General features: G+C 38.4%; 6 protein-coding genes and 1 long non-coding RNA gene across 11 annotated transcripts; 3 read left to right on the top strand and 4 right to left on the bottom strand.

The window, feature by feature from the left end:
- Positions 1–36,405: 36,405 nt before the first annotated feature.
- LOC145797498 (uncharacterized) lies at positions 36,406–38,676 on the top strand. Its single transcript, XR_014339039.1, has 3 exons — positions 36,406–38,052; positions 38,132–38,356; positions 38,524–38,676. It is a non-coding gene; the product is annotated as an uncharacterized LOC145797498 (long non-coding RNA).
- A 6,216-nt stretch (positions 38,677–44,892) lies between these two features.
- Positions 44,893–50,696, bottom strand: LOC114279818 (14-3-3-like protein B). 2 transcript variants are annotated; one of them, XM_028222101.2, is made up of 7 exons: positions 50,473–50,696; positions 49,982–50,288; positions 49,796–49,883; positions 47,310–47,419; positions 47,081–47,229; positions 45,318–45,373; positions 44,893–45,155 (listed from the first exon to the last, which is right to left on the bottom strand). In XM_028222101.2, exons 1-7 carry the CDS (start codon positions 50,543–50,545, stop codon positions 45,153–45,155), a joined length of 786 nt encoding a protein of 261 aa, XP_028077902.2. In that variant the 5' UTR covers positions 50,546–50,696; the 3' UTR covers positions 44,893–45,152. The 2 variants fall into 2 exon arrangements, with proteins under 2 accessions (XP_028077902.2, XP_028077904.2); XM_028222103.2 differs by having other exon boundaries at positions 45,318–45,370; positions 50,473–50,694.
- A 9,001-nt stretch (positions 50,697–59,697) lies between these two features.
- LOC114279815 (heavy metal-associated isoprenylated plant protein 28) lies at positions 59,698–62,250 on the bottom strand. The gene is made up of 3 exons (XM_028222097.2): positions 62,086–62,250; positions 60,396–60,471; positions 59,698–60,213 (listed from the first exon to the last, which is right to left on the bottom strand). The coding sequence occupies exons 1-3, from the start codon at positions 62,089–62,091 to the stop codon at positions 59,843–59,845; spliced, it is 453 nt and encodes a 150-aa protein (XP_028077898.1). The 5' UTR covers positions 62,092–62,250; the 3' UTR covers positions 59,698–59,842.
- Positions 62,251–64,933: 2,683 nt separating this feature from the next.
- Positions 64,934–65,410, bottom strand: LOC145798141 (uncharacterized). The gene has a single exon (XM_082885624.1). It carries the CDS (start codon positions 65,408–65,410, stop codon positions 64,934–64,936), a length of 477 nt encoding a protein of 158 aa, XP_082741750.1.
- A 24,717-nt stretch (positions 65,411–90,127) lies between these two features.
- Positions 90,128–90,520, top strand: LOC114279824 (protein AGENET DOMAIN (AGD)-CONTAINING P1). Its single transcript, XM_082885622.1, has one exon. The coding sequence runs from the start codon at positions 90,128–90,130 to the stop codon at positions 90,518–90,520; it is 393 nt and encodes a 130-aa protein (XP_082741748.1).
- Positions 90,521–99,623: 9,103 nt separating this feature from the next.
- On the top strand, positions 99,624–105,956 carry LOC114268509 (ATP synthase protein I-like protein). Of its 4 annotated transcripts, none has more exons than XR_003631284.2 (10): positions 99,624–100,168; positions 100,981–101,030; positions 101,123–101,198; positions 101,494–101,589; positions 101,777–101,857; positions 101,960–102,051; positions 103,289–103,381; positions 104,508–104,576; positions 105,028–105,228; positions 105,623–105,956. XR_003631284.2 is itself a non-coding variant. In XM_028209688.2 (9 exons), exons 1-9 carry the CDS (start codon positions 99,842–99,844, stop codon positions 105,164–105,166), a joined length of 1,023 nt encoding a protein of 340 aa, XP_028065489.2. In that variant the 5' UTR covers positions 99,624–99,841; the 3' UTR covers positions 105,167–105,567. The 4 variants fall into 4 exon arrangements, 2 of the variants coding, with proteins under 2 accessions (XP_028065489.2, XP_028065490.2); XR_014339038.1 differs by having other exon boundaries at positions 99,636–100,168; positions 104,483–104,576; positions 105,623–105,796; XM_028209688.2 differs by lacking the exon at positions 105,623–105,956 and having other exon boundaries at positions 105,028–105,567.
- A 1,109-nt stretch (positions 105,957–107,065) lies between these two features.
- Positions 107,066–116,420, bottom strand: LOC114268510 (phosphoenolpyruvate carboxylase 2-like). The gene is made up of 10 exons (XM_028209690.2): positions 115,881–116,420; positions 114,634–115,025; positions 114,364–114,448; positions 112,638–112,860; positions 111,776–111,879; positions 111,556–111,643; positions 111,172–111,326; positions 109,337–110,335; positions 108,294–108,680; positions 107,066–107,602 (listed from the first exon to the last, which is right to left on the bottom strand). Exons 1-10 carry the CDS (start codon positions 116,046–116,048, stop codon positions 107,300–107,302), a joined length of 2,904 nt encoding a protein of 967 aa, XP_028065491.2. The 5' UTR covers positions 116,049–116,420; the 3' UTR covers positions 107,066–107,299.
- Between the last annotated feature and the right edge of the window lie 19,362 nt (positions 116,421–135,782).

Genomic DNA, 135,782 nt, shown 5'->3' with positions numbered 1-135,782 from the left:
AGCAGAAGTTGAGCTTGTTTCTGCTCAGCTAGAGGGAAGGTGGAGGCTTGTGAGGTGGAAAAATCTTATCTACAGAGAGAGCAAGCCTCAATCTCTCTGTCCAACAAGGATTTGGCAGGGGAGAAGGTGTGGATGCTTCTATTTTAGGAAGTGGAACAAGGGCAGAAGGAACAAGGGCATTAATATAATCAAGCCTGTCAGAAGAACAAATCTTCACCTTCTGGGCTAAGAATGATGGATTGTACCCTTATGCCTCTTCTAGGCGTCGGGCGGTGTGCACTATCTTTGTAGGCATGGAGGATGTATACCATGCCACAAGCAGATTCTCCTCCAAACTGCGTCGATGGTCAATGGGCACGCAGGGATAGACCACCGAGCTTTGAGCAAAAGAAGGGAACTCTAAAGGGTCAGTAAATTCGACAAAGTGATGGTTGATTCGTTTCCTCAAATCACAAGCCTCAGGTTTTGACCACCTTGTCCAATCGGAAGAAGTCGCAGCCTTATCCCATGCAGAGGATTATGATGAAGAATTTTCCATGTCCATATTTGCAACTTTCTGAATTAAAGGATTTAGAGCAGTTTGTTCGTAGTCTAAGGGTGAGTCAGAAGAAGAACTTCCCATGTCCATATTTGTGAGTTTCTGAATCGAAGGATTAAAGGCAATATGTTCGAAGTCCAAGGGTTGATAATTTGCAAAGGCATCCATGACCTGAATATAGAAAGGTGGGTAAAGGTGGCTAATTAATGCATGGACGTTCTTTCGAGGAGGAACAACATCATCATATGACTCTTCGTGTGCTCGATCATTGGAGGAAAAAATTAATTCGGCCATGAAATGTATCGGTCTGTTCGAATGCTAAGGTAGTGGAAGTGTTCAAAGGATTAAACGAGAGTTTAATACAGGTAGTGAATGACAGTTGCATTTCTGGGAAAATGCAAAACCCATGCACGTTCTAAAGACGTGGATAAAAGACCTTGATCCACTAATATCACCAAGTATTGGGTATATTAGTGCGGGGGGTAATGTTGGCTACATATTTTGTACAAGCCAGTTACAATTCGACGCGTGGCAAAGTAAGGGTAGTACGGGGAGACCATTCAAATCTTCGATCCTGATCATACACGTGGCAGTTAGTATTGGTTGTTATGAGATCTGAGTAGCAGTGGATCAACAAAGAGGTACAAGGTGATGTGGCATCAACGGTTACTCACATTTAAATTCAAATTTATGAGGGAAGCCTAACTGCAAATGATGACGTAGTGGAGCTAATCTTGAGGCTACATGATCAGCGATCATAGGGGAGCAGTTCGACGGTTGGAAATACAGTTCGATGGTCATCCTTAAGCAGCATAAATAGCAGAGAAGGCCCTAGAAAAAACCCCCGGACTCAGATCCAAAAAACCAGTCTTATTCTACTTTACTTAGTTTTACATAGCATGTTCTTTACATTACAGTACTTTAAATCCTGCACTACACTTGTAGACGCGTCCCGCGAGGGCCTCATGCTACGGTTCGGACTCGATTTGTGTCGTGGTTCTTAATCTGAACCAAAGAGTCCAAATCTGGCAAATCGTTTTGAGAAACAGATTTTTGAAAAAGTAGTGCCAAACATGGACAGCTTTGCCAGATACAGAGTCGCCACCTAAATATTTTTTAAAATGGGGAAATTTAGGAAACCCTGACTCGGTGCCGAAGGCCACATGTCCGTCATCACCGGAGTTGTCTCGGCTCGGGAGCTTGGGTACGATCGGGGAAGGTCAGCTATGAGCACCCCCTTTCGCCCGGTCCGAAGACCGGCCTCTACTAACCATGATATCCGATTTTGAAAACGTTATGTGTTCTTATTCCAATTATTAGCCTAGAATTACTATGTTATGCGCGCAGCAAACAAGTATAGACTAGATTGCCTAATTTGGAAAGAAACATTGCATATCCGTTCGTTTTGAAAATGCTTTAAATTTTGCTACTCGCAAGTAGGCTAAAACACGGATTTTAATGAGTTTTTCCAACTCAAACAATCCAACCTTCACCCACAGGCATTCAAACAATTTAAACTCACATAAGCATTTAGCCGCATGGCAATCATACTGTCATGTTAACATTCACACACATGCGAGATGCTAAAGCATAAATACTTACATCGTACTCCGTGCCAAAACGGTAAACTAGTTAGCAAACATGCGTGTCCTAGTTCATGTTAAATTGCCTAATGCAACACATACAGGATGCAATTAGATAGGCTCGGCTAACCTAAGCATGGCATATGAAATGCGATCAACTATCACATATTCAATTTTTGAATTGAAGTACAAATGCAGTTAGCGTGATGTACCGAGCCTAATGCATGCAATACAAATGCATGGATGCACACATGCATAGCATAAGGTATGCTAAATTAAACGTGCCCTAATCTACCATCGTAAGTAGGTAAATAAAAGGGAAGAAAGACGTGAGGTTGGAAGACATACACACACTCACGCACACTTATTACAGATTTGCCCTCACTCGGAGGGACCAAATAAATATTACAAATTAATTAACTACGCAAGCTAATTAATAATTACAAATTAATTAATTTAATTAACAAATTAAATTAAGCTAAGAAAATAGATAAACCGCCTCGGGAAATGCGCCGCCATGCATAGGCTGCCTCTGTTTTCCTTCCTTCACTCCTCTGGAGGCTGTCAAAACCTCAGGACTGCATCCCTGGACACTGGGGAGTGCCATCGGCTGAGTGGAATTACCACCGGCAGTGGTGTGTGGCCATCGGCACAAAATGAAGCTGTCGGCAGAGGAATTGTTGCCGGTCGGCACTTTACACTGCCGGTCGGCAGAGTGTTCCTGCAGAATCTGCAAATGACAGCAACAGAGGGCAAGGCAAAGCATGGCAGCACAATTCAAGGCATATATGCACCAACCATGTCCCTTATCATGATAATGACTCAAAGGGGCATGTGCCTCGATTCTCGGACCACCAATCACGCATTTCCATGCATGATGGCCCAAAGAACCAAGTATGCAACTTTGATTTCAAATGCAATGCAAACCAATCAAACCAAACAAGACCCAATTCCTATCATCAAGTCAAGGAACAAGGCATGCATGCAAGATGCAATGCAACCTAAGCGTAGAAGCTAAGGATGCAACATGGCATGGCGACTAACTTATGCAAGCATACAAGCAAACATAGGGGGATGCAAATGGATGCGAAGATGGACTTATGCATAAATTAGGCAGCTCTAAATAGGCCTAAAACAGTAGCCAAAATGCTATAATGAAGGACCAAATATACATGCACACATGCACCTAATTGAAGGCCAACACTTAAGCACAATTTGTACAACCCTCAAACACATTTGAAAGGGGGAATCATGGACTAATTAGCATGCAACATAAGCATTGAAATCATGCTAAAACATGCTGCCAAACCAAGCAATAAATCAAGCCAAGCATGCAACAAATGGCCCAAATGCTCAAAGCAAATCAATGGAGCATTGAACTACACTTAGCAAGACCAAACATGGCATGCATTAAGTAGCTAAAAACAGGTTTGTAGCATGTTAAAACAAGGCTAAAGGACTACTTAGATGGCATCTAAGTGACTCAAAAAACAAAGGCATGCATAATGGTCAAAACATGGAGCATTGCTACACAAGCTTCCAAAGCATTAAAGAGGCATGCAAGACAATCAAACAAGCATGGAAATGGGACTGAAACAACATGTGGGGGGACCCCAAATCACCAAATCGATGCAAAGATGTCATGCTACACATGCACATAATCAAGGCCAACAAGCCCAAATACAAAGGAGCTATATCAAGCATGCCAAAATCAACCCAAACAACCTAGGACAGACCTAGAACAGGGCAAAACATGCACAAAATCTTCACAAGACTAAGCCTAAAACATGTTCCAACAAAGGCTAACAACCTAAGACATGTTAAGGCATAACAAGGCATTACAAGGCAACTATGCTAAGCATGCATGGAGTACCAAAGACAACTTAAAATCATGTTATATTATGGATATATAAGCATGAAAAACAGCCTAAACATGCTCAACACACACTCAAGCATAATGCTCTCTCAAGAGGCCAAAACATGCCCTTTTCAAGGACAACGAGGAGAGGGGGTGGCCCTCTCCTTCTTGGGACTTCAAGGAATCATCTTCACCACTGAAATCCCTCAAGATTTCAGTGGTGAAGAGACCCCAACACCAAAATCCCGGAGCTAGCACAAAAGGGCACAAAATGAGGCCTTTCAAGGCCTAAGAGGGGCCAACCACCCTCAAACAACAAAACACTCTTAATAAACAATCAAGAGGACTAAAAAATAGAACTTTTTTATGTTATACAATAAGCACAAAAACAGCTCTAAGATAGGTAGAAAATCAATGCAAAAATGGGGAATAAAGGTGTAAGTTTCTTACCCTTGATGATCCCTTCACAAATGGTGCTCCAATGGCCTTCCTTAGCTTGAATCCAACACCAAAACTTCAAAACCAGTCCCTTAGAACCTCAAGAGCCAAAGGAAGGTGAAACACTATGTGTTTGTGTGCAATAGTATGGACTAAACACACTAAAACACACACAAGAGGGAAAAAGAGAGAGATAAGGTGTAACAAACCCTAACCCTAGATCTCAAACCCTAACAATGGCTGTCTAAGCTCTCAAAATGTCTCACCTCTTAAGCCAAGAGCTCTCTCTCTCTCTCTCTATATGGCACTCCTTGTCTTGTAAAGCTTACAAGACAAGCTTCATAAGAGGGAGATCCCTCCATACACGTGTATGGAGGGGAGCAAAAGCAAGACAGCTATCTTAAAATATCTGCTAAAGCAGATGCACAGTAATCGGCCGGCCAAAAATGCCACCTTGGCCAAAAAGAGTGCCGGCCGGCACTAAAAAGTGCTGACCGGCAACAAATAGTGCTGGCCGGCAATATAAATTGCCGGTGGCAGCAAAAACCAGCCGGTGGCCTCTAGCCACTGCCGGTGGTGGGTGGGGATGGTCTACAAGCCCTACCCTGCCTCTCCAAGGCAAAACACAAGTGTTTGGTGTGAAACCAGACACTAAACGGTCGAGTTCGGAGATCCTGAGGCAAGGCACGCGAGCCGAGGCCTCCGGGAACTCCAAACGAACACAAACATGGATGATCACCGAGTGTTCAAACGGTGACGTCCAAGTCTTGAGGACGGTCAAAAATGGGGTGTCTACAGCACTTCATTCATAAGAGTAGTTTCAAGTAAATTATCGCTGTAAACCTCTCGAAACTGAGTTCGAATCATTGTAAGTTTTTCATTAATGAAATGCTTCAAATTTTCTTTATTTGATTGGTATTCTGTTTAAATTCTCCTAAATCAAGCCACCAGTAAAAGTCCTCTTCATTGAGGCTGAGAGAGAACTAAAACACAATCATCTGATAATTGGTTGGCAATTAAATTTCTGTAAGGACTAATTGATCCTTGCTAGTACACTCGCAATTACAATAATAACCTTCGAAAGCCAAAGAGCCAACAAATTTTAAAAAAAAATGTATAATTTTCCAAACATAAACTGATGTTTTGTAAGTGTGTACATCAGAGAGAAAGAGATAAGGGGCTAAATACTTGTGATATTGTTGGTCAACTTGGACGCAGGTCTGAGTCTAAATTTGTGATCAAGTTTTCCAGATTCAATGAATTTCAAGTCCTCCAAGAGGATCATATAATGTTTTAGAATTGCGTCCACTTGCACCATTCCCAAAATTGTCCATTTTATTTATCCCTCACTTACTCACAACTCAAAACATCTAAACCAGATTCTTGACTTTCCAAGAAATTATCTAGTAGACCCAAAATTCATTAATCATTCACATTCTAGCTAGTATTCATCAAAACAAAAAACAAAATAATCAACGAGGTACAAAATCTTGCAAAACCCAACATGTGGTGACAGTGGCAGTGGGAAAAGTTCACCGGAGGTGAAGGCTAATGACCGCGGACGGTTGAAAAGATGAGGATGTTTAGTATTTTTATTTTAGGATAAAAATGTAATACAAGAAAAATTCATTAAGTGTGTGGATTGAGGAGATTTGGTATGTGGAAATAGAATTTCTTGTGGTTAGTGTTTGGCTTAAAATTTGAAAACTTTATCAACCCGAATTATATTTTTAGGCAACAGTTTCTCTTCTGTCCAAATCGGATTAGAAGATATTGTTAGACTTTTGTGATCCATCACAGAATTTGTAGCTATAATTCGAACCGTTAATATATATAGTTCGTCGAATATTTTATCCGTGCAAAAATCACATTAATCGGATATTGATAATTACTTGATCAGTTCACATTTTTGTCAACGGTAAGTATGATTTCTAAAATAAATTATTAATACAAAAGTGATCTGATCAAGTGACTATCAATATCCAATCAACTTGATGTTTTATAAAAATAAAGTACTCAACGAACTCTACATATTAAACGGTTAGGATCATCAATGCAGGTTCCGTAATGGGCCCACTAAAACCTAACAACACCCTCCAATTAGGATACCCAACTTGAGAGGAGCCTCCTCATATTTTTAATATATATAAATATAAATTATCTATAATAAAATATGTAATGTTATAAATTAAAAATTATTTTCTTACAATTTTGATTAAACCATGTTTCAATTTTACGATTTAATACACATAATTTTTTTTACGAAAAATACTAACAAGTGCTCCTATGCCTTGTTTAATGTTGAAAAGTATATATAAAGTGTCTTCAAAATATGTAAAACTATTAAAAAGTGTATTTATTTCAGTAAAAGTACATTAAATTTGATGAAAAGTGTGTTGTGTTTTTTAAATATTTTAACTTTTTTACCTGCATCTTAAGAGTACTTATTAGCCCGACTTTTTTTAAATAAAAAGTAACTGAAAAGAACATTGATAATTTTTAATGCATTTCATAATGACACAATTTTATTAGCAGACAATTTCATCCTTTCAAAAATTTATTCCAAACTCTTATTCCTGTCACGATTGGTTTCATCACATCATTACAAAGAATATGAATCTAGTAGTTACAAAGAATAAGAAACCTAGTCGTTGCGAAGTTTACTTATGGCTTGTGGGGACATAATTTTTGAATGACAACACGTGGCCGAGGTGTCACCGAAGTGCCAGCCGAGGTGCCACGTGTCCTGGTCATGACGCCGAGATGATCTCGGCTAGGCCGAGGTTATCTGCGAAGAAACTGGAATCCGGGATAAGCAGATAAGGGACAAGAGTCCTAGAATGGAAGAGGACTTCTGTTTGGATAAAGATAAGACTCTTAGAGAGTTTATCCTAATCCTACTAGGAGTACAAGATTAGCAGTAATCCTAAGTCCATTGGAGCTAGGCTTCTATTGGGACTAGGATTATGTTGGCTATAAAAGAGAGGCACCCTCATGGGTCTAAGGTATGTCTTTTATGCTTTGTCCAGTGAGTTTAGCATTATTAATTATCTTTGAGAGATACTGACTTGATCGTCGGAGTGCCCCCGGGTGGACAAACCACCGCTGGAATCTTCTCTCTCTGTTGCAGGTCAGACAAGTGCCATCTATTCTGCTAATGCTCTCCAGCTGAATACTGAGTTGACAGTGTGGTCGGAAAATCACTCACACAATTTGGCGCCGTCTGTAGAAAAGAAAGGAGAATAAATGGCCAACGACGGACAGAAAGAGAAGGTTGGGGACGACACCCCTACCGAGGGTGGAAAACATATTAACCTTGACGTCGAAGAAGACAACTGCAACATAGAGACTCGTGATAAGAATCACGGAGAAAAGGACGTCGGCCAGGAGGGCGGTGTACCGAAGAAATCGAACCGGAGCGGGTATTATAACGAGGACAACCTCCAGGTATGGAAAGATAGATGCCTGCGGAGGGACAACGAGATAAAGGGAATGACAGACAAATTGGCGGACTTACAAACGGTCATCAATTTCATGATGCAGAACAACGTCATGCAGCCACCGTTCCCGCTACAAGATACGCTAATTCTAGCGGCCAAGAAAGGTGCCCAGAAAGGGGGGCAGAAAACGGTTCCTGTAGTCCCTCAGCATGGCAGGACCAAGGGACATTCTCACCGGCCTTCGCGGGAGGTCGGGCGTGGAGAATCCCAGAAGGCACGTTGAACAAAAGAAACCTGCACCAAAGAACATCGGGATATTCAGGGAAAGGAACTCTGTTTCGACACGACTAGTGGAGGGAGGTCCAAAAGGACTCACGATGACACTAGAAGTAGTGCGCTAAAGAGGCTGAAATCCAGAGATAGCCGAGCCCTTGGACGAACCAAAGAGGATCTGGAAGATCACCTACAGAGGAAGCAACAAGGTGCCGAGGTAACCTCCCCGGTCAAACCGAGAACGCCGTTCTCGGAAGAATTAGACAAAGTTGAGGTCCTGATGAGATTCAGTATGCCGAGGTTCCAGATATACGATGGGAAGTCGGACCCCAACTTTCACGTCGAATTATACCTGAACGCGATGGCATTATACACTGGGAACGAGCCGTTGCTCTGCAAAGTGTTCCCTTCATCATTCGGGGAAACTGCATCGGACTGGTTTCACAAGTTGCTGAAAGGAATTGTGAAAACCTAGGAAGGCCTGGCCGAGATGTTTATGGCCAGGTTCGTAACAAACTACAGCCATTGAGGGTAGACGCCCTAATGGCCCTGAAGATCGGCGAGGATGAAAGCCGTAAGGCCTATGCCAAAAGGTATTATGAGGTATTGAATCGAATACCAGGATGCAACCAAGAGGTGGCGGTCATGTCGTTTAAAAACGGCTTGAAGGATGACTGCCTGCTTCGAAAATCACTGGCAAAGACATTACCGAAAAGCATGGAGGAGCTGATGGCCAGAATAGAAAAGTATGCCAGAGCCGAGGAAGACACGCCGGGGACAAAGACGCGCAAACAAGAGAAGAGGAGTGGTTCTCCGAAGCAAAGCCGAGATAATACTGGACACGAGAAGACAAGAGCTTAGCCCAAGTGAGCAGATCCCAGATTCCAGATTTGGAATCCCAGATCTCAGAAGACAAGATCTCGACTTAGATGATTAAGTCCGAGAAGAGAAGAGCTTGGCCTAAGTTAAAGAATTTTTTCCACAAATGAGTATGTGGAAGCCATGCAGGGGGCAGATCCCCTGCCCATAGAGCAATATCAAGGTCAAAGCCACGTACCTAATGAGAACCCAAGTGGAACTTAAATTCACATTAGGGGGCAAAAGGACTGAAGAATGATGCTTGGGAGTTGAAATTTCACAAGCCGAGATGATATTTAACACTTGTTGAAACTTGAGAAAAGTTTACAAGTTGAAGTTAAACCGAGATGATGTTTAACACTTGTTGAAACTTAAGAAAAGTTTACAAGTTGAAGTTAAACCGAGATGATGTTTAACACTTGTTGAAACTTGAGAAAAGTTTACAAGTTGAGTTAAACCGAGACTAAGGTTAAACACTTGTTGAAATTTTTTGAAAAAATTTACAAGCTGAAACCAAGGTTATGCTAAGAGAGGTACTTGGGTACTTACCGAGGTAAATCATCAGTTTGTATAACCGAGGTGTGTCATCCCGAGAAGGTTGCACAAAGATTGAAGTGTATATTAAAGATATGCAAATTATTTTTAGTATAGAATTGTACAAGAGTAAAAAGAAGACACATACAACCACATTGAAAGAAGAAATTAAAGAATGTATTCAGAAAAGGAAAGAAGACACTTCGGCCTAACATTGAAGAATGATTGTTTAGATTACAAAAAGGCCGGTGTGAAGTACGCCGGTGTCAGACGGTGGTAATAAGCAAACAAGTGCAACAAAAGCAACAAATATTTTTTTGATTTTGATCAAAAATATGAAAAATGGCAATTATGGTACCTTGGACGACGTGCTTGACAAACAGCGCGCGAAAAAATGATGCGACTTGATGGCGCATATCAGATCCGGTCCAGTAAGAGAAAGAAACATGGTGAAAACGGTTGAAATACTGTGCGTACCAGCTCATACGCATGTTGGAACTCTTGGAGTTCTTAATTCAATGAAGCAAATACCTCGGCTAGGAGGACGATTTCGGTTGAGAAACTTGAACGAACTTGGTCATTGGTTCTAAAGCATTTATGAAAGCAGACTATAGGTCTTGGTCATATTGAGCCGACGAGTTCTGACTTCGGCAATAGATGATGAAGCGAACTTAGCCGACATGCTAAATGGAAGAAATGATATAGGTTCCATCACCTCATGATACCAAGGTAATAGAACCTAGGGGGCAGTTGTGGGGACATAATTTTTGAATGACAACACGTGGCCGAGGTGTCACCGAAGTGCCAGCCGAGGTGCCACGTGTCCTGGTCATGACGCCGATATGATCTCGGCTAGGCCGAGGTTATCTGCGAAGAAACCGAAATCCGGGATAAGCAGATAAGGGACAAGAGTCCTAGAATGGAAGAGGACTTCAGTTTGGATAAAGATAAGACTCTTAGAGAGTTTATCCTAATCTTACTGCGAGTCCAAGATTAGCAGTAATCCTAAGTCCATTTGAGCTAGGCTTCTATTGGGACTAAGATTATGTTGGCTATAAAAGAGAGGTACCCTCATGGGTCTAAAGTATGTCTTTTATGTTTTGTCCAGTGAGTTTAGCACTATTGATTATCTTTGAGAGATATACTAACTTGATCATCGGAGTGCCCCCGGGTGGACGAACCACCGCCGGAATCTTCTCTTTCTGTTGCAGGTCAGACAGGTGTCATCTATTCTGCCAGTGCTCTCCAGCTGAATATTGAGTTTGCAGTGTGGTCGGAAAATCACTCACACATGGCTTAATCACATTGTTACAAGAACTCACGAAGTTCACTTTCGGCTTAGTTCAAAAAAGAAAACTTGAAACTAACTGAGATTTACATAAAAGAGTATACTGACAGCAACGAGATCCACACATTACAGTAGATTTGGCCATGGTTGTTGCTATATGATTTTATTTAAAAAACAGAAAAAATAGAAAATAGTAATGCTACAGGCCCCAAAGAGATGACCGAATAAATGACCAAACACTTAGCTGGAGTGCCACCTAAGATTAGTGGGTCCCACCACTAAACAACTCTCATTTTGTTCTCACGTGGAAGAAATATAAGAATATTGGTGTTTGCGGATCGGTTTTGTGCGGTTTGCGGTTTGGTTTTGACCCGCCTGCATCTATGCGGTTTGGAAAAAAGTCAACTCGCAACCGCCCGCAGTGCGGTTTGCGATTTGTGCGGATAGGATTTGTAGATATACGGGCGGTTTGCAGTTTGCATTTTTTTCTTTAAAAATTAATTTTTGAGTTTTTTTCCCCGTCGAATTTAGGCATCAGATTCATTTTATATATTTGTGATCATTTGACAACAATTTTCTAATGAGTTTACAAATAAAAATTGAATATCAATGCATTAAATGAAAGTACCCAAAACAAAGAGACCCTACACTAGCATTTTTGCCAATGAAAAAAATGTATATCAATGCATTAAAGGTTGTACTCAATTAGAATTGTCAATTCAGTAATCAATAATCCAACTAGAAGCTCCATCGACCACCAGAAGGAAAATTTATTAGGCAAAAGTGGATGAGTCACCAATGAAAATCATATAAGAAACCAAGTTTAGGACTTGATAATTCTACGGCATTAAGAAAGTTGAGAAATACTTAAAAATAAGGATCCTAGTGTCATAGAGAACATAATGGTGATCCTGTTAAAGTTACAAAGTTGGTATATAAAAAATAATAATAATAATTAAAGTGCGGACGGTTTTTGCGGGTTTAACCCAAAACTCGTCCGCAACCCGCAAATTTATTATATTTCAAACCGCATCCGCCCGCATTATATTTGCGAAACCGCCCATTTATATGCGAGTTGAGCGGTTTGAGCGGTTCAGATAAACTGTTGCCCACCCTTAGATAAGAAGCATTAAAGAAAAACAAAAAACAAAAATGAGGCGCCAAAACCCCTCAGCTTCTTTCAGTCCATAAAAGCAAAATAGTCACCACCGAAGAAAGGAAAAAATCGCTGAAGAAAGTGGAGTGCATGGAAAGAAGAGGATTGATCAAGTAAGTTTTTAATTTGTGAGATTTAGTTTTTTTGTATGGTTTAACTTGTTAAAATTATAAATTTTAATTTATTTTTAAATTTTTTGGAAAGCTTTTTTTTCCTCTAATTTTTGCAAGGAGTTATATTTTTTTAGGTTTATTATTTTTTTAGTGAACAATGATTTTTTTTTTTTAATTGAGAAATTTATACTCTAACATTGTGTTTGGTTCATAGATTTGAGTCAAATTTGAAAAAAGAAAATGTGTCCCACCTTTTTATTTTTCATTTTCAAATCCCTAATTGAGAGAGAGATTTATAATCTGGCTTTAGGCCATGGTGGAAGCCGGACAGAAAGAGGGCCAAGCATGTTTGGGCCGAGCTAACTTGGGCCTGTCCAAGTTGGTTTTGCTCGGTCAAGGCCCAGGTCCCATGTTTAGGCCGAGTTAACTGGGGCTTCCCCGAAGTTGGTCTTGCTCGGCCGAGGTCCAGGTCCCATGTTTGGGCAGAGCTAGTTTGGCCGAGATGTTCGTCTACTAACCCGGGTTTCGTGGGAGCATGTTTAGCTCGGTGGGAAAGGTCTTCTGAGTACCGGCTTAACCTATCTAGAACTCGGTCTTGCCGGAATACTATTGAGCTCGGTTGTGATGGATCTCGGCAAGCAGCGCCCTCGGACTCGTTACGTAGTACGGTCGTATGAGGCCGAGGTGAGGCCGCCGGGCTGCCTTGTGCCCGCAAATGTTGTCTGGCGGTTTGATTAGGTGGTGTTAGCTGGATTTGTACTGACAGATGGGAGAGCAGCTCCACGTGTCAATAGGCTAATGGGTGCAGAGTTGGGCGCAGAAAGTATATAAGCGTGACTGCGCCCCCCATGCTAGGGATGGAACATCATTTGGTGAGATAGACTTACATTCATTGAGCTTCTCTCTCTCTCTCTCTCTCTCTCTCTGAGTGTGTGCTAACTTGACCGTCGGAGGGGTTTCTGGCAACACATCGCCAGGTAGCTCACCGTTGTTGTGTTTTTAGGTTGATCAGATAAACACGAAGCTTGGACGAAAGGAGTACGGACAGCGATGCATATCTCCTCCTCGTACAATTGGCACCGTCTGTGGGAAGATTTTTATAGACACAACCTTGTCTTCCAAGCTCATCTGATCGCCTTCCATGGCGAACAATGACGAAATACCGTTGTCTGCCATCGATGGTGTTACCCCAGAGTCAGCTAGACGGAGAGACGGACTCCCTGCCGTTCCAAACATGGCGGACCTGGAGACTTCTCCAGGAGGACTTCTGAGAGATGCACGAGATAAGCGCGCCAGAAGTTTTGGTTGCTCACGGAGCCCAGACGGACACCGGTGGCAAAGAGAATCGCATGCTCGACGTCTGGAGCACAAGTTAAGGGACCAAGACACCGTCATCCAGAGGATGGCGGGAGAGATGGAAGCTCTCAAACGACAGGTCAAAGAGAAGGATGTTGTTGGGGTGGGAGACCACAGTGAGCGCACCCAACCTCGCTGTTCAGGCAGCCAGAGCCAGCGGCACACTCCTTCCCTTTCTATTACCAGAAGCTATAGAATTGGGGACTCAGACGCGCCTGCAGAGAAATCTAGCGCTCAAGATAGTACCTACCACCCCTCACGGCCATCGACCACATCAAGATATTCCTACTCCGTCCCTTCAGAGGACTTGAGGGATGTCTTGAAGGAGCGAGCTCGCCGACGGGAGGCTAAAAGGGTGCCGGCGTTCCGGCGATTATCTTACGGAGGTCACCATAGTGAAGAGGTTATGATGCCGCCGCCCCGTTTGGTCGTGCCAGTTCCTTTGGACACCGACTTGGTGAGGCTGAACGCCTCCCCCTTCTCCCTCGAAACAGAGACCACGTTGCTCCCAGCGGGCTTTCACCAACCCAAGTTTACACTTTATGACCGAAAAAGCGATCCGTACATGCATGTAAGCCACTTCCGGCAGGTCATGGTCGGACACAAGCGTAATGATGCTCTTATGTGCCTTATTTTCCCACCTAGCTTGGGCGAACTGGGCTTGAAATGGTTTGAGAGACTTCCAGAAGAGAGCATTGAGGGGTGGCAACAGTTGGCGAAAGCATTCGTGACTCGTTTCAAAACCAACACCAAAACGCCAAAGGAAGTGGACCACCTCCTAAGTGTCAAGATGGAGTCGAGTGACACCCTCAAGGCATACAACTCTAGGTACTAGAAAACCTTCAACGAGATCCTAGATTGCCCGATCAACCTAGCAATCACCCAATATAAGCGCGATCTCCCAGTTAGGCATAGGCTGAGGGACTCGCTTACAATGAACCAGCCGACGTCGATGGGGCAACTAATGCAGCGTATCAATGAGCACCTCTGTGTAGAGGATGATGCGGTGGCATCCACTGTGAAGACAAATCCGGTGGTAACAGACAAAAGAGTGGCTGGCAAGGTACACGCGGTTGGACAGGAGACTAGTTGTCCAAATGATCGCGCTGAGGATTCTGACCATGGAACAAATCATCGAAACCGGGGTAGAGGTCGCCACAATGACCGAGCAGAATATCCCCGTGATGACGCAACTGATGCTAACAGAAGGTTGAACACCCGGACGGGCATTACCACGGTATTTAAAATTCCAATCTATCGCATACTTAGTGAAATCCGCGACGAGGATTACGTCCGGTTTCCTGCTAAGTTAGGCAATGCGCAAAAGGGCTTCAATCCGCGGTACCGCTGCACATATCATAGGGAGCGAGGACACCGGAAAGAGGACTGTTTGCCTTTGAAGCAACACTTGGAGGAGTTAGTCACCGCCGGCCACTTAGACCTTTACATTGATAAGGGCGTCAAAGCTGCGCATCTTACCCCAGCTGATCCGAATGGTTTGGATGACTTAGAGGCGCCCCCTCAAGGAGTAGTCAATGTGATCCACGGCATAGTGGAGCCGGTGCGTGTGTGCGAGCTCCGAGGAATGATCAAAAAGGCGGAACATATGAGGGAAGTTTTGTCAGTCTAGCCCGCGGTCAAAAAAGGGAAGACCGAGGAGAAAGATGTGTTTAGTTTCTCAACTAGGGGCCTAGAGCGCATTCAAACGCCACACAACGACGCCCTAGTGGTCACCCTTCGCGTCAGAGAGTTCGATGTCAAGCGCATCTTGATTGACCATGGAAGCTCGGTTGAGATTATGTACTACGATGCATTCAAGCAACTCAAACTCCGAGATACAGACTTGGCTCCGGCAACTTCGCCACTGGTTGGTTTCAACTCGCAACCGGAGTGGCCTATGGGAAAGATATTTTTACCGGTCAAAGTCGGAGCGGTCAAGCAGGTGGAGTTTTGGGTATTGAAGGTGCCGTCTACATACAATATGATCCTCAGTAGGGAATGGTTTCACGCTATGCAGGCTGTAGGGTCGACCTACCACCAGGTTATGAGATTTCCCTCGGCTATGGGGGAAGTCGAGGAAATTTGGGGCTATCAAGTCATGTCGAAGCAATGCTTCATGGCAGTGAACGGGAGCCGAGCTGCCAAAGGCTTCGTCCAAATGATTGAAGGTCCGGAAGACCAAGGTGTCCTTGAAGACATGGGCGCTAAAGCCGAGGACAAGGCTGTTGAAGAATTGGTAGAAGTGCGGATCGACGCCGAAAGTCCAAACAAATTCTTTTTGCAAGGGTCAAGCCTGACCGCCCAAGAAAAGACCAAGATGGTAAATTTCTTGATGGCGAATATCGAAGTCTTCGCCTGGACGCCGTACGACATGCCCGGCATTGACCCAAGCTTTATTTGCCACCAACTCAATGTCTTCCCGGATGCACGCCCTGTCATTCAAAGAACAAGGAGATCGGCTCTTCATCATGCCAAGGTAGTCGCAGAGGAGGTAAGGAATCTGCTAGAAGCACAGGCTATCCAGGAAGTGCACTACTCTCGGTGGATTTCAAACACGATCGTAGTGCCCAAGAAGAATGGGAAGTGGCGAGTTTGTGTTGACTATAAGACCGTCAACCAAGCTTGCCCTAAAGACAGCTTCCCTCTGCCCAGAATAGACCAGCTGGTAGATCTAATGGTCGAGCATAACAGGTTCAGTTTCTTGGATGCCTACCGAGGTTATCATCAGATCGCCATGCATGGCCCCGACCGCGAGATAGCCTCTTTCACCACTCCAAGGGGACTCTTCTGCTATCGAGTCATGCCTTTTGGTTTGAAGAACGCCAGGGCAACTTTACAAAAGATAGTGACCAAAATGTTCGCTCCTTTGCTAGGCCGGACGATGGAGGCTTATATCGATGACATGGTGGTCAAAAGCAGGCATCAGGAAGACCACTTGTCCGACCTAGCTGGGATGTTCGATATTCTTAAACAGCACAAGCTACGCCTGAATGCGTCAAAGTGTGCCTTCGGCATAGGATCCGGGAATTTCCTAGGCTTCCTAGTCACAAACCGAGGCATCGAGGAGGACCCCACACAAATCGAAGCCATACAAGAATTGAAACAGCCCAACTCGGCGAAGGATGTGCAACATTTGGCCGGAATGGCCGCCGCGCTTAATCGATTCATAAGCCAATCATCAGATCACTGCCGTCTTTCGAGCCTTAAAATCCAAGTTTTTATGGGACGAGGAATGTGACAGGGCTTTGGCCGAGCTCAAGGTGTGTTTGTCCTCTGCTCCATTATTGGTGACACCCAAGCCCGGCGAAGAACTCTACCTATATCTGGCAGTTTCTCAGCATGCAGTTAGCGCGGTGCTTGTCCGGTCAGAAGGTGTCCAGCATTTCTCTATCTTTTACGTGAGCAAAACCTTGCTACCGGCCGAGTCGAGGTATTTGCCGCTGGAAAAACTTGCTTTGGCATTGATGATGGCCTCCAGAAAATTGGCGCACTACTTTCACGCTCACACAATCATCGTGTTGACCGAATTCCCCCTCAAAGCCTTGTTCGAGTGGACAGATTTCTCCGGTCGAATCCTGAAGTGGGCGGTCGAATTAGGACAGTTTGACATCAAGTTTCAACCCTGAACGGCTATAAAAGCACAAGCATTGGTAGATTTCATTACTGAATTCTCGCATGGAATTCATCAAGTATGCCCGGTGGATCTCACCGAGGTAGCCGAGGAGGCGAATAAAGGCTCAACGAAAATTGCACAACAAGGTGATGGTGGTGACGCGGAACTTGCGCGCCCGTCCATAGAACCTCCTGTCGGAATAGTTTTGCAGCCCTGCAATGCAACGACGGACTTGGGCATAACAGACCAACTTGTTGGGTCCAGCGTCGTATCGCCAAGGGGGGATGAAGTGGAACCGAACACCAGCAAACCTGAAACCGAACAACCGAGCATCAACCTTCAAACCTCCCAGGACCCCTCACAGTGTTGGAAGCTTTTCGTCGGTGAAATGTGGAAACTTTTTATAGATGGAGCCTCAAATCGTCATGGCACTGGGCTGGGCATAATTTTGATCTCACCGGTTGGTCTGACCATCGAACACTCTATCACACTCGGATTCCCCGCGTCAAACAATGAGGCTGAGTACGAGGTGCTACTGGCTGGGCTTAAGAGCGCGCTCCAGTTGCGCGCATCCAAGCTAATGGTTTACAGTGAGTCCCAACTTGTTGTCAATCAAGTGTCCGGGGCCTACGAAGCCAAAGACGACAGAATGGCCAAGTACCAGGCTCTGGTAAGAGAACGCATCAAGCGATTCCAGGCAATTAGGGTCCAACAAATTGGTCGTGAAGAAAACGGCTGCGCGGATGAATTAGCCAGTCTAGCTTCCATGGTCGACATAACATCTCCCAGTCTTCTCCTGATTGAGTTTCTTCCAAGGCCTAGTATTGAGGAACTCGAACAAATAGAAGTACTTTACACCGAGCTTGGCCCTTCCTGGATGGACCCTATTATTCTCTTCCTGAAAGAATGGACCCTTCCGGTCGATAAAAAGGAGGCGCATAAAGTCCGGGTGAAGTCAGAGCGGTTTTGGCTCTCTCCATCTGGCGCTTTATACAAGAAGTCATTCACCGATCCTTACCTCAAGTGTGTACACCCAAACAGCGTGGAAGCTTTCCTGTACGAGATTCATAAAGGCATATGCAGAAGTCACATCGAGGGAAGATCTTTGGCCTACCGAGCTATCTCGCAAGGATATTGGTGGCCATGCATGCAAGCGGACGCTCAAAAATATGTTAGAAAATGTGAGAAGTGCCAGAAGTTCGCCCACCAAATTCACCAGCTGGCCAGAGAACTTCTTCCCCTCACAAGCCCTTGGCCTTTTGCGATGTGGGGGCTAGACATAGTGGGATCACTCCCAACAGCACCAGGTAACCGGAAGTTCTTCATTGCGGCTACGGATTACTTCACCAATTGGGTTGAAGCTGAGCCGTTAGCGACTATCAAGGAAAAAGACGTCAAACGGTTTGTCTGGCAGAATGTGGTAACGCAGTTTGGCATCCCCAAGATTCTGATTTCTGATAATGGCACCTAATTTGACGGGCGCTTATTCAGAGGATTTTGTGAGGAATTGAAGATCGAATTCTAAAACTCCACTCCGATTTATCCGCAGTCTAATGGCTAAGCCGAAGCATCAAACAAGACCATTCTTGATGGGTTGAAGAAAAGACTTGAGAAAGCCAAAGGAAAATGGGCCGAGGAACTCCCAAGTGTCCTTTGGGCATATCGGATGACCCCAAGGCGATCCACCAGGGAAACTCCTTTTGTCCTAGCATAGGGCATGGAGGCGGTCATCCCATTGGAAATCGGCATGCCCACCATCCGCAGTGAAAATTTTGAGCCCGAGATGAACTCTGAAGCAGTCGCCCTGGAATTAGACCTAGCTGAAGAGTGCCGAGAAAAAGCTTTGATCCACGTGGCCGTATACCAACAAGAATTCTCCAGGAAATACAAAAAAACCATGCTCCCCATACCGTTTAAAGTGAGCGACTGGGTTTTAAGGAAGGTCATGGGCAACACACTCTCAAACTGTACTATTTTTAGTATTTGTCGTTCTTATGTAATTTTTTGAGGAAGGATTTGTTTTCCCTATACTTCCGAATGTAACACTCTTTTCATCAATATAATAGAAGTGAATTATCTTTGCTAAAATAGTTTGTTGTTTTCGGGGCCTAATCTTGTGTTTTAGTCGAGATTATTTACCCCGGCCAAAAAGTTGGTGATTGTCCAACTCAAAGGAATTGTTTCTATTCAGGAACTTGGTTGTGTTTAAAGTAATGAAGTACATAGGAAATGAACACCTCTAAAACCGAGATGATTTACTCTAGCTAAATGAGTTGATGATTTACTCAACTCTGAGTTTTCAGCCGAGATGATTTACTCTAGCTAAATGAGTTGATGATTTACTCAACTCTGAGTTTTCAGCCAAGATGATTTATTCCGGCTAAATGAGTTGATGATTTACTCAACTCTGAGGTTTTAGCCGCGATGATTTACTCCAGCTAAGTGAGTTGATGATTTACTCAACTCTAACGTCTTAGCCGAGATGATGTACCCCAGCTAAATGAGTTGACGTTTTTACTCAAGGCTTTAGCCGAGATGCTTTATCCCGGCGAAAGGAGTTGGTGATTAGCCCAACTCAAAGGCTCTAGCCGAGATACTTTACCCCGGCTAAAGGAGTTAGTGTTTCGCTATGGTCAAAGGTTCATGCCGAGATGATGAAACACAGTATAACAAGCAGTGCAACAGTTACCAAAATTACAAATTTTCATTTATGATAATCTGTGGTATATGAGGTGGGGCAGGCAGCCCGGTTACATTCTCACAAAAAGAAAAAAAAAAAAAAAAAAAAAAAAAAGAACTACAACTAAACTAAGGGGGAGAGGCCAACAAAGTCGTCCCCGGTTGCGACTGCCTCCAGGTCGACCGTAGTCGTGGTTTCTTGGGCGCCGGACTCTACTTGACCGGCCTCCTTAGGGCGATTTGTTCTCTCGACATCGTCCCTGCCTTCTTCCTCGGCCTCGGCTTGTAATGCACTGAAGGCATCATTAGCAAACGACACCATGTAGGCCGGCAGGAAGGCAACGGGGGGAGAGGCAAACACGTCAGTTCCCGATCCTTAGCCGAGCTATTCGCAAGCAGCTTTTCAGCCGGACTTGAAGAAAATGTCCTTTGTGGCCTCGACTTGCTTGGTGTAGCTTTCCTCGGCCTCCTTGAAACCTTCGTTGTTTGCCTCGTCCACTTCATCCTTCCTTTATTGCTTTAGCGCATCCAGCTCAGCCTAGAGAGCGTCCATTTCCTTCTCAACGACTCCGAGTTGGCCGAGCAATTTGGAGTTGTCGGTATTTGCAATCTCCAAAGAAGCCTTCGACTGCCCCAGCTTGGTTTGAAGGTGCTTGACCTAGCTGGCAGCATCGGTCGCCTTCTGTCAGAGTTTATGAATCCGCTCCATCACAAGATGTTGTTTTTGCATGGCCTGCAAGAAGAGAGTTTGATTAAAGAAAGCCAGCCGTGCAATCACTTGAGAAAATTTGAATAAAGCATGCGGAATTCTTACCCGGGTCATATACTTGACCAAAGACTTCATGAGCGAGTGTCGGGCACGTGGTCACTGCCGATCACATCGCTCGGCAGGAGAAGGGCTTTGGTCAGGTCGAAGACAAGGAGATGTTCTTTGTCGCATTTGATCGAAGCATTGGCCGGGATCTCCTTACCCCAGTGCTTCAACTGGGGCTTCCAAGGGGGTGTTGGCTCTGATCCGACCACGGGTTGCTCGGTGCTCAGCTCCGCAACAAGCTTGGCTGAGGGATCGGCGGTTCAAGGCCTTTTCCCGGCTCGGTGGCTGTCCTTGCTCGTCTGCGCTGCAGCAGTTGACGCCAAAGCAACTACCACCCCTGTTGTTTGACCGACAGCAGCTGCGCGTAGAGGGATGCTCGACAGCTCGGTAGATGTGGCGGTGATGAGATTCTTGATGCGGCTTCGTTTGGTCATCTCCTCTTCTTCGGTCAATCGGATAAGGGGCATGTCCGGGAGCGTTGGATCGGGTGGTGAAGACGGTGCTCGGAGAAAATCGGTGACTCTACTTCTGCGTGGAGCCAAGTAGCGGTAGCTTGGTATGTAATTAAGAAGTGTCTCGGTGGCTATACCTCAGCGCGGCTCTGATGGCAGCCTCGTTTGGGTTGTAGTAGTTTGCTTGCAAGGCTTTCATAGCTGCAAAGTGGGAAAGAAAAGGGCATTAGTACAGAACAATGAAGGAAAATGGGTTGACCGAGCAGTGAGCACGGCTTACATGTTGAACCGAAGTTCTTGCTGATGTACCAACCGGGCACGTCGGCTGTCTCATAATTACCAGACACCCAAAAAAAGTCATCGTCGTGCATATTCTTATTTAGGGTTCCGGTCACAAGTTTTTCTTTGTCCGGTCTAATCTTCAAATAATAATTAAGCCCATCACCGGTACGGCCCAGGGTGTATTGACGCAGAATCTTGACTAGCCCAAGGTTCAAACCGAGCCGGTTGTTTAGCTCGGCCACACCGTTTATTATTCTGAATGTGTTGGTGGAGGCTTGTGTTGGTGCTAGCCTGGTACGCCTCAGGAACTCACATATTAGAGGCTGGACCGAGAAGCGTAAACCTCACTTGATTATGGATAGCACGGTAAAGGGGCATTCGTCCAGTCTACCCCATAGAGTGGTGTCCTCGGAGCCGAGCTCGAGATGTATGTCTGCAGGGACTCCATATTCTTCCCGGAACGTGGCTAGTGTGACCAGCGTGTCAACTAGGAAACGGTAACGCCCCATGTGAAGTCGGTTAGTTTTGGCACGGCTGTGATGGTTTGGCAAAGTTTCTTTTGATGGCTGCTCGGCCTTTAAGAGCCTCAGTGTTGGTGCTTGGTCCCTTTAGACTCTGCAGTAAAAGGAAGTGTGAGTGTAAGTGGGAGCACGGTCGCGCAAAATGAGCTGGACTTTAGCTCGGTCAGATAGAGTGCCAGACCACCTCAGTTACAGAGGTAAATCCAGAAGCTCGGCCGCTCAAGCGGGCCAGATATTAACCCGGTCGAACGGTCCAGCACTCTGTTACCTCTGTTCTTTCTCGGGTTTTTGCGAACTCGCGACTTGCTCGGTTTTGGTGTTTCTTGGGATCAAAAGAAGACCTGGAGCTCGGTCTGCCCCAGATCCTCGCGTGTTCATCATGGAAGTTGAAGAACAGTTGAGAGCGAAGGGACAGAGGTGGATTTTGGGGAGCTACATCCTAAACCCTACTGCTATCGTGCCCTAAAATGTGAGTTTCAAATGAAAAACGACGAAGAGATTCGAAGAACTTACCAGTTTAGGGGCAAAAGTCGAATCTTCGAGCACAAACGCAATCGAGAGCAAGAATGGTGCTGATTGAGGGGAGGGCACTGCAGTGTTGGGTCGTCTGGAACAGAAGAGAAACAGTAAGAAAGAACTTTGAAGGGGCAAGAGGCGTGTTTATAGGAGAAAAAAAACCGCCAAAATTCGAATGTGAAAGGACAGCGGGGTTGGTTGTTCGAGGCCAATGAGCGAAGGACGCGTGTCCCTATTGATGTCGGCGTCAGTATTGAAGAGACAGGATGGTGAGATGAGGCGTCGACCGTGCAAATCAAGAAACCGAGCATGGGGATTAGCGCGGTCGACGTCTTGCGGATTAAGGACCGAGGGAGAATCTACCCCGGTCGGACCATGTAATCCCAGTCACGCTTGCATGGACGAAATTAAGGGACAATTGAGAGGGAGATTTATAATCTGGCTTTGGGCCATGGTGGAAGCTGAACAGAAAGAGGGTCGAGCATGTTTGGGCCAAGCTAACTTGGGCCTGTCCAAGTTGGTTTTGCTCGGTCGAGGCCCAGGTCCCATGTTTAGCCGAGCTAACTTGGGCTTCCCCGAAGTTGGTCATGCTCGGCCGTGGTCCAAGTCTCATGTTTGGGCAAAGCTAGTTTGGCCAAGATGTTCGTCTGCTAACCCGGGTTTCGTGGGAGCATGTTTAGCTCGGTAGGGAAGGTCTTCTAAGTACCGGCTTAACCTATCTGGAACTCAGTCTTGCCGGAATGCTATTGAGCTCGGTTGTGATGGATCTCGTTGAGCAGCGCCCTCGGACTCGTTACGTAGCACGGTCGTATGAGGCCGAGGTGATGCCGCCGGGCTGCCTTGTGCCCGCAAATGTTGTCTGGCGGTTTGATTAGGTGGTGTTAGCTGGATTTGTGCTGACAGATGGGAGAGTAGCTCCATGTGTCAATAGGCTAATGGGTGCAGAGTGGGGCGCAAAAAGTATATAAACGTGACTGTGCCCCCCATGCTAGGGATGGAACATCATTTGGTGAGATAGACTTACATTCATTGAGCTTCTCTCTCTCTCTCTCTCTCTCTCTCTCTCTCTGAGTGTGTGCTAACTTGACCGTCGGAGGGGTTTCCGGCAACACACCGCCGGGTAGCTCAGCCGTTGTGTTTTCAGGTTGATCGGATAGACACGGAGCTTGGACGAAAGGAGTACGGACAGCGACGCATATCTCCTCCCTGTACACTAATGATCTGGTTAGTTCATAAATTTGGATAAAGATTTTAGAAAAGAAAATGAAAATGTGGGTAAAACATAAATGGAATGTATTCATATTTCATCTATTTATTTTATTTTATTTTTTAAATTTTTACTCAAATCCATAAACCAAACAAGCCTAAATGTTTGTTAAAAGTCTTGAAAGAAAAAGAAAAGGTTGAAACAGTGAACTAGATTATTGTGTTGTGCTCTCTTTGCCAATCTTAATGAAAGTTGTGCTCTGCCTCAATTTTTTATATATTTTAATATGTGATGCTCTACCTTAATATCAATTGATGGAATTGGGATATACTTTTTTTTGTACTATTCTGCTTTACATAAATAAAATCTTTATTTTAACTTTAATATTTGTCAAAAGTCTTGGAAGATTATTTTTTGGTTTGAGAGTTTTGTACTGAATAATAATGCACTATTTCTATTCAATTTTGGTGGGTTAAATGTTTGCCAAATTTTAGAATGATGTTTATAATTCTTTGTTATATTTTAAAAGGATGGAAGATAGAGTAACAATTGATTATAGCAACATAGAATGTAATGGAGAGGATATTGGGAATGAAATGGAGAAAGCAAGTGCAGAAGTGATTGAAGATAATATTGATAATCAAACTAATGAAATAAGAAATGCAGAAGAACATTTAGAGGATCCTAAGCCGGGGATGGTATTTGACTCCATAGATGAGGTTATGAAATTTTACACAAGATATGCAAAAGAAAAAGGTTTTGCCGTGTGCAAAAGAACTTCTAGTAGAGGAAATGATGAGGAGATGAGATATGCGACAATTACTTGTAATCGTAATGGAAAGCAAAAGATCCGATCAAGCAACCTTGTTAAGTTGCAACCACAATTGAAGACAAATTGTAAGGCAAGGGTCACGGCAAATCTATGCACTAGTGGAAAGTGGAGGTTGAACTTCGTTAAGCTTGACCATAACCATGGACTAAGCCCAGGGAAAACTCGATTCTTCAAATGCAATCGAATACTTCAACCACATATCAAACGAAGGCTTGAATTGAACGATATAGCTGGCATCAAAATGAATCAAAATTTTAATTCATTTGTAGTTGAGGGAGGTGGACATGAGAAGCTAACATTTTTGGAGAAGGACGCGAGAAACTATCTTAATGGAATAAGGCTTTTACAACTCAAGGGAGGAGATGCTGTTGCAATGCAAAACATCTTTCTAAAAATGCAATCTGACAATTCTAACTTCCTTTCCATGATTGATTTGAATGAAGAAGGCCGATTAAGGAATGTGTACGGGGAGCAAATATTCCGGCAAGCCCGTACTCCTTTCTTCCGAGCTCCGTCGATGTCCGATCACCTGCGAGCAAGTAACGGTGAGCTACCCGGCGGTGTGTGGCCGGAAAAACCCTCCGACGATCAAGTTAGCACACACCTTAGGATGGATAGAGAGAATGGAGAGAGTGTTTGAGTGTAAGAATTCCTTACAGAGATGTTCCTGTGTCGTATGGGGGGCGCAGACCTGCTTATATACCCTCTGCGCCCCATATCCAGTCCCAGTCAACTCCTGACGCGTGGCTCCGCTATCCCATCTGTCAGCATAAACCATGCCAATCATCACCTAATCTCAACTGCCTGTCATCACAGCTGGAGCTCGGCAGCCGAGCTGCCATATCCATTGAAGTGCCGCGCTCCATACCCTAGCACTTCACTGGCCAAGACCAAGGAAAACCGGGCTAGGCGGCATCTCGGCTAAGCCTAGCCCGAGGCACCTCCTGGGGTCGGCCTTTCTGCCGGTCAGTCAACTTCCTCGGTTGTCCACGCCTTCCCGGGCGCCGGTCACTCGGCCTATCTGGCTTTGGCCATTCTCGGACCGAGCATCCTGGTCTGACCGAGCACTGCCTTACCGAGCAGTTTCTGTCCGGTCCGGGGTGGCACACACTCAGCCCGAACTCTGTCCGGCCCAAGTTCTGGCAGCCCAACTCTAGGCAAAAAGTCGATCATCTCGGACCCACGCATCGTTGGTCCCTCAACTTGCTCGGCCGTTACCTCGGCCCAACTCCAGATCACAAATCACCCTCTCAATTGCCCTTTAATTCCGTCCGCGGAAGCGTGACTGGGATTACTCACTTCGACCGAGATAACATTTCTCCGGTCTTCAAGACGCCAAGCCTCGACCGGGCTAGTCGACATAATTATCTGCAGACTTGACCGGTTATGTTCCTCGGCTGACCTCATCTTCGTCGAAAGTAGCTCGGTTAGCTCTTCGTCTTTTCCACCCGTCGCTTCAGTCCTGACGTAGCCATAAATGCGTGGCGGCCTGTCATTGGTCATCGGGCAGCCAACCCGTCGTTTTTGCCAGAATTTTGAATTTGGGCGGACTCCCTTCTGCCTATACATACAAGACCTCCCCCAAACCCCAACTCCTACTGCCACTTTGATATTCGTCCTCAGAGCTCCAGTATTCTCGACCTCACCTCTTCTGCCATTCTGCCATTCTTCGTGTTCAGGAAGAACACCTTCAGCCCTTCACAGGTAAGATACTCGATCCCTCTTACGTTGCTATTTTCTTTCATTTTACGCACATTAGGGTACAAAAACGTAGCATTTAGGGCAAAGGCCATAGAATCCGTCCCAAACCTCCCACTGTTCTTGGTGTTCTTCGTCTTCCTGAAGAACATTGAAGAACTGGGGCGAACCGGGCTCCTGATCTTCCTTTGATCTAAAAAACCAACGAAACCGAGCAAATAACAAGTTTGTCTCAACCCTAGCAAAAACCGAGATAACAAAAGGACTTGGTCGCTCATCCGGGCTAACATCTGGTCTGCTTGGGCGACCGGGCTCCTTAGATAGAGTAGACAACTGGGGTGGTTTGGCACTTTTAATGACCGAGCTAAAATCCAGCTCCTTTTGCGCGACCGCGCTCACACTTAAACTTGCCATCCTTTTCTTGCAGAGTCCAAGGGGACCACTGTCGTTCCTGAGTCTCTCAGAACCGAGCAGCAACCAATTATCACAGTGCCAAACCACTCAACCGGGCTATACCAAGCCGGCCAAAAATGGGGAAATTCCGCTTCCTAGTGGATACTCCGGCTGCGCTGGCTGTGTTCAGGGAGGAGTACGGCGTCCCGGCCGATGTCCATCTGGATCTCGCAGAAGAGGAGACCACACCTTAGGGTAGGGAGGAATGCCCCTTCACCGTGCTGTCCATTGTCGAGGGGGGCCTCTGTTTCCCGCTCAACCCTCTTATAACCGAGTTCCTCCGCCGCACCGGGCTGGCACCCACACAAGTGTCCACTAACACTTATAGAATAATCAACGGCGTTCACGAATTGAACAATCGGCTAGGCATCAACTTAGGTCTAGCCGAGATATTGAGGCAATACACAATGGGCCACACCGGTGACGGCCTAGCTTACTACTTGAAAATAAGACCGGGCAAGGAAAAAATCGTAACCGGTACCCCGGATAAAGATATGCACGACGACGATTTTTTCTGGGTGTCCGGCAATTACGAAACAGCCGAGGTGTCGGGCTGGTTTATAAACAAAGGCTTCGGTTCTTCATGTAAGCCGCTCGAACTTGCTCGGTTAGTCTAACTATTTACTTTGCCACTAACCGGTTTTCCTGTTTCCTTTGCAACAATCCAAGCCTTACAAGCCAACTACCAATTTCCAAACGTTGAGGCAATTCGGACCGTGCTTCGGTATCCCCACCGAGATTGCAACGACTTACTTGGCTACACCCCGACTTACAGATATTCTGCTCCGCGCCGGAGTAGAGTAACTGACTTCCTCAGAGCTCCTTCGCCACCTCCAGATCCAACCCTACCCGACGTCCCGTTAATCCGGTTAACAGACGAGCAAGAAATGGCCAAAAGATCTCGGATCAAAAACCTTCTAACCGCGACCTCAGCCGAGATACCAAGTGTCGTCGCTCGCTCCCCGGCTGCAGGTCAATCGAGCGCCGCCGTGGTTGCTCTTGCTTCTCCAGCTGCCGGGCAATCTGGCCAAGAAACACGCCGGGTGGGCAAAAGACCAAGGGCCGATCCTTCTGCCGAGCTCATCACCGAGCTAGCAACCGAGCAACCGGTCGACAGGGTCAGCTCCATCCCGGCATGGCGGCCACAGCTGAAGCACCGGGGAAAAGAGATCCCGGCAAATGCTTCGATCAAGGGAGACAAGGAGCACTTACTCGCCTTCGATCTCTCCAAGGCTTTGCTGCTTCCCAGCGATGTGGTTAGAAGTGACCATGTCCCTAACACCCGGCTGGTCAAATCCGCCGTGAAGTCCATGACCAGGGTAAGAAGTTCAATCTGTTTCAATTTTCGCAAGTGTTTGCACGGTTTCTTCTCTAATCAAATTCTAATTTTGCAGGCCATCCAAAAGCAGCACTTGGTCATGGAGCGCATCCATAGACTCCGGCAGAAGGCCAACCACACAGCCAGCCAGGTGGAGAGCCTTCAGGCCGAGCTATGCCGGGCTAAGTCATCCCTTGAGATGGCCAACGCCGACAATAATAGACTGCTCGGTCAGCTGGAGGCGGCCGACAAAAAACAAAACGAGCTCCAGACCGAGGTGGACGCCTTGAAGAAGTCGAAGAAGAGGGCTTGCCGGGCTACCAACAACGCCGGCTTTAACGAGGCCGAGCAGAATTACAAGAAGCAGGTCTTTGCAACACAAGACATCTACTTCAAGGCCGGTTGGAAGTCAGCCTGCGAACACCTCGGTCAGGGCTCTGACACCGACGTATTTGCCAACCCTCCTCCAGCTTCGCTACCAGTCTACCTCGTGCCTTATGCAAACGACGTCTTCAACGCTTTGCAAGCTGAGGCCGAGGAAGGACTTGAAGAGGGAGGCGGCGAGACAGATTCCGAGGTGGAGGAGGCCGAGGTGCAGGAGCAACTCGGCAATGAGGAGCCCGGCGCCCAAGAAGCAAGTCCAGCCATCAACCTGGATGCCGGCGAGGATGAATTCACCAACCTATCCCCCTTAGTTTAGTTTTCTTTTTTGTATTTTTGCCTTCAACGCTTTTTGATGTAACCGGGCTATGTCCCCACCTTTTGTATTCATCTTCTTATCAATGACAAAGCCAAATTTTGCCAAGTGTTTGCATGGTCGTCATCCAATCTATATTCAGCAAAACATCTCGGCATAAATCATTGTTTGACCGAAACACCTCGCCAACCGGGATTACTACCTCGGTTGAAGCACTTAAGCAGAATAAAACAAATTCGTAAACCGAAATAACCATCTCGGTTGTAACATAGTTTGAACAAATCATCAACGCTTCCAACCGAATTGGGTCATCTCGGTTGGGAACCCAAAGTTGGACAAGACACCAACTCTTCCAACTGGAGTACATCATCTCGGTTGGGAATCCTAAGTTGGAAAAAACACCAACTCTTCCAACCGGAGTACATCATCTCGGTTGGGAATCCAAAGTTGGACAAGACACCAACTCTTCCAACCGGAGTACATCATCTCGGTTGGGAATCCAAAGTTGGACAAGACACTAACTCTTCCAACCGGAGTACATCATCTCGGTTGGGAATCCGAAGTTGGCCAAAACACCAACTCTTCCAACCGGAGTACATCATCTCGGTTAAGGATCCGAAGTTGGACAAAACACCAACTCGTCTAACCGGAGTACACCATCTCGGTTGGGAATCCTAAGTTGGACAAAACACCAACTCTTCCAACCGGAATACATCATATCGGTCCGTAACATTAAAACAACAATCCAAGTGCTAAAGCAAAATTACTTCTATAATTTGACAAAAAGAATTACATTCTGCTTTGCAAACCAAAAAATTTCTTTACACAAAAAAGGAAAGCAAAAGCTTAAAAATAATACAGTTTCAAGTTGGCCACATTCCATGGCCGGGGTATGGCTCTTCCCTCTAGATCCTCCAGGTGGTAAGCCCCCTTGCCCGCCAGACCGGTGATCTTGTAGGGTCCTTCCCAATTTGCCCCTAGTTTGCCTTCTCCTGGCACCAGGGTGTTGCCCATAATCTTCCTCAAAACCCAATCACCAACTTTGAACGGTCTGGGGTGCACCGTCTTGTTATACTTCTTTGAGAGCTCTTGTTGGTAGGCAGCGACATGGATGAGGGCCTTCTCCCGACGCTCTTCCACTAGGTCCAGCTCCAAGGCAATAGCTTCAACGTTCAGCTCGGGCTCAAAACTCTCGCTTCTAAGGGTGGGCATTCCAACTTCCAAAGGTATGACCGCCACCATGCCGTAAGCCAAAGCAAATGGAGTTTCCCCGGTAGAACATCGCGGGGTTGTTCGGTATGCCCAAAGGACGCTGGGCAATTCCTCAGCCCATTTTCCCTTGGCCTTTTCCAGCCGTTTCTTCAATCCATCCAGTATAGTCTTGTTCGATGCTTCGGCTTGACCATTGGACTGCGGGTAGGCCGGGGTGGAGTTGTAGAATTCTATCTTCAGATCTTCACAAAATCCTCTGAATAGGCGACCGTCAAACTGGGTGCCGTTGTCAGAGATCAAAATCTTGGGGACGCCAAACCGCGTGACCACGTTCTGCCAGACAAATCGCTTCACGTCTTTCTCTTTGAAGGTTGCCAAGGGCTCAGCTTCAACCCACTTTGTGAAGTAATCTGTGGCCGCGATGAAGAATTTTCGGTTGCCTGGTGCTGTTGGCAGTGGTCCCACTATATCTAGCCCCCACATGGCGAAAGGCCAAGGACTGGTGAGGGGAAGAAGTTCCCTGGCAAGCTGGTGGATCTGATGGGCGAATTTCTGGCATTTTTCGCACTTGCGGACTTATTTTTGTGCGTCGGCCTGCATGCACGGCCACCAGTATCCCTGTGAAATAGCACGGTAGGCCAAGGACCTGCCTCCTATGTGGCTGCCACAAATGCCTTCATGAATTTCGTACAAGAAGGCCTCCACACTATTCGGGTGCACGCACTTTAAATAAGGACCAGTGAAGGACTTCTTATATAACGCGCCAGATGAAGAGAGCCAAAACTGCGCTGACTTCACCCGGATTTTGTGTGCTTCTTTCTTGTCAGTTGGAAGAGTCCGATCTCTGAGGAACAAAATCAAGGGGTCCATCCAAGAGGGACCAAGCGCGGCGCAGAGTACATCTGTCTGCCCGGCGAGTTCAATGCTTGGCCGCGGAAGAAAGTCAATCAAAAGAGGGTTTGGAAAAGTATATCCACCATAGAAGCGAGACCGGCCAGTTCATCAGCTCGACTGTTGTCTTCCCGGCCAATTTGTTGGACTCTAATTGCCACAAATTGCTTGATATACTCCCTGACCAGAGCTTGGTACTTCGCCATCCTTTCGTCCTTTGCTTCATAAATCCCAGAAACTTGGTTAACCACAAGCTGGGAATCACTGTACACCAGGAGCTCGGCAGCCTTCATTTGAATTGCGCTCTTGAGCCCGGCGAGAAGTGCCTCGTACTCAGCCTCGTTGTTAGACGCCGGGAAGCCAAGCGTTATAGAATGTTCAATGGTTAGGCCATCCAGGGATATAAGAACAATACCTAGGCCGGCACCATGGCGGTTGGACGCTCCATCAACAAAAAGCTTCCACATGTCCCCCACAAAAAGCTTCCAGCAGTCAGATGGGTCCTGAGAGTTGCGAAGGGCAATGGGATCACAACTGCTCGGCTGTGCGGTGCCAAGTTCGGTGTTGACCGGTTCAAATTCAGTGCCCCTTGGTGATTCGACACCGGACTCGGCAAGTTGTTCTGTAATGCTCAAGTCCGTAGGCGAATCATCAGGTTGCGGTGTGAAGCCGGCCGCAGGTTCTGAGCTATGTGGAACCATTCCTTCCCCCCTTGATGATTCGACACCGGACTCAGCAAGTTGGTTCGGAATGCCCAAGTCCGTAGGCGAATCATCAGGTTCTGAGCGGTGTGGTTCAATTTCTGCCCCCCTTGGTGATACGGGACCGGACAGAGTGGATGGGTTAGCGATACACAACTCCGTCATCGCATCACTGAGTGGTGTGACCGTGCAAACTGAGGGAACTTCGATGGTGCGCGCTAACTCCGCGGTACCTCCTTCAACTAGTTGTACCTCGGTTGGCATTGCGTGCAGCTCATCATCTGCCTCGGTAATGTCGACCGGGCATACCGGATGAGTGCCAGGTGAGAACTCGGCGACAAAATCTGCCAAGGTCTGGGCTTTGATAGCGGTGCGCAGCTGGAACTTCACATCAAATTGTCCCAACTCGACCGCCCACTTTAGAATTCGGCCTGAAAAGTCCGCGCGTTCAAACAAAGCCTTGAGGGGAAACTCGGTCAATACGATGATGGTATGGGCGTGAAAATAGTGCGCCAATTTTCTTGAAGCCATCATCAAGGCCAGGGCAAGCTTCTCCAACGGCAAGTACCTTGATTCTGCCGGTAACAAAGTTTTGCTGACATAAAAAATTGGGAGGTGCTTGATTCCTTCAGCCCGGACTAACACCGCACTTACTGCGTGCTGGGAGACGGCAAGGTAAAGGTAGAGTTCCTCACCCGGCTCTGGTGTAACCAACAGCGGCGGAGAAGACAAATATGCCTTGAGCTCGGCCAAAGCTCGGTCACACTCGGCATCCCATGAGAACTTTGACTTCAATGCTTGAAAGAAAGGGCGGCAGCGATCTGATGACCGGCTTATAAATCGATTAAGCGTGGCGGCCATCCCGGCCAGATGCTGCACGTCCTTAGCCGAGCTGGGCTGCTTCAACTCTTGCACGGCTCTGATCTGAGTAGGGTCTGCTTCGATGCCTCGGTTCGTGACTAAGAATCCCAAAAATTTTCCGGATCCCACGCCAAAGGCACACTTTGAGGCGTTCAAGCGCAGCTTGTGCTTCTTCAGAATGGTAAACATCTTGGCTAAGTCGGACAAATGGTCCGCTTCATGTCGGCTCTTTACCACCATATCATCGATATAAGCCTCCATTGTCCGGCCAAGCAAAGGAGCAAACATTTTGGTCACTATCCTCTGAAAGGTTGCCCCGGCGTTTTTCAAACCAAAGGGCATAACTCGATAGCAGAAGAGTCCCCTTGGAGTCGTGAAAGAGGTGATTTCTCGGTCAGGCCCATGCATGGCGATCTGGTGATAGCCGCGGTACGCATCCAAGAAACTGAGCCTATTGTGTCCAGCCGTCAAGTCCACCAGCTGGTCAATGCGCGGCAAAGGGGAGCTGTCTTTGGGACAAGCTCGGTTGACTGTCTTGTAGTCGACACAAACTCGCCACTTCCCATTCTTCTTAGGCACCACTACTGTGTTGGAGATCCACCGGGGATAATGCACTTCTTGGATTGCTCGTGCCTCAAACAGGTTCTTGACCTCCTCGGCAACTACCTCGGCGTGATGCAACGCCGATCTCCTTGTTCGCTGGATGACTGGCTTTGCTCCAGGGAAGACATTAAGGTGATGGCAGATAAAATTCGGGTCGAGGCCAGGCATGTCGTAAGGCGACCATGCAAAGACTTCGATATTCGCCATCAAAAACTCAATCATCTCGGTCCTCTCTATGGCCGTGAGACTTGAGCCAAGCAAGAAGAACTTGTCCGGCTGCTCGGTATCAATCCGCACTTCAACCAATTCCTCAACAGCCTTATCTTCGGCCTTGGTGCCTACATCATCCAAGACACCCTGGTCCTCCGGTCCCTCAATCATTTGAACGAATCCTTTGGCAGCCCGGCTTCCGTTGACCGCCACGAAGCATTGTTTGGACATGACCTAATCGCCCCAAATCTCCTCGATTGCCCCCATAGCCGAGGGGAATCTCATTACTTGGTGAAAAGTTGATGCCACAGCTTGCATGGCGTGTAGCCATCCCCTTCCAAGGATAAGGTTGTACGTCGAAGGCACTTGCAGCACCCAAAACTCAACTTGCTTGACCACGGATCCCGCTTTGACCGGCAGGATTATCTTTCCCAAAGGCCACTCCGGTTGCGAGTTGAATCCAACCAATGGCGAAGTAGCCGGAGCCAAGTCTGTCTCACGGAATTTAAGCTGTTTGAACGCATCATAATACATGATCTCGACCGAGCTTCCCTGATCGATCAAGATCCGTCTAACATCAAATTCTTTGACGCGTAGTGTTACTACAAGAGCATCGTTGTGCGGCGTCTGGATACGGTCTAAATCCCTTGAGGTGAAACTAATCACGTCTTTCTCTTTTGTTTTCCCCCTTTTGATGGCAGGCTGTACCGACAAAACTTCCCTCATATGCTCTGCCTTCTTGATCATGCCCCGGAGTTCGCAAACACGCTCCGGTTCCACGATGCCGTGGATGACATTAATAACTCCTTGTGGTGGTGCATCTCGGTCATCCTGTCCCCTGGGATCGACCGGAGCCTGATTCGGTTTCACGCTGCCATCAATGTAAAGGTCCAGATGCCCGGCCGCAACCAGTTCTTCCAAGTGTTGTCGCAAAGGCAAACAATCCTCAGTCCGGTGGCCTCTCTCCCGGTGGAACGTGCAACGATACTGCGGATTGTAGCCCTTTTGTCCATCGCCCAACTTAGCAGGAAACCGGACATACTCCTCGTCTCGGATTTCACTAAGTATGCGATAAATTGGAATTTTGAAGATCGTGATTATGCCAGTCCTCGCCTTCATTCTTCTGTTTGCGTCCTCAACGTCATCTCGGGGGTAGTCATCCCGGTCATTCCGACGTCCTCTACCCCGGTTTTTACGATTTGAACCCCGGTCTGGTTCCTCTGCTCGGTCACTTGAGTGGCTGGACTCTTGCCCAACTGTGTGCACTTTGTCTGCTGTCTTTTTGTCTGTTACGACCGGACTGGCTTTCACGGTAGAAGCCGACGCGTCATCCTCCACACGGATGTGCTCATTGATGCGCTGCATGAGCTAGCCCATGGAGGTCGGCTGGTGCATGGTAAGCGAGTCCCGCAATCTATGTCCGACCGGGAGACCGCGCTTATACTGCGTGATTGCAAGGTTGACCGGGCAGTCTAAGACCTCGTTGAAGGTTTCCCAATACCTTGAATTGTACGCCTTCAGTGTGTCGCACGGTTCCATCTTGACACTCAGCAAGTGATCGACTTCTTTTAGTGTTTTTGTGTTGGTTTTGAAGCGCGTAACAAACGCCTCGGCCAACTGATGCCACCTTTGTATGCTCCCTTCCGGCAACCTCTCGAACCACTTTAAGCCCAGCTCGCCCAAACTTGACGGGAAGATTAGGCACATAAGTCCGTCATTCCGCCTATGTCCGGCCATAACCTGTCGGAAGTGACTCACATGCATGTAAGGGTCGGTTTTTCCGTCATAGAGTGTGAACTTAGGTTGGTGGAAGCCTGCCGGAAGCGGTGTTGTTTCTATATCCAGGGAAAATGGGGTGGCGCTCAGCCTGGCCAAGTCCGTATCTTCAAAGAGCGGCACTGCTTGGCGGGGTGGAGGCATTCCGACCTCCTCACTGGCGTGTACCCCATAAGATAACCGCTGGAGCGCCGGTATTCTCTGTGTTTCGTGCCGGCGGGCCCGCTCCTTTAAGACCGCCCGTAAATCCTCTGACTGAGCGGAGTATGAGTACCTCGACGTCGTCGCCGGACGTGAGGGTTTGTAGGTGCTGTCTTGCGCGCTAGACTTTTCTGCATGCACGTCGGAATCACCAACCTGGTAACTTCTGGTGATGGAAATGGACTGAGTGCGTCGTTGACTCTGATCGCCTGACCGGCGGGATGGGGTGCGCTCACTGTGGTCTCGCACTCCAGCTACACCTTTCCCTTTGACATGCCGCTTAAGATCCTCCATCTCCGCCGCCATCCGCCTGATGACAGCGTCTTGGTCCCTCAACTTGTTTTCCAGTCGCCTGGCGTGCGAGTCTCTCCTCCGCCGGTGACCGTCTGGACTCCGTGAATGACCATGACTCCTTCCGCGCTTATCCCGCGCGTCTCCTGACTGTCCTCCAGTGGACGTCCCCAAGTCAGCCATTGGATGGACGGCAGGAGGTCCCTCTCTCCTTCGGGTATACTCCGAGGTGGCTCCGTCGATGGCGGACAACGGAAACTCGTCGTTGTTCGCCATGGACGGCGATCAGACGAACCTGGAAGACAAGGTTTTGTCTGAAAATCCTTCCCACAGACGGCGCCAATTGTACGGGGAGCAAATATTCCGGCAAGCCCGTACTCCTTTCTTCCGAGCTCCGTCGATGTCCGATCACCTGCGAGCAAGTAACGGTGAGCTACCCGGCGGTGTGTGGCCGGAAAAACCCTCCGACGATCAAGTTAGCACACACCTTAGGATGGATAGAGAGAAGGGAGAGAGTGTTTGAGTGTAAGAATTCCTTACAGAGATGTTCCTGTGTCGTATGGGGGGCGCAGACCTGCTTATATACCCTCTGCGCCCCATATCCACTCCCAGTCAACTTCTGACGCGTAGCTCCGCTATCCCATCTGTCAGCATAAACCATGCCAATCATCACCTAATCTCAACTGCCTGTCATCACAGCTGGAGCTCGGCAGCCGAGCTGCCATATCCGTTGAAGTGCCGCGCTCCATACCCTAGCACTTCACTGGCCAAGACCAAGGAAAACCGGGCTAGGCGGCATCTCGGCTAAGCCTAGCCCGAGGCACCTCCTGGGGTCGGCCTTTCTGCCGGTCAGTCAACTTCCTCGGTTGTCCACGCCTTCCCGGGCGCCGGTCACTCGGCCTATCTGGCTTTGGCCATTCTCGGACCGAGCATCCTGGTCCGACCGAGCACTGCCTTACCGAGCAGTTTCTATTCGGTCCGGGGTGGCACACACTCAGCCCAAACTCTGTCCGGCCCAAGTTCTGGCAGCCCAACTCTAGGCAAAAAGTCGATCATCTCGGACCCACGCATCGTTGGTCCCTCAACTTGCTCGGCCGTTACCTCGACCCAACTCCAGATCACAAATCACCCTCTCAGAATGTATTTTGGGCAGACGCAAGGAGTAGAGCAGCATGGAGTGAGTTTGGTAATGTAGTAACATTTGATATGACATATTTGGTTAATAAATATGACATGCCATTTGCTCCTTTTATTGGAGTGAATCACCATGGACAATCGATATTGCTAGGATGTGGGTTAATCTCAAGTGAAGACATAGAGTCATTTACATGGCTATTTCAATCTTGGCTCACATGCATGTTTGAAAGCCCTCTGAGTGCAATAATCATAGATCAAGACAAAGCTATGCAAAAGGCTATTGCGAAGGTTTTTCCTAATGCACGACACAGGTGGTGCTTGTGGCACATCATGAAAAAGGTGCGCGAAAAATTGAAAAAGTACAAAGAATATGAACCAATCAAATTTGAAATGACAAATGTTGTTTATGATTCATTGACCAAAGAAGAATTTGAAAAAAGATGGGATAGGTTCATTGAGATGTTTGAACTTCAAAGTAATGAGTGGTTACTTGGGTTATATGAAGAGAGACATCGTTGGGTGCCAGCTTTTGTCAAAGATATATTTTGGGCAGGAATGTCAACAACTCAGCGTAGTGAAAGCATGCATGCCTTTTTTGATGGCTATATCAATTCGAAAACCACTTTGAAACAGTTTGTTGAACAGTATGAGGATGCATTGGCAATGAAAATCATGAGGAATTCAATTCTTTTAGTTCATGCATCCCATGTATAAGTCATTACGAGATAGAGAAGCAATTTCAAAGTGTTTAGACGAGAGCAAAATTCAAAGAGTCCCAGCGAGAGATATTAGGAAAGATTTATTGTGATTTGACTACATGTAAAGAAGGTGGTGGCATTTCAGAATATACAATTGATGAATATGTCAAAGTTGGAGAAAGCCATCAACGTGCAACTTTCATTGTTGTTTTTAAGGATGATACAAAAGAAGTTAATTGCAATTGTCAATTATTTGAATTTAGGGGAATATTGTGCAAGCATCAAATCACAGTCTTCATGCATAGAAAGATTGACCAAGTACCGGATAAGTACATATTGAGGAGATGACATAAAAATGTTAAAAGGAGCCACATGAAAGTTTGGATTAGTTATGCCAATTGTTTTAGCAAACCTAAAGCACATCGATTTAATAAAATTTGCAATGCCTTTTATGAGGTTGCCGACTTAGGGGTTGAAACTGATGATAAGTGTGACAAAATGATTGAATGGATACAAGAATTGAAATGAGAGTTCACAAAAGTTGGAGATGTTTGTGGTAGCAAATGCCAAGATCTACAAGTATTCATAATGGTTTTCCCTCATGTGGTGATGGTATAATAATTCCAAAAGAGAGTAGAGTCATTCTTGATCCATTGGCTCTTCGTCAAAAGGGGTGACCTCCATTGAAAAGAAAGCAATCCATCGTTGAAAAAGCTATTAAGAAAAAGAAGGAAAGAAATAAGAAGCAAAAGACCACCACTTATAATGAGGGAAATGGAGTGAAGGTAATCAATATCATACATTTTTTTACTTATTTTATTGATTATTTTTTTGTTACTAACTTTTTTATTTTTAATGCTTAAATAGGACATTGAAGATACTGAAAATGTTCATGTTACAACCTCTACTATGGGTTTTGGTGTGACTAGAACACAAGAGGGTTTTACCTTAAATGTAAGACATTTATTTATTTTAGATACAATGATGTCAATAGGATTAAAGTATAATGGATGCAATATTTTTAACAATGTAGGAGACTGAAATGCAACGATCACAATATATTGGTGGAGAGAGTTTTGCCTTTAATAAGGGATCATTAATGTAGCCGAACATGTCTGCCCATCCAAATTTTATTGGGATACATCAATATTATGATCATCCAAATATGCTATTAGGTGAAAAATATCCATTTCAATCAAGTACAGGAGGACAAGGCCTTGGCATGAACTCGTTTTTCTTCAATGGTAGTGAATCTCAGGTACATAACATGCTCTCCATTTTATTTTATTTATTTTTATATAGATTATTAGGTACAATTTTTTTAAATATGCATCTTATAATTTCTATTATTTTTATTGTGGAGTGATCTTCATCCATCTTTGAGAGCATGTTATGATTTAGCTCCTACTTCCATGCCTTCACCAGAAGAAGAGAAAATTGAAGAGGAACTAAAGATTTGAAGTCAAAATTGAATGATCAAGAAAGACCAAAGATTTGAAGCATGTTATGATTTTGTATGGATGCTTCTTTTTGCTGCTACAATTTTTTTTAATGGACATGTTATATGATGAATGTACATGGTGGAAACACTTTTCCAGCTTTTGTTTTTAATTTGACTCTTGAAACAATCACATTTAGAATCTTGAATGAAGCTTTAGCATTTGACAAATTATAATAATCTTAATTCATAATTTGAAATAGATTTTTGATCATCATTAATTTGGTGAGTGTTACTGCATAAATTTCTTTAAGTTTTAGGATTGTTTAACCATAAATGTTGAACTTTTTTCAATGTTAAAATATAAATTTTTGCAATTTTTTTGCAATGCTAAACTTTTCAATCAACCACAAATAATAAACCATGTAGCAACACAGACAAATTAACCACAAAAATAACACCAGAATTACACAACTTCATTACAAAAAGATATATAATCATTTGATCTTGTTTTACATTCGTAAGTTCATAGACACTGCTACTGATTACATACATTTGTGTACATTTTAAAGATTAAAAAATAATAAATAAAAAATTTGTGTACACTTTCATATAATGCCAAGCAATAATCAAAAAAATACTTGGTTCATATCCTAAAGTGAAGTCTCTGTATCATCATTCTTACTTCATTCATCATCTTTAGCATCTACTAGACCAACACATCTGTAAGAAACACTCAAAGTAAAATGTCAAAAAATTGCATCTTGCATCAGCACATGTCAAGTACAATCTATCAAGACTTTCTGCAAAATCTAATATTTGAACTAGTGCTCGTCACCCGCATTTTTTATTGTCTATTCCGAAACTTTAAGGCACCGACATTGCTTGATCTTATGCTATAAGATGGAATTTTTTCCTATTATTAAAAAAAAACAAAAAATATAAAAATAAAAATCAGTTGATGTGCCATTTAATAAACAAAGTTACAAAGTTACTATTTCTCAAAGGACTTTCAACAAACACCTTGAAGGTGCCACTTTGAAGGTGCCACTAAATAAACAAAGCTACTATTTTCCAATTGATTTTCAACAAACAACTAGAATGCTTCAAAATAGGAAGAAAAAAAAAAGAAAAAAAAAAGGCACAAATCAAACAAGATCCACAAATATTTAACTACAAATGAGAGGTTGAATTGTAAAAATATAAAATCCTAAGATAAATTCTTACAAAAGGATGGAAATGCGGATGTATAGTCAAAATTAATAGTTGAGATGTTGATTTTTGTGCTCTGTAAAAAAATATATATATATTTGAGAAGCTCCTGGTATATTAAGGTAGAGCATCACATATAAAAATAAAAATAAAAATGAGGCAGGGCAGCACAACTTTCATTAAGATTGGAAAAGAGAGCCCAACACAATAATCTTGTACATTGTTTCAACCTTTATTTTTTTTTTTTTGGCAGTGGCTTTGATCCAGTCCAAGATCGGACTGGACCATGTTGTTGGGGTCGTGTAGGCCCACCACGGGTCCTGTTTTGATAATCCGAACCGTTCAATATGTAAAACTCGTCGAATACTATATGCCTGTAAAAAATCACATTGATCGGATATCGATAGTTATGTGAACAAAACAGTTTTTATCAACCGTTAATTGTTTCACCGTCCGTTTTTTTTTATACAAAACTGATTTGATCACATAACTATTGATATCCGATCAACGTGATTTTTTACAGGCATGTAGTACTCGACGAGTTCTACACACTGAACGGTTCGGATTATCAAAACGAGCCCAAAAAATGGGCCTCGTGGACCGAACTGGACGGGTCTAGTCTTAATCTCAACTTGAGACAAGCTGGACCCTTTTTTTTTCTTTCAAGACTTTTAACAAACATTTAGGCTTGTTTGGTTTATGGATTTGAGTAAAAATTTTAAAAAATAAAATAAAAAAAATAGATTAAATATAAATACATTCCATTTATGTTTTACTCACCTATTTATTTTCTTTTCTAAATCTTTATCTAAATTTATGAACCAACCGGGTCATTAGGGATTTGAAATGAAAAATAAAAAGGTGGGACAAATTTTCTTTTTTGAAATCTGACTCAAATCTATAAACCAAACATAAAGTTAGAGTATGAATTTCTCAATTAAAAAAAAAAATTCATTGTTAACTCAAAAAATAATAAACCTAAAAAAATATAATTCCTTGCAAAAATTAGAGGAAAAAAAAGCTTTCCAAAAATTTAAAAATAAATTAAAATTTATAATTTTAACAAGTTAAACTATACAAAAAAAACTAAATCTCATAAATTAAAAACTTACTTGATCAATCATCTTCTTTCCACGCACTCCACTTTCTTCGGCAATTTTTTCATTTCTACGGTGATGACTATTTTGCTTTCATGGATTGAAAGAAGCTGAGGGGTTTTGGCGCTTTTTTTTTTTTTTTTTTTTTTTAATGCTTCTTATCTTTCTACCACGTGAGAACAAAATGAGAGTTGTTTAGTGGTGGTCCCACTAATCGTAGATGGCACTCCAGCTAAGTGTTTTGTCATTTATTTGGTCATTTCTTTGGGCCCTACAATATTACTGAATATATATATATATGTTACACAAATATGGATAATGTTTGAGAACTCGAAAAATACCCTCCCTAATCCCTCTAATGCCTAAAACGACGTCGTTTTGGGCATTTTTTTTTTCTTCTTCTTCTTATTCACGCAGCTCTGAGACAGAGGAAGAGGGAGGGGAGAGAAAGAGAAAGAGGGAGAGGGAGAGAAGAGCTCGTCGCAGGGAAGAGCTCGTCGCCCGCCATCGCAGCTCCTCACCCGCCGTCGCAGCCACTGCCTCTGCCTCTGCCTCCTTCTCCGCCCCCCGCCTCGGCCTCCACACCCCGATTTATTTGGCCCCCTTCAGTCCTTCGGCTTCCTCCTCCTCCTCCTTCCTTCTCTTCTTCTTCTTCCCCCTCCTCCTCCTCCTTCCTTCTCCTTCTTCTGTTTTCTGCAAATTCGGGGGATTCGGGGGTAGCTCTTTCGAGCTACCAAGCATGACCCCACAAATATTTATTTATCTCTCTCATGTATGTAGAAACCCTTATAGCTTGATTTGAAAGTACAAGCTAATGTAGGCAAAAACAGAAGCAAAAGAGTCATTCTTTCTTGTTGAAAAATCTATGGAGGAATCGTTATTGTATAGGGTCATTTTGGAGTTGTTGGGGAAATGAGATTTTAGCTCCATTTAAATTAAAATTTATAAAAAAAATAAAATAGATTAAAATAGTTAATAAAATAAAATATCACATCAAATCTATAATCATTTAATTTTTTCTTTTACAAACATCATATCTAACTACGAAAAAATTCAATCATCTTTCCAAATATAAAAAATTTAACTTACTAAAATAACCAAAAACTAAAATAACCTACTAAAATAATAACTTTCCAAACACCCACTTTGTCTTTCTTGAAAAGTGTACCGAAGAACCATTGTTGTATTTGCCTTCGTTGTAGAGGAAGTACGATGGGAAAATTAGGGTTTCGTTTTGTGGAACTTTCAAAATACAATTCCACTCACTTTTGAGTGTGATGTTTGTTTAGCATTTTCAAAAAATTAATTCCACACTCACTTTTGAAAACTCTTTTCAAGACGGAAAAATTTGGGCTAACTGGTCGTCTCATCAGACATCCTACTAGACATCTTATCGGTCGTCCAATCGGTTGACCAAAACAGCGTTCCTTTTTTTTTCTTTTTTTTTTTTTGCACCTATTATTTTTATATTACAAAAAAAATATATTTGTGAATTTTTTTTAAAATTTTTTATGAACTTTGAATAGAATTTTAGATTGTATGTCTGGTTATGATTTATAAGTTTTGTATCAAATATCATATTTACATCACTCAATTCAAACTTAATTTAAAACTTTTTTCAAAACTCATAACCAAACAAATTTTTCACACTCAAATCATAATTTCAAAACTCACAAACTCAAAATACAACTCTATTCTCAAATCATAATTCTAAAATTCTACCAAACACTACCCAGAGATTCCCCATTAAAGTCTCATTGTTTGTTCCAAAAATAAAAAATAAAAAAAAAATAATCTCCCATTCTACAAATAATTTGGAAACGCAAAGTTACTTTCTCAAGTTTTTATCAATTTCTTTGGATGTTTCGGACTTGTGTATATGCTTGCCCTCGACAAAGTTTCATATGTTAAAAATATTGCTTATTCATAATAGGAATCTAGGATCTATATTGATATTATAAAATCCAACAATGATTCATCCCACTAAAAATATCACCACTAATAGCACTAATGCATTAAAAAAGTAAAAAAAAAAAATACAACTCCAAGACCAAAACATTACATCATTAATGGCGGGACCCACTGCCACCTAATTAGTGGGAGCACTAATTAGTGCTCCCAAGCATTTTTCTATAAAATCCGTTCTCAGTTTAACTAACGAAAAAAAATAATCATATAGATACTCTCAAGAAAAAAAAAACGTAGTAATTATTTACTTGGATAAATTACACTGACATCCTTAAAATTTGATTCAATTACATCTTACTTCTGACGTTTTAAAAATTATATTTTCACCCATATAGTTAATAATCTTTCTATAAACACCTATCTATATAAAAAGCAATAACTTCTAGTAGAAAAGCAAAAGAAAGTACATTAAAAAAACAAAAAAAAAAAGTAAAGAAAAAAGAAAAAAAAACAAAGGGACAAAAGCAAAAAAAAAAATGCATAATTCCAATATCTTCATTCAGTCTAAATAATTACAACAACAAGAAAATAAATATAATTTCTCAAATATCAAAAAGTGATAGATATTAAATTTAAATCTCAGAAGTGCAAAAACAATTTACCCTATTCATTTTTATTAAAATAAGTCATGATTGTGCATGTTCAAAGTTTCTACCACTTGGCCAGGAAACGTAAAATTTTAAGTGTATTTAAAAGCTCAATAATGATAGAAACTATTAATTTTGAAACTCTAAAAAAATTATTAATGATATGACATTCAATAAAAAAAGAAAAAAAATATAACATCAAGGTTAAAATATCAAATCATTTATGATGAATCTACTACCATATCATTAACAGTAACACTAATTAGTACTCTCACTCATTTTCTTTAAAAGCCATCTACCACAAGAGCAAGGATCCTCTAGAGTGATTTTTCTCTAAAGTTTCCTAGAGTGCTCTATTGTGTGGTTGAGATTTATTGGCAAGTCACATCAATTTTTCTGATGTGACTTGCCAGTAAATCTCAACCACACAATGGAGCACTTTAGGAAACTTTAGAAAAATTTTACTCTAGAGGATCCTTGGTGCTACCACAAACCTTTTATGCCCAATCATATACTTGCATTCTCGGTTAGTCATGCAGGCATACTTAGGACATCCCATGTCTACACGTGGCTATAAAATAGTTCTGGCCGCAAAAGCTTCTGAATCACCTGAGTTTCCAGCCAAATATTTGGAAAACAATATTTTAAGTTTTATCAAAACCCAGACTTTCAGATGCAATCACTAATCGTGTTTTGAAAAGTTGATAAAAAATTAATTTTTTATTTTTTATTAAAATTTTTAATTTTTTATAAAATAATTTAAAAAGTTAGTAAAACGTTGAGTTTTAATTTTTTAATTTAACATTTATTTATGATATTAAATCAAATTAAAATGATTAAAATATTCTTACTTAACATAAGAAATTTAATTTTTTATTTTTTTTTGTCATAGACCCCAATTTATAATTTCACACTTGCGTTTTTATAACTTGCCAAATCAATTTTGTTACGTTTTTGCCACTTGCATTGTTGAACCTTTTGACAAAAACGTGACTTTCTATTTTGTTTCCCAAAACGGCAATCCTTAAAATACTCAAAAACCCTAAGCCTCCGTTTAAAAAGTGAGTTGACTTTTTAACTTATTAACTTTTTTAACTATTTTAACTTGAACTAAAATACTTAATTTGGAAAAGACTTTTTAAATTTTTGACTTTTTTTTGTAAGAGAAAAATATAATGATTATAGGTTGAATGTGATGTTTTATTTGTTGTGGCTAAAATAACCTATTTTGTCTTTTGTAACTATATTAGCCCAAAACCACTTGCCAAACACCACCTAAAAAGGTAAATGTATTGACTCCAACCTCTGCCCAACTCGAACCCCAAGTACAATTAAAAGAAAATTTTCTAGAAAATATGTAATCATTCTGATAACCGATAATTATCACCCATGCTAACCACTAGCCACAGCAATACAGGAGTGAATGAACATACATAATAACTGATTTTTTTAAAAAAAGAACATACACAATAAGAAGGAAAAAAATTTAGGATACGGTAAAAGTGACATGAAATATATATAAGCTCGAGAAAACCAAACAGTATAAACTCCATCCGAGCAGTGGCAATCAATTGGCTAAAAGAAGCCCTCTAAAATGCAAATCATAGATCATGTCCAGCAATCGAGCCTGTATTCAAACACACTTTAATATGACACCGAAAAGAAAAAAGAAAAAATATATAATAACAGCACACAGACAACCCCAGGGTGTAGGGCCTTGTCCCCTCTCTTGGACTCAAGGTTCTATCTGCTTCACTGTGAAAGAGAAGAGCCAAATATTAAATGAGAAACCAAACATCAGAATGGAACAACAAGGTTCCAACTGCTTCACTATAAAAAAGATAAATTTAATATTAAATGAGAAACCAAAGTATCAGAATGGAACAATAAAGTGTTAAGAAGTGTGGTTTAACCCACCTCTGCATCCTCAGGCCCACCAGCCTTGGTTGAACCCTCAATCTTCCGGGATTCTTCTGATGCAGTAAACGAAGACAGAGATTAAAAACCAATATGCTTCGGATTCGGATATGGGGATTGGAAGGTAAAAGGCCCATGAGAGAATTTAGGCTTGTTTGCCTCTTTCTTTCTTCTTTCTTATTTTTATTTATTTTTAAATCAACTTGCAAGCAACAGAAACAGAGAATATGAAATTAAACCAAAAATCCAACTTGCTAGTATCATTCACAACAAAATAGATAAACCACCCATGGGCTCAACCTTACATGGTTTCAAAACTAAAATCCATGTCTACCTGATTGAAAGTATACATCATATCTAGACAGTGTAAATATATTAAGGCAATGCTCAGATCTCCAATTTCAATTCGAACCATTCCGCTGTAATTTCAGAGTTGGAATGATTCCACAAGACAAACTCAAGAATTTGTATAAGTTGGTTTTATTTATTTATTTGTTTATAAACTTTCTGTTGATATGTGTGTGTAGACTGCTAAATAACCACTGTGGGTGTAAATGAGCTGAGACAAGTTTGGAGGCACTTGAACTCAATTCAATCAAATCTAAACCATGCTCAAGCTCAACTGGAGTTCAAAAACACTTCATCTGAGTCTGCCTCAATAATAGAGATGAGCTAGACATCTCCCCTAGGAGCTCAAGAACAATAATACCAGAATTCTAACAAAAAGAAAAATACAGCTGAATTTTTAAGTTGAAAACAAACCTATCAATTGAACAGTAGTCAACTGATGCATTTTGACAAAGGTTAAAATAATTTGTTTTGCCTCACCTTTTCTCTTATTTTATATATTCACTTGTTCCCTGCTCTTTCTCTCCTACCAAACATAGCATTAATGCAATCACCAAGTAGAAAATCCCTTAGATTATTCACACATGTATTCATATCTTATGTATTCTACATTAAAATTTTCCATTACTATTTTTTGATGACTCAGTAACCAATAGTTGAACCCTTTACCACAGGTTACAGAAACTATGCCCACAACAAAGTACAGGCACACATAGGTATGGATGAGTATATAGTCACCTATTGTTTCCCACCATACTTAACTGTTGTTAAGTAGGAATGCATTGCCCATTCTTATTCACAACAAACATTACAGTTATCTCTTAACCATTGAAATCAATCGCTTTCTCACCTTAATGATGGACAGACAACCAAGTGAACATCACATATTATAGCAGGCTTCTACTTCATGACTTTTAAACTTATGCTCCATAAAATATATGATAATGATAATAAACTAGATGCACAAGTATTACAACTGGACAGGACACATTGTAATACACATTAGAAATAAATAAGCACCTTTTAGAAATATTCTTTAAAATGGCCTGTCTCAAAATATTTTATAGAATACATTTTGCAGTAATTGTTGCCAAATGCAATTTCTGCATTGTTTTAATGCATTCTGTTTATGAAAAAGGCTGATAAAAAGAATTTTGTTTTTGAAAAAGAGAGAGGAAGAAGGGAAAAAAAAAAAAAATAGCCAAAAATGATAGTAAATGAAACCCTGAATATCCATGAGCTATTATATCATAAATGCTATGCACTACAAAATCCAAAGTTAATTTTAAGAATCTACACCATGTGATTTATATAGAGAATGATAAAATAACAGACCACTGATCCAACAAAAAGCTAACCCGAGGCAACAGGAGTTAAGCTGCAAGATGAACTTATGTGATAATTATTACAATTACCTCCTTCCTCTGGGATGTCGGAAGTCCACAAGGTTAGATTATCCCTGAGGAGCTGCATAATTAAGGTGCTATCTTTGTATGACTCCTCATTCAGAGTATCAAGCTCTGAAATTGCTTCATCAAAAGCTTGCTTTGCAAGGTGACAAGCCCTGAGAAAGGTAGCTCCTAGATCAATTGAGATATAAAAACAGGTTTCTACATTATTCAACTAAATAAAACACCTGCTAACCTTTCAGGTGAACTCATAATCTCATAATAGAAGACCGAGAAATTTAAAGCCAGACCCAACCGGATGGGATGAGTAGGAGGTAACTCGGCCTCTGCTGTAGTCATAGCTTTCTGCAAGCAGATTTAAAAAGAGAACATGAGAGAGAGAGAGAGAGAGAGAGAGAGTGCAACATATTTGTAGCCATATTGTTTAACCAACTAAGTCGGCATCTAAAGTTCCATGAGACATTGTTTTTGTCTGGAACAACCATGGCTACCCAAAAAGGTTGGGCAGAATAGAAGTACACCAAAAAAATAAAAGAATAAAAGAAAAAAACAAACTGCAGTTTACATCGAGGACCAGACTCCCATTTTCTATAGAAGTCATCTTTCAGCTGTTAAGAAGACCACTACCTGGTTCAAACTTTTCAAGACCTAACTGTAAAAGAGAGTAATGAGGAAAAGCCAATGAGAAAACTATTATGGAGTACGCAATGCAGAAATCATTTGATCAATTACCAATCCTTATATGCCATAGCCATCTTTCAGTTTTTTATCCTTTCAATTTTGTGGTGTATTGATACTCCACAAACCTTATTTTTAAGTAGCCTGCAGTTGTTCTCCTTTCAGCAGAGAATAAATACTGTTTGACTATGAAAGTAGAGGATGCGAAACTATGAAACAGTATTTGTTCTCTTCCCAAAGGAGAACATGTTCAACATAAAAAGTACCTGTGTTACATGGACTCTTCTATTTCTCCCACCGGATATGACATGGGTAAGGGTGAAGGATATGTATCCGACACTCGGATCCTTTAATTTGTTACAATATTTGAGAAGAAGAAACTCGCATTTGTTAGTAAAGCAATATTTTTAGCCTCTCGCATGAATTAGATATAGAAATTTCATATTTTTCCTGAATCCTATTCGATTCAAGTATATTTCTATATAATTTAAAACATTTCATCTTAGAATATTATATACTATGAAATATATTTATGTGTGTGTATATGACACGTCCCTGCACCCATATCCAATTTTGGATACGTATCCCAAGATCCAAAGATTTAAATTTATGAAGGTCTGACGCTTGGATACACACCCACACCCGATACTCGTACCTGAGTCCATGTAACAAAGCAAAGTACTAGTATCCATGGATTTTCTTTTACAATAGTCTATCTATCTATGGTACTTGAAGTACCATACAAAGTACAAGTACCCAATATTGGGTACATGTTCAACATGTTTTTCAAAATACTCATGCTTCATAGACATGAAAAGAGTAGGTAAGATGAGAAATCTTCTAAAAGAAAATCATTCAAATAAGGGGTTGTTTGGCAATTGGCTATTTTAGCCAAAAGGAAAGGCCAAAAAGCCAAAATGTTTTCAAAATCATAAAAAAATGGTAAAAGACTCCTTCGCTTTCACTCCATTTTTTGCACGATTTCCGTAAAAAGCCAAAAAGTCCTTCCCAAACGTTTTGATTTTTTTCACCTCATATATTTTAGTCAAAAAGTCAAAAAACTACTAAAATAGCCACTTTCCAAATGCGCCCTAAATAAAGAGTAAGAAAGACTCTATCCAGAGATCTTCTCTTTTATATTTTAGCCTATGTGGTAATGGTTAAGAAACCTCAACAAAAAGTCAACTCATTATTAGAAGCAACGACCAAAACTCAGAGCAAACCAAAACTTCAGCCTAAATAAAATACAACCAGCCAGTCTCTGCCTCTGGTATAGAGAGACAACATAACCAGACTGCTTTGTGAAAATACTGGCAATTCCTAATTGGCCTGTGTTGTCAGAAGCAAGTACGCATCCATCAAAGACTCGTCAGTTTCACCATGTTCAAAGAATGCCAAATGCTCATAGCACTTTTCTTCTCTTTAAGAATATGCCACGAAAATAAAAATGCAAAAAGGATCTATTGGAATTCCATCTAACTCATTATTACTGATAGAAGCCCAAAAAGGAATTGAGAACAAAGGACATTAATCACATGCTAAACAACCTTACAAAATGAGAAACCTTGGCAGGCAAACATTAATACATGGTAGCATGTCACCACGCTTCTTATGCTAAAGGACCCAAAAAAAACACCAAGTTGACAACGTAATTGCCATTTGGATGTCTAGAGGGGAAGAAGCTAAATAATCTGTTGGCCAATAAGATTTCATAAGAAATAAAAAGTGTAATTTTAAAAGATTATTCCAAGATCAAGAACAACTTCATTTCAATTTTTTTTTTTTTTTTTTTGGATAAGAACAACTTCATTTCAATAGAAACTTTAAACAGAAAATGTTAAATACAAATGATAATTCAACCGCATATTTGGCAAAGACAGATAATCAAGCTAAAAGAAAGTTCAATGACTTCAAAGTGAACAACTTCATTCACACAATGTCATTGGAAATTAGGAAATCAACACAGAAAAAAGAGGCCACAAATCCAAACTTCACATAAAAGTGAATAAATAAATAAATGGAATAAACGAAAGGATCGCATACTTGATAGGCTTTCATCGAAAGATCTGCAACCTCTTTCCTCTCATTACCAGACTTGAATTCGGCAAGATACCGATAATAGTCCCCTTTCCTACACCCATCACAGAAAAAGCTCCAACCTGAATTTCCTCACAAACCCAAAAACAAAAACAAAAACAAAAAAAAGACAATAAAAAAATGAGCTTTCACATTTTGTAGTAAAACACAGTGGATTCTCCATTGGAAGATGAAGGAATGAGATGCTCATCGATCACGTTCATGATATCTTTGCAAATGTCGGCGAGCTCCGATTCAACCTTGTGTCTATACTCCTTGATCCTCTTGGCGTTCAGATCGTTCCCTCTTGACTCCTCCTTCTGCTCAATCGAAGATAGAATCCTCCACGATGCTCTCCGAGCCCCGATCACATTCTTGTATCCAACAGAGAGCAAATTTCTTTCCTCAACCGTCAATGCTACGTCCAGATTCGCAACATTCTTCATCGAATCAACCATTTCTGTCAATTTCAAGCAAAATTAAAAATTAAGAAAAAAAAAAGAAAAAGAAAAAGAAAAAAAGAAAGTAGCTTTAAACAACTCATATGAAATAAGTTGCGTGGAGTTCAAAACAATTAGTTGCTTTTTGTACATTTTCTCGGTAAACAAACAGAGGAATTAAGTGAGAAAGAAAGAAACCCTAACCATCGTAGCGCTCGGCCTGTTCGGCGAGCTTGGCGATGTAGACGAAGTTATCGCGCTCTTTGGATGAAGCCATGGCCGATCTGAGATATAGTAAAGGGTTTTGGTGGGGTTTCTCCTCTCCCTGGGTTTGACGACAGGAGATTCTCTTTCTATGTTGTCCGATGACGATTTTGGCGGAGGAGAGAGAAAATGGGCATTGCCCTTTGTAATCAGATCTGATTTGAACAGTGTTTTTTTAAAGTAATTTTTTGATTTTTTAATTAAAATACGTAAAAAAATTAATATATTTAGAATAAATTTTTAATTTTTTATAAAAATATGTGAAAAAAATAAAAATAAAAATAAAAATAAAGATAATTTTTTTTAACATTTTAATATAAATTATTGATTTTTTTTTTAATAATTTTTTTTTTTATTTTTTAATAATTTTTTATTTTTTTAATAATTTTTTTTATTTTTTAACTTAAAAAAATCACTCGCCAAACCAGGCGAATCACCCCCTCATTCCCCTCTCCTCCTTTTGCCTTCTTTAAGCATTTACACCCTTTAAAGGAATTAAGAGGAAAATATTTAAAATAAAAAAAGAAAAAAAACATTAAATACTGTTTGGGAATAAGTTATTTTAATTTAAAAATTACTATATATTACCACATTATATTTTTTACTTTTTTTGTATAATTTTTTATAAAAATTTTTAAAAATAATTAAAATAGTCAATTGTCAAATCACCTCTAAAAGTATGTGAAATAAGTAAAGTATCCCCACTAGTTTACTTAAATTTTACTTTAAAATATTATTAAAAAAATTATTTTTTATTTTAAAAATCACTTTTTCATTTACTTTTCCTGTCAAACTCTCTAATTTTTCTTTATTCTATTAAAATAATCTTTTCAATTACTTTTAAATTTAAATATTTTTTTAATAATAAAATAATGAAGGAAAATGTAACAACCCCGACCTACAATTAGCTTATAATTTGTAATTAAAGATGCCTAATAAGTAATTAAGATGAAATTTTATGTTCATTGCATGTATAATATGTTATTTGCATTTATATATGTCTGTCGTAGAAATATCTGTTTACGTTTCTGTTCTGTTTGGTGAATCGAAGGCCTTATCGTCATCTGATCACGAAATTAACTTGATTTATATGTTATTTAGAATTTTTAAAACATTATGGTAGGTTCAATTGAAATTCGATTCATAACTAAATAATTAAAATAAAATAATATCAATGGATTAGCCTTAACTCAACTTAATTAACTAATACTAATCAAGTTTATATAAGGCCAAATTGACTCTTGAATATTGCATACACCTTCATTATCGTAATCTTCTTCAACAAAACGTAAGAGAGAGAGAGAGAAGAGGAGACTTGAGATCAAACAAGGGAAATTGAAGAGAAATTGGAAGAATTAGCTTGAAAACTCAAACAATTAGCCATCTAGAGCACAATTGAGAAGCCAAGGTAAGAGTTAAACCCTTTAGTTATGTAATTGAGTTAGCTAATGTTAGAATTCAAGTGAATTGAGAGACAAATCACAAGAATTAAGCTAAAATTTAAGAATTAAGACTCAAACCATGCATGTATGCATAGTTCTCCAAGAAATCTTACATGCATGTCATAGTTTTAGCTTAATTTTGGAAGTTCATCACATTTCACATGTTTTTACCTCATTTCATTATGTTTTGAAAGGTTAAAACTCATATCATTACATGCATGTCATGTTTTCAATATTTCAAGTTTGGTTTTATACAATTGGTATGCTTTTAGACTTTGATTTTGCGAAATGATTTTGAATTCACCATGTTTTACAAGTTTACATGTGTTTCCTCAAGTTTTGGGCCCAAAAATATATGTTTTGTTAGTTTGCATTTAAGCTTTGAACTTGAATCATCAATCTGGAAATTCCAAAATTTGCACCTTTCGCTCGAGCTGTGGAGCCTGCGCTCAAGTAGAGAATGTGAGCTCTTAGTACTTTTCCAGAGTTTGGGGGTTAGCTCAAGCGGTAGAATTTGCACTTGAGCGACCACCCTTATTTTTTACCCTTCGCTAGAGCAACAGAAATTGCTCTCGAGCGTAAAATAAGAGCTTCTAGAAGTTTTACAGACTTTTACAAACCGCTCGAGCAGAGACCCTTTTTACTCAGTCTTGTGCTCGAGCGACCATCGAGCGTCCATCGAGCAGAAAAATCATGCAACCAATACTTTTGCAGACCTTACAAGCCGCTCGAGGGACAGAAGTTGTGCTCGAGCGGTGTTACAACCCAAACCCGCCCCTATAGGTTTAGCATCGTAACTGGCCAGTAATCCTCAGAATACCAAAGGCCTCTGACCTGAATATCATCAAATATAAGGGCCTGTGAAAGCAAATATATAAAATACATTGTCCATAAAGCTGTGCTGACGTATATGAGACGGAAATTTAAAAACCAAAACTTTATATACATAGGCATGACGCCATACATATAGTGGTCCTAGTCACATTTATTACAAAAATACAAAAGGGAACTAAACCCATATACAGATAAACAAAAGCTTGTTCATGTATCAAAAGAAAACCAAGTCTTAAACGTTCACAAAACATGACCCCGAGGCTTGACTTAATCAACAACCTCCTCGAGAGGGACAATGGTTGGCCAACAAAACAGAGACTCCAGGTTATCAACTTTGAGTCTGGTCACGCGCCTGGTCTCCTACATACATAATATAAATAGTGAGCAAAACCTAGTGAATAATAACAAAGTAAAGGTTTCCATGAATTATGTCTAGTCTTGTATCATATCAATTAGAGAGATAAGCATAGTCATATAAAAAACAGAGCCATATTCTTATTCGTATTCAAATCATATGTGGTGCATCCATTAGCATTAACATATCATGTTTGGTCAAGCATATCAAGTTCCATGATAGAACCTCTGGTACCGGATAACATATCTCATACATGAGCTACGGTATTATTCCCCTGGGCGAGGGCCTCATAACCATAAGCCATAGTATTGTTTCCTCTAGGCGAGGGCCTCTACTAAGGATACCACATAGACATTTCAAAGAAGTGGGTCATCATTCATGTAATCACTACATAGCCTTTTGTATCATTCAAAAACAATTTGTATCATATCATAATATTCAAAAAGTACTTCATATCAAACATAATTTTACTAAGTTATTACTTATAGATTGTTACATAGATAGCTCGATAACAACAAATGGATCAACAGCTTACGGCGCGTGACCTATACAAACATACTAGATGCACAAACTAAAACACACGATCATATTATGCTTAACTCATTTCATTTCATTCCTTGTGTGTTTCTAAGTCTTATCCTCATTATTATGTCTTAATTTTGGCCTAGGAATGCCTAGGATGCAATGAAGATGCTAAAATGCACTTGGAAACTCTTAGGCATATATGCCGAAAACAGGGTCCTCGCTTGAGCGCAACCTCCCTCGCTCGAGCGGAGGTTCATGAGTGGTTGCTCGAGCTTAACTTCTTTCACTCGAGCGGTCTGTAAATTTTACAAAAGTACTGGTTGTGTGATTTCTCCGCTCGACGGTCGCTCGAGTGCAACAATTGTCGCTCAAGCGGTCTATAAAACATGTGAACTTGTGGGAGAATGCATTTACGTTCGAGCTAGCTTTTGGTCGCTCAAGCGGAAGTGTAAAAAAATAAACTTGGTTGCTTGAGCGCAGGATCTGTCGCTCGAGCGGTGATGTCGAATTCTGAAATTTCCAAATTCACCTCCAAGCTTCAAAACCCATCTTTAACCTTTTAAAACACATCAGTTGGGCCCAAAACTTAAGAAAACAAGTCTAAACTCGGAAAACATAGAGAATTAAAGATCATTTCATGAAATTAAGGCCCATAAGGATGTCAATTATACAAACTCAAGCTTGAAATGTGAAAACATAACATGAACATGACATGCATGCAATGATTTGCGCTCCAAGTTTCCAAATCATGAGCAAATGAGATGTTTAGGTCAAAAACATGTTGAATTTCTTGAACAAAACCAAGATATGGACATGCATGTGGAAATTCTTGAGAATCAACTTACAAAATTATGAGAATTATATATTCATGCATGAGATGTTCTTCTTTACTACTTCCTTAGTTCAATTCATGCATCTCATGGCCTAATTCTTTGAATGCAAACACTAACCATTACAAGACTAGAGGCTTGAATGCTCACCTTAGATGCTTAATTGAACTCTAATGGGCTAATTGTGTGAGTTTCCAAGTCAAATCCTCCAAATCTTTACAAGACTCAAGCTTGAACTCAACTTCTCCTAGGTCTCTCTCTCCCTCCCACGTTTGGTGAGTACAAAGATGATCAACAAAATGGCTTCTATAGGCTATTTTGGCCTTATATAGGCCCACTTAGTTTAGTTTAATTAAACTTGGCTTAAGCCAATTACATGGACATTATTTATTCTAATTTAATCATTCCGAATCGAATTTTAATTAAACCTACCATAAAATTCTAAAAATTTCACATAACACATACACCAAGTCAATTTCATGATCGGATGCCGATAATGCCTTTAATTCACAAAATATAACAGAATCTTAAACAGATATTCTTACAATAAACAAATCGAAATACAAATAATGTAACACACATGCAATTAATTTAGAATTTCATCTTAATTACCTATTAGGCATAATTAATCATGGTTTATCAGCTAATCATAGGTTGTGGTTGTTACAAGCGGACTGTCTTATTTTTAAAAATTTGACTAAGTGTTCTAAAGTACGTTTTGGCATCCTTATTGCATCTTAGGCATTCCTAAGCCCTAATTAAGACATAATAATGAGGATAAAGGCTAGAAACACACTAAGAATGAAATGGAATGAGTTACGTACTATCCGAGTGTGTGTTTCAATATGTGTATCTGTTATATGTTTGTGTAGGTCACGCGCCGTGAGCTGTTAGATCCATTTGTTCTGCTATCGAAGCTATCTGTGAGTAACATCTCCGTAAAGCTATGTTTGATTATAGGTATTTTCTGATTGAAATGATACGATTTGTTTATGAAATGCTATTTTGAGATTACATGAATGATAGCCCAATTCTTTGAAATGTATTTGTGGTATCCTTAGCAAAGGCCCTCGCCTAAAAGAGATAATAATGTGGCTTATGGTCATAAAGCCCTCGCTTAGGGAAAACAATACCGTGGCATAAGGCCCTTGTCCGGAGAAAACAATACCGTGGCATGAGGCTTTCGCCCGAGGAAAACAATACAGTGGCCTACGTATGTTATATGATACCCAGCACCGGAGGTTCCATTATGAAACTTGATATGGATGACCAATGTGATTTGTTAATGCTAATGAATGTACCATGCATGATTTGAATATGAATATGACTTTGTCTCTGAATCTGTTATGGGCATCATTCATTAAAATCTTTACTTTGTTATTATTTACTAGGCTCCAACTCACTGTATTATTTATGTATGTAGGTGAGTAGGCGCGTGATCAGGCCTAAGTTGTTGCTTTGAGTATTGTTTTGGTCAGCTAGCCTCTGTGCCTCCCGAGGAGGTTCCCGTTTTGACATGGTCAAGTGTTTATGATCGATATTCGAGACTTTTATATTTCTTATATTTTCACTAAATGTTCTGTATTGTAGATATGATGTAAGACCAATGTGTTAGTAATGTCATAGATATGTATATAAGTTTTAAATTTTCTGTCCTATATATGTCTACACAGTTCTATGGACTTTTATATTTGTATTTGCTTCTGCTAGCCCCTGTATCTTGTTTAAATTGTTCAGAGGCCTTTGGTAATCCCAAGATTACTGGCCGGTTACGGCACTAAACCTATAGGGATGAGTTTGGGTTGTGATAGAGAAAGTGTTGATAGTTCAGAATATGTTTTCTGAAGGAGAAAGTGTCGATGGTTCACTGGAATGATTTCAGTTCCTCGTATGTACCTTTTTGATATAATCTGTAGCTTTCTTATCAACACTTGTCTTAGGAAAGAGATGGGCTTTGAACTACTCTTTGCATTAGCGGTGGAGTATTGGCAACAGAGCCTGAGAAAGCAATATTTTTGGTAGCTAGTGGAGAATCAGCTGTTCCAAGACTCATTTTGGCAACTTCTCACATGATGAAAGCTTGACAATGTTAACTACCATCTCCATTGACGTCTCATAGAGAGACTTGTCACTTCTACCCCTGTTGTTCATGTCCAATCCTAACTATAGGCTATAGGCTTCACTAGAACAAAGGCTCTCTCTTAAACAGAGGTGAGGTCGTCCGCCCAGACCTCTGGCCAATCAACCCCTGGACATCTGGGCCCTTGTCTGGGCTGCTGTGTTAGCGCATTCAACGAAATAAAATAAGAATTAAAATAAGAATTTATCAGATATGAGAGAATTACAATGACTCCTTACAAATAGGGAGTCACTGAGCAGTCATAAATTTAAGAGATTATATAAAAGATCTGATGGAGTTGAATTTTTGAAGAATCAATCCCTTATAATAGCAAAAAGCTATTTTAAGGCATCTGTTGAGTGATTCTACTTCAATTAATTACTTCTTCTTCTTATTTTCTTTTCTTTTCTTTTTTTTTTTTTAACGCTACAAGCCTCAAGAGTTTTATCAAATACCCACATGTACGAATGTAAGAAAAACCAAAAAAATTGATCAAACTGATTGAACTGAACCAAACCGGCTATATTTGGTGTGCTTTTTAACAAGAATCGGTTTGTGCAATTTTTAAATTTGATTTTTTTCGATTTTCGGTTTGGTATAACTTCAAGCACTTTGTGTATCGAACTAAACCGAAAACGACCGCTTCAATATATATTGTATGTATAATATATATATATATATATATATTTATATATATAATCTAATAATATAATGATATTAACAGGTATAATAAATTATTAATTTTAATTAATTAACCTTATCATTTTTATAATCGAAAACTCTTATTATATATAATTTTAACTCTAGCTTATTCTTGAAATCTTAGTATTTTTTATTTTTTATTTTTTTGTTTTTATTTTTGTTAATCTAGGAATTGAAAAATATTTATTAAGTAGATAGATTGGATATGTTTGAAATGATGGACAAATAACTAATTTAATATTTTTATATAGATTAGTGATTATATTTAAAAGTGACTCAAGTTTAAAAGGTTCTAGACCGATTAAACCATACCGAACTAAACTGTTTCAATTGATTCAGTTCAGTGTGATTTAATGGGAGAAGTAGTTTGTATCGATGTTCAAAATAATGAAACTGATATTATCGGTTCGATGATTTTTTTTTACCTAAATACTGACTGTACCGAACTGATTATATCCCTAGTCACATGGGTATAGGTTGTATACTCATATGAGTCCCACACTCTAAGTATTTGGTAAAAATTTGATAAAACTAATACAAATATTCTTTTTAAAAAGGCTAAAATAAACTTTCTAAAAAATGTTTATTTAGCATATTGTTCTTAAAGATTAAGAGTTTGCTTGACAACTTAAAAAGAAATTTAAATTTAAGTATAAATCATTCAAATATACCAAATTAAGTTTTACCCAAATCAATTATTAACCAAAAATTTTAAAGACTATTTTGTGACTCTCAAATCTACCCCTATGCCATTATTGAAATTCTTTTAGTCAACTCAAAATTAAATTTATTCATTGAAGTTGTTGACATCGAAGTTTTTACTTAAATTTGAGTAAAGGTTGCTTCCACTCAATTTTTTAAAATTTGGTCTAGTAAATTTTTTTTTGAAGGGTTTGGTGATATATTGGCATATATTTATTTGACATAAAAATTCTCTACTTAATATGTCAAATTTATTATTGTATTATTTTTTAAAATGAAATTATTTTATTGAGTGAACTCAACATTTGATATTAACATGGAACATATCAAATTTGATATGTTAAGTTCATATCAAATGCCAACTCAGTATTTGATATATTCGATGAACATTATTCTTTATGTCAAAATTGAGATATTATTGTGCCATACAGGATTTGACATTTTTAGTTGGAGTTGCTTCTCTTTTTCATGTGCATCGGGGACTTAGGAATGCCACATCAAAGTTGGATTAAAAAACAAAAGTGAGTTGCATACAGAGAGAGAGAGCTTTTCTCTGGGAGATTTTTGATAGTATTCCGGTGATATTTTGACGGCTTTTTTTATATTTTTAAAGTGTAGATCTACGTTTTTTGATTATTGATCTATAGTTTTAGAGTGTAGATTTATAGTTTTCATGTTTAAAATAAGGGGTTTTAGAGTTTTTTTTTCCTCCGATTTTGACATAGGTTTTTAAATTTTTGACACCCATGATGGTTCTCTCTTTTCTCAAGCCTTCTCTCATACCATTGTAGGTGTACTTTCTCCTCAACTCCAACTTCTGGAGGTGTCTGAAGGACGGCGATTGCGGTGGCGGAGTGGGACAGCAGCGACAGAAACTACATCAATGGGGATGACGAGCTTTTAACAAGATTTTACTTTTTAGATACCATTTTTAAGAAAATCAGTGACTTTTTTTGAATCGTAACTGATTTTTTTGACGAATTTGTTATTTTTTAGTTGTTTATTTCTTCAGTTTTGTTGTATGATTTGTATGGCACTTTAAGATCTTATTTTTGTGTATTGTTATTTTTAATATAAATATTTTTCATGCTCTAAAAAAATAAAATAAAATTGTTAAAGCAACTACTCACTAAACATCAGGCAAAGAAGCGACATTTTAAAAATATATATATAATCGAAAAAAAGTCCGATGAAAAGTCAAAAAGAAGGTCTGATAACACATGAGGATGTGAGTGTAATTTAATAATTAATTTGAAAACCAAAATGCACATTTTGTAATGGAGATTAAACAAGTGTATTATGTGATTTACCTATCAAATGAATCTGAATTATATATTAAAAAAATTAGATAAATTCTAAATATAATTTCTAAGTTTGTAAATCATTACTAATTTTAACATGAGATGTCTTAAATGAGCATAACCTCATAAATTGGAGAAAAAATAAAATAAAAGAATTGTATCATGTTATTTTGGTGACATTATATAATAAATTAATCATTACCTTCAATGTATATGTATTTAGGCCCACTATATAAGTTTCAATTAGTGAGATAAGTTGAATATGTGATTACAATTACATGGTGGAATGGATTGTAATACCACTATCACCATTACATTGAAATCTGACCATTTATTAAATATCATTATAGAAGCAAACTTATCAATTACTGAATGCAAAATACAAAAAATCTAATGCATAAAAAATATACTTGGTGCTTTTCACCTTTTATTTATAAAAAAAGAAAAAAGAAAAAGAACGGTTTCTCTGTGAAATATATCTTGGCTAATATAACGAACAATCACATAATGAAGCAGCCATGAGGATTCTCATCACTGAAAGTTGCACCAGGCTGGTGTCCAAAAATGGTGGAATGAGCAGCAGGAGCTTGATGATAGTAACCACCGTAATCATATCCATGTTTGTAGTAGTTGTAAGAAGAAGATGGTTGGGGAGCATGGTGGGTGACCAGACCGCCGTAATGGTGTTGATGATAGTAGTGGTTGTTGGTGTTGTAGTTATGATAGAGGTAATCTTCTGGGTTGTGTGGGAGTTGCCATAGTTCGGCTCTCCTTCCAGTTTTTCGGACTGTCTTTAGAACTTTCTTCTGGTCAGCCCATCCGGTCACGGTCACCTTTTGCATTCCCATGTCAATATCTATATCGTCCACTCCTAGAATGCAAAATGATATGTGTCACAGGATGATTTTTTTTTTTTTTTTTTGGCCTTTTATGTCGATTTGTTATGTGAGTTAATCTAACAGTTAAAGAAGACTTAAAAATATTTAGGGGAAAGGAAGTGGATTTATTTAGGCATGTGACATGTAGTGAGTTGAGCGGAAGAAAGTAGCTTACCTTTTAGCTTTTGAAGAGCTTTCCTAATCTTGTTCTCACATCCAGGGCAGTCCATGTGAACTTGCATCTCTATGGTCTAAACCAATAAAAAGTAGTAGTAGTTGATTCAACGAGTGATCTTATCACAAATAACAGTAGTCACAATATATATTATCATTGTTAATTTGTTATTGTCATTTGATTTTTAAAAATAAAAAAAAATTACAAAAAAAAAAAAAAAAATCCACATAAAATGAAATAAAGAATGCAAAATAGTCCTTTCTTACTAGAGGTCATTAAATGATCCGCGACAAAAAACTTGGTATTACCTAATTCGATCAACCCATTCCAGGGCTTATCCTAAATTGCTTGACTACCTAGCTTAGCTCGTCCCATAGAAGTTTGAAACCCAAATCCACCCATGTACCTGCCTGTACAAACTCATATGTGTAAATCCAGTCTGACTGATAATTGCTTGACTACCTAGCTCGTCTCACAAAAGTTTGAAACCTAAATCCACCCATATACCGGCCCGTACAAACCCATATGAGTAAATCCAGTCTGACTTAAACTATCACGTCCCCCAAAAAATTTAATATTATCTAAAAAATAACATTATTAAATTCAATTTTAATTCATTAAAATTAATACTGTTTCATTTAAAAAATAAAAAAAAATACTTAACAACTCATATTATTCTTGTAAATTGTACTTTTAAAAAAATACGCAACACAATTTATTAAAATTGAATTTGACAATGACCAGTGATATCTTCGTAACTCTCAACTTACATATAACATTATCATAATTTGTTAATTTGGTGAATTTATACTATAATTTGATTGGTTTAATAATATTAATTAATTTGATCATATGAATTATTAAAAAAGAAAAAATAATTGTGTATAACTTAATAATATAAGTCTAATAAAAAATATATAATCCAGTCCAGTTTTATTTTGGCCTGTAAAATTTGGGCTACCAAATGGGGCGTGATTTTAAATTTTAAATAAGTCCGGCTGGCACCAACCCGTTGACTAATCAAAGTCCAAAAAACTCAATAATATATGGGAACGAGGGCATAATAATTGAAATAATACTAGGGATCATGAAAAAAATATTATGAAATGTATCATGAAAATTTTTTATCCTTTAATTAGTGTGTAATATTTTATTATAAGTGTAATCTAAAAGTGGAGAATTTTTCGTGATATTTAAGCCTAACCTATCCCTGACTCCTATTTCTTACTCTCAATATGAAATGGTTATTTCTTTGATAAATAATAATTCTACTTGTAATATATATATATATATATATATATATATATATTTATATTGTAAGTGTTTGGAAAGTTGTTATTTTAATAGTTTTTGGTTATTTTAAGAGGTTAAAATTTTTTGTGTTTGGGAAGATAGTTGAATTTTTTAGTAGTTAAATGTGATATTTGTGAGAGAAAATATGAAATAATTATGAATTTGATGTAACATTTTATCTTATTAACTATTTTAGTCTATTTTATCTTTTAGTGCTATTTTAGCTATAAAAAAAAAACTAAAAAAAACTCTTCCTAAACACCCCCATTAATGAATCAAACAACGATAAAATGATTATTTCAGAACATAGAGTAGCAGTTCTATCAAACGATAATCAAGAGAATCAGAGAAAGACAAAGAAAGATATATACAGAGAGAGAGAGAGAGAGAGATTTACCGTCATCTTCTTTATTGGCTATATGGGAATTTTATGTGTTGATATAAATATGGAAATCAGGTGTTGATATGTAGTAGCTCTGAATTCCCAACCTTTTGGCAAATAAATGATGAATGAATGAGAGAACTTCAAGGGTTTGTATGTATGACGCCTTTCCCTCTCCCATTCTATATGTATATGTAATAGTACGTGTTAGAAGATTATAAAAAAATGGTTTGTGCACCGACTATTTCCATGTCTTTGGCTTGAAGCAGAGTGAGGTCCCTTTTTGGAGAAAAAAGAAAAAGGAATTTACAATTTTTGGAAAGAGTGATACTATATCTCTTAATATATCATTCTTATTTTGATTTCTAATGAGGTGGAAGAGAGAGAATAGAGAAAGATAGAAAGAGAAAGGATGAGGAGTAAAGAGTGGGATCAATTTCAGAGTGAATTAACATTGTGTTTGATTGGAAGAATTGAGAAGTAATTTGGAAAGGAAAAAGGAAAAGACAGGTGAAATATGAATAAAATATTCTTACATTTCATTTAATTTCATACACTTTTTCTCTTTTCTTTTCTAAATCTCTTCTCAAATCTCTTACGCTGTGTTTGGTTGGAGAATTTGAGGAGGAATTTGAAAAGGGAAAGAGAAAAGTTAGGTGAAATATGAATAAAATATACATACATTTCACCTAGTTTCACACGCTTTTTCCTTTCCCTTTCTAAATTCTTCCCCAAATCCCCCAACCAAACACAACAATAATCAAACGCAGTGTAAGGATGCTGAATTACATTTCCTAAACATTTTTCTTTTGCACAAGCGGGGCATCCTATATCTACCCATGAAACTAAAGGTAATTTTGAGCAATACATAATTTTTTAGCCATGGGAAAAAGATGTTGGGAATCCTCTCTCTCCATTAATGTTTTTACGAAGTCAGCCATGGGAAGAAGATCTTACTGTTAACCCATATCATGTGAAAGAGTTTATGTATACAGAAAGAGAGAGAGCAAGTGAATAAATGAAATGTGTATTTCATGGATTGATTTACAAAGGGAGCCTAGCTCTCTTCTTATAGCCTGTGATACATTGGCGAGAGAGCCACCGAAAGCATAAAGCTAAAGCAAGCTAATTATGAAAGCTAAAGCTACACTAATTATTAAAGCTAAAGCTAAACATAATAATATACATAATATATTATATATTCTAACATCCCCTCTCAAACTCAAGGAGGATAGGTAAAACCAACTTGAGTTTGGAAAGGAACAAAACATGAAGATAAACTAATACATAAAATAAAAGAGGATAGTAGACACTGTATGGTCGTGTCGGACTGTTGGTGAAGACACTGTATGGTCGTGTCGGACCGTTGTAGCAGATAATGTCTGGACAGTTTACGAGGTCATGCTGGACTGTTGTAGAAGCTGACCGGAATCAATGTCGGGACAGTTTACGGGGTCATGCCGGACCGATGTAAAAGCTGACCGGAATCAATGTCGGGACAGTTTACGGGGTCATGCCGGACCGGTGTAGAAGCTGACCAGAATCAATGTCGGGACAGTTTATGGGGTCATGCCGGACCGATGTAGAAGATTGGTGGTGCACCAAGGGGGCGACTTAGGGAGTGCGCCATGGGGTGGCTTGGGTGGTTCCCATGGTGTATAACCATGCTCACCATGATATATGTATAACCCCCCCTCAAACTCAAATAGGTGTGAAGATAAAAACCTATTTGAGGTTGAAACAAAGGGATTGAGAAAGTGGAGCAAAACGGCAACACAAAGTGGAGATGTTAAAAAAAAAAAAAAAAAAAGTTGGTTGTGAATGGAGTTTGAAAAAGATTAAAAATAATGTGAAAGAAAAATAAAGAAAGAAATAATAAGAATATATTTGAAATCAAAACGAAAGATTGGGGAAAGAAGGAAAGTGGTTCACGTGGTTTCGGGGTCCACGGTTTTGTTAAATCAAGGAATGGTGTTTGGAATATTTGTGTTTTTTTTTTTTTTTTTTTTTAGAATAATAATAATAAAAATGTATTAATGGGGAAGAATGGACCATAGAGAGAGTGGGTGGAATAAAATTAAAGGAGGTGATGGCTATGATGAAAGTAGAGAAAAAAAGGGACGAGAGAGAGAGATTGTGCAACCTTCATACATAGACCCGCGAGAGATTAAAGTGCATTGGTTAGTGGGATCACATGGGTAACTTCTTCTTCTTTTTTTTTTCTTTTTTTGATTGGTTTTACAAAACCAAAAAGAGTGGCCCACGATTTTGTATATATATTATATATCTAATATATGTGTAACTTCAGTGGGTTTTTAATTGGAAAGAGAGTGAGAAAGCTGGGTTTGTTTAGCTCTGTGATAGCCGTGTGTGAGAAGATGAAGTTGGTGGTGTGAAGTGTGTGTCCTCTCTCTCTCTAAACCGTGTGTGTGTGCTTCTTGTGTGTGTTGTGTATGCCTCTGCTGGGTGTGAAGGTGCTACCCGTGGGTGTGATACATTTCAAAGCTCAAAGCTGCAGAGTGAAAGAGCCTAGAGAGAGGGAGAGTAGATCTGCGTTAGTTTCAGCCGTGTACGGCGGAGCGGAGACTATGAGTGAAGATGAGCTGCTGCTGCTTCCATGATGGTGGTCGTGAGGATCGGTGGCTTTGGCGAGGCAATGGGAATGGCGGAGATGAGTGAAAAGTGGAGCCGTGGCTGCCGAAGCTGTTGCGGCATCAATGGTAGCCACAGTTGTAACCGCCGATGGTGTGCAAGGTGGCGTGGGTCTTCGGTGACGACGATGGCGCCTAGAGTGGCAGCAATGGGCTGTGATGTGGCTGGCCACAACAGCTACATCTACTTACCAAAAAGATCTGAAATCCAGTCAAAGAGAGAGAGGGAATGGCCATGGGTATGCTGGAGCTGATGATACAATGCCGCCTGAACTCGGTGCTGGAGAGGCTGCCGGAGATAGTTCCGGCGAGGTGGCGGAGTTTTGTGGTGGTGATAGAGATACTGTTATGGCGAGCTTTTGAGCTGATTGACATGATTTGAGAGTGCCATTGTTGAAGGAGAAGTAGAAGATACCAGTTCTTGATGGATGCCAAGTGAAGGAGTTGGAATTGGGTTTGGTAAGAAGTGAAGCTTGAGTAAAGTTGCAGAGATTGAAGGCTCCTCTGTTCTGAAAAATGTAAAGCTTGTAATCATACTTGTGCTTGAAAATGATAGAATCCCCAATATGAACAGTTGGGTTTTTCCATTCTGAAACTCCATCTACTACTACTGTTGCAGAGTCAGAAAGTGAGAAGACTAGACTCAGAAGAGAGACCAAGAGGAACACAAGCCTAGAAGGGACTTCCATGATTGAAATTTGAAACTCTCTGTTTGCTTTGGCTGTTAAAATTTGGTGAATGAATCCATCATGGTGAGTTGTTGAAGAATCTGCCATGAAAGAAGAAATTAAGGAAATTTGGGTTTGTCCGGCGGGCGGCCAAGGCAAGATTGCCGCCCGCCGGTGGAACGAAATTACTAGGTTCTTAACCTAGCTCTGATACCATGAAAGAGTTTATGTATACAGAAAGAGAGAGAGCAAGTGAATAAATGAAATGTGTATTTCATGGATTGATTTACAAAGGGAGCCTAGCTCTCTTCTTATAGCCTGTGATACATTGGCGAGAGAGCCACCGAAAGCATAAAACTAAAGCAAGCTAATTATGAAAACTAAAGCTACACTAATTATTAAAGCTAAAGCTAAACATAATAATATACATAATATATTATATATTCTAACATCATGGATGGATTTTGCAGCACTGTTATGAAGAGATTGTGGTAGACAAGCAAAGTAATTTTGAGCAATACATATAGTTGAATTAAGTTGGTTTGTAGGCAGGTTGACAAATTTCAATCTTTATGTCAATTGATTCATTGATTTTTATCATCTAACTTGCCCAACTCAACTATTTACCTTCTTCCTTTCCGAAGTGCCTAAAAAAAAAAACTATTTACCTTCTCAAACTGTGCAGATTGATTTGGGTCAATTTGAGTGGTGGGAATTGATGAGTTGACTATTTTTATTTTATTTTATTTTATTTTATTTTTACTCACCACTATTATTTATATTTTGTTTGACATACACGTACTATGCGTGTAGATACAGAAAATATATGTTATAGGTACATATTTATATGGTAAATTTTATTGTACACACTTTCTTTCAGATCTTTGGTTATGATTTATTAAGATTTTAGTTAACACTTGATTATATATATTGTGATATTAGTTATGACTCATTGTGATATTAATTATGGCAGCAGTTTGATTATGATTCAAAAACTCTTTCATTATACTTGTACAGGGTATAGTTATAACTTTTTATTTATTTATTATATATATATATGACTTTCATAAAATTGAGTTATTACATTTGTGATGATCAATCTTAGAAATATCATAATTTATATATGACACACACCCTTAGCATTACTCAACATACAAATCTCATATATTATTTTCATTATTATAACTACTAATAAAAAAAATTATGAAATTTATATTACATTAATAATCCACACTTGTACCACTACTAAGAAACTTGAATATAAAGGGAGCATTGGCCATTAGGCAATCATGGAAGGAACTAGTTGACTTCAGAGTTTGGACATATAAAATCGAAAATGATCTGCAGTTCAGATGCGTAGAGCTCGAATGGTCCGAATGGTACGGAAAATATTATTTTATTGGTAAAAGAATAAAAAAAAACTCTAAAACGACGTTGTTTTAGGATTTCGAGCCATTCGAGCCTTTGATATTTCGAGCTACGTAGCGGAGTTGACATAAAACTAACGAAAATAATCCGTAACTCGAATGCGTTGAGCTCGAATGGTTCGAATGGTACGGAAAATATTATCTTACCGGTAAGAGAATAAAAAAAAATCCTAAAACAATGTCGTTTTGAGATCTCGAGCCATTCGAGTTTTTATTTTTTTCGAATTACGTAGCGGAATTGTAAAAGTAATTAGGTTGGGAATAATTAAAGGAATGAAAAATGCTTGGGAGCACTAATTAGTGCTCCCACTAATTAGGTGGCAGTGGGTCCTGCCATTAATGATGTAATGTTTTGGTCTTGGAGTTGTATTTTTTTTTTTTTTTTAATGCATTAGTGTTATTAGTGATGATGTTTTTAGTGGGATGAATCATTATTGTCAAAAAAAAAATATAGATGGGGTAGCGTTGGAGAGGGAGGAGGAGGAAAACCAAGATTACCTCTGGGTTGAGTGGGAAATTCACGTGCTAGCGAGCGCTCCCATCGGATCATGCCACAAAATAAATAAATAAATAAATAACTTAAAATGATATTACTGTTATAAAATTAAAATAATAAAAGAAAAAGTGAATGTCAATAAAGAATAAAAGAGAATTTGAGTTAAAAGAGAAAAATACTCATTTTTTCATTTTAACACATAAATACATATAGTAAACATTTGTTTTTATAGACAAAGTTTGTAGAGAAAAAATTCAAGGCAAGTTCAATTTCATTCTTAGGGTTCGTTTGGGAAGCAGGTTGGTTTTTAAATTTTTTAATTTTTTTGACTATTTTAGTTTGGGATTAAAAAACCTCATTTAGGAAAGACTTTTGACTTTTTTGCTTTTTTTTACAAAAGAAAGAATGTAATGATTATAAATTTAATGTGATGTTTGTTTTTTCTGGCTAAAAAATCTATTTTATTTTTTGTGACTATTTTAATCAAAAAAATCCAACCTTTGACTTCTCAAACGAAGCATTAATAAGTCTCTATTTTTCTCCATTCTTCTACCAAATTCTATTTGTCACCATATGAAATGTATAACCTTATCTCTTTTTCATAAAAGTAAATATAATAATTATATGATCTTATTTATCATGAAATAATTCTTTCCAATTCCAATTACATGTGTTTTGATGGTTATTTAAATATTTCACAATATACAATGAAATAAAAGTACCTTACAAATTTGGTGGCATTTGAACTTTCCAAGCCACACCTAAAAACTATGGAAAAGTCTGTCGGGCTAGAAAATTCACCAGAATTTTATCAAGATTATGAATTTATGGCACACATTTGAAATTCATGCTGTGAGTTCATTTAGTATTTTTCCTTTTTTTTCTAAATATGTAATATTGCTAAAGAAACTATTCGTAATGCTTGAAACTAATCCCATAGAAGGGAAATCTTGAACTGTACCTACTCCTAAAGATAAGGGAAAAAGGATTGAGAGGGTGATTTATGATCTGGAGTTGGGCCGAGATATCGACCGAGCAGGTTGAAAGCCCAGCAGTGCATTGGGCCGGGATGATCGACTGTTCGCCCAGAGAAGGGCTGCCAGAACTTGGGCCGGGCAGAGTTCGGGCTGTGTGCCACCCCGGACCGGACAGAAACTGCTCGGCAAGGCAGTGCTCGGTCGGACCAGGATGCTCGGTCCGAGGATGGCCGAAGCCAGATAGGCCGAGTGACCGGCACCCGGGAAGGCGCGGACATCCGAGGAAGTTGTCTGACCGGCAGAAAGGCCGACCCCAGGAGGCACCTCGGGCTAGGCTTTGCCGAGATGCCGCCTAGCCCGGTCCTCCTCAGTCTTGGCCAGTGGAGGCACCTCGGGCTAGGCTTTGCCGAGATGCCGCCTAGCCCGGTCCTCCTCAGTCTTGGCCAGTGAAGTGCTAGGGTATGGAGCACGGCATGGCACAACAACGGATAGGGCAGCTCGGCTGCCGAGCTCCAGCTGTGATGACAGGCAGTTGAGGTTAGATGATGAATGGCATGGTTTATGCTGACAGATGGGATAGCAGAGCCACGTGTCAGGAGATGACTGAGAGTGGATATGGGGCTCAGAAGGTATATAAGCATGTCTGCGCCCCCCATACGCAACACACGAACATCTCTGTAAGGACTTCTTACACTCAAACACTCTCTCCCTTTTCTCTATCCATCCTAAGGTGTGTGCTAACTTGACCGTCGGAGGGTTTTTCCGGCCACACACCGCCGGGTAGCTCACCATTACTTGCTTGCAGGTGATCGGACATTGACGGAGCTCGGAAGAAAGGAATACGAGCTTGCCGGAATATTTGCTCCCCGTACAATTGGCGCCGTCTGTGGGAAGCTTGACAGATAAAACCTTGTCTTCCAGGCTCATCTAATCGCCGTCCATGGCGAACAACGACGAGATTCCGTTATCCGCCATCGATGGAGCTACCCCGGAGTTCACCCGACGGAGAGAAGGACATCCTGTTATCCTTCCAATGGCGAACTTGGATACGTTCACTGGAGGACAGTCAGGAGACGCGCGGGATAAGCGCGGAAGAAGTTATGGTCATTCACGAAGTCTAGACGGTCATCGGCGGCGGAGAGAATCACATGCCCGACGTCTGGAACACAAGTTGAGGGACCAAGACGCTGTCATCCGGCGAATGGCGGCGGAGATGGAGGAGTTGAAGCGGCATGTCAAGGGGAAGAGTGTAGATGGAGTGGTAGACCACAGAGAGTGCACCCCATCCCGCCGTTCAGAGAAGTCCAGCGCGCAAGATAGCACTTACCAGCCCTCACATCCGGTGACAACGTCGAGATATTCCTATTCCGCTCGTTCATAGGACTTGCGGGCAGTCTTGAAGGAACGGGCTCGCCGGCGGGAGGCTCAAAGGGTGCCGGCGTTCCAGCGGCTATCCTACAGGGTTCATGCCAGCGAGGAGTTCGGAATGCCCCCACCCCGCCTAGTGGCGCCACTCCTTGTAGATACAGACTTGACGAGGCTGAGCGCCACCCCTTTCTCCTTGGAGATAGAAACAACACCGCTTCCCGCGGGCTTCCACCAGCCAAAGTTCACGCTTTATGACGGAAAGACCGATCCGTATATGCATGTAAGCCACTTCCGACAGGTCATGGCCGGACGTAGGCGAAATGACGCTCTTATGTGCCTCATCTTCCCGTCAAGTTTGGGCGAGTTGGGCTTGAAATGGTTTGAGAGGTTGCCGGAGGGGAGCATAGAAAGGTGGCAGCGGTTGGCGGAAGCCTTTGTGACGCGTTTCAAAATCAACACCAAAACGCCAAAGGAAGTCGACCACCTTCTCAGTGTCAGGATGGAACTGAGCGACACTCTCAAGGCGTACAACTCCAGGTACTGGGATACCTTCAATGAGATCCTAGATTGCCCGGTCAACCTGGCAATCACCCAATATAAGCACGGTCTCCCGCTCGGACATAGGCTGAGGGATTCGCTTACAATGAGCCAGCAGACATCCATGTGGCACCTAATGCAGCGCATCAATGATCACATCCGAGTAGAGGATGATGCAACGACGTCCACCGCGGAGACAACCTCGATGACAACGGCCAAGTGGGCGACTGGGTTTTAAGGAAGGTCATGGGCAACGCACTAGTGCCGGGTGAAGGCAAGCTAGGGGCAAACTAGGAAGAGCCTTACAAGATAACCGGGCAAGGGGGCATACCATTTAGAAGATTTGGATGGCAAAGGCGTACCCCGGCCATGGAATGCGGCCCTATGTAATTTTTTGAGGGACTTGTTTCCCCTACACTTCTGAATGCAAATACTCTTTTTGTTAATGTAATAGAAGTGAATTACTTTTGCTGAAGAGCTTTGTTGTGTCCGAAATAATAGTGGATGAGGGGCCTACTCTTCTGTTCCAGCCGAGATGTTTTACTCCGGCTGAAGAGTTGATGATTTGCTCAACTGCGAGGTTCCAGCCGAGATGTTTTACTCCGGCTGAAGAGTTGATGATTTGCTCAACTGCGAGGTTCCAGCCGAGATGATTACTCCGGCTGATGGGTTGATGATTTGCTCAACTGCGAGGTTCCAGCCGAGATGATTACTTCGGCTGATGGGTTGATGAATTGCTCAACTGCGAGGTTCCAGCCGAGATGATTTACTCCGGCTGATGGGTTGATGATTTGCTCAACTCCGAGGTTTCAGCCGAGATGATTTACTCCGGCTGGCGAGTTGATGATTTGTTCAACTCCGAGGTTCCAGCCGAGATGATTACTTCGGCTGATGGGTTGATGATTTGCTCAACTGCGAGGTTCCAGCCGAGATGATTTACTCCGGCTGATGGGTTGATGATTTGCTCAACTCCGAGGTTCCAGCCGAGATGATTTACTCCGGCTGGCGAGTTGATGATTTGTTCAACTCCGAGGTTCCAGCCGAGATGATTTACTCCGGCTGATGGGTTGATGATTTGCTCAACTGCGAGGTTCCAGCCGAGATGATTTACTCCGGCTGACGGGTTGATGATTTGCCCAACTGCGAGGTTCCAGCCGAGATGATTTACTCCGGCTGAAGAGTTGATCATTTGTTCAACTGCGAGGTTGCAGCCGAGATGTTTTACTCCGGCTAAAGAGTTGATGATTTGCTCAACTGCGAGGTTCCAGCCGAGATGATTTACTCCGGCTGGCGAGTTGATGATTTGTTCAACTCCGAGGTTCCAGCCGAGATGATTTACTCCGGCTGGCGAGTTGATGATTTGTTCAACTCCGAGGTTCCAGCCGAGATGATTTACTCCGGCTGAAGAGTTGATGATTTGCTCAACTGCGAGGTTCCAGCCGAGATGATTTACTCCGACTGGCGAGTTGATGATTTGTTCAACTCCGAGGTTCCAGCCGAGATGATTTACTCCGACTGGCGAGTTGATGATTTGTTCAACTCCGAGGTTCCAGCCGAGATGATTTACTCCGGCTGGCGAGTTGATGATTTGTTCAACTCCGAGGTTCCAGCCGAGATGTTTTACTCCGGCTGAAGAGTTGATGATTTGCTCAACTGCGAGGTTCCAGCCGAGATATTTTACTCCGGCTGAAGAGTTGATGATTTGTTTAACTCCGAAGTTTCAGCCGAGCTAATGTTGCTCGCCAAGAAGGAAGTCGCGGAGCGGATGTTGCTCGCCTTCTTTGGAGTTCCTTGGCCGAGCTGTTTTTGTCCGCCAAGAAAGAAGTGGCGGAGCGAACCTTGCTCGCCTTCTTTGGAGTTCCTTGGCCGAGCTGTTCTTGTCTGCCAAGAAAGAAGTGGCGGAGCGGACCTTGCTCGCCTTCTTTGGAGTTCCTTGGCCGAGCTAATGTTGCTCGCCAAGAAGGAAGTCGCGGAGCGGATGTTGCTTGCCTTCTTTGGAGTTCCTTGGCCGAGCTGTTCTTGTCCACCAAGAAAGAAGTGGCGGAGCGGACCTTGCTCGCCTTCTTTGGAGTTCTTTGGCCGAGCTGTTCTTGTCTGCCAAGAAAGAAGTGGCGGAGCGGATCTTGCTCGCCTTCTTTGGAGTTCCTTGGCTGAGCTGATGCTGCTCGCCAAGAAGGAAGTCGCGGAGCGGACCTTGCTCGCCTTCCTTGGAGTTCCTTGCCGAGCTGATGTTGCTCGCCGAGAAGGAAGTCGCGGAGCGGACCTTGCTCGCCTTCTTTAGAGTTCCTTGCCGAGCTGATGTTGCTCGCCATGAAGGAAGTCGCGGAGCGGACCTTGCTCGCCTTCTTTAGAGTTTCTTGCTGAGTTGATGTTGCTCGCCGAGAAGGAAGTCGCGGAGCGGACCTTGCTCGCCTTTCTTGGAGTTCCTTGCCGAACTAATGTTGCTCGCCAAGAAGGAAGTCACGGAGCGGACCTTGCTCGCCTTCTTTAGAGTTCCTTGTCGAGCTGATGTTGCTCTCCGAGAAGGAAGTCGCGGAGCGGACCTTGCTCGCTTTCCTTGGAGTTCCTTGCCGAGCTGATGTTGCTCGCTGAAAAGGAAGTCGCGGAGCTGATGTTGCTCGCCAAGAAGGAAGTCGCGGAGCGGACCTTGCTCGCCTTCTTTAGAGTTCCTTGCGGAGCTGATGTTGCTCGCCGAGAAGGAAGTCGCGGAGCGGACCTTGCTCGCTTTCCTTGGAGTTCCTTGCCGAGCTGATGTTGCTCGCCAAGAAGGAAGTCGCGGAGCGGACCTTGCTCGCCTTCTTTAGAGTTCATTGCCGAGCTGATGTTGCTCGCCAAGAAGGAAGTCGCGGAGCGGACCTTGCTCGCCTTCTTTAGAGTTCCTTGCCAAGCTGATGTTGCTCGCCGAAAAGGAAGTCGCGGAGCTGATGTTGCTCGCCAAGAAGGAAGTCGCGGAGCGGACCTTGCTCGCCTTCTTTAGAGTTCCTTGCCGAGCTGATGTTGCTCGCCGAGAAGGAAGTCGCGGAGCGGACCTTGCTCGCTTTCCTTGGAGTTCCTTGCCGAGCTGATGTTGCTCGCCAAGAAGGAAGTCGCGGAGCGGACCTTGCTCGCCTTCTTTAGAGTTCCTTGCCGAGCTGATGTTGCTCGCCGAGAAGGAAGTCGCGGAGCAGACCTTGCTCGCCTTCCTTGGAGTTCCTTGCCGAGCTGATGTTGCTCGCCGAGAAGGAAGTCGCGGAGTTAATGTTGCTCGCCAAGAAGGAAGTCACAGAGCGGACCTTGCTCGCCTTCTTTAGAGTTCCTTGCCGAGCTGATGTTGCTCGCCGAGAAGGAAGTCGCGGAGCGGACCTTGCTCGCCTTCCTTGGAGTTCCTTGCCGAGCTGATGTTGCTCGCCAAGAAGCAAGTCGCGGAGCGGACCTTGCTCGCCTTCTTTAGAGTTCCTTGCCGAGCTGATGTTGCTCGCCGAGAAGGAAGTCGCGGAGCGGACCTTGCTCGGCTTCCTTGGAGTTCCTTGCCGAGCTGATGTTGTTTGCCAAGAAGGAAGTCGCGGAGCGGACCTTGCTCGCCGACCTTGGAAGTTCCTTGCCGAGCAGATGTTGCTCGCCGAGAAGGAAGTCGCGGAGTGGACCTTGCTCACCTTCCTTGGAGTTCCTTGCCGAGCTGATGTTTCCGCCAAGAAGGAAGTCACGGAGCGGACCTTGCTCGCCTTCCTTGGAGTTCCTTGCCGAGCTGATGTTGCTCGCCAAGAAGGAAGTCGCGGAGCGGATCTTGCTCGCCTTCTTTGGAGTTCCTTGGCCGAGCTGATCTTGCTCACCAAGAAAAAAGTCGTGGAGCGAACCTTGCTCGCCTTCTTAGTGTGGTCACCGTCTTGTAGACTAAGAACCAAGGAAGAGTTACCCCAGTCAGATAGGTAATCCCAGTCACGCTTGAGCGGACGGAATTAAGGGGCAATTGAGAGGGAGATTTATGATCTTGATTGGGCCGTGGAATTGGGCCGTGGAATTGGGCCGGACAGATTTGGGCCGGACAGAGTTGTGCCAGACAGATTTGGGCCGAACAGGTGTTGGGCCAAGTTGTGTGGCCCAGCCTTGAAGGAAGCTGCTCGGTTAAGGCAGCGCGTGGATTGGCCGAGCTGCAAGGATCCGTGGTTACGAAGCCGGTCAGGTGAAAGGTCCAGCGCCAGGAAAGGCAAGATTGGACCGAGGTATCTTTTTGCTCGGCAGGTAGGTCGACCGCAGACAAGCGTGAGTTGTCCCGAGCTCGGCTTTGCCGAGATGCCGCCGAGTCCGGTCTTCATCTGAGCTTAGCTGTTGGAGTACTTGGGCATGAAGCGCAGCATGGCAGACGATGGCCGAGATGGTACTGCCCGGCTGTCGAGCTCCTAGGAGAATGGGCAGGCAGTTGGGTTAGGTGGTGCTCAGCAAGGTTTATGCTGACAGATGGGATAGTAGTGCCACGTGTTGAGAGGACACTGGGAGTAGATTTGGGGCGCAGAAGGTATATAAGCACGTCTGCGCCCCCCATACGCGGACGGATGAACATTTGGTAAGAGAAATACTTACACTCAACTCTCTCCTCTCTCCCTATCCCAAGGTGTGTGCTAACTTGATCGTCGGAGGGGTTTTCCGGCCACACACCGCCGAGTAGCTCACCGCTGTTGTGCTTGCAGGTCGATCGGACAGACAGGAGCTTGGAAGAAAGGAGTACGGGCTTGCCGGAATATTTGCTCCCCGTACAAGGATAAAAGGGGAATGGTTGTGGTTACAAAAGTCAAGATTGGAATGGGCACTAAAAGGGGACAAGAACACAAGGTTCTTTCATATAATGGCATCAATTAGGCATAACAGGAATATGCTAAACTCACTGAAGGTTGAGGATGTTGTTGTTGAAGAACCAGCAGATATTAAACAAGTAGTGTACAGTCATTTTAAGAATCAGTTTAATGAGAGGTGGAGATGCAGGCCCTTATTTGGAGGTTACTTTAATCAAGTGGATCACAGTCAAGTCATTGAAATTCTGGAAAAAGAGTTCACTGAGATAGAGGTATGGGCAGCAATAAAGGAGTATGATGGGAATAAAGCTCCTGAGCCGGATGGGTTTAACATGTTATGCTTTCAGAAAGGGTGGCGGGTGATGAAAGATGATATATTGAAGTTTATGAAAGAATTTCATGATAACAGCAGGCGGGGGTATGGGGTGAATTGCTCTTTTATAACTCTTATCCCAGAGATTGATAATCCCTCATCCATCAGGGACTATAGACCAATTAGCTTGATCAACTTTGTTTACAAAATTTTGTCCAAAGTTTTAGCAAGTAGATTTATACAAATGTTGCCAGTAGTGATTGATAAAGCCCAGTCAGCTTTCTTGAGTGGAAGGAACATCATGGATGGGGTTCTTATTGCTAATGAAGTGGTGGATTGGTGGAAGAAATCTAGAAAGAAGGGTTTAATCCTTAAATTGGATCTTGAAAAAACATATGACTCGGTAAATTGGAATTTTCTCCTTCAGATGCTAGTAAACTTTGGTTTTGGTATGTGGGGTGGGTGTGGAGGAGGATTTGGTGGAGGATTTTGCATCTAAACTTAACTGCATAAGTCATAAGTTGCCTTTCAAATACCTTGGGTTACCACTTTGTGCCAATCCAAGCACGAAACTATCTTGGAAACTAGTCATTTACAACTTTAAAAAAAAGCTTTCAGGATGGAAAAGAAGATTACTGTCATTCACATGTAGAGTAGTCCTCATTAAATCTGTTCAGTCCTCATTACCCATTTATTATATGTCCTTATTTAAGATTCCTGAAAGTGTGGCTAAGGAACTTGATAGGCTGTAAGCAAATTTCCTATGGGGAGGTACAAAAATTAGAAAGAAAATACAATTAGTCAATTGGAATGAGATTATAATGAATAAACAAAAAAAAGGTCTTGGGATTAGGGACATTAGATTTACAAATCAATGCATGTTACTCAAATGTTAGTGGAGGTATGCCGTGGAAGATAATGCACTTTGGAAATCAATTGTGTGTAGTAAGTATGGATCCATAGGTGTGAAGTGGCTGCCACCAGCTATTGTAGTAGGAGTCACTTCACAGATCTGGAGGGACATTCTGGTTATGGCACAAGCTAACCCAAGACTTTTTACATTCTTTATGGAAAATTTGGAACTCAGAGTCGGGAATGGCAGAAGAGTGCAGTTCTGGGTTGATAATTGGTTGGGAGAGTCTAGTTTGTGTACTCAATTTCCTAGATTGTTTCAATTGAGTACAGATAAAGAGGTGCCATTGAGTGTGCTGATCTCAAGGCAAGTAAGCTCAAATAGGTGGTGTTTTAATTTTAGAAGAACTCTTCATGCTTGGAAGGAAGAAGAAGTGGTAAGGGTTATTGACAAGTTGGGTGTTGGGCCTAGGTTAAGTATGGATTTAGAGGACCATGTGAGATGGAAAGCTGATCAAGTAGGGGGTTTCAAGGTAAGCAATGTTTACAAATAAGGGTGATCTAGAATCTGGGCCCACTTTGACATCGGCTGGTTTAATTTGGAATAATTTTTCTCTATCCAAAGCCAAATTCTTTACTTGGTTGGCTTGGAAAGGCAGACTTAAGACAACAGTTTATCTAAATAGGATTGGTGTATTGAGGAGTAGTGTGGACTTGTCGTGTGTTTTCTACAAATCTGAACTGGAATCAATAACACATTTGTTGTTGCTGTGTCCCTTTGTATGGCAAATTTGGGCATGCATAATTGACTGGTAGGGGCTTTCTTGGGTAACTCCAGGATCCGTGGACTGTCTATTTAATTGGTGGATCAGCTGGAAGTTTAGAAATAAAGAAAGACAGGTGTGGAGAGCTATCCCCTCAGCTGTGGTATGGTCTGTGTGGAAGTGTAGAAATGAAAGCATTTTCTCTAACAAGCCCCCACTTCTGGAGGAGTTATGTGAGCTAATTAAAGTTCGACTAGCACTGTGGTTGCCAACATTTGATCCTGGTTGTTCTTATTCTGTTGGTGACATTGTAAGGACTATTCATCTGGTAAGAAAATTCATTTAGTAACTTAGAGAGTGAGCTGCTATGGTGGTCTGTCAGGAGGTGTAGCTCGGGGAAGAAGTGGAGCTTTTTTATAAACGGTTGTTGTAGTTCTCTTGTATTGGGCATTGGGAGTGCATCTATAGTTGTGGGAGTGCAATTGCAATTTTCTTGTCTTGGGCATTGGTGGGATTTCTTGCTGATGCTAATGTTGCTATTGATATACTACTTTTGCTGTTATTAATGCTGAGATGAGGCAAAGCAGATCAGGAGATCTTTTTTTTTTATTATTGGTGCTGTTGTTATGTTGGTGTTATGCTGTTGTGATCTACTGTTGTTGATGCTGCTGATTGATGGGTGATTTGCGTGTTATGGAGCTGCTCTCTATCGTTGGTGGAGCTTAACGGATTGCTTGGTTGGGTATGTAGTGGAGATTAGATGGTGTGTGCTACGGTTATGAGGCGCAGAGGTGTAGTTGCTGCTGCTGGAAGCTCACGAATTTGGTGCGGGTGGAGAGTTGTTGCTGCTGCTGTTGGTTTTGGTTTCGTAGCTTACTGATTGGTACTGCTACTATATTGGTGCATTGTGGTTGTATTGTTGTTCTTTTTTCTTTTTCTTTTTCTGTCTTTGGTTGCTTTGATTGGTTTCTCTTCAATCTCGGGTCAAATGCTAGTATATGATTGAGCTTCTTTCGCGATGCCAACCTAGTTGGGATCGTTGAGGTTAGCTATGATACTATGTGCATTTCCCTTATTGATGTAATTTTGGCATGTATATTACTTTTTTCATCAATAAAGTTTTAGTTTTGTTGATAAAAAAAAAAAGGAAAAAGGATAAAATTTGATCAACTCATGTCTTTGATGTTAGGAGAAATCTAACATGGGAGGCCATATATAAAAATTGTTGGAGAAATCTAATTAAGCGACCACCATCTAAGTAATCGGATTTGGAAATTTTGTTGTGCTTGTACTTTATTATGGAGGTTTGTCTTGAGTGTTTTTTGATAATTCAAACCGTTTATATTGTAGGGTTCATCAAGTAAATCATTCATGCAAAAAATTAAGTCGATTGGATATTTACAGCTTCATAATAAGAGCACACTTATTTTAAAAAAAATTAACGGTTAATATAATTTTTATTATTTTTTAAAAATAATTATGACCTAATCATGAGATTACGAATATTTAATTAATTTGATTTTTTTATATAAATAATATTCTTGACGAATTGTACAATGTGAACTATTTAGATCATCAAAGAGACTTAGGAAGGACATCCACAAAAGAGCACAACAAGTTAGGGGTGTTCGCCGGTTTTTGACGGTTCGGTTTGCGGTTTGGACATGCCCTCATGCCCGTGGTTTGGAAAAAATTGAACCCACAATCACCCGCAGTGCGAATTGCAGTTTTTGTGGATAGGATTTACAGATATACAAACTGTTTGCGGATTACGCTTTTAGTTTAAAATGTTATTTTTGGACTTGTTTTTTTCTCATTTTTTAAATATTCTTTTTGGGCCTTTTCTCCCATTTTTTAAAATATTATTTTGGTTCATAAAATCTCATATTTCTTATCATGAAATTATTATTTTTCAAATGATTTATTCCAAATAAATTACAACTTATCTATCCAATTTACTTTCAAAAGGAAACAAACTATAAGTACAGGTCAATGTCAGTCAATTGACTTACATTCGCTTTACAAAAAAGGTATAAGTTAAACAAAACCCCATAGTTGTTTTAATAAAAATGGCACAAACATCTCTTTTGAAAATTTGATTTTAGGATTTGCTAACTCACTAACTGTCACGACCCAAACCCGGCCCTATGGGTTTAGCACCGTAACCGGCCAGTAATCCGAGATTACCGAAGGCCTGCTTAACAGTAATACAGTAAAACAGAGTACAGGGCCTGGCGGAAGCCAATACAGTAATTAAACAATGTCCAATGAGCTGTGACAGTCTGTATGCAAAAGATTTTCCATGCATTTATACATAAACAGTACATAACAGTATGTACAATATTGACATTCATTCAATCTAGGGACTCAACCCTAGATAGCGGTACAGAAAACATTCCGTCTGTACAAAACAGTACGGTCTATACAAAGTTTACAATCACACAGTACAGGGACCTAATCCCTTGATAACAGTACGGTAACAGTCAGTCTATACAGAACAGTCAGACAGTATGGAGACAGGCGGGGGAAAAACAAACAAAACACCCCCAAGCCATAGCACGGCAACACGGAACCTCGCAGTGAGGCACATAGGCTGGCTTGACAAAACTGGAGTTACTCTGACGCTCCTAGCTTCGTTCTGGTGCCTGTACACCTACATATATATATGAGCAGTGAGCTAAAGCCCAGTGAATAACATAAAGCGTAAAGGGGTTTAGAATGAATGTCCTTACAGTAATGAAAACAGTTCAATTCAATCAGTATTTCAGTTGTTCAGTACAGTAAACAGTCATATGTGGTACATCCATTAGCATAACAGTAACAGTAGGTCTTAAAAGACCGAACAGTAATGATGGCCATCAGTCAGTAAACAGTAGTGGTTCCACGAGGGAACCGACAGAGATCTCTGTAACAGTAACAGTAACAGTAAACCGTAGGTACTAAGGATGCCACAGTACAGTTCAGAAATAAAGGACATACATTCATTCAGTAATACCAGTTCAGTAAACAGTTCAGTTCAGTATTCAAAAGATATCAGTTGAACATATCTTTACACAATCGTTACTCACAGAGTTCTGGGCTACAGTATGCTAGAGCGTGTCTCCCCAGTTGCCAACCCTACACAGTTCACAGGTTGAACACACACTAAGCTATACAGTTGGGAAATATAATAACTTAATCCCTAATTCCTCGGTGTGTTCTACATCTATATCCTCAACAAGATGCCTTAAACTAGGCCTAAGAATGCCTAGAATGGGATGAGGATGCACAGATGTACATTTAAAAGCATGTTCAGGATTTTCAGAAAAACAGAGTCCCGCTCGAGCTCAGGTTTCCCTGCTCGAGCGTACAGGCAAACAAAGGTACACGCTCGAGCGCAAACTTTCCCGCTCGAGCGTACTGTAAAAGTACTGGATGGGTGAAATCTCCGCTCGACGCCCGCTCGAGCTTGAGACATGACTCCGCTCGAGCGCCCAATACTCCGCTCGAGCGGACTGCAAAACAGTGCAGAGAGATGCTGGTTGCTCGGATTCCACGCTCGAGCGTAAATTTCCCCGCTCGAGCGGAAGTGCGAAATCTGGAAAACCCAGATTGCACCTCCAAGCTCGAACTCAAGTTCAAAAGCATCAAAACTCGACCTCTTGGGCTAAATTTCCAGAAAACATCTATAAACGTATAGAATAACATGTTTTAAAGCCCAATTTGAGAAATCAAAGCCCAAGGGTGTTTAATTCAAACCCAATTTCAAACCAATTTCAAATCATTTTCCAAGAACAATCTTCAAACATGACATGCATGATCTTAAATCATTTTCAAAGCTTTAATGCTGTTTCAAGAGAGCTCAAGCCTTCAAAAACAAGATGAACTCATGGAGTATGACCAAAAGATGGACATGCATGTGAGGTATGATGAACCACAACCTCAAAACTTCAATATATGTACATGCATGCAACACTTAAGCTTCAATTCACCATTAATGACCCAAATCATGACTTAGCTCTACAATCTAACATGGACCATGCAACAATCAACTCAAAACATGGACAAGAAGACAATGGAGCTACCTTTAGTCTTGTAGTTCAAGAAGGGAGCTCAAATATGCAAATACACTTCAATTCCAAGCAAGATCAAGCAAATCTCTCAAGAACAACTCAACTCTCTCTCACTCTCTAGCTTGGGTCGGTTGAGGCAAGAAGAGGAGAAGAAATGTTTAGTTTGATCACATACGTGGAGTGTAAAAGGCTCAAGTGTGTGTATATGAGATAGTGGCAAAATGGTAAATATGGCAAACTCTTTAATTGGCTTATTTTAATCTAATTTAATCATACCCAATCAATTTTCAGATAATTATACTATAAAATCACCTTAATTCTAAGGATCATAGAACACTAATCGGTTTCAGATTCGGCCGTCGGTAAGGCCTTCAATTAGCAGTTTAAACATATAAACATGAACAGATAATCAGACAATTAAACAGATAGAATGCAATTAACTAACATATACTCAGTCAATTCAGTTTCAATTTCAGTCAGTTATCAGTTCCATTTCGCAGTAATCAATGATTAACGGTAATCATTCAGTCATTAATCAGTAAACAGTATGAGGGTTGTTACAGTCTCCCCTCCTTATAAAGAGTTTAGTCCTCTAAACTCGAGTTACCTTCATTCTGGAAGAAAACAGGATTCAGTGGAAACAGTTCAGGATATCGTTTGGCCATGTCATCTTCCCTTTCCCAAGTGGCATACACACCACCATGGTTCTGCCAGTCAACTTTCACTAGCGGGATCTCTTTGTTCCTCAGTTTCTTGATCCGTCTGTTAACAATCTGTATAGGCCGTTCCTCGTAAGTGTAGTCATCACTCAGCACTACACGAGTAGGCTCTATTACATGGAAAGGATCCCGAAGGTAGTCTCTCAACATAGAGATGTGGAAGACGTTATGCATATGCTCCATTTCAGGAGGGAGCGCAACTTGATACGCCACCGGATTGATTTTCTCAATGATCTCATATGGTCCGACGTATCTCGGTGCTAACTTGCCTTTGACTCCAAAACGAGTCTGGCCTTTCATTGGTGTCACTTTCACAAAAACGTGATCACCCACTTCATACTCTCTGTCCCGTCTTCTGACATCTGCATAACTTTTCTGTCTACTCTGTGCAGTTTTCAGTCTTTGCTGTATCAGTTTCACTTTTTCAGTTGTTTCATACACAATCTCGGGCCCAAGCAACGGCCCATCTCCAACTTCTGCCCAGCAAATCGGAGATCTACATTTTCTGCCATACAATGCCTCGAAAGGCGCCATACCAATACTCGAATGGTAGCTATTGTTGTAGGCGAATTCAACTAATGGCAGATGACTTTCCCAGTCTCCATGAAAATCAAGGACACACATTCTCAGTAAATCCTCCAGAGTTTGGATGGTCCTTTCTGACTGTCCATCTGTCTGAGGATGGTAGGCACTACTCAGTCTCAGTTCAGTACCCAGTGTCGTCTGTAGGCTTTGCCAAAACCTCGATGTAAACTTCGAATCCTTGTCAGAAACAATAGACACAGGCACTCCATGCAGTCTAACAATTTCATCAATATAGATGACAGCCAATTTGTCCGCATTATAAATCGTCTTGACAGGTAAGAAGTGAGCAGATTTGGTTAGTCTATCAACAATAACCCAAATGGAATCCATACCTTTTCTGGAGCGAGGTAATCCAACGATAAAATCCATCGTGATATGCTCCCATTTCCACTCTGGTATGGGTAGGGGTTGCAATAGTCCGGCAGGTCGTTGATGTTCAGCTTTGACCTGTTGGCAATGAAGACATTTGGATACAAAATCAGCAATTTCTTTCTTCATTCCCGGCCACCAGAAATTCTGTTTCAGATCTTGGTACATTTTCGTATTCCCCGGGTGGATAGACAATTTCGAATTGTGGCCTTCTTGCAGGACTCTTCTTTTCAGTTCAGTATCATTTGGTACACACAGTCTTTCTTGAAATTTCAGTACATTGTTCTCGAATTTGAATCCCGGTCTCGGTTTAGATTCTCTTTCCTCGATGATCTTCTTCAAGAAATCATCCAGTTGCTGTTTCTCTTTAATCTCTTCAATCAGTGCTGGTTGAGCAGAAATAGCAGCTAAGGTTCCACCTCGTTCTCTCAAAACAATTTCTATTTCAGATTTTTCAAGGTCACAAAGCAACTCTTTCTGTCCGGTAAGCAAACATGCTAAGTTTCCGATCGATTTCCGGCTCAATGCATCGGCAACGGTATTGGCTTTTCCCGGATGATACAGTATCTGTAGGTCATAATCTTTAATCAGTTCCAGCCATCTCCGCTGTCTCATGTTCAGTTCTTTCTGTGTGAAGAAATACTTTAAGCTCTTGTGGTCGGTGTACACTTCACATGTCACCCCATACAGATAGTGACGCCAGATTTTCAGTGCAAATACTACTGCAGCAAGTTCCAGATCATGGGTTGGGTAGTTCTTTTCATGTGGTCTCAGTTGTCGGGAAGCATAAGCAATAACTTTCCCATTCTGCATTAAAACACACCCCAGACCCTTATGAGAAGCATCACTAAATACAGTATAACCATCCGTACCTGAAGGTAAGGTAAGAACTGGTGCGGTCACTAATCGAGTTTTCAACTCCTGGAAGGCAGATTTCCTTTGGTCAGTCCAGTCAAATGATGTCCCCTTTTGTGTTAACTGTGTCAGTGGTAGGGCAATTTTGGAGAAATCTTTGACAAATCTTCTGTAATATCCAGCCAATCCCAAAAAGCTTCGGACTTCAGTCACATTTGTTGGTCTAGGCCAGTTCACTACAGCTTCAATTTTCTGTGGATCAACAGAAATTCCATCTTTGCTAACAACATGCCCCAAAAACATAACATGGTCAAGCCAAAATTCACATTTAGACAGTTTAGCATACAGTTTCTGTTCTCTTAAGGTTTGCAGGGCAAGTCTCAGATGATGTTCATGTTGTTCTACACTTTTGGAGTAAATCAATATGTCATCGATAAATACAACGATAAAGTCATCAAGGTATGGTTTAAAAATTCTGTTCATAAGGTCCATAAAGGCAGCAGGGGCATTCGTGACTCCAAAAGGCATAACCAAAAATTCGTAGTGTCCATACCTTGTTCTAAAAGCAGTTTTATCAATGTCTTCCGGTTTAACCTTCAACTGATGGTATCCGGATCTGAGATCAATCTTGGAAAATACTTTAGCACCCTGTAACTGATCAAACAGGTCATCAATACGCGGTAATGGGTATTTGTTCTTTACAGTTACCTTATTCAGTTCACGGTAGTCAATGCACAGTCTCAGTGAGCCATCTTTCTTCTTTACAAACAAAACTGGTGCACCCCATGGTGAGGTACTGGGTCTGATGAACTTTTTATCTAACAGTTCTTGCAGTTGCACTTTCAACTCCTTCAGTTCAGTTGGAGCCATTCGGTAAGGAGCTTTCGAAGCTGGCTGTGTTCCCGGAATCACATCAACGGTAAATTCAATTTCCCTGTCAATTAAATCCCCTGGCAGATCATCTGGAAATACATCTGGGAATTCCCTGACTATAGGAATACAATTCACATCAGTTTTATCACTATTATCAGTAGACACAGTCAGTACAGAACACAGATATCCTTTACATCCCTTTCTAATTAGTTTAACAGCCTTCACAGATGAAATCAAATACGGAGGAGGTACTACTCCATTCCCATTAAACACAAATTCAGGCAAACCAGGTGGACGGAAAACAACTTGCTTGGTCACACAGTCAATGGTGGCATGATATTTTTGTAACCAATCCATCCCCAATATTACGTCAAAATGATCAATGTTCAATGGCAGTAAATCAATAAACAGATGCATATCCCCAACAATGATTTCACATGCAGGGTACATATAAGCACATGTCATGGACCCTCCTACGGGTGATGATACGGCTAGCAGATAGTTCATAGGTTCTAAGGGTCTATTCAATTTCCGTGAGAAAGCATGCGATACATAAGAATGTGTAGACCCCGAATCAATCAGTACATATGCATTTTGAGTACAGATAGAGAGAATACCTGACACAACGGTCTCGGTATTCTGCACATCTCCCGGTACTAGTGCGAACACTCGGCCTTGCCTCACAGGCTCTTTCCCGGCAGCTTTAGGGTTAGGCTTTGGTGGAGCATTTGATGCTGCACCGCTGGCTGCAGCTTTACTATTGCCTTGAGGAGTAGAGGGGCAGTCTTTAACCATGTGGCCCACCTTGCCACACCTGTAACAGGCTCCAGATATTCTATAGCAGACCCCCTTGTGCTTCTTGCCACACTCAGGACAGGGTGGTATGAATCCACTCCCTTGACTGGGGCTAGTTGTTGTCCCCGTATTCTGTTTCTTGTTGGCTGGGTTGTGCTTGCCTTTCTTGAATTTGAAACCCTGCCTTTTTCCATGCCATTCAGTTGTTGGTGTTTCAGATTGTTTCACCGCTGCAATGTTCGACTCGGCCATCAATGCCCGGTCGAGAACACCCACAAAAGTCGGTAACTTCAAAACATTTATCCGGTCAAGTATTGCCACATTAAGGCCACCTTCAAATTTTCTGGCCTTCTTATACTCAGTATCCACCATATGCGGTGCATAACGGGCAAGTTCAGTAAATTTGGTTTCATATTCTGCAACGGACATTGTGCCCTGCTTCAACTGTTCAAATTCAGTCACTTTCCTATCCCTAACACACTGAGGGAAATACTTTTCAAAGAAGGACTCCTTGAACTGAGCCCATGTCATAACAGTATTTGAGTCACGGATCAACATCCACCACCTTCTAGCCTCTTCTTGTAGGGTGAAGGTAGCTAACAATACTTTATTTGCTTCTGAACACGGAAACACTTCAAATAGTTTTTCTGTTTCAAGCACCCAAGCTTCAGCCTTTAACGGTTCGAGGCCTCCCTGAAAGGATGGCGGTTTCATCTTGCTGAATTTATGGGTGAGAGCAATAATATCCCCATCATCCACATTCGCATTAGGTTCCGGCCGAACCGGAGGAGGAGGTGGGGGCGGTTGGTTCTGTTGTTGTTCAAGTCTAGCAGTTATCAGTTCCATCATTCTTTCCATTCTTTCCATTCTTGCCTCAGTAGATGAGGACTCAGGTTCATTTGCATTGTCCATTTCACTATAAGCAGTTATAACAGTTTTAAACATAAGCAGTCATTTGTTTACCAGTTTAACACATTAGCAGATCTTCAGTCATAACATAACCACACACTTTTCAAGTTCATGAGATGCCCTAATAACTTTTCTAGGACACCCTATAGCTCATTTGGACACGTGTGTGCGGTATAACTCGTGATAAGTATCGCTCTGATACCACTCTGTCACGACCCAAACCCGGCCCTATGGGTTTAGCACCGTAACCGGCCAGTAATCCGAGATTACCGAAGGCCTGCTTAACAGTAATACAGTAAAACAGAGTACAGGGCCTGGCGGAAGCCAATACAGTAATTAAACAATGTCCAATGAGCTGTGACAGTCTGTATGCAAAAGATTTTCCATGCATTTATACATAAACAGTACATAACAGTATGTACAATATTGACATTCATTCAATCTAGGGACTCAACCCTAGATAGCGGTACAGAAAACATTCCGTCTGTACAAAACAGTACGGTCTATACAAAGTTTACAATCACACAGTACAGGGACCTAATCCCTTGATAACAGTACGGTAACAGTCAGTCTATACAGAACAGTCAGACAGTATGGAGACAGGCGGGGGAAAAACAAACAAAACACCCCCAAGCCATAGCACGGCAACACGGAACCTCGCAGTGAGGCACATAGGCTGGCTTGACAAAACTGGAGTTACTCTGACGCTCCTAGCTTCGTTCTGGTGCCTGTACACCTACATATATATATGAGCAGTGAGCTAAAGCCCAGTGAATAACATAAAGCGTAAAGGGGTTTAGAATGAATGTCCTTACAGTAATGAAAACAGTTCAATTCAATCAGTATTTCAGTTGTTCAGTACAGTAAACAGTCATATGTGGTACATCCATTAGCATAACAGTAACAGTAGGTCTTAAAAGACCGAACAGTAATGATGGCCATCAGTCAGTAAACAGTAGTGGTTCCACGAGGGAACCGACAGAGATCTCTGTAACAGTAACAGTAACAGTAAACCGTAGGTACTAAGGATGCCACAGTACAGTTCAGAAATAAAGGACATACATTCATTCAGTAATACCAGTTCAGTAAACAGTTCAGTTCAGTATTCAAAAGATATCAGTTGAACATATCTTTACACAATCGTTACTCACAGAGTTCTGGGCTACAGTATGCTAGAGCGTGTCTCCCCAGTTGCCAACCCTACACAGTTCACAGGTTGAACACACACTAAGCTATACAGTTGGGAAATATAATAACTTAATCCCTAATTCCTCGGTGTGTTCTACATCTATATCCTCAACAAGATGCCTTAAACTAGGCCTAAGAATGCCTAGAATGGGATGAGGATGCACAGATGTACATTTAAAAGCATGTTCAGGATTTTCAGAAAAACAGAGTCCCGCTCGAGCTCAGGTTTCCCTGCTCGAGCGTACAGGCAAACAAAGGTACACGCTCGAGCGCAAACTTTCCCGCTCGAGCGTACTGTAAAAGTACTGGATGGGTGAAATCTCCGCTCGACGCCCGCTCGAGCTTGAGACATGACTCCGCTCGAGCGCCCAATACTCCGCTCGAGCGGACTGCAAAACAGTGCAGAGAGATGCTGGTTGCTCGGATTCCACGCTCGAGCGTAAATTTCCCCGCTCGAGCGGAAGTGCGAAATCTGGAAAACCCAGATTGCACCTCCAAGCTCGAACTCAAGTTCAAAAGCATCAAAACTCGACCTCTTGGGCTAAATTTCCAGAAAACATCTATAAACGTATAGAATAACATGTTTTAAAGCCCAATTTGAGAAATCAAAGCCCAAGGGTGTTTAATTCAAACCCAATTTCAAACCAATTTCAAATCATTTTCCAAGAACAATCTTCAAACATGACATGCATGATCTTAAATCATTTTCAAAGCTTTAATGCTGTTTCAAGAGAGCTCAAGCCTTCAAAAACAAGATGAACTCATGGAGTATGACCAAAAGATGGACATGCATGTGAGGTATGATGAACCACAACCTCAAAACTTCAATATATGTACATGCATGCAACACTTAAGCTTCAATTCACCATTAATGACCCAAATCATGACTTAGCTCTACAATCTAACATGGACCATGCAACAATCAACTCAAAACATGGACAAGAAGACAATGGAGCTACCTTTAGTCTTGTAGTTCAAGAAGGGAGCTCAAATATGCAAATACACTTCAATTCCAAGCAAGATCAAGCAAATCTCTCAAGAACAACTCAACTCTCTCTCACTCTCTAGCTTGGGTCGGTTGAGGCAAGAAGAGGAGAAGAAATGTTTAGTTTGATCACATACGTGGAGTGTAAAAGGCTCAAGTGTGTGTATATGAGATAGTGGCAAAATGGTAAATATGGCAAACTCTTTAATTGGCTTATTTTAATCTAATTTAATCATACCCAATCAATTTTCAGATAATTATACTATAAAATCACCTTAATTCTAAGGATCATAGAACACTAATCGGTTTCAGATTCGGCCGTCGGTAAGGCCTTCAATTAGCAGTTTAAACATATAAACATGAACAGATAATCAGACAATTAAACAGATAGAATGCAATTAACTAACATATACTCAGTCAATTCAGTTTCAATTTCAGTCAGTTATCAGTTCCATTTCGCAGTAATCAATGATTAACGGTAATCATTCAGTCATTAATCAGTAAACAGTATGAGGGTTGTTACACTAACTAGTGAAAAACAAGATGTATAATTGTGAATAAACCTTTTTACTCATTTTATTACAAATTACTGTATTTGTTGGATTTCCACACTTGTAATGCAAAACAAGTTGCAAAACATTTGTTAATTGTTAGTGAGTGAGAAGAGAATATTAGGGTTACACACTTACAAAACGTACAAGAAAATCTAACAGTCTAAATTAAAAAAAAAAACTATATATAGATGCAAGTGAGTGAATGCGGATGCGAATAAAAACCGCAACCTGCCTGCAATTCACAAAATAAAAAAATCCTAACCCACATCCACCCCTAAAAATTATGAAAAACCATCCAAATAAGTATGGACGATTTGTATGGCCAAATAACCCTACACCCAACCTACAGCAGGTTATTATACCTTCATCATGATGACGCAACGGCACCCCAGGTCAAGTAATCACTAATTAGCTTCCTACAATTCCATATTCAGTTTTACAACAATGATTTAGACCATTAAAAAATGTACCACTAATAGCACTAATGTATTAGGAATGATAAAAAAAAAAAAGAAAAAAAAAAGAAACAAGGCATAGAAAGTAGGCGAAGCCCACTGCCACATTATTAGTGCTCATTCTAATGCTCCATTTCTAGTGCTCCTAAGCATTTTTTTTCATTTTTATTTTGCCACTTGTCCCGCTATGTTTTAACTTTATGCTCCATGTGCCACCTTCCAAAATCACTTATTTTGTTTATATTTTTTATTGAATAAGAGAATGTCGCATATCTTGTAAATATACATAATAATACAAATAATTCATGGTGCCAATTTAAATTTTTTGAAAGTTTATATTACACCAAAAAAATAATAATAATAATGTTGACAACTATAAATGGAACAAGCAGTACTACAATCGACATTGTTATACAAAATTATTAACAAAATGAAAGTTCTTGTCACAACAAAATTACAAATTTGAAACGCCCAGATAATGAAATCTACAATCTGACTAAGAATTTCAGGATAACAATGTACTTACCAATAATCAAAAAATAACTATATAATTACATGATTCAAAAATGGAAATATATATATATATATATAAAATAAACAAAAAAAATATATAATTAATTTGAAACACAATTACGTGCTTTTTTGGGTGGATAACACAACACAACACAATTACGTGCTGTTCAAGAGTTTCCAAAAATTTTATGATATTTCTTATCCGCTAGGTTGTACATAACAAATCAACGGCTGGGATTTCATTATCATCTCTATGTAATAACATATTTGGAGAGCACATTACTTGCTATTCAAGAATTTCACTTCACTCTCATTCTCTCTCTAGGGTTTTTCCTCCAAAACCCTAACCCCTCTCTCACTCTTTCTGTCTAATTCATCATTCAAGAATGGGGTTTCGTAGGGGTGACCGAATTGAAGTTGCGAGCAAAGAAGATGGGTTTGTGGGTTCGTACTACTCAGCAACAGTGATTTCAGAGCTCATGAAGAAGCACTACATGGTTCAGTACAAGACTCTGTTGAGGGAAGACGAGGCCGGACCCTTGAGAGAGATTGTCGCCGCCGACGAGGTCCGGCCGGTGCCACCAGAGATTCCGGCAACTGGGTTTGGTCTGTACGAGAGAGTCGATGCATTCGACAACGATGGTTGGTGGGTTGGGAAGATTACTGGGAGACTTGGGTCCAAATACTATGTGTATTTTGAGAAAACAGGGGATGAGATCGCTTACCCACTGGCTCAGTTGAGGATTCATCAGGATTGGTTGAATGACAAGTGGGTTTAAACTCTCTCTACCTGAAAATTGGAATTCTTGGTGGCTGCTTCGTTTGGTCCTCGATTGTGTTTGTTATTATTATTTTTTTCTTTTTTCTTTTCTTTTTGATCTTTTTTTTTGCTTTTGTTGTTTGATAAATGTTATGTATGTCATTTTATGAAAGATCTTTCTCCCCAATTTCTTTGTTTCTATTTTTATTAACAAGAAGGTATGTATCAAGATTCTTCTTCTGGGTATTTCTTTCTTTGATCGAAAAAAGTATTTTCTGGTTCTGTTTTGCGCTTCTCTATTCTTGTTCTTGGGTGTATATATCAGATAATGTATGGAAAAGCTCAACTGTGATAAATTTCTGGTTTTGTGTTATTCTGATTTGTTTTGGTTTGACATCGGGCTCCATAATTGACAGAGTTTTATGGTAACTAAAAATTTTATCAAACTTTTTAATAAATGTCTCACATAACTATAGAACTCACACAATGTAGGTCTCATATGTATCTACACGCATGTAAGACATATGATAAAATTTTTGCAATTTCTACCATTTTTGTTATGATAATGGTTGGTTGATCTACTAGTCTCAAGAGCATTAATGGTAATGGGAATGGGAATGGGATGGGAGCCCTGAATAATGTCACCAAATTCACTACCTGTTTAAGCCGAGTAAAATAGGTGCATTTGAAACTTTATGGTAATTACCAACAAAAGTCTTATGAGGCTTTGTGATTTTTTTTTAAAATATTATTATTTATAATGTTTTATTGTGTAATTACAAATTATTATAATGCAATTACAAAAGTGCATATATGTATGGTATTTTTTTTCCCTTTTTTCCACAAAATGTTTCTAAAATTCAAAAAACAAAACACAGGCAAGATACTTTCAGTCTAGCTTCTTTATTTTCTTTTGGAATTTCAATTCCTAGTGGATCCTTGGTTTGGTTGTCTAAATAAATCCCTATTTCTTTATTTTTTTAAGAAAAAAAATAAATAGATTTCTTCCTATGTTTCTTGTAAACCTCATTTTAATCTCATATAAGAAAAGACAAAAATTGAGAAATATAATTTTTCTTCTCCTTCATATTCTTCCATGTTTATATACTAACATATGCATGGGTATAATAAATAATCAAAACTTAGGGGTTGTTTGAGATGATCTAAATAAGTGCACTTTTTGATTTTTTATGAAATATAAGTTAAGTTTTGGTTGGGTTTAAAATGATGTGTTAGAGAGGTGATGTGACTTAAATAAGATGATGTGAGTTAAATAGGATAGTGACTTTTTGACTTTTTATCTTTTTTCAAGCATGCCAAACTTGGCCTTAATTTAAAAATTAAAATAATAATATAAAATTTATTTAAAATATGTAGTAAAAATAATTTATAAACAATTAAATTTTATTCATTTTTATCAGAGTTATACATAAAAGAAGATTTTTATTCTGATGTTATTAATTGTATGTTATAAATTCTTAATAAAAAATTACATTTCATAATTTAATTGGTAAAAATTAAAGAAAAAATTACAAAAATTATATTTACAATAAAATATAAATGCATTTCGTGTTATAAATTTTATAATTTTAATTTAGCATATGATAGTAGTAAATTACATTTGTTAATATACTATTTTTTTTTTTCTTATTTTTTCTTATTTTGTAAAGTATAAAAATTTGTCTACTCAAAATTATAAATTGTCATACGTCATAACTCTTCTTATGGCATTCGACTAAACATTAGAAATGTGCTATAAACTAATCAACTCAATATTTATGCTAATGTAACATTCACCTAATCATTAAAAACTATCTTTATTGATTCGTGATCGATATGAGTCAGTTTGAGAGTTTCAATATTGGATTAAATATAAAAATTGAGCTAGAAAATCTAGTTCAAGTTGATTTTTTTCAATAATTCCTGGTTTAAGCCTATAATGTATCATATTTTAATAACTCAATATCATAAAAAAAAAATAATCTTCATATTTACGGTGCTCTTTATCAATCAATAAAAAATATTTATGAATATTAAGAGAATTAAATTTGAACAAATTTTAATGTAAAATTTTTACTTTAAGACCTACACATTTTTTTGTTTTTGTTTGACTCTATCACTAACCTTTGAGATAATATTATAGGGAGAGACATGTGTGATAAGAGTTTGTAATACACAACTTAAAAAAATAATATTAATTCAAAATTTTCAAAAAAAATAAAATAAAGAAATTTGAAAAGGTAATATACCCAACTTTATGTTATATTTGATTCATGGATTTAAGTAGGAATTTGAAAGGAAAAAAAAAAAAGAAAAGAAAAGCAAAAAAAAAGAAAGATAGTATGTGAAATGTAAGTATATTTTATTTAATTTCACATACCTTTTTATCTTTCTCTTTCAAAATCTCTACCCAAAACATGAACCAAACACATTATCAATATTTGAAAGAAGTTTTGAATCCTTTATTGTATTAATATACACTATATTTATATATATAAAGAGTATAAAATCCTACCTTAAACTGTGGAAGCATAGCTTGGGGGTTTAAGGAAATAAAATTACCCATCTAAAAATATATTAAAAAAAGAAAATAAAATTATAGAGACCACGGGTCAATGGTCATTTAAAAATCTTTTGGTGAGATACGTTAATTGGTTATAGAATTTTTTAAGATAGGACGACGAACAATATATTTTTTAATATTTTTATTTAAATACTAAAATTTGAAATTTTCAAATGAAACTTTGGAGGTTTCATTTGGAGGTTTCATTGTTTTTATTAATATGAAATGTCCCTTTGTTATAATATAGATATATAGGTTGGAATGTCGATACAGATAAAACTATTAAACACCAAGAGAAAAAAATCTATAGAAAATGTGAATTGATTCCTACATTTCAATGGTATAAAAATTTAAATTTCAAAATAATTAGTTAACTTTTCTTCTCAAATTTTTAAATAGATTAATTAACTTTCTTTTTAAAATGTATAAAGCAATGGTGTAATAAGATTCTTTTTTTCTTTTTTTTTTATGATTCAATAAAGGTATAATTGTTGAAAATTCCAAACTAAGGAGAGTATAAGATATTAGGTCCAGTAAATATTTTTTATTAGTAAAAGGTTCATTATTTATAAAATAGTTTGATAAAAAGTCATTTCCTAAGTTTTGAAGAATATTTTGTTTTCAATTTTACTCCTTAATTTATTTATTGACTTTTTTTTTATCGATTGACTTTCGTTGACTATCTGTTCAAAAAATTTCCCTATATGTTCAAAAAAAATTCTATTCAATTTTTTTACCCTATCTGTTTAATTTTTTAATCTTTTCAATTCAAATTTATTTATTTGTTTAAAAAACTTTCCAAATATAATCTGTCCAAATTTATTATCAATTCAAATTTTTTAACTATCTGTTTAATTTTTTCCCTTATCTGTTCAAATATCTAATCGAATTTGATTATCTATTGCAATTTATTTTTTCATCAAAAACAACAACAACAACAATCAACTATAAATAAAGATCCTATTTGAGATCTCCATAGATCCATCACTGAAAGACTGCGACTGAGAGAGACACAAAGAGAGAGAGAGAGAGAGAGAGAGAGTAAATCAGTGAGCTCTAATTAAAAGTGAAAAATCAAAGTGCCGTTGGAAAATTTTGAGTTCCATTTCTTTGGATCATCGAACAGCGCTGACAAATTTCAATTTGTTCACGATTCTTCTTCGCAATTCTGGTTTGACTTCCATCCAAATCGTTCTACCTATATTGACTTCAATCCGAAACGGTAACCAAGATCTGACTTCAATCCAAAGCACTAATCAAGATCTGACTTCAATCTTAATCTAGATAGATCTCTAAAGCTATCGATGAAGAGCTATCACCAACACATTCGAATAGAGAACCAAAAACAAAAATCTCAGAATTCCAGACCATCAACTCAGTAAATGAGAACATGAGCATTGAACATCAAATTGTAGCAATGAAGTACATAAATCTAATCAAAATCACTTAAAATAAACAGATTTTTCCAACATTATATATACATATCCAACTCTCATAAAAATTTTGGACTGAAGCAGGCAAAAGATCACCCAACAGACACTATATAGCTAAAATCTAAAGATGTCACCTCTAACCATATAGATATATATATATATATAAAGAGCAGGAATGAAAAGGTCATGCAACAATAGCGGTGTCTGTGGGAGCCAGATCGACGGCGTTGATCAACGGCGGCGAATCCACCACCACAACCTCTGTTCCACTTCTTCCTCCGCTGCCTAGTGTTTTCAGAACTGTGAGAGAGAGGGAGAGAGAGAGAGAGAGAAGGTGTTAAAGGCGGTAGCGGATCCACCATCGCCCAGATCTGGTCTCTCCGCCTTCGGCAATGGCGATGGCGATGGCGATGGCGATGGATAGGAGGCGGTGGTGGTATTGTCGGAGATGACAAGAAGATGAAGATCTTGGCCTGGACGATTTCGACCACCACATACACCGGAATCATGGCGCGGCTAGGGTTTTGAGAGAGAAGAAAGAGAGAAAAGATAGAGAGAGAGAATTTTTTGATTACACAGCTCAATTTGCACAGATAGGGTTTTGGCACGCGTGGATCCACACGATATATATATTCAGGGGTAGTTTGGTTTTTCTACACAAGAACATCCTTATGGACGTTATACTTTAACGCATGGACTTTTGGAACGAAGAAATTTAAAATTGGGTTTGTGGACAAAACGCCCTCCAATAAAAGCTAATCAACAGAATTTTTTTTAATTATTTAAAAAATAAAAATCTAAAAAAACAATGTGAGGGTTTTAAATTTCACAGACTCCTCTCATTAGAAATCTCATTTTCCTTAAGATACTTGCGCCAAAAGTCCAAAATTGAATTTTATTTATCCAAAAGTTCAAGCACTGATTTTCTTTGTCCATTACATATTTTTGCGTAATGACCAAACTACTTTTATATATATATATATAGTTTCCAGATCAAATCCTAATCAAAAGCCTCTCAAACCAACGCATCTCTCTCTGCCCGTTTTATTCTCTCTTTACCTATACAAATCTGGACTCTTATATAGGGCATCAATGGAACTCTTAAGTGTTTCTACAACCATTTCTCTCTCTATCGTCGCCGTCGTTCCATGCATTCCGTTGCAGAGAGTTAGGGTTTACAGATCTTGATTTCCGGATTAAGGAGAGAAGTAACTTGATCGAGAGGGTTTGGGTGTCCGATCCCTTCCATTCCTCTCCCTGTAACTTTCACTATCTCTCTGTCTCTCTCTGTCTCTCTCTACATATACATGTACAAACAACCAAGAGCACAGATGTTGTGAACAAAACAATGTGTAAAACTATTTGACATCATGCCATAAGAAATCATAATCTTATTTGCACATCCAACCAATTCTTAAAAGTCTAGCATTGAATGTATATATATATATATGTATGTATGCATGTATGAGGCCATAACTTTCACTTTTATATATATATATATATATAGAGAGAGAGAGAGAGAGAGATTGTGGCGGTTTTGAATCAGGAAATCTTCAATAGATTTTATATAATATTTATAAAATAGTATCAATTTGTGTATGTGTTTGATCATTTTTAGATCTGGTATGGACCTCCAAGTGTTTGTTGAAATGGCTCTAAACTAGAATTAGAACAGATAGAGAGAGAGAGAGGGAGAAAGACTATCAACAGATAGTGGATCCAAAAAAATTGAATAGACATTTTTAAAAAAAATTAAACAAATAAAAAAAAATTGGACAGAAAATTTGTACAAATAAATTTTTTTTTGGATAGAATATTCGTACAGATAAAAAAATTAAACAGATAAATTGTGGACAAATAGATAAAAAAATTGGACAGATAAAATTTTTATAGATAAAAATTGAACAGATAAATCAGATAAGGAGAAAAAAAATTAAACAGATAGTCAAAAAATTTGAACGGATAGATAGAGATAAATTTGAAACAAATAAAAAATAATTTAAACAGATAAATATAAATTTGCACAGATATATATAAATTTGAACAAATAGTCAAAAAAAGTCAACAGATAAATTAAGGGTTAAAATTGAAAAAAAAAAATGTTCTCCAAAACAAATAAAAGGATTTTCACGAAAATTATTTTACAAAGAGTGAACTTCTCATTAATAAAAAATATCCACTGGATCTAATCTAATGTCTTAGAAGGGAAAGCGGGTCAAAGGGGGTGGGAGAGAAAGGGGGTTTGAAACATTTTTCATTGTTAAAGTGGATTTTTCACCAATAAACTCTTTCCTTAATACATACTAGCAACCGGACACACGCGATGCGTGTGCAATTTCTTTTAGAATTATAATATGAATTTTGTTTGCAAAACCCTATTTACAATTTGTCAATTTACAATTACAATTTTTACTATTAAAAAAAAAAAAAAAGCAACAACAAATATTAACTCAACACCAAGGCTAAACAAAAAAAAGTAAATAGGTGAAACAAAATTAAAAAAGAACAAAAAATCCACTAAGGTTGTGTTTAGATTATAGATTTAAATAGGGTTTTGCAAACAAAAAAGAAACGATGAAAGAAATGCAAATAAAATATAAGCCAATTTTTTTCTCCATTTCTCTTGTATTTTCCTTTCATTTTTCAAATTCCTACCCAATCTATGATCCAAATACAACCTAAATATATGATTGATTTCAACTTGACTTTTGTTAAATGGAAAACCCAGAAATTATGTGTATCAAAAGATGAGAAAAAGAAGTTATTGAGTGATAATCTGGGAGTAACAATGTATATAGCATATGTATAAGAATATGTGGATATTCATAAATCTATTGATATTCATCCATCAATATCTTTAAAAAAAATAAAATAAAATAAAATAAAGGAAATTGAGAAAGCATGAATTCGAAAAACATAATCAACAATATTCAAACAATTTCAATTCTGTTATATCCAGAAAGCGATTCAGATTCAAAACAGTTATACAGATTGGGGACACAGCTATGCTCGTTTCTTTGATAAAACCATCAAAAGATTAACTAATGAGAGTCGAAATGCAGAGAACTTATCATGTTACTCTTAACTACAAATTGATGTTAGTGTAAAAATAATGTAATTATTTAAGAAGTTATGACTATTTTAGGAAAAATGAAAAAAAATTCTAAGAGAGGCTTCAGGACACCAAAGTTCCTGGTGGCTTTTAATAATAGTATATATATATATATATATATATAAATAGATTAGCAGTTGACCCGTAAATGATATTTTATATTACCATATGTGTGATAAAAGAATAATATCAATTTTAATTTAAAATAAATTTTAAATTTAAATTATTTATTTGAATAATTTTAACATTATCGTTTTATAAAATGTGTTATTTAAATACTTATATATAATAAATTTAGATAAATTATTTATTTATTTTTATAATTTTAGTTCTATTGTCCTATAAAAGTTTTATTATCATATATTAAAAATAATAGTTAAATTGAAAGGAGAATTAATAATATAAAGTTAAACGTAATTCTAATTATTTAATTTTCTTTTATAGTCATTTGGAAAATAAGAATATGTAGAAATAGAAATCATATAAAATTTAATTAAAAAATTAGCTATAAATATGGTGTAGTTGAATTATCATATAATGATTTTATATGATATGTATTTAATTATAAGATAATAAAATAAATGCTAATTTTGATATTAAAAATAATAGTTAAATTAAAAAATGAATTAGTAAGATAAAATTAAAAGTGATTCTAATTATTTAATTTTAATTTTATACTTGTTTAGAAACTAAAAGTATGTAGAAATGGAACTACACAAAATTTATTTATAATATTAAATATAAATATGTTGTGATTGGATTAAGAAGAAAATACATTAATTAATTATGTAGATTATTAATTTTTTTTTCTTTAGTATTCTTTTTAATTATTTATACATATTGTATATAAATATGTAAAATTTCAATTAAATATAAATATTTTGTAATAAATAATTTCATGTTAAATAAAAAATAAATATAAATTACTATTAAGGCATCAATAACATAGATAAAAAATATAAAATGCACATAATCAAGTAGATTCTACATTCTGTTTTATTTATTTATTTATTTGTATATCGAGATAATTCTTTTTCAAATATCATAATAATTAAATTAAACTATCAATTATATAAAATAAATCTGATGACAAAACTAAATACTGGATGGAAAATATTTCCCAAATAGAATCCATATAAAATGGATTTGGGGGTGATTGTTGTGCAACCAAATAGGCTTATTTCCGGACCTACTTTGATGATTCGAATCGTTCACATTTTAGAATATATCGAGTAAAATATACCTGTAAAAAATCAAATTAATTAGATATCGTTAACACTTTCATCCACTCACATTTGTATCTACAAAAATAAATGACAATTGTGACTTAAAGTATTAAAATGAATACAAAAATGAGTGAATGAAAGAGTTAATGATATCTGATTAACTTAATTTTTTACAGATATATTCTACCCAATGTACTCTAAAATGTGAATGGTTTGAATCTTCATAATGGAGTCATTCGGTTGCACAACAGTGAATGTTGTGCCCTCTAGCAAACAGCCACCCCAAATCCCTATAAAATTAATTAGTATAATTAAAATTGAATTTGTATAAAACTTTATATTTAAATAGAAAATGATATTGATGTGCCTTTTTTTTTTTTAAAAAAAAATAAATCTTTAAAATTTGTCATATAAAAAAGGAAAAAACACTATATATGTATATGTGTGTGGGTATATGATTAAGAATTAAATAAAATCGACACTTTGTGCTCAGCTCAAATGTTTTTATTATTATTTATTTGGAAAATGTTACGGTGTATGTCCTATTTTTTATTTCAAAATTTTATAATATTAATTATAAAATATGTAATTTTCTTATAAATTAACATAACAAAAAATATCGTCATAGATTTTTACAATAACTACAAGAAAATTTTGGACATTTTTATTATACTAATTTATGACAATGTTAAATCTTTTATAATTAATATTATAAAATTTTATGATAAAATTATATATTTTTATGATAAGGATTTTTTTATTTATCTATTATTTGTAATTTTTTTACTAGTATTTTATCTGGAGGCAAAATGAAATTAGGTGGAAGGGTGAAAAAATGAAATCTGGCCTTCTTTGAGAAAGCATGTGTGGTTGAAGATCGATGAACACTTTGTCATCATCACCAACACCACCCAAATATTTTGAAATTTTATTATTGATCTAATAAAACCTTCCTTCAACAGTTCTTCCATATTCTCTCATCAACCAACAAACAACAACAACAACAATGGCAACAACAATTGTGAACTACTGCTACATTTCAGCCACATCCACCACCACTTCAAACACACCCTCCATCCCTCAGGACCCCCCTCCTCCTCCACCAACCAAAATCATACTTCCCAAGAAGAAGCCCATGAAATGGTCCACAGGGGTGGCTCCGGGAGACTACGGCGGCCCTCCCACCACCACCAAGCTCCGCAAGTACTGGGGCGGCGAGGGTGAGGACCCTCTCACCTCTGACGACTTCATCTGGAACAAAGACTTCATGCCTCGCATGAAACGTTTGATTCAGGAACCCTCTGACGCTCATCTTCAATCCCCTGCTGTTAAGGTTTTTTCACCCATTGAATGTTTGTTATTTTTCTCAGCTGATTTTGTTTCTGTGATGTGAATGGTTATGGAAATCAAATGGGTTTTGCTCTTTTTTCCCCACTTTTCACAATTAAGTACTAGACATAGCAAATGATACAAAATGGGTTCAGATTATCAAGTAAATTAAATAAGGAATGTTGAAAAAAATTTGATTGTGGAGTGAATTATTTTGTTGTTCCAAATTTCATACTGTTGGGTTTAGTGAATTATTCCCATTCAATGTTTGTTATTTCTCGGCTGATTTGATTTCCATCGTGTCAATGGTCATGAGTTGATTTAGAAATCAAATGGGCTTTGTTCTTCTTTTTTTTTTTTTTTCTCTTTTTTCCCACAATTAATTAGTAAACATGGCAAATGATACCAAATGGGTTCAGAATCCCAAGTAAATTAAAGAAGGTATATTGAAAAAGTATGTGATTTTATGGAGTGAATTATTTTCTTGTTCCAAAATTTATACTATTGGGTTTATTGAAATCAAATTGGGCAGGCTGGGGGAGGAGTGCCCAATAAGGAAAGAATCCTAATCAAACAGTTTTCTGTTTGTTGTTGAATTCCTTTGGCCGGTTAGTGTAGTTACGAATTTATTTTTGTTGTTTTGATTTTACCAATTTATTGGTTACTAATCAGTAATTGTACTTATTGGATGGACATGTTTGGAGGCATTAAGATGCATTAGCTTTCTGTTCATTAATTTGCTGTGGTTTGGTTGTGTAGTTTTGATATTGTTTTGTTTTCAATTACGAATTCAAATGGGTTTGTTGATGTGAACAGGAAGAGCCGTCTGGTTTTCTTAGTTTCAACAGAGTTATGAGCCTTGATAGGTTTGTTTTCATTTCTCTCGTTAGTTTTAATTATTTTGTTTGTTTTTCCTTTTCTTCTACCCCTAACACCTACATGTACTATGGGCATGCAGTTTGGAAGTTGATTTGAGCAAAGAGCTGACATTGCCTTCCAAACCTGTTGTAGAACAGCCAGTTGAAGCAGCTCAGGTATGATAAATTGTTAATCTGTTACTTTATTACTCTAATTTGTTATTGTGCGCTTCCCTTTTTTCTTTTATATCAATGCTGATCTAAGAAGCATAGACACTTCTAAGAACGTGCCGTGTCTGTGTCGAATGCGTGCTAGAAACTGAAACTTGTTGAACACTCCCTGATGAGTGTTCTAATATGCTTTGAAAAATTCTGTGTTAGTGTGTGTATATCATGTCGTATCCATGTCCAGTATCTATATTCGTATCTGTATCTGTGCTTAGTATAGAATTTTATGATTTTCACTTTTCAGGCTAATGGCCGCATGCCACGAAGATGGAGACCGGCTCCAACACGGCGCGAGCAAGAGAAATGGGATAGAGCCACTAAGGCTGCAACTGGAGGAAGTGTAAGTTTTTTGCATCATTTGACAAACAGCTTTACAAAATTTCATGTAATCATCCTTGCTAAAAGTCCCCTCGACTGGTATTGGGCTAAATTAGGTGCTGAAACCTCCGATCATCTTTGCCATTCTATTATAGACTATGGAAAAGATTTGTCTGAGTTTGGTGTCTTCATTGATCTCTCTCCTGTAGGATGTGATGTTTCAGGAAATAAGGCGACCTCGGGAAGACCCAAAAGTATTGGCGGCTCAGTCAAGGGAGCAGTATTTTAAGGTATTTTATAATAGTTCTTTTGGGTCAATAAATGTCAGTGACCTTTGGTGTACTGCAAATCAGAATTATGATTTTTTTCCTTCCTTGCAAACTGCTTTGCAGTTAAAGAAGAAGATGCAGATCCTCACTTTAGGAATAGGCAGTATTGGTTTACTCTCAACTTATGTTTCTTATTCTCCTGAAATTGCGGCGAGGTAAATAGATTATTAGAAATGGTCTAATCTCCAATTTTACGTTCTGATTCTTTTCATTATATGGTATAAGTACTGTTAGTCATTCCCTTTTGCAATCAAATGGTATTCAAGTATGTGATTTCTTAAGGTCACCATTCATTGCTCTTGGGTTAATAGAGGTGGCACAACTAGTCTAAAACCAACCAATAATGTTTTTAGAATGTGGGACGAGCTGCCTGGCAAGTCCCCTCTGAGAAGATGGTAGATACTGGTGTGGCTGGAGACCACCAGAGGTGGAAGAGGAGAGAACCAAGGAGAACCCTAGCAGATAGAGAACTGGTGGCAATGGAATGCCAGAGAGCCAGAGAGAAAAGTAGGCAATGGTAATGATTTTATATAAGGTGGCAAGGCAGCTTAGCCGAGCACACATGCCATGATCCCCGTTGTTTGGTAAAATGGAGGCGAATAGAGTCAAACTCTGCAACCTTTGCTGCCAGCCTCGAGGGGTGTATCATATGTGGTTAGAGGGTAGGTATGATACATCCCTTTTTGGGTGTGTAAGGGCAGCTCAATGGTAGTATGATACAACCTTTGATGTGTTAGGTCTTGGTCGTCAAAACCCATCTCTAAGATTGGTCCAAGTGCTACTCATTCTCAAGGGAAAGCTCGACAAGCTCCTGGACAAACCTTGAGTTCTAGCCTCCATCTGGATCCTCAAGATGGAGATGTTGGCTCGGTGGGGCAGTTGACGAGCCAAACAACCAAGTAGGTTGATGACAAGCACTAGCGCAAGAGGGCCTGACTTGCTCGGTGGGGTTGCTGGTGAGCCAAGTGGCTGAGCTAGCCAGTCCCAAGCATGGGGTAGGCAATGCTGAGCATGATTTGAGGTGCCCAACTTGGTGATTGGTCCATGTGTCCATTGGCCTTAAGTGACACGTGGTGCATAAGTTTTGTTGAGGAAGCCATAATGTGGTGATGTGGCACAGCGGGAGGGTGCTACATATCAGTGTGGTCCATATGCCTTCACCAACCATTTGTTCTATTTCTTCCCTTTTCTTGTCCAAAATCATCTATTCAATCATTATTTCTTTTAAAAGATGTTTTTTTTACTTTTCCAATGGTCGTTATTGTGGTGTAGACAAAACCTACAATTTTGATGGTTGTTCTATTACAGTTGATGATTTCTTATTGATATAGGTTACCTGAAGATCTTTTTTCTTTCATAAGAATCGAGTTTCATGTCCTTTCATCTATGCAGCTATGGTGCCGGGTTTCTTGGTTCTTTGGCTTATATGCGTATGCTTGGGACCAGTATTGATTCTATGGCAGATGGAGCCAAAGGGCTTGTCAAGTAAGCATTACATTCTCTCTTTCCAGCCAGATTTTAGCAGCTGACATGTGATAGTCATAAACTACCGAGTGCATAACCATGTTTGGCATCTGCCAGGGAATGTAATCTTATGGCCCACCATAAAATTTATGGAAAAAATATTAAAATTTTAGTTCACTTGCTTTGGCGGCATTATGTGATGCAATGAATTTGTCATTTATCTAAATACCATGATGTAAACTATTATGTAGTTTGTTGATGTGCTGCATTTACTTGGAGTTGCTTTTAATGACATATAACAACCTGTAGTATTGTGTAGAGAACTATTGTTTTTGATCTGATGACTAGGAATGTCAGTATCTTATATTTGTATATGATAAATATTTTTATATATACATAGTAGAACTTAGTGTTCCATGAAGGTAACCTACCAAAAGGAAGAATATTGCTCTAAAAAATTTATCATAAATGGATTATAAAACTCTTACACTTCGAACTCAGACTATGATAGGTAACATAAGATACCGACAAAATGGAAAAAATTAGGACATGAACATTGCAAATTTTCACCTCATTCTAATTCTTGGAATGTTGCTGCCGGTGATGTGTACGCAGTCCATAGGACAGAATTTTTTTGTATTCTCATTGTCCTATTGTGAGAGGATGCCTTATCCTCTCTTCCTTTTTTGATTTATCAATAAAGCTTTGTTGTTGATCAAAAAAGAGTCCATAGGACAGAATAACTCTTGATAAGTTTGGCACAAGGATACAAAGTTGTGTAATTGCCTTGTGAAATACCCATATATGCATGTACTAGTGATAGACTGTAAAAGACTAAATTTACTTATTCCCCACTAAAGAGAGAATTTTTTTTTTTTTTTATTATGCAGATTTCAAAAAATAAATGAAGTTTGTGGTTAAAGAAAGAATCAATCCATAGATAATTGTGTTAGGTACTCAATGGAAAACTAAGTTTATACCATTGAATTGGCATTTAATTTAACAGTAGGATGCATAATCTAGTTTTGATCTACTTCCATTGAATTGTATAAATTGGGGTTCTGTTATATTTTTTTGGCTTTGGTAAGCAAAGATGACCTTTTCTGGTTTCTAATATTTTAGCTCACTGGAGATTGGTCCCTTTCAGGGGAGCAATTGCGCAGCCAAGGCTACTGGTTCCTGTTGTGTTGGTCATGATCTATAATCGGTGGAATGGGTATAGCTCTTAAGCTTTTTATTATTTTTTTTATAATTGCTTCATTTTTCATTTTTGAGTGTGACTTCAGCATTTTTTGCTTCAAAGATTCCTTGTAGCATTAATTACATATCCACAGCTTCAATTTTCTAATATGGTTTCTCTCATATATCTGAATAATTGAAAGGAGAAGAAAAAAGAATTTCTGCATTCTGATAGTACATAGTTTGCAACCCACTTCGCTATATATGGTACTCACTAAGGAGGTTGAATCACTAGGATCTCATGTTTAGTCAATGAATTGAACACTAGTGGATCATATACAATTTCAAATAAAATAAATAAATAGTGTTATCTGAACACCTTGTTAGCAATTTGCTGAAAAATTAGATATGCATTACAATTTACCACAACAAAAAATAAATAAATAAATCACGTTTAAACTCCCTGAGAACGCTGTGTTTGGTTGCAGGATACTTGTTCCAGAGTATGGATTCATGCATCTAGAATTGATACCAATGCTAGTGGGGTTCTTCACATACAAGATTGCCACATTTATCCAAGTTATTGAGGAGGCTTTGACTGTTGATGGGAAAAAGACTCAAGTCTAAAATAGCGTACATCCTGTGCGGGCCAACTTCATATATCTGTCCTTTTGGTGCAACTGACAGAGGCATGCATCCGTTTCTTTGTCTTGACCACATTTACACAATGTTTTTGCTTCAACACTTCACGTTTCCCCAAATTGGAACATGTTTTAGTTGTTAACTTCACCATCAAGTTTCACTGATCCAACGGAGTCAAAATACTTAATGACTTGGCCTGATTCTCTGAAGAGAAATCGTTTATATTCTGAGCCAGATAAATTGTAAGACAAGTAGTATTCAGGAAATTCACAAAATTTAGGTGAATTTTCATAAAGCGACAACTGAATGCCTCTGTTTGAGTGGTATGCCCTGTATGAATTTGAATTTGGCAGTCTAGTTGGAGAAATTTAGCAAGTTGTTTTTTCTTTTTTGACGGCAAAACTAGAAACTTGTGTACTTTCCTTGTTTGCTGTTATGCAGGTTATTGTTTCGTAAGTTGACTGGATCGTTAGAAAGGAGGAATATCTTGGGAATGTCGGGGGGGGAAAAAATGATAGGAACAGGTACAATGTTAATGATGCAGAAAGAAATATAGGAAAGCACTATAATTTGATTGGTGTTGATCTCAGATGTTGCTGTGCTGTGGGATACAAAGAGGAGTTGCTAACTTGCTAGGACATTGGACAATAAAAGTGTTGTAATATTCTTTGTTATTGTTGGTGTCTTATTTGGTCCCAGACCCAAACTAATTCAGGGAGGGATCCTTCATTCTTAATTTTCTTTTATAATTTATTATACAGCATTGCTTGAGTTACTCTCGCCCTCTCTGTCTCTATCTTTCTCTCATGATTGATTGATTTGTGTAGAGTTGTGCTTAAGATAATCCTCTTTATGGGGCTTCACCTTGGATCCACTGGAACCGAGCAGAGCCGAGCCGAATTGTTTATTTTATAAGTTCATTTACTTAAAAAATAAAATTAATTTAATATCGATTTCAATATAATCAGATCATCTTTGTTGACAATTTATTCTCAAATCATTTTTGGGTTCTAATGTTTGAGTAATTTAATTTTTTATATGAATAATCTTTTTGATAGATTTTATAAAATAAAATATAAAAGATCATGAAAGGAGTGTCCAAAGTGAGTCCTACTGAGGGGGTACAACACGTTCTATCAAATAATAATAAATAATATAATTAATTATATATATATATATATATATTTTGTTCAGTATTATTTTATATTAATTTTACTATTGTCGACAAATTTCTAAAAAGAAAAAAAGAAAAAGAAAAAGAAAAAAAAAGTCAAATTCATCTCCTACCAATAAACATGTAAAAATCACAAATTTTTTAAGGCAAAGTTGTGTTGACATGAACGATCTATCTTATATCTAGGAACTACAAGAAAAATTATCTTCATATCAAATCGGAAATAGGTAGTCCTCAAAAAAATTAAAAAAATAAAATAAAATAGAAATAGGTGATGGATATTCTGAAAGGTTTTTAGAATTTAAAATAATTTCATTATCATTTCCTTTTTCAGTTTTCATATATAAAAGCAGAAACTTATTTTTTAGATTTTCAAAAATTCTTCACTCAAAAACAAAAATATATTAAAACTATGTGTTCATTGTTTTCGTTTATGAGATGCAAATAATTTTAATGTCACCACAAACAAAAATTTCTGAACTACTGAGCGATTCAAGTTTACTTTGAAAACAAAGTCTTAAAATGAACTTGCCTCGTTTGGGGAGTGGCTATTTTAGCCAAAAAGTCAACTAAAACTAGTCACATCACCTCTCTACTTTTCTGCACATCTTTTCGTAAAAAGCCAAAAAGTTACTAAAATAGCCTGTTCCCAAACGAGGCCGATGCTCATACAAGCAGAAATTTGTTTTAACGAGTCAAACACGAGCGACTTTATAACCTTAATATCTATATATTATAGCAACTTACTAGTTTGATAAGTTTTAATGTCTCCCACAATCCCAAGTTTGCACATAGGCACAAATAAATTCACATTACAGCATATTCTTGTTGGATAGTATCAGAAGCCAATTCTGGCATAGCTCTGGCAAGCACTGACCACGATACTCATATATAATGGTTAAGAGCACGCAACGCATTTGTAAAGCACGCTACTATACCAGAAATTAACCTGTGTTCTGCATTCCCGCAGCAATACCCTTCATAGTCAAGATAAGCGTGTCTTCAAGCCCAGGAGCAAACTCGCTTGTAGGGTTAAGCTTCACAAGCTCCGCAGTTTGTGGCTTGCTAGAAGATTCCATTATTTCCTTGGACAGATGTGGCCTTACCTTCACGTCGTAGCTGGGGTCACGGATTCTCTTCAGTGTGTAGGCTTGGAACACATTAAGGGTCGTGATATATGCATAACGAAGACTGAGTCTCTGCTTCAAGTATGGGTCTCCCTCGAGTAGATTCTTGTGCCCAGCAATCTGCAGAAAAGCAGGACAAGGGAAAGGATAAATTTCCATAATTTCTATTCCCGGCTAGGATTAGGCAGGATACCTTATCCCGAAGAGGTAGTTTAGTCATTTTGCAAAGTAAGTCTTATCCTGCAAAAAATTGTCCCCACTTCTCCCAGGGCCAATATAATCCCACATTTGCGCAATAAAGAGACCCTCTACATAAGTTATCCCAAGATAAAATAGTTCAATCCCAACAAACCCTTTATCCAAAAATAAAACTTGAACTTAGATCAAAACACTATGTATGAATGGTATGAACTACCAAAACAATAAATACATACTGAAAAAGTAGATAATGGATTTGAGGAAAGATTTGCAAAAGAAAAGGAAAAAGATGGGAAAAAGTGAATAAATTAGCTTATATTTTATTCACTTCGCCGTTTCCCTCAACAAATCTCTCCCCAAATCCATGTTTCAAACACAACCTTAATGATTTCATCCATGCTTTACAACTGAAAGAAAAGTTGGAATTGTGTAAATAGTATTTGGGGCTTACAGGAACTAAAGTTTTCTCACCCAAATATGAACTGTTGATGACAATTTACGTGATATAGTGGGGAAATGATAAAATTTGTGGAAAACTTTGTTGAGCTATCCCATTTTAATCTTTTAAGTTCTGTATAGATGAATTATACCAGAAATTTTCCTTTTATATTACCTGGAGGAGAAGGCTCTTTGTTTCTTCATAGTCTGCCCTCAAGCGCTCACCAAATGGCCATAGCTCTTCCGACACTAGGAGCTTGTCATACAAAGCAGCAATCCCAGGATCTCCCTTGGCAAACACCATCTCAACCAAGTCAATTGTCACTCTGAAGAAAGGCCACTGATTGTACATCTCCCTAAGCATGTGAAGATTTTTTATATCCTTGTCAATGACATGCTTGAATGCAGCACCAAAACCGAGCCAGACTGGGAGATGAAGCCTTGTCTGGGTCCAAGCAAAGATCCATGGGATTGCACGGAGTGATTCAATTCCACCACTGGGTTTTCTTTTTGATGGACGACTTCCAATGTTCATGCGGCCATACTCTGTTTCTGGTGTTGCCTGAAGCATTTGGACAAAGAAAAAGGATATCAAATTCATAGTATGTTAATTTTACAATCAACCTCGCTTATTCCAAGTGGCACTGATAAAATTCACCAAGCTCCTCAAGAATATTACAGAACAATAAATGAAAAAATAATAAGATAAAATATGCACATTAGAGCATCCCCAATCCTTCACCAATTAAAGAAAAGTGAGCTCCAATCATTTCATCAAATTTGTATCAAACCAAGGGAGAGGTAAATTTTTCACCAAATCAAGGTTGAATCAAATCTTCACCAAATTTTGAAGTCATATTTTTACTCGAATTTGATTAAATTTTATAAAGAGTAAGATTTGGAGACAAATTTCTTTCATCAAACATTGTGATAAATTTGAAATTTTTTCAAAAGATTTGGTGAAAATAAAGAGTGAGGATTGGAGTGTTCCATACCAGAACAAGATTTTAATCAAAATTTCACTCAAATTTGATGAAATAAGAGAGAGCAAGGATTGGAGATGCACATCAAGTAAAAGAATTATTCAAGTACAATCTGACCGACTAATGAATCAACCAACATAGTTTTATGCCCTTTCCAAATGGGGAGGATTATGCTAGAATAATCTAAATGTAGTCAGGGAGCAAAAGAGATGAAGAATACGAAGAAAACACTTACAAGGCGAAAGTATTCAACAAATCGGGGTTCCTGGAAAACTATGGAACGATATTCTTTTGTAGCAACAACCGCCATCTCGTCCATCAGTGCACGCCATTCTGGCTTTGGTGAGACTGGAGGATGCATACCGTGCTCCAATGTAGCTGCTGTGAAACGTTGGAGAGTTCTAAAACACAAGTGCTCCTCCCCAAATGATTGTTCAATAACTTCACCTTGAACCGTCACACGAAGCGATCCATGAATAGTGTCAGGGGGTTGAGACAATATAGCAAGATGGCTCGGACCACCTCCTCTTCCAACGGTCCCTCCTCGACCATGGAACATAGTTAGCTTCACCCCATATTCCTTCGCCACCTTTATAAGTTCTTCTTGGGCCTTATACATCTGCCAAGCAGCAGATAGACGACCCGCATCCTTACCCGAATCTGAGTATCCAATCATGACTTCTTGCTTTCCATCGATTCGGTTCCGATACCAATCTATTGAGAAGAGACGAGCCATAGCAGCCGGTGCAGCTTCAAGATCAGCAAGTTTTTCAAACAACGGGACAACCCTTAATGGTTGCCTGACTCGACATTCACGTTGCAAAAGCTCCACAGCAAGCACATCAGATGGTGCAGTTGCCATTGATATTATGTAGGCACCAAAACTGTCTGAGGGGAGTTCAGAAATGACGTGAAAAGTTTCCAATACATCGGTGATTTCTTCGGTTTTGGGAAGATCAGGGCCAAATAGAGGGCGCTTGCCACTAAGTTCAGATAAGAGCCACTCCTGTCTGCGTTCTTCTGGCCATTCTTTGTAGGATCCAATCGCCAGGTGTCTAGTAATTGCATCGATGACATCAGTGTGCCTGTCTGATTCTTGCCGGATATCAAGTCTCACAAGAGAGAGTCCAAAGGTGGAAACTTGCCGTAAGAAATCAAGAAGGCTTCCGTCAGCAATTGACCGATCACCACAAGCACAAAGTGATCTGTAACAGAGTTCAAGAGGCTCCAAGAACTAAAAAAAAAAAAAAGATGAAAAGAAAGAAAGAAAGAAATAAGCAAAAAAAGAAAAGAAAAAGTAAAGTCATTATTTTTCAAGATAAAAAGCACATGACATGAGACACGAGGGTGGTGAAGAATAAGAAAAGCTTAATGCTATGTTTTTCATAAGTTTAACATTTCAGGGTCAAGCCTAAACCTGTAGCACTCTATTTCTTCATGCCATTAGGCAGTGGAAAGATTTTGAGAGTAAAATATGAGTGGAATTGCATAGGTAGTAATCAATTAATTAGTATTTTATGTTGTTCTATTTTGTCAGAAATTAATTTATTTGTGGTGTAAACCACATCTCTAGATTTTCTCAGACACAGGGTTTTATCCCTAATATAGAACTTCTAAACATTGTGTGTAATAGACAACAAGAAATGAAGAGAACCTCCCTATTACAGAACTTATAAACATTTTGTGTAACAAACAACAAAAACCAAAGAGAACCTCTTCCCAGTAAATACCTTAACCCAGCCCAGCTCCCACCATGCCTTTAAAAAAACAAAAAACAAAAAACAAAAAACAAAAAACAAAAAACAAAAAAACAAAAAAACAAAAAACAAAACAAAAACAAATAAGCAAAAAACAATAACAAATACAACTATACAACTATACAACTATACAACTACTTCTGCGAGAAAAGAACCATACATCTCGCCACAGTGGCTGAGATATTTAGCATATATCAATAGTTTCATCAAAGAAAAAAAAAAATGTTTTCTGACTACAAGAAATAAGTTGGTAATTCATTTATTCACATTTTCTAGGTAATAAGAATTGATGAAGTTGCTAAGATTGATAGACCTGTTCAACATTAGTGAAAGATGTCTCTTCAGGTATATCAGAGATCCCATTGGATAATAACTGGCGAGCACGTTCACGTGTATAATACAGCTTGTCCCTTACATCACCAAGAATAACACGATAGGGCTCATTTGGAGGAACTTGTTTCCAAAACTCTGCATGAATAATGAGATCAAAATATCAACAAAAACAAAAAAAAATTGTTTGAAGAACATATTGGAAAAAAATAACTCAATTACATTGTGTCTACTGGCCATATTAGTAGGCATTATAGGATCTTAAAGCTAGAAAGAAATGCCCAGGTATAAAAAAGTTTCACTTTTTAAGCTTAGAAACAGGTAGAATTTAAACTAAAACTAAAACCTGAACAACATGATTACACACCAATATAATGTTTTGCATCTCTCTTTGAGGACCGATGAAGTTCATCTGCACGAACACGAAGTTCATCATTGCAACGCCACATTGACAACTGCCAAGAAGAGTACAGAAACAGAAAAGCAATGGAAAAGCACGTGAGGAATCTGTTAAGCAATACAATATAATCAAACAACTAAAACCGGCAAAAAGGACAATTTTGAGAGTGGAAAGAGTCATTTGTTACCTCAAACATGAGATCCTCTATTTGGGAGAAGTACAAATTAGCAGCCATCATTCTAGCCAATAAGCATACATCCCTCGTAACTTCAGGAGTTACCCTTGGGTTTCCTGCAGTGCACATCAAAATAATCTTAAGCTAACAAAACATAAGATCTTGGAAGGCATGCTTTTGACTGCGTGTCATTTTGTTGTGTGCATGACTGTTTTGGGGAGTTTTAGGGAGGATGGGGGTGTGCATCTATGTGTGCATGAGAGAGAGGGGGCAAAACAATAAACAATTACATGACAGAACAGAATGATAAATGAAGTTTTCAGATTTTCATCTATAACTAGGTCATATGAGACAAAGTATAATATGACAATCCACTCATTTAAAATACCCATGCAATAAAGTAGTTAAGAACTAATATTACAAGACATGTAAGGCAGTGTCAGGTTCAAGGACTTGAGGGTGGATTAGGAGCAAATTGGATTTGGGTCCTTTAAAACCAAAACTTTCGTTTCGGTTGTGATCCTCTGCTTGGAATTAGAAACCCACCATAAATGCAACAGTTGAACTTCTACTATAAAAAAAGAAAAAAGAAAGAAAAAAAAAGAGATTTACAGAGCACAAATGACTCAGTTGTCATTAGCAAGCTCCACTAACTGGATGGATTCTACAAGTGGAAAACAAACAAACAAAAATATGTAAAAAATACAACCAAAAAGAAACATCACGATCATCCCAGCGACAGCATTTCCTTCCACAATTCTAAAACATGTAATTATATTGTTGTGTGCTAATTGGTGTCCGATGTTTTTCAACCATCAAGTATGTGTGCAAAACAGTATGCTAATCATGAAACTGCTTGGCAAAAGAATCATACCATCACGATCCCCACCCATCCAAGAAGAGAATTGGATTAAAGGGGCATTGTAAGGAACGCGCTCATTTATCCCTAGGTTTTTCAAAGCAGTGTCAACACGGCGTAGGAATTTTGGGACTCCTTTCCAGATTGTCTCATGGAAGTAGCTCATTCCTGCCCTCATCTCATCTTGTGGAGTTGGAGGTGTCCTCCGGATTTCATCAGTACGAAATGCAGCTTGTATCTGAACAGTAAGAAAGAGATATTTGTTAAAAAGCAAAAAGAAGATGAAAAAGGGAAAGGAACAAATTGACTTTACAAACAAAAAAGGAGATAGAAGAGCGAGGGGGGGAGGGGGGGGGGGATGGAATTGACACCAAGGTAAACAAGGAACTATTGCCAAATATTTACGAGCACTAGGTCAATCAAAAACCTGAAGAAATTGCATCCAAATATCTAATGCATGTCTCTCCACATACAAAGCATTGTTGTCAAATCGTGAATCGTTTTGCTAAAATAGTGAATTGTGAATTGTAAGATTCATCTTATTTACTATGATATATAATTTTATATATTTATATACATATAAAAATACATACAATATTTAAAATAAAGTAAATTATCAATATAACTAAATTATATATATGTATAGACAAATAAATTCACGTATATCAATATAACTAAATCTCTTCTATATATCTTCAGAGTTAGGCAAAAATGACGTCGTTTCATAATTATGTAAACTAAAATAAAAGTAGAACTGAATCGCAGTGAATCACAGTGAATCGCAATGAATCGTACGATTCGCTCAATTTTTGATTCAATTGAACAATTCAAATCGTTTTTGTTTAGACTCGTATCGAATCGTATGAATCAAATCGTGAATTGTACGATTCTAACAAACATGTTGTGAAGTGTATAAGAAATTATATATGAAAAAGAAATGTGAAACCAGTTATATTCGTCCATAACGAGAATAATGAAAGTTTCTTATAGGTATAATCATACAATGCATGAAACAAGAATAATACTCCAATAAATGTACGCTATAAAGATTGAAATTTGAAAGTGACATATGTTTCCATATTCACGTTAAAGTAGATAAATTTGGTGGTTGACATTAAGCAAATTATGAAAATAACAAATGAAAAAACTTTTGTGCCAGTGACCTAGGCATAAGCCCAAAACAACATGACTTTCACTATTGATGTTATTGCCACAGACAGCCGAAGTTGCTGAAAAAAGAGGTTCCTATTACACTCTTCAGAACCAGAAGCAATGGAAAAGGTTATATAGCTCATCCTCCAAGCACAAACCCCCAATGCATTACAAACAAATTATTTGTTACCATTATTGTCTAAAACAGAGTAGCTTTCCTGGTTCTGTATACAGTTTTAAGCATTACATCTGATGAAGACAGGTCAGTTATTTTTATTCCTATCTAATTCAAAATTAACACATTCCTAGAATGCCTGCCAAGAGAAGTTTAGCAGCTCCAAAAATTCAAATAAACCATTAACGTATGATTTGTATGTGCACCAGGGGTACACACTAGTTCCTATAGGTAGCAAGAGTAAATTCTGCACACACACACAGAGAGAGAGAGAGAGAGATGTCAATGCAGAGTTGTCCAAAGTAGTTCGGTATATTTGTATATTAGTCCTTAGATTGGAAAATCAGAATAAAATTTTATTGTGATTCTTTCATTCCTATAGCAGGAAAATAAACCAAATCTGAAGCAAAATACCTCTCTCTGCAGAGCCTCATCAAGCTCCTGCTTATCGTCAGGCGTTATGTCTTTGGCATACAACTGGGTTAAACAATTCCGAATCCTGAAAAGGATAAAAGAACACAATTTCAGTCAAAACAATCACTGACCAGATAACAATATAGATTGGATTGAAAAAAAGATTACAAGTGAAGTGACCAGTGCCTAACTAACTAAAAAATCAAAAAACTAAACTAAAAGATCGAAAAACAAAGGCAGATAGCAAAACCATAGGGTTGTAGAACAGACCTTGCATGTTTTTGAAGTAAAGATCTACGGACAGATTGAGTGGGATGTGCCGTGAAGACCAGATCCACAGTCTGGTTCTTCAAAGCATCAAAAACTTCTTCAGGTGATTTTTTCAATTGCGCCACAAGTTTTTTAAGGGTCTCCTCAATGTCCGATTCAGTTGTTGCAGATGCCTCATCAGCAAAATCGCCTTTCTTCAACTTAATCCTTCGTCTGTAAGCTATCTGAACCTCCTCAGCCAAGTTGGCCAAGTTAAGCATGTGAGAGAAAGATTTACCAACGACAATAGAATCCCCAGCATCAATACTTGTCAGCACATTCCCCAACTCCTCCAATTTCTGGGGGTCACGCTTCCCTTCATACTCAGCAGAAAGCTCATAACAGTCTTGAACCTAATCCATATCACAAAAACCATTTATCATGAGTTACTCTTGTCACTACCAGAAATCTCTCTCAGCAATTGTCCCATTTCTTATGCTTAAGTTTCAAACGCCAAACTTAATGCCCATTTGTTTATTTACAAAGAAACTTGAACTCACATGCAACAATGTGTTGCTGCAAAACAGGTTTTCTTTGATATAAAGCATATCAAAATGAAATAAGTAAATAGGCTAAATTATATACTTTACCAGTTTTCTAACAAAGCAGCAGTAGACAGTGAGATAGATAATCAAATTGAACTAAAACATGCAATTTCAGACAAGAAATTAAAAAATGAATATGCCTATTTGCAGCCAAATGCAAAGGTGATACTTCAAAACTAGCCAACAAGTAATTAAGTAGACATTTTATTGAAATTAGAGACAGAGAATACAGTTTCTGACAAGAAATCCAGAATGGGGTCTGCCTCTTTATGGAAAACAGAAAGTGGATCTCATTAGAAATTAAGTAAGCAATTTAGCAGAAGAATGCAAATGTACTCAAGAAAACCCAAAGAGGGCATGAAAGGTTCTCAAAATTAATGAAAATCTATAAATTTTGACAAGAAAGAAAAAAGAGGGGATAATTTTTTAGCATAAATTAGAAAATATCTTTGAAACCCAAAAGGGAAAAAAGAACAAATCAAACTCAGAGAACAGCAATACCCACATAAACATGAAAATTAAAAAAGAAGGAAAAGGAAAATCAAAGGGGAACACAGTAGATTTAGCAATATTTCCGATTGAATTTACACAATGAACTAAATCACAGAGCAAAACAAAAGACATATATTTAAAAAAAGTGGAAAAGAAATTAAAATCGATTACCGTCTCTCTAATTTCCTCTCCATGTAAATCCTGAAGAATATCGAGAAATCGATCCAACAACAGAGCATCATACTCTACCAATTTGTCATCTTCAGATACCTTCCCAGGAGCCAAAAGCCTCAACTGGGCATCAATCGAGGCCATTTTTTCCAAATTTCGAGTACCCATTTGTCAAAAAGACAAGGGTTTTAGAAGAATTGAGAAAGGAAAAAACAGAGTAGAGTAGAGAAAGCAAAGCTAAATATAATAGAATGAGATGAATCTCGTGATATTCATGCAGAGCATAGGAATGTGATGATCTCTACAGGGTCAATAGAGGGAAAAGAAAGATCAGAAGATTGATAGATGATCAGGAGGGGCTCTTCGTCTGTGATTTTGAGAGAGACGTGTAGGGTGGGTGGAGTGAAGCCAAATGCAACTAACTTCAGTGGTTTCTATTTTACTGAGAGTCTCCTGTTTTTTTGAAATACTACCTAGGGATCTGATATTATAAGAGAAAAAACAAGACCGCCTAGTTCTGAGGCTTGAGGCCAATCCCCCTCATTTTCATAAAAAATTTAAGATAAATTATAAATATATTTCTTAATGTTTGATTAAAATATAAATTACTTCATGTAATTTTAAAAATTATATTTCATTCTCTAAGATTTTTAATTTTATAAAAAATAGTTCATTTAATTAATAAATCATTAAATTAATTAACAGTTTTTAATAATGTTAGAAATATGTTCAATTAATAATTTAAATAATTTTATTATTGTATAGGAGAGCAATTATGAATTTTATTTTTTTAGTTAATTCTGTTAAATAAAAAATTTTGACAATGGTGTATTTGTAATTTTCTAAATTATAAGAGACAATCTATACTTTAAACAAACCTTAGATGATGTATTTATAATTTATCCAAAATTTAAATGATCAAATATAGTACTTGTATATTTTAAGAAAAATGTTCTAGACCACTAATTCAAGAGCTCTAATAGCTTTCATATTGGTGTGAGTCCACATGATGGGATGTTTTGGCTTTGTATCTTCTTCTTCTTTTTTTAATTATGTTCCAGCTCATTAGAACTCTTAGTGCTCCAAAATTAGTGGCACTAATCACTGCTTTAGAGCATTAATTTTGAATCACCAACAATGATTTAGAGCACTAATTTTGGTACTTTAATAGAGCACTAATAACATAGTAAAGAGAAAAAAGATATAAAAAAGAACAAACCAAGACCAAAACATCACAGTAGGTAGGGCACACTGCAACTCATTAGAGCTGACTTTAGAGCTCAAAAATTAGAGCTCCAAAGCATTTTTCTTTGAATCACATTCCCCTTACAAAAATGTTTGAGAGCTCTAAACCAAGAGCTCTAAATGAGCTCTAATGGGTGGGACGCACCTATTGATTTGATTTGATTTTTTTTTTATTATCTTGAGAGCCCTTGTTAGAGTTCAAAATTTAGAACTATGTATCATTACTCTTTACCTTATTTGATTGATTTTTTAAGAATGATTTTTTTTTTTTTTTAGTGAATTTTTATTGTATTTCAAGTAAATTTTTTTGCTTTCTAGATACACTTAAAAAGTAAAATATTTTAAAAAATCAATAAATACACAAGAATATGAAAACATACTCTTTTTTTTTGGTATTTAATAAAAAAAATTCACAAATATTATACTTTTGAAGTGTGCTTATATTAGATATATCAAAAACTAAAAAATTTACTTAAAATATTAAAAAAAAATTCAGTAAAAAAAAAAAAAAAAACTCAATTTTTAAAAAAGATGAATAAACTTAAGGTAAATCTTGTTTTAAAAAAATAGACGATAAATATATTTTAAGAATAATTATTTATTTTTTATAATATAAATATACTTTAAATATATAACTACTGATATTCGATCATTTTAATTTTTTTTATTAATATTAGTCAACAAATTCTAAAATGAAACATAATACATGACATAGGGTTAATTTGGGAAGATAGTTAAAAGCTGTCGTTCAATTTTTAACCCATTTTAGGTTACATCATCTCTCACATTTTTTACATATTTTTTCAAAAAAAAATAAAAAATTCACTTTTGAACATCTTCTCAAAACAACTCATAATTTAACATATGATTTGATTAGTATCACAAAAAGAGTTATTAACACTCCGTTTGGATTGTGATGTGGTGTGATGTGAGAAAAGAAATTATTGTAATTTTTCACTTAAGTGAGAAAAGAAAATAAATTATTATGAATGAATAAAAGAAAGGGAAAATTGGTCTAGGATCCCTCTCCCACTTTTCATAATGGAAGAGATCCACAAAATTATTTTTTGATGTCTAAGGTCCCTAAGCATATATCAGAGAAATTTAACTCTTTGTCTCGACTCTTCTCTCTCTCTTCTCTCACCCACTGTCTTCCAGATCCAAGGCAACCAGCAAACAACAATTATTTGTGCAATTAGTTATCAATCTCGAGGAGATCGAGATCGATCTGGTCTGGTGGAGCTATTTGTTTTGAGTCTAATAGTGGTAGTGGTACGTAGATCGGAAAATGAAGGTGATAGAGAAGATCAGAGAGGCAGAAGGAGGAGATAGAGTAGTGTTCTCGTTCGAGTTCTTTCCTCCGAAGACGGAAGATGGAATGGACAATCTGTTCGAGAGGATGGAGAGAATGGTGATTCATAACCAATCATTCTGCGACATCACATGGGGAGCTGGTGGATCCACTGCAAATCTCACTCTCGAAATATCCAACAGAATGCAAAACATGGTGTGTGTAGAGACCATGATGCATCTCACCTGTACCAACATGCCTTTGTTTTGTGGAGAGAATGCAAACTCATGTCCAGTGGGAGTGCCCCGATTGCTTCGTCATCGCCGATCCTAATCTCATTGACAAACCGGGCGCTGGATTTGAATCCTCCAGGGATTTGATCGCGACGATTGAATTTCTCAAATTTCTCAAATTCAACCCAGAGAAAATTCAAATTTCTCTGAGTTCTCCAGAGGCCCAAAGCTTGAGAGTTTGGTTTGATGAACGGGGCAAAAATATTGCTTCTCAATCCATCTCTAGAGACATGCCTGGAGGACCAAAGAATGAGATTTGTAAAACTGTGTCTCAGATCAAGGACGAAGGCTTGGGAAGATCAGATAAGCCAGACTGGGTTACAGTGAAGGCATCCATATCATTCATCAAGACAGATACGTTCTGCTACACAGCTTGCCCACTGATGATTGGAGATAGATAGTGTAATAAAAAAGTGACAAGGTCAGGAAATTGAAGATGACAATGTGACCGGTGCAATTAGGAATTCGAGGAATAGATACACAAATTTTCTCACCATAATTTTCTCAGAATTTCTTTAGTATTCAGAGAAATTTTAATTTTCTCTAGTTTGAATCCAGAGAATTTCTCTGGAGAGAAGTTCAATTTTCTCTGGAGAGAATTTCTCTGGGACTGAAATTTCTCTGGATTGATGTTGAGGGACCTTAGACATCATGAAAATATTTGATGTCCTTTATACTATAAAATCATAATATCAGGGACCTTAAAAAAAATACCCCTAAAAGAAAAAAGAAAAAAGAATGTGATTTCTCACATATTTTGTTTTGATAGAGTAAATAAGAGAAAATTAATGAAAGTATATTGTATTTCATTTTACCAAAATAACTTTTTCATATTAATAAGTATTGTTTTTCGTAAGGATAATTTTAGTATTTTAGAAAAATTTCATTAAACCCAATTCCTTTTTCATCAAATCTCATCATTTTTGGTAAGAAATAAAATATAAATTTAGTGAGAATCTTTTTCTTAGGATCTTTCATCATTTTTCATCTACTTAACCCTCCAAACAAGTAAAAAAATTTCTATTCTCATTATTTTTTTTTCACCCCCTCACCAAACCCCTCCATACAAACAGAAGGTAAGACATCACAATCTCAAATAAGTCACGCCCTAATCTCAAACATAAGAGAAGACGTTAAATTAGTGTAATCATCTAAATCAAACTAACAGATATTTTACCATATGAAAGAAAATATATATATATATATATATAGATTAAAATTAAAGAGACTTCCGCTGGCAATATACTTTTGTAGGTTATTATTAATATAATCATATGATTCACTCTATCAGGCCTGATAACTGATTCATCAAACATTAATTTATATAATATAGTTCAAACCATATCAATTCATTCATGCATGAGCTATAATTTAATACATATCACATGATTCATGACGCTGGATCTGCCACAAAGGGCACCTAATCAAACATGATATAATCTTTGCCATATGTCACAAAAAAATGTTGAAAATTATACCTTTATATTCAGATGATGAGGTCAGATTATATATATTTGAATGTTTTAGGCAGTTCTATATCATGCATGACTGGTCAATTTGAAGTATTGCATTTTGTTGGAAAATAATAAATTTTTTGTGACTTTAATGCAATATTAAAGTGGGTGTCAATTCTCAATTAAGGTGGAGTAAAGTGAGTTTAGATTCTTTGTAATGAAATCTTTACATCACAAAAAGAATGACAAAAAACCATTAAGATTTGAATGAGAAATTGACTCATTAAATTGGTCTTATGAAAAAAAGTGTTGGAAAAGGTGGCTGCAAAATTATACACATTACACATGTATATAAAATGGATGTAACTCCTCTATAATGATGATGATGGATTGAATTGCCATCAATTAGGAGTTTTGCAAAATTAAGTATTGCCATCAATTGGGAGTTTTGCAAAATTAAGGTTGCGTTTGGTAGAGTTTTGTAAATATGATTTGAAAGTGTGAGTTGTATTTTGAGTTTATGAGTTTTGAAATTATGATTTGAGTGTGAAAAAATTGTTTGGTGAAAGAGTTTTGAATTGAATGGGAAATTTTTGATGTGGCATATGATATTTAATATAAAAACTTACAACTTATAACCAAACATACAACTCAACATTCTACTAAAGCACATAAAAAAAATTTTAAAATTAGAAAAATATTTTTTTTCGAATATATAAAAATTAACATATGTCAATTGCAAAAAAAAAAAAATTCATTGTTTTAGTCAACTGGCCGGACGTCTGGTGGGACGACCGGTTAGGCCAAATTTGTAACAAAAAAAAAAAAAATTTGAAAAACGCACCTGAGACAGAGTTTTCTGCAGAGTTTTGAAAACGTGATTTGAGAATTACAACCAAACATCATATTTGAATATGGGTGAAGAATCATTATTTGGAAACACAACCAAACACAGGTTAAATCTTTTGCATTTGTTGCATGAGCATTTTCCTCTCACCCTCTATGTGTATAAAAGGAGTGGGGGTGTATACGGTCCGGATTGGTTCGGTTCTGAGAAAATCCAAGAACCGAACCGATTCTAACGGTTCTATGATTTTGAGAATCAGACCAGACCGTTACACTTATAAAACCGGACCAGAACCAAACCGAAAAAACAGTTCAGTTTCGATTTGGTTTATGGTTCCAAAAATTTCTATTTATAAGAATAAATTGTTAATATTAGCAAAATAATTACTCAAACTAATTACATTTAACTTATGATAAAAACCAATAATATTAAGACATTACTTAATATTACATATCTATACCATCATAATATCATTAAAATTATAAAAAGCCAATTAATAAAAATAAAACTTGATATTATATATATATATATATATCTTTCAAAATTCGGTTCGGTTCGGTTCGAACCGCGATTTTTTCATAAAATCCATTAACCGAATTGCTTTTACGGTTCTCATATTTCTTTATCCGAAACCGAACCAATTCTTAATAGAACCGAACCAAACCGTACGATTCGGTCTAGTTTGGTCCGGATTACTGGTTTGAACGAATTTTTGAACAGCCCTAAAAAGGAAACCCTCTCCTTCATTCTTCAACATTAGAAAATAGGTTGCTCTTCCTGTCAAAAGTTTCCTTCAATTTTATATTATATTCTTTCTGTGAGAGAGTGTTGCAAAATTCTGTTTACCGAAACTATTCAGTCAATGCATTGCGTAGCTGGTCCAATCGTCGTATCTTGAGAGACAAACGTCGAACAATCTCCAGCACGCAACCGGTGATGCAACAAATCTGTTTTAAGGATACTGTCTAGTGCAAGTTTCGGTTTACTTTCTTTTACTAGTTTTATTTTATTATGAATTTCTGTAAATTCCACTATATTATTGTTTATGAAATTTCAATTGTTTGTTCTATATAAATCTTTTTGTTTTATGTTATCACATAATTTATACAACAAATTTAAAACAAATTATTTTCCATGAAATTGCACATATAGAATTCATAAATTAGGCCACATAGATTCATTTCCAGATTGTGCACATAGCCCACTGTTTTCATTTATAGTGTATGATTAAGGAAAATAATAATAATAATAATAATAATAATATTCTGCTGTTGTGGACCACTAATAGATATATATATATATATATATTTTTACCAACAAGTGCATATAGGGTATTGGTTATATATTAAATATATGTATAGGCTACTTGTTTATTTCCCCAGCTGTTTTGAACACTGTTTTTTTCCTTACCGTTTCGTGATTAGAAAATAGATAGGCTACTAGTGCATGCTTAGAATAATACATAAACACGGAACTATTTATACATTCTGCTTTTCCTACAGTTGTTCATTCGGTTTTTTAAATGTATGATCGTAAATTAAGCAATGTTTTGTTTCAATTGTTCAGTTGATTAGAATTCTTTATTTCTAGATCTAATAATATAATTTTCATGATTATGCATTTTTTGGCATGTAAATTGTTTTCTAACTTTTAGGTTTTTTACATGATTTAATTTCTAATTATTTACATGTTAATTACTATAGACTTATTTGCATATTAATTGTTAAAATAATTTACAAGTTTATTACGTGTTCATTGCGTTAGGAAAAATTTTATACATATAACTCATGGGTATTAATTTTAATTCAATGCTTAGAGTTATAGGTTTATTTTGTAACTCTTGCACATTAATTTAATTTATTTATTTGGAGTTATAAGATTACATGATTATTGTTTTGTATAAATTCATATGTAACTCTTGCATATTAATTTAATTTATTTTCTTTATTATTATGAATTAAATTGATACGTAACTCACGGCCAGAATTTTAATTATTTAGGGAGTATAAGGCTTGTAACCTTTGTAATAATTTTATTTTTGTAACTCATCTAGCATGTTAATTGGTTAGTTAATTTTGCTATTAATTAGTTTGCTAAAAGGTTTAAAATAATTTATTATCTTTAGATTATTTGGTTTGTATTTTTTCCTTGTAGTTTTCTACTAATTTTCTTTACAGGAATATCTATGGAAAAGGGATTGGAAAAAACAAATACAAACCAAATGAATAGTATTTGGGATGTCAAAACAAAAATGTTTGGACTACTAACCTTTGTGTTGAATAGGAATGCTTAAGCGTGGAAAGGAAACTAAATTTTAGCAGAAACTAAATTTTAGCATTAGCTAAAATATTTCTGATTTTATTCAGAAATAATGGGTTCAGTTCCGGGAATATCGGTTAACTTTTATGAGTGGTATAATTTTAATAGCAAATTTTATTTGCTTAGGAATTGGTTTGTTTTAACCTGATTTATCCTCTAGGAAACTTAATTCTAAATTTTTTCCCATGGATTAGGAGTTAACATGCTTTTAAAAGTTTTGTCTAAGGTTAATTGAGTCTTAAGTGGGACCGATGTGACCCCTCCAGTCTTTCTGGAAACTTTCCTAACCATGTTCGATTCTAGGGTAAGTGGTGAGATCAATTTTGAATTAAATTTCAAACTGTGGATTTTCTAGTATTACATTTAGTTTCTGGAAAAACAGAATAGTGAAATTAGGTTGTGATTTTTCAGAAATGGCTTAAAGAGGTGACAACATAAATGTTGTTATACCTGACAACTTTAAGCCTTGCGAGGTTCCTAAAGAAAGATCTAGAGAGATTAAGTGTGATTAAAGGAAATCACCTGAATTAATCAGAGACAATTAGTATATTATCCATGTATCAATTATAGCATATATGATTACTATGTGACTTTGCTTGAAAGTAAAAATGAGACAACTCGTTGGGGTGTGTGAATATATTTTTGAATTTTTAAATTCCAAATATATTCTTCAATTGGTGGCTCATAATGAATATAAGATCACTGATCACAAAGAAAGAAGACATGATGGTTCCTAGTAGTGGAGAGGCTATTAATCATATGTCAAGATATGATGATTCCTAGTAATGAAATGATCTACTGATTCTATGTCAAGATGTTGTGATTCTTAGTTGTAGAGTGACTACTGATCACATGTCAAAATATTATGATTCATAGTAGTGGAGAGTTTACTGACCACATAATGAAAAATGAGTGATTCCTAGTGATAAGACTATTAGCCATGTTATGAAGTTCTGAATAGTAAACTATTGATGACTAGGTTTTCCAAATAGTGAGCTATTGACTTTAGAGTGACATATTGAACCAAACTTGTTTTGGTGCCTTGAATTCGAGAAAGACCTAATTCGTTTAGTGACGGTTTGGAAATATGTTTTTTGTGATATGATAATGAGAGTCTTATAGTCATTGTGCACAAGGAATTATCCTTGTATGAATTTTTGGAAAGGCCGAAAGTCTTCGGATAAATTCTTATGAATGTGGAGGTGTCTTGCAAAAGTGGCGGTGCCTACACCCAAGCAGGTTCAAATAGGACCGAAGTCAGTGGATTGTGTATTCATTGGATATACACATAATAGCAGTGCATATCGATTTCTTGTATATAGGTCTATTATTCCAGATATACACAAAAATACTATTATGGAATCAAGAAATGCATTTTTATTTTAAAATGTATTTATGTGTCGTCTCCAAGAAGGGATTTAGAGTTCCATGAAAAAGGTTGAATGTGACAATGATCACATAGATGATCAAACAAATGATCACTTAGATGATCAAACTAAAGATGTAGATGAGCCAAGAAGGAGTAAGAGGCTAGGACTGCAAAGTCTTTTGGTCCGGACTTCTTGACTTATATGTTAGAGGGAGAATCTCGAACTTTCCATGAAGCTGTGACTTCACCTGAAAGTCCTTTGTGGAAAGAAGCACTTAAAAGTGAGATTGACTCTATCTTGCAGAATCATACTTGGGAGTTGGTTAATCTACCCCTAGGCAGTAAGGCTTTGGGGAGTAAGTGGATCTTTAGAAGAAAGATGAAAGCTGATGGGTCAATTGATAAGTATATAGCTAGACTAGTTATCAAAGGATACAAGCAGAGAAGGCATAGATTACTTTGATACGTATTCACTTGTGATAAGGATTACATCCATGCACTTTGATACGTATTCACTTGATGCCACAGCGGAATTTCCCCATTTGTGGCCGAACCAAGGTAGCTCGGCTGAGGTGTTTGGCACAGTGGCAATTGGTAATTGCTCGGTCTTGAGAGCCTGAGGAATGGACAGTGGTCCCCTTGGACTCTGCAGTAAAAGGATAGCAAGTGTAAGTGTGAGCGCGGTCGCGCAAAATGAGCTTTTCTTTAGCTCGGTCATGAAGAGTGCCAAATCACCTCGATTTCCTAAGCTAACTAAGGAGCTCGGTCGCCCAAGCGAACCAGATGTTAGCCCGGTAGAGCGACCAATTCCTTTTGCTATCTCGGTTTTGCTAGGATTGACACAAACATGTTATTTGCTCGGTTAGATTGGTTTTTTGGATCAAATGAAGACCAGGAGCCCGGTCCGCCCCAGTTCTTCATTGTTCTTCAGGAAAATAAAAAACACCAAGAACAGTGGGAGGTTTGGGACGGTTTCTATGGCCTATGCCCTAAGAGCTACGTTTTAGTGCCCTAATGTGTGTAATATTAAAGAAAATAGCAACATGAGAGGGATCGAAGGTCTTACCAATGAGGGGAAACTACTTTTCCTTCGAGCACGAACGCAAAGAACGGCAAACGAGGCCTGGACAAAGATGCTAGAGCTCTGGAGTCGAATAGCAGAATGGCACTAGGAGGAAATTGAGTTTGGGGAGGTCTTGTATGTATAGACAAGGGAAAGACCGCCCAAATTCAAATTCTGGCAAAAACGGCGGGATGGCTGCTCGAGAACCAATGGCAGCCCGCCACGTGTCCCCATTTATGGCGACGTCAGAACTGAAGAGACAGGTTGAAGAGTCGAAGAGCCAACCGGGCTTCTTTCGAAGAAAAGGACGTCAGCTGAGGAGTACAACCGAGCAACTTTGCAGACAGTTATGTTAACTAGCCTGGTCGCCCTTTGTCATCTTGAAGACCGAAGAAATGTTACCCCGGTCGAAGTATAGGTAATCCCAGTCACGCTCTCGCGGACGGGATTAAGGGGCAATTGAGAGGGGGATTTATGATCTGGAATTGGGCCGAGGTAACGGCCGAGCAGGTTGAGAGCCCAATGGTGCATGGGGCCGAGATGACCGACGATTCGCCCGGAGATGGGCTGCCAGAAATTGGGCCGGGCAGAAATTGGGCCAAGTGTGTGCCGCCCCAGACCATAAAGAAGCTGTTCGGCAAGACAGTGCTCGGTTGGACCGAGCTGCTTGATCAGGGGATGGTGGAAGCCAGTCAAGCTGAGTGACCGGCGCCCGGAAAGGCGTGGTCAGCCGAGGTAACCGTTTGATCGGCAAGAAGGCCGACCACAGGAGGTGCCCCGGGCTCGGCTTTGCCGAGATGCCGCCTAGCCCGGTCCTCTCTGGGCTTAGCCAGTGAAGTGCTTGGGTATGAAACATCGCACGGTCGTGGATAGGGAAGCTCGGCTACCGAGCTCCAACTGAGAGGGCAGGCAGTTGGGATTAGGTGATGTTCAACAAGGTTTATGCTGACAGATGGGATAGCAGAGCCACGTGTCGGGAGATGACTGGGAGTAGATATCAGGCGCAGAGGGTATATAAGCGTGTCTGCGCCCCCCATACGAGACGGATGAACACTTTGTAAGGCATTCTTACACAAAAACACTTCTCTCTCTCTCTCTCTCTCTATCCTAAGGTGTGTGCTAACTTGATCGTCGGAGGGTTTTTCCGGCCACACACCACCGGGTAGCTCACCGTTATTTGCTCGCAGGTGATCGGACTTAAACGGAGCTCGGAAGAAAGGAGTATGGGCTTGCCGGAATATTCACTCCCCGTACATACCCCTAGGCAGTAAGGCTTTGGGGAGTAAGTGGATCTTTAGAAGAAAGATGAAAGCTGATGGGTCAATTGATAAGTATATAGCTAGACTAGTTATCAAAGGATACAGGCAGAGAAGGCATAGATTACTTTGATACGTATTCACTTGTGATAAGGATTACATCCATTCGCATGGTGATTACGATAGCAGCTTTATGTGGTCTAGAGATACATCCGATGGATGTAAATACAATTTTTTTAAATGGAGATTTGAATGAAGAAATCTACATGGAGTAACCCGAGGGGTTTTCTGCTCTAGGACAAAATAAGAAAGTCTGTAAGCTTGTCAAATAATTGTATGGTTTGAAACAAGCCCCTAAGCAATGGCATGAGAAGTTTGACAATGGTATGTTTTCAAATGAATTTGGAATCAATGAGTGTGACAAGTGCGTATATGTTAAAGTCACTAACAGAGGTTATGTCATTTTGTGTCTATACGTTGATGACATACTCGTTGTTGGTAGTAATGATGAGCTGATTAGAACTACCAAGAGATTGTTAAACTCTAAGTTTGACATGAAAGATATGGGCCTAGCAGATGTCATTCTGGGTATTAAGATTACCAGAACATCTAGTGGTATTGTATTTTCTCAATCTCACTATGTTAAGGAGATACTTGAGAAATTTGGTAAATCAGATACAAGTGTGTCTAGGACACCAATAGACGTGAGTCTACATTTGACCAAGAATAATGGTGAGAGTGTCACTCAGCTAGAATATTCTCAAGTCATTAGAAGTTTGATGTATTTGATGAGTTGTACAAGGCCGTATATAGCCTACTCTGTTAGCAGACTTAGTAGATACACGAGTAATTCGAATGCCACTCATTAAAGAGGCATTACACGGGTGTTAGGTTATTCACGCTACACCCGGAATTATGGGCTACATTATGCCAGATACCCAGCGGTACTAGAAGGGTGTAGTGACGCTAATTGGATATTTGATATAAAGGACTCCAAATCCACTAATGGTTATATGTTTACCGTCGAAGGGGCAACCGTGTCTTGAAAATCTTCCAAGCAAATGTGTATATCGAGATCAATGATGGAATCTGAGTTTATTGCTTTGGATAAAGCAACTGAAGAAGCTGAATGGCTTCGCCAGTTCATTGATGATATTCTACGTTGGTTGAAACCTGTGTCAGTCATCTGTATTCTTTGTAACAACCAATCGGCTATTGGACGGGCACAAAGTAATATGTATAATGAAAAGTCTAGACATATTCGTCGTAGCTATAATTTCACACGACAACTACTCTCTAACGGAGTTGTCACTTTAGACTATGTAAAGCCTTAGGACAACATTACGGATTTGCTAACCGAAAGGTTAAATCGATTGTTAGTGGAGAAGTCGTCAAAAAGAATGGGTTTAAGGCCTTTAGTGTAAGGCGTTACCGGAATGAAAACTCAACCTAATTGATTGGAGATCTCAAGATATAGGTTCAATGGGATAACCTAATTGCGTGTAACGGTAGTATGTCACTGAGCAAGTTAAACCTCCAACCATTCCTTTTATCAATGATACCTGCAAGTGTAGAGGTTAAACTGAGCTTTTAATAACTCTAGTGTGTTAAGTTGTTGAGCTGAGTATAACAGGATACTCAAGTAGAGTCATCTATGTGAGTGTAAAGTGGGGCCGTTTCCGTAAGAATTGACAGGGCCTGATTCTTTAAACCACTCACTAAACCAGGCTAGTGTTCCAGAGCCAAACTGAACACAACAGTGAGAACAGAACGATGCTTGGAGTAATTCCTGTGTGAGGTCTGCTGTTTTGGTTTCCATAAAAGGCAGAACAGTTCAAGATTTCGTGTTCACTAGGTAGTCATTAAATCTGATAGACTTCACTAGAAGGGGTTCAAAGACAAAAGCTACCCTTTTCGATGTCGGGGTTATTCCGTTGCACTCTCTTCAAGTATTTGTTGTTAAACATTGTCCGTTTATTGTTATTCGGTCAATTCTTATTCATGTGGGGGATTGTTGGAAAATAATAGATTTTTGGTGACTTTAATGCAATATTAAAGTGGGTGTCAATCCTCAATTGAGTTGGAGTAAAGTGGGTTTAGATTCTTTGTAATGAAATCTTTACACCACAAAAAGAATAACCAAAAACTATTAAGATTTGAATGAGAAATTAACTCATTAAGTTGGCTTCATGAAAGAAGTGTTAGAAAATATGACTGCAGAAGTATACACATTACACGTGTATAAAATGGGTGTAACTTCTCTATCATGATCATGGATTGAATTGCCATCAATTGGGAGTTTTGCAAAATTAAGTATTGCCATCAATTGGGAGTTTTGCAAAATTGAATTTCTTGCATTTGTTGCAAGAGTCTTTTTTCCGTATAAAAGGAGACAATCTTCTTCATTCTTCAACACTAGAAAAGTGGTTGTTCTTCCTGTCAAAAATTTCCTTCAGTTTTATATTATATTCTTCTTGTAAGAAAGTGCTGCAAAGTTTTATCCGCCTAGCTGGTTCAACCGTCGTATCCTGTGAGACAGACGTCGAACAACCTCCAACACCCAACTGGTGAGGCGAAGAATCTGTTTTAAGGATACTGTCTAGTGTAGGTTTCGGTTTGCTTCCTTTTGCTAGTTTTATTTTATTATGAATTTCTGTAAATTCTACCATGTTCTTATTTATGAAATTCCAATTGTTTGTTCCATATGAATCTATTTGTTTATGTTATCACATAATTTATACAACACATTTGACATTTCAAGAAAAATTAAATCTAGTTTTCTGAAATTGTTCCACATCTCAATCGCCCTTCTCTTTTAAAAAATATAAATAAATAAATTTATGATCAACGATAGAAAGTTAGAATTATTTGGTTAAAAAAACTCTTAATTTAGTCAATGAACACAATATTATTGTGTGCATTAAGCAAGTGATGCACCTAGAACTCGTTTGGGAAGTTGAGGTTTGTGATTTTTTGGTTAAAATAGCTACAAAAAAATAAAATAAGCTTTTTAGCCCAATAAGATAAAATATCACATATAACCCATAATCATTACATTATTTCTCTTACAAAAGTTAAAAAAGTCAAAAATCGCTTCTCAAACGAGACTTTTTAATCTCAAGCTAAAATAGTCAAAAAGCTAAAAGCAAACCCATTTTTCAAACGAACCCTGGTAACCAAAATGTCATGTGCATTCAAACCAAAAAAAAATAAAAATGTCATCCGCATTTCTCGTAAGAAGGAGAGATTAGATTAGATAATTTTGAAATAAAATAATTACGTATTAGTTATAAAATTTTTAACTTGGGGTAACTAAATTTTTAAGAGATCTTTTGTCATACATATGATGAATTATTTTATTCTAGAGGGAGACGTGGAAACCACTACAAAAGGGATTTTTTTTTTTAAAAAAAACACGGAAAAATTTGTGATGATACGATCTATTGTCACAAATTGTCATTTTTACAACATTGTCCTATACTGTCGCAAATTGTAACAATAAAGTGACTGTTGCCAACGAAATAAACTAAAAATCTGGAATAAAGATGAGACTGTCTGCTCAATAATTGTGACAAAATGTTATTTTGAACAAACCCGGTGAATAACTAATTGTTTTTTAAAATTTCAAATAAAAATGTAAATAAAATTTGTTCAAAAGTTCAATATTTATATTGGATCAGACTTGATTTTAAGAATGGATTTCGCGGAAACTCACTTTGGCTCCACTTCTACAAAATTTGGATTTTAAAAACAACAATGATTCATCCCACTAAAAACATCACCACTAATAGCACTAATGCATTAAAAAAGTAAAAAAAAAAAAAAAAAATACAACTCCAAGACCAAAACATCACATCATTACTGACGGGACCCACTGCCACCTAAATACTACATAAATACTACAGAGTTTTGCTTGAAAATTCAATATGGGATAGACTAGTATGAAGTTAAACATTCTTCAACCAATATGAAGTGATGATTTTGGTAAAAAAGATCTTATCCATTTAGTGAAGAAGAGGAATAACAACAGTGGCAATACCAACTACAACAACAAAAAGTGAATAAAGAATGAAAGATTTGACATACATGTCTGGATGATTCCAAATTTTCTCAAGAGCCAATCAGTAGATCAAGAGATATTGATGCCTGATGCAATTTGGCACCATCAATTGAAACAATAAAACAGAATATGCTCTCTCTCTTAAAAGAATACTTGCATTTTGATTCTCCCTAACTTTAATTAATTGCACACTCACTCTGGCATGTCATTGTCATTAAAGAGTTTCAATCAATGTGATTTCTTTAGATTTTTGGGAATCCCTGTTTGATCACTATATACCAATCAAATGGATTGAATAAATACTCAAAATTTAAATCTAATCTATACATTTTAAAATTTTAATATATTTTTTTAAAATAATTTTCTGAGCACGTCGCATTGCTATTATTTTATCCATAGGTTGTGCTTTGTATTGTGTATGGTTCTGTACATTGTCACACCAAAGCTTGATTGGTTAATCTTTAACTATATGATTCTTATAAATTTTATATGGTTTAATCTTTTTTAAGAAAAAATATATTTTTGATAATTATTATTATCAAACTAGTTTATATATACATTTTTTTAAATCCAAAAAAAAAAAAAAATTATACTAATTCAAACAAAGTGTGGGCTTTCCAATTTGCTTGGTGTAGTAACGTTGTGTTTAGCTTATAGATTTGAAAAAAGAAAAAAAAAATTGAGAAATAATTATCTTATATTTTATTTAATTTTTTTTTAAATTTTTTTTATTCAAATTCATAATTTAAACACAACCTCACATTTCCAGTATTGAGGATTTTACTTGGTCTGTGTTTTGCCATTCAAAAAACAGAGGATAGATAAAGATGGGCTTTCTAAATGGCCCATCACACAAATGGAAAAGAAAAGCCCATAGTACTGTTTGTTTGGGTTGGGCTTTGGCATGTTGCCAGTTTCATTATTTGACATTTCAGGAAAAATTGAGAAAAAATTATCTTATATTTTTTAAAAATCTTTTTCCTCAAATTTTTATTTAAATTCATAATCTCAATACAATCCCACGTTTCCAGTATTGAGGATTTTACTTGGTCTGTTTTTTTCCATTCAAAAAACAGAGGATAAAGATAAAGATTGGCTTTCCAAAAAAAAAATAGGCAAATTATCCGCAAGTCATTTTTGAAAAGTATGGATTCTATTTAATTTCAAAACTTTTCCTATGCCTTACTTCTTCTCTTTATCTCTCTTTCTTTGATATCGGCGGCGACCACGACCACGACCACGACTTCCTTCTTTTCTTTTTCTTTCTAATCTACACCGGCAACCACCATTGATTGGGGTTCACGGGTAGCCATCGAGCACTAACTCCTTACTTCGTACTTACCGACAGCGAAAGAAATGAGTTTTCAACGAAGAAGATTAGTAGATTTACTCAAATCTGATATAAACTACATCAGATTTGAGTAGATCTACGTTAAATATGACTAAATCTAAACTAAAAAATAGTTATCGAAGTACAAGCATCTCTCTATATCTGTTTCTTTCCTTCAATCTCTCAGTTTTAATACTTTTTCTGTACTATACACTTTTATTTTCTTGTTATAATGGAAAAAAATTTTAAGTTTTAAACAAGTTGTTTTTGAGTTTTAATTACAAGCGATGAAAATTGTAAAATTTTACAGTTTCAGTTTTTTTTTTTTTTTTTTTTTTTTTTTTTTTGTGCTGAAATGAATCATTCTTTAGAACTGTAAAATTTTGCAATTTCATAACATGTTTTTTAATTTGATTAATAAGGATAAATACTTAATAGAATCATACTTTGAAACTCTAATATTTTACAGTTTCAAAGCTTACTTTTCAGTTTCATTAATTAAAAATTATTTGCTTAAACCCTACAAAAATTGAAAATAACATATGTTTTTTTTTTCAATTGTTGATGTTTGTTGTTTTTAAATTTTTTTTCTTCTTTAAATTTATCAATTTTTAGCACATTTTACTATATTTTTTTACTTTGATTTCTCAATTTATTCTTTTTTTTGGGCAATATTTTAGATATTCCGGTGAATCTCTGACAATATTCTTAACGTTCAGCGAATATTTTAAGCATTTTGATGACTTTCGTTTAGAACATTTCAATGATATTTTGGTGACTTCCTGGTGATGTTAAACATTTCAGCGAGTCTCTAGTGATTGTTTGATGGAAATCTGACGGTGGTGGAATGTAGCAACGTCTTTAAATTTTTTTTATAAAAAATATGATTTTTTGATAACAATTAAAAATATATAAGGTCAGTGGGTGCAAGTGTTTTGTTTTGCGATTAGATAGATTTTGAATTTTGTGTATGAGACTTATCAGTAAGTTAAAAAAACAAAAAAAAAAGCTGCTTTCGCAATAACAATAGTCCAGTGGATAAAGATGGGCTTTCTAAATGGCCCATCACACAAATGGAAAGAAAAGCCCATAGTACTGGTTGCTTGGGTCGGGCTTTGGCATGTTTCGAGTTTCATAATTTGACATTTTTGGTGGGCCTTGGCCTCAAAGTTGTTACTAGTTGTAGCCACAAGATTCCCTTGAATTTATTTTCATGAAAAAAGTTTAAATATAATCTACATTGGTAAATTACAATGACCACCCTTGAAGTTTTACCAAAAAAAAAAAAAAAAATCCATAAATTTGGCATGATTACGCTTCCTTTTCTTTTAGCGAAGCTGAAGATGATGAGTAGATACATGGGTAAACAAAAGTAATATATACATTTCAGTATAAAAGAGATTATAATATTATTTTGTATTTATATGATTAATAATGTCTCAATGGGACCACATAATTAAATGTGGTGTTATCATTTATAAGAAGCCTACAATTTAAGTGATTCAATTTAGTTAATAGGCTTAAGGGTATATGTGTTATGGACCTAATGTGTAGATACTAGTTGTACAATTTCTATTTCTATGAGGGGCAGAAATAGAAATTAAAACATATTGGTTAAAGCTGGTTTTCATTACCTTTCAGTTTTAAAACCAATAATGGTTAATTTATTGGTTTTCATTACCTTTCAGTTTTAAACCAATAATGGTTAATTTATTTTGTTTTCATTACCTTTCAGTTATGAAAACCAATTACCACCTTTAAAAGGTTATGGTCCCTATTCCTTCCTAAGGTGGAAAGATAAGAACACTGTTTGTTTTTCTAAATCCTCTCAAGGAGAAACATAAGGCACCAAAGGGAAAGGATTAGAAGGCTCTAGAAAAGTCAATATTAAGGTTTTATTGACAATCAGACGCTTCCGTTTAACCGTTCATCAATGAATTCAGGTATGTCATTTTGTCTTGATTTCTTGATAATACACATGGTAAATGATCCAAAGTGTAAGGTTTATGTTCTGAAATTTATGTTTACAGATTACACTTCCTTTTCTTTTAGCGAAGCTGAAGATGATGAGTAGATACGTGGGTAAACAAAAGTAATATATACATTTCAGTATAAAAGAGATTATAATATTATTTTGTATTTATATTATTAACGAATTATTAATAAAAAGAATGTGAATTAGAATCTTTAAAAAGCATAAATATGACAAATTTGTTGAGTTTGATGCATTTTTTTCACACATCAAGCGAGGTTAGCGTAATTTACCTAATCTGCATTGATTTCATTTTAAAAAAATTACAAGAACCCATGCAATGCATGAAATAGTTACTTTTAAAAAAATGTCATGATTTAAAACAAACTAGAAAAAAAAAAAAAAGTGCCCAAAATTTGAATTTATAGTATAAATTTAAATTTTATAAATTCAAAATTGGTATAGTTCTGGTTATTTTTCCCAAATTTAAATTTGGTGCAGTTTTTTTTTCCATCTAAATTTAAAAAATAAGAGTAAACTACTAATAGGTCCTAATAGTTAGACTTAATTCCTATCAAGTTCTTGAAAATAATTCTCGGTAAAATTGTCGTTAAAAATATTTTTTTTTTGTGACAATTTTTTACATACGTCGCTAAAAATTAACAATTAGTGACTTTTTTTTGTTATGATTTTTATAAATTATCACTAAAACTTACAATTAGTGACATTTTTTTATGAAATTTTTTTTCCATAGGACCTATTAAATAATAAATCTACTTATTATGACCTACACGTAAGTATCTCCAAAAAAAACTACAAGAACCCATGCAATGCACGAAATAGTTACTTTTAAAAAAATGCCATGATTTAAAACAAAATAAATAAAAAAAAAAGTGTCAAAAATTTGAATTTTTAGTATAAATTTTAATTTGGTTTAGTTCTGGTTATTTTTTCTAAATGCATAGTATTTCTGAATCAAAGTAAAAAATAAAAATAAAATATGTGGAAGAAATTTGCTTTTTTGTTTGATTGATTGGAGGGGGACTGGGGAATGAATATGTGACCTTATGATGCAACCCAATAAACTGACCTTGTATGGATATTAACCTAACCCAAAGAGTTTAATATCTTGCAAACCCACTTAAGCCAAGCCCTAGGTCCACATGACCCCAGACGTGCCTAACTCACATGGGTCCAAACTGTACCCTTGAAAATAAACACATAAAACCATCCCATGTGCTAAGCCCAACTCAACCCAATAAATTCAAATTGATAAATGGGGATGAGTTATTATTACCGAATCACATGACTAAAAAATGAAATGGCTTGGGAATGGAATAAGAGTAAGAATGAAATACAAAATTAAATGAAATGGAATGTTTATTTTTATTCCATTATTTGGT

This window comes from Camellia sinensis, chromosome 8 (assembly GCF_055761805.1).
Source record: "Camellia sinensis isolate YWXY chromosome 8, ASM5576180v1, whole genome shotgun sequence".
Lineage (NCBI taxonomy): Eukaryota > Viridiplantae > Streptophyta > Magnoliopsida > Ericales > Theaceae > Camellia > Camellia sinensis.
This window is presented reverse-complemented; position numbering and strand designations above follow the sequence as displayed.

Excerpts from the sequence above, each read along its gene's own strand:
- LOC145798141 (XM_082885624.1), bottom strand. The coding sequence starts at position 65,410 with ATGGAAGTCCCTTCTAGGCTTGTGTTCCTCTTGGTCTCTCTTCTGAGT.
- LOC114279818 (XM_028222101.2), bottom strand. The coding sequence starts at position 50,545 with ATGGCTTCATCCAAAGAGCGCGATAACTTCGTCTACATCGCCAAGCTC. Across the intron at positions 47,230-47,309 it reads ATTATGAGTTCACCTGAAAG|GGCTTGTCACCTTGCAAAGC; the intron begins GTTAGCAGGTGT and ends TACCTTTCTCAG. Across the intron at positions 45,374-47,080 it reads CGACATCCCAGAGGAAGGAG|AAGAATCCCGGAAGATTGAG; the intron begins GTAATTGTAATA and ends TTACTGCATCAG.
- LOC114268510 (XM_028209690.2), bottom strand. The coding sequence starts at position 116,048 with ATGGGTACTCGAAATTTGGAAAAAATGGCCTCGATTGATGCCCAGTTG. Across the intron at positions 112,861-114,363 it reads ATGAGGCTCTGCAGAGAGAG|ATACAAGCTGCATTTCGTAC; the intron begins GTATTTTGCTTC and ends CTTACTGTTCAG. Across the intron at positions 111,880-112,637 it reads GATGGGTGGGGATCGTGATG|GAAACCCAAGGGTAACTCCT; the intron begins GTATGATTCTTT and ends TGTGCACTGCAG.
- LOC114279824 (XM_082885622.1), top strand. The coding sequence starts at position 90,128 with ATGGGGTTTCGTAGGGGTGACCGAATTGAAGTTGCGAGCAAAGAAGAT.
- LOC114268509 (XM_028209688.2), top strand. The coding sequence starts at position 99,842 with ATGGCAACAACAATTGTGAACTACTGCTACATTTCAGCCACATCCACC. Across the intron at positions 102,052-103,288 it reads TCTCCTGAAATTGCGGCGAG|CTATGGTGCCGGGTTTCTTG; the intron begins GTAAATAGATTA and ends TCATCTATGCAG. Across the intron at positions 104,577-105,027 it reads ATCTATAATCGGTGGAATGG|GATACTTGTTCCAGAGTATG; the intron begins GTATAGCTCTTA and ends GTTTGGTTGCAG.
- LOC114279815 (XM_028222097.2), bottom strand. Across the intron at positions 60,214-60,395 it reads AGCTCTTCAAAAGCTAAAAG|GAGTGGACGATATAGATATT; the intron begins GTAAGCTACTTT and ends TTTGCATTCTAG.